Source organism: Delphinapterus leucas, chromosome 8, assembly GCF_059928025.1.
Source record: "Delphinapterus leucas isolate spDelLeu-1000000601 "Yukka" chromosome 8, BTC_Dleu_Yukka2, whole genome shotgun sequence".
Classification (NCBI taxonomy): Eukaryota; Metazoa; Chordata; class Mammalia; order Artiodactyla; family Monodontidae; genus Delphinapterus; species Delphinapterus leucas.
In genome coordinates this window covers 53941089-54085267 of record NC_143136.1, presented here as the reverse complement: position 1 = coordinate 54085267, position 144179 = coordinate 53941089, and the positions used below count along the sequence as shown (strand labels likewise).

Below are 144179 nucleotides of genomic sequence, written 5' to 3'. Positions count from 1 at the left end.
ATGTATCTAGGAATGCCAGTCCACTTCGGTATAATTTTCACAGATTTAATGAAGATTTAGTATGTTGAATTACTTTTTATTTCCTATTTATTTGAAGGAAACATTGCATCTTGGTTGCTTTTCCTCAGGCTCCTTGATTTATTTGTACTACATTTTAAAAGCTCTTACCCAAGATTTTGGACTTAGGCTGCCCTTTGGATTAAAATCAGTACCAAATCCCAAACCAAAATTTCACCATGTCTACTTTAATCACCTTTCATATTCAAGTCTTTAATTTATTTTAATGGATTTTTTGTGTGTATTCTGAGGTAGAGATAAAATTTCTTTTATTTTAAAGTCCATATCCAGTCATCCTGGTACCATTTATAGAATGGTTAATTCTTTCCCTAGTCATCTGCAATACTAACTTTGTCACGTCATTTCCAAATATATGTTAGAAGTCTGTTTCTGGGCTCTTCTCTGTTACATTGCCAATTTGCCAATCATTCTTTGGCTTTATAATAAATCTTGAAAGACAAGTCTTCTACTGGCTCTCTCTCTCCTCATCTACCTTCCTTGGAACACCTGGGTAAGTCTTGGCTTTGGCCTTTCCATAGGAATTTTTACACTTGAAAACTTTCTAGAAAAATCCTTAGGGAAATTTGATTGTAATGCATGCAATCTATACATTAATTAGATACAGTTGGGACTTTAGGATTTGAGCTTTCCTATCCACTAAAGTATCCTCTTTATTTATTTAGATGTTGTTTAATGATTTGCAATAAGGTTTTATAATTTTCTCCATAAAAGTTTTAAACATATTTTATTAGATTAATTCCTAGGTACTTTATGTTTTAAGTACTAATTGCTTAAAGGTCTAATATGTTTAAAAAGACTAAGTCTGTCATACAGAGTGAAGTAAGTCAGAAAGAGAAAAACAATTACCGTATGCTAACACATATATAAGGAATCTAAAAAAAAAAAAAGAAGGTTCTGAAAAACCTAGGGTCAGGACAGGAATAAAGACTCAGAAGTAGAGAATGGACTTGAGGACACGGGAAGGGGGAAGGGTAAGCTGGGATGAAGTGAGAGAGTGGCATGGACATATATACACTACCAAATGTAAAACAGCTAGTGGGAAGCAGCCACATAGCACAGGGAGATCAGCTCGGTGCTTCATGACCACCTAAAGAGGGGGGATAGGGAGGGTGGGAGGGAGACGCAAGAGGGAGGAGATATGGGATATATGTATAGCTGATTCACTTTGTTATAAAGCAGAAACTAACACACCATTGTAAAGCAATTATACTCCAATAAAGACATTTTTAAAAAAAGACTAATTGCTACAAAAATTAATCTCTTCTCATAACGCATGCTTTCTAAAATTTTGGATTTTGGTGGCATACAGAAATACAACTGGACTTCCCTGGTGGCACAGTAAAGAATCCACCTGCCAGTGCACAGGACACGGGTTCGAGCCCTGGTCTGGGAAGATCCCACATGCCGTGGAGCAACTAAGCCCGTGCACCACAGCTACTGAGCCTGCGCTCTAGAGCCTGCGAACCACAACTACTGAAGTCCGCGTACCTAGAGCCCGTGCTCCACAACAAGAGAAGCCACCGAAATGAGAAGCCCGCGCACTGCAACAAAGAGTAGCCCCCGCTTGCCACAAACAGAGAAAGCCTGTGCACGACGAAGACCCAACGCAGCCAAAAATAAATAATAAATTTATTTTTTAAAAAAGAAATATGATTGATTTTATATCCAGTCATTTTGCTATATTCTTATTAATCTGAATAATTTAGGAACTCTTTGTATTTTAATATCATCTGTGAATAAACAGAATTTGGTTTCTTCTTTTCCAGTCCTTATCTTTTAATTTACATTTTTCCCTTTACTTGCTGACTGGGATTAAAAAAAATATAGGTGGGCTAGGATGGGGTATCCCAATGTGCAAGAACCATGTTGAATACAAGTGGTTATAGTAGTTATCTTTTTCTTAATACTGATTTTTCAATGGAAAATTTCTAAAATTTCTCCATTAAGAACGACATTGCAGTAGTTTTTGGTAGATCACCTTTATCAGATAAGGGAGTACAATTTTTTTACATGAATTTTCTAGTATCTGGTTGTATTCTAGTGGGGTAGGGGGTGGGCTTTAGTCATAATGCTTGGACATTCATTTTTTATTACCCAAACACCACACTCACCTAGTTCTTAAGAAATGGGAGTCATTCCTATCAGGGAAAAGGAAGTCAGTGACTGAACTTCTCTTATAATTTGAAGTTTCTGGCCAGCCTCACTACCGGGGACTGGATCCCCTAGATGCTTAGTGGCTGCTGTATTACTGAGTAATTGCTGCTCAGAATTTTTTGCAAGTAGCATGCCAGGGACTGGAGAATTGGACTTTCTATGGGTAATAGAAATATCAATAAATAATATAATGGTGGAAAATGCTGATGATTGAGAAATACAGCTAAATGAGAGTCTAAACTGCCCAGTCTATGGCAAAATACTTCACTGCTCTAGAGAGAGCATATGTTAGGGTGGTCATTTACTGGGATTCATATATCAAATGAGTACCCAAACTTGGAGAAATATTCCACCTAGGTGTTCAGAAAGGAGAAACTATTACATCATATCATCCACCAGAGGGCAATAGTGTGATGCTTGGAGCCCTGAAGTTTCTGAATGCCTGTAAGGAAAAGTGGAGTTGGGATCCAAGCAACAGTGGCACTTTGGAGCACAAGTAAGACTGATTTTCCTCTCCTCCGCTTGACATGGGGCTCCCAGGAAACAGCTTCAGCCTTCATCAGGCTGACAGTGGGTCAAGATGGGTCACAGTGGGATCATAAATTTCCTTACCACTCATTACTAGGCATCTTTCAAACCCTTGTATGGTTGGAACAGATTCATTAATCACTCTTAGGCTGCCCAGAACTTTGGAGGTGGGAAACGTCCCAAGTTTGTCTCAGTTGTGAAAAGAAACATGACCTACAACTGTAAGGAAACAACCAAATCACTTTCTAGACAGGGCTTGTAGGGCCCCAGGATTGTAGCCTCATGACTGCTTCCTGGGAAGTTCCCTTCCTCCCAACTCCAAAGTTTGTGAGTAGGGTGGGTGTACCTGAGAAGAATCCTGAAAGAATTCAAGAAACTTAAAGAAAAAGGAGAGGAGCACAAACAGGTACACTGAACTTCCCTTTCTGAAAAGAACCACAACTTAACTGGGACACAGAGTATTTAATTCACTAGATCTTAGGCTAGTTCTCTGTTAATCCCTACACTAGGTGTGATGCAGGACACACCTGTAGATGGGGTGGGATGTAGCACCCCAATGTACAGAAACAGAAGCACCACAAGTATTTTGTTTCTTTTTCAACTGTGTTTTGGGTATGAGATCAAAGGGTCTGTTCATATCCTTGCTAGAATCCTAAAATGTAAATTTGAAGGCATTTAACATACTCATTCTTTAAAACATGTCAATTACTTTAGCATTTCAACATTAATATTGTGTTCTAATGCTTACTCATCTCTCTTTGTTGTTTTTTCCTCTACCTTTTTCAGTTCCTCAGTAACAAGTTGAAACTTGGTGCTTGCGGAAGGATAAAAAGGTCTGGGCTGATAAATAAACAAGGAAAAAAGGCTAAGTGCAACATGAAAATGTAGGCCCCTTGTTCAAAAAGGGGGGAAAAAGTGCTGTTAAAAAGTACTAACATGGGCTTCCCCCATGGTGGTGCAGTGGTTGAGAATCCGCCTGCCAATGCAGGGGACATGGGTTCGAGCCCTGGTCCAGGAAGATCCTACACGCCATGGAGTAACTAAGCCCATGTGCCACAACTACTGAGCCTGCACTCTAAAGCCCACGTGCCACAACTACTGAAGTCCGCGCGCCTGGAGCCCGTGCTCCGCAACAAGAGAAGCCACCGCAATGAGAAGCCTGCACACCGCAACGAAGAGTAGCCCCCGCTCACCACAACTAGAGAGAAGCCCGCGCACAGCAACGAAGACCCAACGCAGCCAAAAATAAATACAAATAAATTTATAAAAAAAAAAGTACTAACATAAAAGCTTTCCTTTTTAAAACCATTTTATTACTTATATGACATAATAGGGATAATCATCATTCCAAGAAAAATAACAATTTTGATTTTTTAGCATGAATTTTACCATTCATTGTTATATTGTGCAGTGCCAATTTTAATAAGTATTTAACTCATATGTGGAATCATCAGTATTTTACAGTTCATACTTACACATGTATTTCATTCTTTCTCAAACAACTGAAATTGCAAACTTTTATTCATTTCTTGTTACCCACACATTCTACCAACACTCACTATCTGGCTCACTAACTAGTAAGGAAGAACTGAAAGGAAAAAGGGCTCTGGGTTGTCTTAGCCTTCCTTTTTCTTTTATGTTGTAACTTTTAGCTAAGTAGCATGAATAAGAAAGAATGTAATAGGGTTTTTTGGATATTTGTGTTTCTTAGAATACCATTACTTTCTTTCTTTCCTTCTTTGATGTAAGTTCTGGTTCAAATGAAAAGCATGACCTCTTGGGGCTGTCAGGGTCCCCACTTACTCAGTCTTAAATGTGTGAGCATAAAATAAGCACAGAATTCTTGTGGACTCACGATGCATGGGAGTTTAGTGAGACCCAAAGCCACATGTTTAATCTGTTGTGGAAGCTGCATAACAATTACTAATACTATATGGAAATGGTTGGCAAGGTACTGTGTACATGCTCGTGTTTATCTCCTCTGCTCCACTGTCTCTTTGAACTTCACTTGCAAAGCAAAAGTTTAAAGATAAAATTATTAAGAATTCAAGGTGGCAACAGCAGATCTTTTTACCAAGTGCAGGGCACTTCTGAGAGTGGGGCTTTGTGTAACTACACTTATTGCATGCCTATGCATTTGGCCCTGGAAGCTACAGATCCAGGCCTTGATGTTGTCCCAGATTCCAGCCTGGCTGTTACTATGTATATTGGCTACTAAAAGTTAAGCTGCTTTCAGACCTGTCTCTTGGCATTGGTCTACTTAGGGTGAGCACAGATGTAGAGAGCCAACAGAGCAGATTCTGTCTGGAATTTGGGGGATGCTTCCTTAGGGATGTCTTGATTCTCCTAGATCAGAAAAAGGTCTGAGACACAGAAGAGGTCTTGTACATGACCCAGAATATCATGTATTGACACATACCTGTGCACAACTAATGGTCCTCCACATATCAGGAACTGCCTGTCAATGAGAAAACACTGAAGTTTACAGGAATATCATACAAGTCTCACCAACGACTTGGAACTTCCATGGCCTCAACTATCACTTTTATGATGACTCCTAATTCTATATCTCAAGCCCAGGGTCTTTTTCTTTGAATTTTAAACCCATAATTCTAACCACGTATGTGACTCTCTGTTGGAATGCTTCATTGGCACCTCAAGCTCAAAACATCCAACTCTGAATTTACTGCATTATTCCCCAAATGTTCTCCTGCTCCTTCTTCAGAAATTCCCATTTTGGTAACAGCTACACAATCCCAGTCTCCCCTCTGTCTTTACATCACTCACATTCACTTGGTCATTAAGTATACTGAAACCAGCTTTTAACCATATCTTGCATCCAGGATGTGCTCTCCATCCTCAGTGCCCTAGCATAATTCAGTTCTTCCTTAGCTCTCTCCCTGCCTGCAGACCCATCCCTTCCCAAATATCCCCCAGATTGCCAGAAGAATTTTTTTATCTTGAAAAATACAAGATTTATGCTATATTTCAAGCACTGAAGAATTCTAAAGCAGTTTATAGTAAAACCTCATATCCATCAAGCTTTGCTAAATCTTAATTTGCCAAATTTGCTTGCTATTTTTTAAAAAGAAATAAAATATTACAAATATTGTGGTAATCACTTGTATACTTTCTTCTGTCCCATTCCCCTCGCTTTCCCCCCCCCAATGATCACTACATTTAGTACTTATCCTTCCTGTTTTGGTTTTCATATGTCTACTATAAATGGATTTTATCTTTAACACATATATAGTATTATGAATTTTTTAAATTTCACATAAATGGTATCATACTGTACATATTATTCTGCAACTTTCATATTTCACTGAACATTGTATTTTTGGAATTTAATCATGTCAAAGCTTCCCTTTCAGTAATTTATTTCAATTTTTGTCAGTTAGTATTTCATTATTTGAACGTACAAAATTTGGTTATCCAGACTTCATGGTCATATTGAGGTTATTTTCATTTTTCACTATTACTAATGATATAATATGACCCATATTTTCTTGTGTAAATTTAAGACTTTTTCTAAAGTATAGTCCTAAAAATGGAATTAAATATTTCACTGTACATGTTGCCAAATTGCTCTCCAAAGTGATTGCACTGATACACATTTTTCTCTAGCAGTTTTCACTCCTTCGTTCAACAGCTCTGCTTATACACAGAACTGTCAGTATTTACATTTCTTTCTGTCAAAGTTTATATTTTTTGTCATTTTAATAATTTTCCCTGATTATTAAGAAATATATACCATCTTTTGTTTTTTTTTTTTGAAAATTCTATTTATTTATTTATTTTTGGCTGTGTTGGGTCTTCATTGCCATATGTGGGCTTTCTCCAGTTGCTGCGAGCCGGGGTTACTCTTTGTGGTGGTGTGCGGGCTTCTCATTGCGGTGGTTTCTCTTGTTGCAGAGCACAGGCTCTAGGTACGCAGGCTTCAGTAGTTGTGGCACGCGGGCTCAGTAGTTGTGGCTCGTGGGCTCTAGAGCGCAGGCTCAGTAGTGGCGCACGGGCTTAGTTGCTCCGCAGCATGTGAGATCTTCCTGGACCACGGCTCGAACCCGTGTCCCCTGCATTGGCAGGCGGATTCTTAACCACTGCGCCACCAGGGAAGTCCCTTTTATGCTTCTTGATCATTCAAGTGTCATTTTCTCTGAACTGCCAGTTCATATTATTTACCCATTTTTTTGGTTTCATTGTTTGTTTTTACATATTGATTTGTAGAAATTTGTAAATTTTCTTTTGTTGGGTATATGCATGGCAAATATTTTCTGTCTTTGTCTTTTCATTTTGTTTGAGACTTTGAGTTACTCCACATCCTTGTCAATATTTGATATTGTCAGACTTTCCAATTTTAGCCATTCTGAGAATTATAATCAATTGGGTTTTTTGTTTTTTTGTTTTTTTGTTTTTTTTTGTGGTACACGGGCCTCTCACTGTTGTGGCCTCTCCCGTTGTGGAGCACAGGCTCCGGACGCGCAGGCTCAGCGGCCATGGCTCACGGGCCTAGCTCCGCGGCATGTGGGACCTTCCCGGACTGGGGCACGAACCCGCGTCCCCTGCATCGGCAGGCAGACTCTCAACCACTGCGCCACCAGGGAAGCCCTCAATTGGGGTTTTATATATATTTTATCTTATTTAGAACTTGCTGGGCTTTTTCAATCTGAAGACAAGCCTTTGATCAATTTTGCAAATTCTGTCCTTAGCTCTTCAAATATTGCTTCTCTCCCATTCTCCATAGCTTTCCTTTGGAACTCCTGCTGTATGTTGAAATTTTTCATTCTATTCCACAAGTATAAATGTTCTTTCACATTTTCCAACTCCTTATACTTCTATATTGCATTCCAGAAAATGTCCTGAAGTCTATCTTCTAGTTAACTAGATTTTTATTCAACTGTGTCTAATTTGTTATTTAACTAATCCATTGAGTTTTCTCTTGTTTTGGCTCCTTTTTCCTGACTTTTTCTATTCTAAAATCTACCATTTTAAAGTGTGTTTATTTTTCAGTCCCAACCTATCCTTACATTTGTTTTGTCTGCTGAGTCTCACTCAGTTGTTCCCCTGTTTACAAATTTGGATCTTGATCTATACCACAAAACCTTAACTGTAGGAATTCTATGTAACTTGGTTCATTGCTTTTCCTTTTACAGAGGTTTTGTAATTTTTAATGCTAGATTCCCCAGGATGTTATTGAGTAGGGACCACTTTTTTTTTTTTTTAAGTTCCTTGTCCTGGGTACCTGAACATTACAGAGAATATGTAGTTAACCCCAAACTTATATTAGGGCTGGCCTGAAGTTAAAAATTCCCTTGGGAGAGATTTCATTCCTTGGAGCGCCTAGGAAGAGACAATAAACCTGTGTTGTCATCTTCCTGGATTGGTGTTTTCCAGTTTATCCTGAGGGTGAAGCCCTTCAAGAATCACAGCTTTATGTGGGATCTCACTTGCAACTCCCTACCTTGATAGAACCCAAACATCATCTCCTATGTTCATGTTGTCATTAGATCCAAGCTCCATGTTGCTGGGACTGATTATTCCCCTTCCCCTATGGCAGCCACAGAATCATTACGCTAGTTTTCAGTTCCTTCGTTATTTTTGGCCTCTAGGGTTTTCAATGCTTTGTTGAGAGCGCAGATCTTGATTTAAACAGATGTTTATTATATCTCTGTGTGTATATATATATATATATCTGTAGAAATACTCTGTATTTCTAGGTGTTTATGGTAATTAAGAGGGTTTAAAAAAATGTTATTGTGGTACATAGCCTCCAAATATAGCAGACAACAATTCCTCCCATTCTTGTATGCTCATGCTGCTCCTTACCTCAAGAAGCTGAGTCTATTTTCCCTCCCCTTGAGTCTTACCAGTAGGATGTGGTAGGAATAATATTATGGTACCTCTGAGCCAAGGTCTTAAGAGTTCTGGCAACTTTTGCTTTCTTTTTTTCTTGGAGCCTAGCCACCACGTAACAAGGAAATCTAGGCTAGACTAATGAATGACTAGTGACCACAGTGAGAGAAGCCCTGGCAGATGAGAGGGCATCTTTGGACATTCCAACCCCAGCCCAACTCCCAGCTAAATGCAGGTACATTAGTAACCCTAAACTGACATCATGTGAAGCAGAACAAACCAGCTGAGCCATGCCAAATTCTTGACTCACAGGATTGTGAAAAGTAACAAATTCTTGCTTTAAGCCATTAAATTTTAAGGTCATTTGTTCCACAAAAACAGATAATGAGACAATGATACTTTCCAGAAAACATGAAGGATCATTCTAACGTGCAAATCTAACACATTATATTTTGATGAATTTCATATCCACAGTATAGTGGAAAAGACAGACATGAGCACATGAAGTTTAAATATGAGTCAATAAATATTATAATAAAAGCATGCACAAAAACGCTGTGAGGCTCACCCAAGCCACCCTGGGCAGAGGGGAAAAAGGGGTCCTTCATATACAGAGTTATTCACAATCTTCTGTTTGACTAACTCTCCTCTTCTTTTTGGACAAGTTATATGTCTCATCATTTTTGAATGCCCACAGCCTAGTACGGTTTGGGGCACATAGTTGGCATATAATTGGTGAGTGAACTAATGTGGTCTAATTTGGAAAATCATGTAAATCACATTGTTCCTAATCTCAAATTACTAAGGGTATACAATTGGTATAACATTAGAATACATTTTCCATGACTCAGAGCTTGACCAGCCATAACTGAATAGTGACATGGTGTGATGTCAAGTGCCTTATGAAATTAAACCCCTAGTACTCTTTCTCATCCTCTGGCTGGAATCTCAAATTTCAATGTAAGTATGCTATTCCTTTAGCTAAGGGCTTTTAGGCTAGCTGAAATCTACTCCTCCATTACCAGGGAGAGTGTCACTTACTTTAAGCTGTGATGAGTTATTTTACCCTAGTATGAGTGGGTTTTATGTCTTTCCAGAGAGGTTGTTTGAATGGAAAAAAAGAGGCAGAGAAAATTTTAGGGTGTGAAGGGAGCTGCTAAAGATGATCATTGCCCACTTACAGTTAGGCTAAAGGACAGGTCTGGTCCTTTTGTTAAAAATGAAACAGAGAAAAATAGAAAGACAATCTATATTGTCATACTCTGTATATGCCCACACACTTGCCCAAACAAAGGACAGAATATTCATTTCTCCTAGAGGTTAAAGTCTACTACTTTGTTAAAAAGTACTCTGTATACTTTTTCATTAAAGACATATAATTCTTCTTGATAGGTTAATTTTTAAAGAAATTATTTTAAACAAATTAATTTTTTAAAGACATATATAACAGAAAATGTACCATTTTAAGTGTACAGTTTGGTGGCATTAAGCACATTCACATTATGGTGCAACCATCAACACCATCCATGTCCAGAACTTTTTTCATCTTGCAAAACTGAAACTCTGCACCCTTTATAAAATAATTCCCAATTTTCCCTCTCCTAGACCCTCCCAATCACCATTCCAATTTCTGTCTCTGAATTTTACTACTCTAAGTACTTTATAGGAGTGGAATCATACAGTATTTGTCCTTTTGTGACTAGTTTATTTCACTTAGCATAATGTCTTCAAGGTTCATCCATGTTGTAGCATATGTCAGAATTTCCTTTATTTTTAAGGCTGAATAATATTCCATTGTATTTATATACCACATTTTGCTTATTCATTTACTCACTGATGGGCACTTAAGATGTTTCCACCTTTTGGATATTGTGAATAATGCTGCTATATAAACACGGGTATAAAAATATTTAAGTCCCTGCTTTCAGTTCTTTTGGGTATATACCCAGAAGTGTAATTGCTGAAACACATGACAATGCTATTTTAAATTTTGTGAAGAACAACTAAACTATTTTCCATAGTGGCTGCACCATTTTACATTCCGTAGGGTTCCAATTTCTCCATATCCTTACCAATGCCTTAGGGTTCCAACTTCTCCACATCTTTACCAACACGTGTTATTCTCTGTTTTTTTTTATAATAGCCATCCTAAAAAATATGAAGTGGTATCTTGTGATTTTGATTTGCATTTCCCTGGTAGTGGTTTTTATGACCTTCTTTCTAATATTTATCATCACTCTTCTAAAGGAGTCAGACATCTCAAGACATAGAAAGTTAATGAGCATAGAAAGAAATATAATGCCTCTGTATGAGAAAATCAAATTAGATGTTGATGTCTCATGATGAAAACTTGAGATATATATATCTCTAACACATGGAAGAGTGAGTCTCTGAATTTCCCTTATAGCCCTTTAGAGACTGGAGTTCCTTGCATGAAGAGGTATGCTGCTGGCAGCCTCCAGGGGGCGCCAGAAGCTGTGAATTTGCTTGGCTCAGGCTCTGGCCTGCAGTCCTTGGTAGCAGGTTTAGGAATAGTAGACTATCTGGGTCCTGTTTTTGGTCCCATTGATTCTCAAAACTGCATAAAAATTCCTAGCTGGGGAATTTGAGTTAAAAAACAGTTTCAGGGATTCCTGTTAATTCTGCTAGAAGGCATGGGGGCAGTAATCAAAATTATAACTCTCTTATATAATGTGAACTCAGTTTAACCCTCAAGAGAATGACCTGAAAAACTGAGGGCTCTTAGGTCACACCAAGGTTACAGGATCTTTCACCACAGGACCAGAGGAGAGGAAATATTTAATACGTGCTGGGCATTAGGTTAGATTCTTTTCACATAGTAGCTTACAAGTTATGTATTACTTATTTTAAAAAACAAAAAAAACAGGTTAGTAATTTGCCAAGGTCACATACCTAGTAAGTGCCAGAAACAGAACTACAATAAAATCCAGGTCCAGTTCTAAACTATGATACCTCTGGAAATGTCTATTATATATTGGGCATAATTATGGTTATTTTTATTATATTTCCTTTAATGACTGAAAGGAAACTGCATCTTTGCAATTCACAGACTAGATTTGGCATCCTTGGAAGTATTATGGAATTTTGAAATACTCTAAAGAGCTCAGTTGAGAAGAGATGCTGATTCTGGCTTGATGCTTATTAAAAAGTGAATAGCTGGATATTCTATGATTTACTCAGTAATGCTTGAGCTTATCCAAGTCACAGAAGTAGACTTGGCATGGCCTTGTTTATAAGAGCCAGATTCCGAAAAAATATAAACCCCAGAAAAATTAGGATTTTTGTCTTTCAAACTCTTTGGGCAGTTGGATTGCATGTAACAAGGCAGTGCAAGCCAAGAGGTGACTATACCACTGTTTATGAGTTTCTGTTCTAACACCACGTTGTTTACCTCACCCCACGGTGACCAAAAAAACATTTAAAAATGTATTAAAAATATAAAACCTGCCCTATAATAACACTCAATTGCCTGCCATGTGATAACAATGATCAGGGGCACCTTTTATGTAAGGACTTCACAGTGTTTTATATACTCATTAACTCACAACCCATCTGTTTTACTTCATTTTATAGCAGAGAAATGGAGGCCTCACGGAAATCACACAATATGTTGGTACAGCAGCTTAATAGGGAATTCTTCAGATTCTGAATCTTCGGCCTGTTCATTCCTGACTTAATATGAATTCCCCAGATATGGAGAGAAAGAAACATAATAGCTAACATTATTGGGAGTTTATTAAGTTCTCGACTCTGTATTAAATGTTTTATGCGTGTTAGCTCATTTACACCCTTAAGAATTCTATGAGATAGAAGCTATTATTATCAGATAGAACAACTGAGGACCAGAGAGGTTAAGTTATTGCTGTCAATTTACAAGAAATGATGGAGCCAGGATTCAAACCAGCCAGAGCCCATGTGCTTACTCATTGTATGGCATTGCCTCTCAACATAATAGAAGGTCTTGTGTCTTTAAACATATTAAAGCTTAGTGGTTCCAGAGAAAGTGGTCATTTTGCTCTGAAACATATAAAGCTGTGTATTAGTGTTCTACAGAGAAACAGAACCAACAGGATGTGTGTGAACATAAATATACATAAATAAAAATTTTAGAAAATATATAGAGAGATTGGTTTTAAGGAAATTGGCTTACATGACTGTGGAGGCTTTCAGTCTTCGGTAAGTCCAAAATCCTTAAGGTAGGCTGGCAGGCTGGAGACCCAGGGGAGAGCTGCAGTCCTAGTCTAAAGGCAATCTTTTGGCAGAATTCCTTCTTGCTGAGGGAGGTCAGACTCTGTTCTACTAAGGCCTTCGACTGATTGGATGAGGTCGACCTACATTATGGAGAATAATCTACTTTAACAAAGTCCACTGATTTAAATGTTAGTGTCATCCAAAAAACACATGCACACAAACATGCAGAATGTATGACCAAATACCTGGGCACTATGGCCCGGCCAAGTTGACACATAAAATCAATCAGCACAATCAGGCAATATCAGGGAAGTTTTTCCGATGATCAATAAGCCAAGCCGTCATCTGATCCTGTAGTCAGAATGGGGCAGAAGTTCCAGTTTCTGTGTAAATCAGCACCTAGAACCTTGCCTTTATATCCTCATGGGCAGGTCTTATAAGGCCAACTGGCCTGAGGCAGGGGAACGCAATCAGATTCACAGGTTGAAACTGACCTGGAGACTTTCCGGACCACCCAGTTCCAAGAACTGACCTGGGGACTTTCCACCCGGCCCAGCCTTCCCGCCTTTCGAGGGGCGGGACTAACAGTCCCCCACGATACCCGAAAAGACCACCAAATAAGGAATAACCTGCGCCCTCCCGGATTCACCACACCCCTTTCCCTTCTTCCCCTATAAATTCTGCCCAAACCCTCGCCTGGGCGCGACTTCTCTGGCCCCTTTCTCTCGGACCAGTGAACCTCGCCCAGGAGCGCTCCCTAATAAAGTTGGTTTAAGCTCTCCTCCATTCCTTGGTGCTGTTCCTTACAGGTCTCAGGACACACTGTCCACTGTTGGCTTTGCTTATTTTGAGTGCACTGTTGGGGATCTGACCCTGCAGTCAGGGTCCATCTTCCCTCACCCATCTTTTGTCATAGCTCTGGGTTTACTAAGGACCTTCACTGTGGACTATATTGGTCATCAGAATCATGTATTGATACCCTCCTCCATTTGACCTCCCCTCTGAAACTCACCTGGCTTTGGTTTCCTGTCCTCCATAGTTGGTTCTCTCCACTTTTCAAGGTGACTAATCCAAGACATCTTGAAATTCTAAACGCAATTCCTAACTTCCAACGGAGCAAAGGAAGCAAAGCTAAATTGTTAACTCTTTTAAATTTAGTTTTTCTATTTTAAGCCCCTCTGGAGACCATGCTGAGCATTTATTGGCTGCTCAGCAAAGTGACGGCCAATTCTTTTAGCTTTTCTCTCTGTTTCCTCATTTGTAACATCGTGATAATATTACCGGGTTCTTCAAGTGTATTGGGAGGTACACGTGAGAACATTCACATTAAAATGCCTTGAAAAGTAAACTTACAGTGTGTGTGTGATATCTGTACCTTCTAGAAGCAGTTTCTTCCCTATGGCTCCAAAGCAGTGACTTATACTTTGGTCACCAAAACAGTCACAGTAGATATTTCAGACTGTGGAGAAGCAAACACTGACACTGGCAGGAGGATGAGATGGTTAGAAGTTATACGTGGTTAGAGTTATTTGCAGGTAGGACTCTTAGTGCCTCTTAAATGTCACTTTATAGGTGCTCAGCCATTTCACCTCCATGCAGGAGTGGCTCTGTTCCATGTATAGGCTGACCTACTCGCTGGATTCTATTTATGAGGAAAATAAACTACTTAAGATATTATAGGCATTTGAGTGGTACAAATGGGACAAAAGAACAGTTACAAATGATATCACGAGTATCAACTTCAAACTATCTCCCAGCCATCAGCTAAAGGATGCAATTAAGCTAGCCATTACAAACTCAAATTTATTAACCCTATTAAATAATTCCATGAGTGATAAAATAGAGCCCCCAAAAGATGGATAATAAAATATTAAAGGAAAGAAATCAAATGAAAAATTAAAAGGAGGCACTGACCCAGATATGGATTAAATTTAAAAATAAATATAAAAATTAACATTTATATTCACTGAGCAGTTATGCTATACCAAACAAATATGGTTCTAAGCTTATTATATGTGACAACTAATTTAATCCTCATAGCAATCATATGAGGAATTATTATTTCCATTTTACAAATGAGGAAACCGAGGCACAGAGAGGTTAATATTTGCCCTAGGTCACACAGTTGATAGGAGGTACAACCAGAAGTTGAAGCCAGGCAAGCAGTCTGACTCCGGAGCCTGTGTTCTTAAGGAGTAGGCTAGATTAAATGAGAGAAAGTGATTTGGGACTATCAAAGATTCATACAAAATCAAGGTATTATAGTCATGATTATGGTTAGAAGGTACACTTGAGATAATCTATTAGAACCCCTCATCTTTCATCTAAGGAAACAAGACTGGTTAACTGACCTGCTCAAGTTCACAGGTGAACTCAAGCAGAATCTAAATTTGCTCTATTTTAGGCACCATGCACCACCCTCCCCCCATTACATTGAGAGCATAGATTCTAATAACAATTGTGTTGCAATTCTGTTTTTTTGCCAATGCCATCATAAGATGGTTCAGTGCACTGAAAGAAAAAAGTGCTGGTAAACTGGAGTAGGGAGTTAGATAAATGAAAAGAGTAGCAAAAATACAATAATCGCTCAATTACTGAGGTTCTTTGGGGAGCAGGCCTAATCTTAGTCTTAGTCTTAAAATTCAGCAAGTGCCTATGGCTTCCTAACACTGTGGGCTTGAATGAACAACTGCATGTTAAATCACCACCTCCCTCCCAGCCTCCACCCCGACTTACTCACCGACATGCCCAGCCCCTCATAGGACTGTCAAGTTGGAAACATCCATCTACCCCACCACACACCTTCCTGAGAGTTGTGTTCAAAGCTGTCTAGTTCAAAGACTGCCTTCAGTATTTATTTTAATCATTGTGACAATATTAAATAGAGAAGTGCTAAAAATAAATTAGTTCAATAAACTGGGGTTTTGAAAGCCTCCCTTCTTTATTCCAGAAATGCCCCTGTATCTTAGACTCACATTTTCCAGTAACAAATCCCAAATAATATTTTAAAAAAGGTAATTATTAGGTATAACTTGAATGTCCCCAGGCCTCACCGGCCTGTGGGAACAAATGAGACCACTGAAGTGTTTATACCCACTTTTTACTGGTGTGGTGCCAGTGCCCTTGTTTGCTTGAGTCCCAGCTCCCAAGGCTTTTGTCACCAGTAAATCCCATTAACTATTTTCAGGGAATAAAAATAGAATCTGGGTAATAAAATAAAGTCTAACTTTTTTTTCCTTTATGTTTAGTCTAGTTTCACTTGCTCACAGGGTTCCGTGTGCAGAGGCCAGACCAGAGTTCTTAGTGGGGAATGGCTGTGCCTGACACTTCAGCTTGGTGGACCGTGCGCAGAAGTGCTGCATAGGACACTTCAAGATGGCAGTGGCATACTGTGTACAAAAATACTGCACCTGGCACTTCGATCTGGAGTGCTGTGAGCAGCACAGCTGTACCTGATCTGCCAGAACCTCTCTCACTCCCCACTGACAAGAACCCTATAAAACAGGCCTGGCAATGGCCTGTCAGGGAGAGCATGTACTCTAGAGTACAAGTTCACACCTCTCCATTCTTAGATCAAAGAATACAACTTTCCTTTGTTTGTGAACCAAACTCAGTCTCATTTTATTGATGTGAGTAACACCAGGCAGAAGGACCCTTGTTGGGGACAGACTCGGGAGAATCAGTAACACATTTTTGGCAACCATGAAGGGATTGACCGTGGCCCTTCTGCCTGCACCCACCCCCCAGGCTCCGGACTCGCTACGGCTCCAATGGGAGGACAGCAGAAGGTTTGGTAGGTTTGCTTGGGAATGATTGCCTCTGATTTTGAGTACGCTCTGACAGTGTGTAACAGCAGTAACTCTGCTCAACAACCCAATATCTGGGTGTAGTGAGCACACAGAATAACCTCCAGAGTAACATGGACTGTGCCCTCTTGAGGGGATCATACTGTGGCATCACTGAGGATCAGAGACTGAGACTCATGCGTGCTAGCCCGTTGCCTCTGGCTGGCCATCCCACAGTGGGTGACCTGGGGAGGTGTGGACTTGTGGGTGGGAAGAAACCATGGCAGTCTTGTCCACTGTCTCACCAGTAGCGCTGTACCCTTGACCCCCGTACAAGGCAATAGCAGATTTTGCCTTCCTTGCCAACCTCCACGGGTCAACGGTAGCATTCTCCATAGGCATTTTTGGCTTAGAAAAGGAAAGCGGCCAGCTGCGTGAGCCTATGGGTGAGATCAGGAAAAGGCCCAGGTAATGAGGACTGACTGACAAAATGGAACAAGGACACTCAATCCAAGTTCAGGAAAGGACACTGGGGATGCCTGGTGGGAAAGGGTCCCAAGGTAGGTATGCAACCAGTGATTTGATCTCTCTTCCAGTTAGCACTATTTTCTCTGAAGTGAGCTGGGAAGCCCCGTGAGCCACTTGCAAGACCAGGAAACCCTGCTATCGGGAAGCCCTGTGGGCTATTGGCAAGAACAGGAAACACCCTACTGCTCGACTTTTCCTCTGATCTCTCTTCAGATTCTTCCACTCTGGCAATCCTTCAAGCTCCTTCCCTCTTGTGTTTATGAGGTGAACCTTGGGTATTCTTTATTGGCCAAGGTCCCACAGGCTCTCCTCCCACTGTTAGCACAAAGCATCAACTGCCCCAGTGAGCTGGTTAGTACCCTGTGGGAATCCCTTGCATTCTTAGCCCACTCAAATCCTGTGGCGTTTGCATGACAAAAAATCACCCTAACCACCTCCTTGGTAGTTGGAGATAAATTCAAAACAGAACATCTAAAGCATGGGGAACCAAACATCCACCACACTGAAGGAGAGCCCATTAGGGTGCATCTTGAAGATAAAGAAGATCAATCAGAAGCCAAAAGAGAACCCTTGGGATTCCTAGAGCACCTCACGGAATGCTTCCAACTCTGTACTACTAGTGACCCTGAGTCACTGGAAGGGAAGGCAATTCTGAGGTACTAGCTACCTAATGGAAGACAAACTGAAGACTGGCATTCCCCTAACAGGGGGCACAAAATGATAATGTTAATGGCTGAGGACAAACCTCCCTGGACAGAGCAAGCTGAACTTCCCAGAGTAAATCCCAGGGACAGGTGGGATAAGCTGTAGGAGCCAGTCCCGTGACAGTCCACCTAAAACCTGCACATACATGACCCAACAGAAAACAATACCCTCTCCATCAAGAGGCCTTGTTGGGCACTGCCCCTATTACACAAGGCCTAACTGACCAGAGTCGTCTTAGATCATGCCAATCAGCCTGTAATACCCCCTTTCTCTCTGTAAAGAAACCCACTGGGGAATACTGGATGGTACAGGACCTCAGGGCAGTCAGTGAGGCCACTTAAGATATACATCTAGTAGTTCCTAATCCCTATACCCTGCTGGCCACTCTACCATCCACCAGGACCTGGTATTCTGTATTAGATTTAAAAGATGCCTTCTTCTGTATTCCAATAGTCCCAGAGTTGCAAGAAACTTTGCTTTTGAGTGGCAAGACCCAAACACACAACAAAAACAATGCTGCTGGACAGTCCTCCTAAGGGTTCAAAGATTCCCCACCACCTTTGGGGAATATTTAGCTAAAGACCTAAAAGATCTACATCTAGAAGAGGGAACCCCCCCCCCAGCATGTAGAAGACATTCTGATTGCCAGCCCTACTGAGGAGGCCTCTGACAAAAATACTGTAACCCCTCTGAACCATCTAGCCCATAAAGGATATAAGGTGTCGAAGGAAAAGGCTCAAATACCACAAGCTAGAGTGACCTACCTACGCTTCATTCTCATAGAAGGTCAGAGAAGCCTGCCCCAGAAAAGGGAAGAAGTCATTTGCAGCCTCACTCCTCCTAAAACCAGAAGACAGTTTAGGGGTTTCCTGGTGATGGCCAGGTTTTGCCACATCTGGATCCCTGGCTAGGGTCTAATAGCTAGGCCTCTATATGAAAAGTTGGAAGGATGATTATCCTTTTGAATGGAATTCAGAATGCAAAAGGGCCTTTTAAGAATTAAAAAAGCAATTACTTCAGGCCCCTGTTTTGCACACTGCCCCACCCCACCCCTCCCCACTCCCCGCAAGATTTAGCCAAACCCTTTGATCTTTACATTCATGAGAGACAGGGAAATCACCCTTGGAATATGAGCTCAAAAACTGGGACCGCGGGACTTCCCCGGTGGTGCAGTGGTTAAGAACTTGCCTGCCAATGCAGGGGACACAGGTTTGATCTCTGGTCCAGGGAGATCCCACATGCCGCAGAGCAACTAAGCCCATGCGCCATAACTACTGAGCCTGGGCTCTAGAGCCTGTGAGCCACAACTACTGAGCCCGCACGCCTAGAGCCCGTGCTCCACACAAGAGAAGCCACCACAATGAGTAGCCCGCGCACCGCAACGAAGAGTAGCCCCTGCTCGCCGCAACCAGAGAAAAGCCTGTGCAAAGCGACAAAGACCCAACACAGCCAAAAATAAATAAATAAAAAATAAATAAACTTATTAAAAAAACAAACTGCTAAGGGATGGCCTCCTTGCCTATGGTAAGTAGCAGCTACTACAACCCTGCTAAAGGAGGCTGAAAAGTTAATGTCTGGCCAGCCAGTCACTATATGGACCTCACACCAGGTTCAGGCTTCAGTAAGTTCTAATATAGCAGAATGGCTATTCCCCATAAGGTCGATTCAAGTTTGGGCTATGGTTTTAGACAAGCCAGTGGTTACCATAGAAACCTGTCACACGATAAATCCTGTCACCCTGCTACGCATAGAAACGGGACCCCAGGGGCATGACTGTATAGAAACAACAGACATGATCTATTCCAGTTGCCCCAACTAGGAAGTGAGCCTCTCCTGAACGCTGAAAAGGAATGGTTCACAGATGGGAGCAGGTTTACGAGAGGGAGAAAGGCTGGCAGCATACGCAGCCACCTCCCAGATCCAGGTCATAGAGGCATGAAGCCTAATGCCAGGGACTTCTGCTCAAAAGGCCAAGCTGATGGTCCTCACCCAAGCCTTAGAGCTTGGGACTAGGAAGGTCTTAAATGTTTACACAGGCTCCTGGTATGCCATTCTACATTACACAGGGCTATCTGAATGGAAAGAGATATGCTCTCACCTGTGAGAATAAACAGGTGAAACGTGGCTTGAGCATACTTAAGTTCTTAGAAGCAGCGCAGCTTCCAAAAAAGGTGGCAGGGACTAATTGTAGGGATCAACAAAAGGGGGATACAGAGTTAATAAGGGGAAACAACGAGGCAGATACAGCTGCCAAAAGGGCAGCCCTAGAACCAGTCAGTAACTTGTCAACTACCCTCATACCTCGAAGGCCAGATCCATCCAATTACTCCTCAGTCTACACAAAGGAAGAATCAGACAAAGTCCCAAAGTGGGGCTTCAGTAGAAATCTAGGAGGCCATGTGTGGCTAGTTAGTGAACAAGGGCCATGCTTCTTTCCCCAAACTGCGGCTTGTCAAGACATCAGGAAAGTTCAACAAGGAATTCAGTAATGGAGTGAAGCCCTGTATAATTGGTTAGTTGAGGTCATGGTAACTCCTGGCATGAAAAGTAAAATCAGTCAGATAGTTGAGACAGTCCCCATCTACACAGTGAGTAACCCCAAAACCAGGCCCCCTGAGGCCCCCAGATAAGGCCCACTCAAACCAGAGAGATATATAGCTCTCATGCCGAGAGCATCAGGCAGCTTCAGGTAGAAAGTTGTTGCTAGTGAACGTGTTTTCAAGGTGAGTAGAAGTGCTCCCCACTAGAACTGAAACCGCAGCCAAAGTGGCTAATGCATTCCTAAAAGAGATAATATCCAGGTTTGGGCTCCCAGGATCCCTACAAAGTGATAACGGCCCATCATTGTGTCATAAGTGACAAAAAGGATAATAAGTGCCCTGGGCATAAAATGGACCTCGCACTCAGCCTGGAGACCCCAATCATCAGGAAAGTAGAGAGATCTGATTAGACCTTAAAATGAACCTTAGCCAAGCTATGCTAGGAGACTCAAGAAAACTGGATTAAGTTACTCCCAGTTGCCCTGCTCTGCATGCAGTTAGCTCCAAGAGATAAGTTAAAGTTAAGTGTGTATGAACTTACGTATGGTAGACCCATTCCCCAAGTGGAAAAACAACAAAAGCATGACCAGGGATATTTAGGAAGTATGGAACTTCACTGATTGTTGGATCTATCACTCCCAACCTGAAACAGGAAAGGACCATCAGACGTATTTAAGAGGAACCCTGAAAACTGAGAAGGAAGTACTAAATAACACCCTCCTCCCAGTGGACAATCCCAATATAAACCCAACCACAGCAGTGAGCCTCAACATCAGGGCACACTTTTGCCTATAAACAAAAGACCTAGACACCTTCATTTTTAGGAACAATTTGCATATACTGGTGTCAATCCTACCTGGTGGGCAATATCACCCTTACAAACTGGACAGTACAACTTGCAACCTGCAATGGGAACCATATCCGAGTTCCAAACTGTAGACAGGCTGATGGTGCCAGTTGTGACACTTATGATAGAGAATACAAACAGCCCCCAAAATATGTAAATTACGCAGTCCGAAAGAGAAAAACACAGCTGAGAAGGATACTTGGACGCCCCAGTAAGACCTCAGATATACCAGTGTGGATAGAGCACCACAGTACCAGCCCTTCAAGAACTCAAGGTAAGGACTTCCCTGGTGGCACAGTGGATAAGAATCTGCTTGCCAACGCAGGGGACACGAGTCCGAGCCCTGGTCTGGTAAGACCCCACATGCCGCGGAGCAACTAAGCCCGTGAGCCACAACTACTGAGCCTGTGCTCTAGAGCCCATGCGCCACTACTGAAGCCCCCATGCCTAGAGCCCGTGCTCTGCAACAAGAGAAGCCACAGCATGGAGAAGCCTGCGCACCGCAATGAAGAGTAGCCCTCGCTCGCCACAACTAGAGAAAGCCCGTGCACAGCAACGAAGACCCAACGCAGCCAAAAACAAACAAACAAATTAATTAATTTTTAAAAAAGAACTCAAGGTAATGGCACAGGACTGGTGTATTTATAAGAAGGGTTCATGTTCTTAGGTAAGAGCCCAAACTCAACAAGAGGCTGGGCATCCCAGTGCTTGGAAAACACCAAGGTAAGAGGCTATATCTCCATTGGAACAGTAGAGCCAGATCCGAGGCTGATTAAAGTTTACAATCAGAGGCTTCCCTGGTGGCACAGTGGTTGAGAGTCCACCTGCCGATGCAGGGGACACGGGTTCGTGCCCCGGTCCGGGAAGATCCCACATGCCGCGGAACGGCTGGGCCCGTGAGCCATGGCCGCTGAGCCTGCGCGTCCGGAGCCTGTGCTCCGCAACAGGAGAGGCCACGGCAGTGAGAGGCCGGCATACCGCAAAAAAAAAAAAAAAAAAAAAAAAAGTTTACAATCAGACCATGAACAAAAAGGAGAAGCCATGATGTTTCAAGAGAGCGGCAGGACTACTAATTTCAGGAATCACTGTACTCACAGGGGTGCTAGTGACCTTGGCCAGGGAAACTGTATATAACACTGTCACCATAAAGAAGATAACAGCCACCGTGGAGACAGTGGCCAAAGAGACGGGCCTTGATTTCAAGCTATTACAAAAGTCTATTGACTCACTGGTCAGGATTGTCCTAGAAAACAAAATTGCCCTAGATTAGCTGACCAGGTAGGGGCCTATACACTGGCCAATACGAAGTCCTATTTTTATGTTAATGCAAGCGGCTTAATTGAAGGAAGTGCAGACAGACTACTGAAAAACCACAACTTGTCCAGCAGAAACCAGGCAGCCTAATCTGGCCGAACAAATTTGGGGTGGGGCAAAGCAGGACCTCCCTAGCGTCTCTTGGTTTCTACTCTTCCTCGGCCCCTTAATGACCATTATTCTCTTGCTAATATTTGGGCCATGCATGCCAAACTGTCTCCAAAAGGTTAGAATCTATAAAGCTCCAAATGGTGGTTGCTCAGGGATGCGAACAGTTAAGGCTGAGAGCTGGTGACAATCAAACACATCTAAAGGCAGCTGGGGAGACGTTCTCCTCCTCTACCCTGGGTTATGATGATGCCCCAAATCAGCAGGGAGTAGTTACAGAAGACGGACCTGTGCTCCTCAGTGCCTCTCAAGAATAAGGCGCAGGACAAGACAGAAAAGGGATGTGTCACCAGCAAAGCCCATTAACAATTCCCGGGAAATACAGAATCTGGGTAACAAAACTGTCTAACCTTTTTCTTCCTTTGCGCTTAGTCCAGTTTCACTTGCTCACGGGGTGCTGCGTGCAGAGGGCTTACCCCTTGCACTTCAGAAAGGAGTTCCCAGGGCGAAAAGGACGCCCAAGACACCTCAATTCAAGATGGTGGCGTCGGGCCCCTTGCAGAGACGCACGCAGCACGCACGCACGCAGCACGCACCACGCACGCACCACGCACGCACCACGCACGCACCACGCACGCACCACGCACGCACCACGCACGCACCACGCACTACGATCTGGAGGCGTGAATTGCGCAGCTGCGCCCGCCCAGCGAGAATTCCGCCCCCTCCCTGGCCTGCTGCCCAGATCCCTATAAAGCAGCCCCGCCCACAGCCTGTCAGCTCACACCTTTCCATTCCTTGCTTAAAGAATAAAGCTTTCCTTTGCTTCTGAACCAAACTGGGTCTCTTCGTTCTGTTGGCGCAAGTGACACTGGCAGGAGGACCCCTGTTGGGGCTGGGCTTGGGGGGTCTGATAACACTTTGGGGGGCTCTCCTATGGGATTTCCACATGTGTGGCACTTCCATGGTATCTGTGCTCTTCTGGGCACACAGTCCAGTGCTGGTGGCTGTCCCTCAAGTGCCTGGGGTGGAGTGGGTGAAAAACTCTTTACCCCTGAAATGAAATACAGAAACAGGATGTCAAAGCAGGGTCACTCTGTGGCCAGCGTGTTACAGCATTGAGGACCGTAGCCTCCTCTCTGCCCAGGAGTAGGCCTGCATCCAGGGCATCAGGTAGCGGGTGCTGTGCTGTTCTCAAGAATCAGGAACTTCAAGGAAAATGCCTCCCTGAGTCCACAAAATCATAGATAGGTTTCCAGGAGTCTGAGAAGGCCTCTGTGATTGTGTAAGAAATTGAGTGTTGTAGGTGAGAATGTAAATTTTTCTATGGAGAGGGTCAAGTTCTTTCAGCAGATCCTTAAAGGGGTCCCCAAGCTGAAAGATTAAGAACTATCTCCCGGGGCTTCCCTGGTGGCGGTGGGTGAGAGTCCGCCTGCCGATGCAGGAGACGCGGGTTCGTGCCCCGGTCCGGGAGGATCCCACATACCGTGAAGCGGCTGGGCCTGTGAGCCATGGCCGCTGAGCCTGCGCGTCCGGAGCCTGTGCTCCACAACAGGAGAGGCCACAACAGTGAGAGGCCCGTGTACCGCAAAAAAAAAAAAAAAAAAACCTCCCCCCTCCAAGCTTTGTTATGAAGTTAAACTCCTCACCCCATTGCTCTGTCCTCTTTCCCAGGGGACTCTTCAGGCCCCTCCACTTGGGACAGGCGGCAGTGAGAGAAGTCTGTTTGCTCTGCTCTGCAAATAGACTTTTCTCACCCTCACCACCTGCAAAACTCTCCAAACATGCCTAAACTCAGTTGAAGACTATGGCTCCAAAAGACCTCCTTGGTACATGAGTTTAATTAAATATAGAAAAGGTAAGTTTGCACATTTTATTGCCAGTCCTCCTGCATTTGTAGTAGAGGTTGTATTGCCATTTTAAAACAGCCTTCGGGAAAAAAATCCTCTTAGAGAAAGTGACAACTTATTCTGGGGAAATTGTAGGAGTGGTAACTGAGAGTATTGATTTAATTAATTTTACTGCCTATCTGCATTGCCTGGGGACAGGTAAAATAACCAAATAAAATGGCAACATTTCATCTTCATGATCCCTGCAATCAAGTCAGGGGGAATTTACTAAATTGAGTAAGCTGCTGAGCGAGACACAGTTCAAAGACTACTAGTGAGATGTGGAGGTCCTGGCATTCAGAGGCACACCTACCATGAGCCTCCTGAAACTAAGTTCCAGTGGGATTGTGGGCACTGGTTTAAAGCTACGGAATGGTCCTCACCTGGGAGAGGGTACCCCCAGGTTAAGCATGGTCGTGGGGTGGGAGGGAGCCAGGGACCAGTAGGACATTTGGGAGGAGGCTTTATCTCCAAGGGAGCCTCATACTTCTTTAATTTGTGTCGATTCATACTTAATTCCATCCTTTTCCTATTTTTTTTCTTTTTGCTCCAAAGTGGTTCAGTTAATTAACAAATAGTCTGTATATCTTTTCCTAGAATATTCCATTTCCTTCTAAGTGTCTTTGGGGATAGTAGGAAACTGCTCCCCTTTTCCTTGTAGGAGCAGCAAACCTGTGAGCTTTTTTCTTCTTTTGGATCCTTTTGTTGTAATGGTTCCCATCTGCTCCCCAGAGAAGGAAATTAAAAACTGCACTGCAGGGCTTCCCTGGTGGCGCAGTGGTTAAGAATCTGTCTGCCAATGCAGGGGACACAGCTTCGAGCCCTGGTCCGGGAAGATCCCACATGCCGCGGAGCAACTAAGCCCGTGCGCCACAACTGCTGAGCCTGCGCTCCAGAGCCTGTGAGCCCCAACTATTGAAGCCCGCCCGCCTAGAGACCGTGCTCCGCAACAATAGAAGCCACCGCAGTGAAAAGCCTGCGCACCACAACGAAGAGTAGCCCCCGCTCGCTGCAACTAGAGAAAGCCCGTGCGCAGCAGCGAAGTCCCCACGCAGACAAAAAATAATTAATTTTTTTAAAATGCACTGCATTGGGCACATGGTAGATCAACTTTTCCCACTGCTGTTGTGAATGGAGCCGAGCACGTTTGCAATCTCTCCAAACTGTTCCCTTTCTTGACAGAACTGTCCAGAAGAGGAGGCTGTGGGGACAAGGCAGGCTTCCTGGCCTCAGAGCCCTGGCAGCTGAAGCAGTGCTTGCTCCTCAAATTTGACTTCTGGTCTTCCTAAATGCCAGATTGCTCCTGCCTCCAAGGGTTCTGACTCGCTCTGTTGTCTAGTTCCAGCATTGCCTAAGAGCTTGGCTCTACTCTGTGTTCGCTTGTAACAAGCAGTATTTTACTTACTTTCTGAGATGCTGAGAGTGGGCGAGCAGGCCGTGAGAATCAAACGCTGAGTGGGGAGGCCTGTGGGCCATTGCTTCAGGCCTCAGGAAGTCAATCCCACAGGTGCAGCTCCACCTGCCCTGGGACGCCCCAGCTAGTCACATCCACCAGATTTATTGTGCAAACCCGGCTCACATCCTCCACACTCACAGATGGCAGGGCTTAGCTTCCAGGTATGAGGGAGTGAAAACATGGGCAGGAGGCCTTCCATCACCTGTTGGTTTCTCTCTTCAATGACTAATATAGGAAGAGCTACGTAATGGGAGAGTCAAGGCTTGGAGTCCTTGGTGAACGTGATTGCTTTTCTGCCTGTAATTCATGTTTTCCAGCTTGGCTCTAGTAAGTGTTGTAACAGATGCAGAAAAGGGAGTCACCCTATTTTTCTCTGAGATATTCATGGTTGGAGGATGAGCTAGTATTCATCAGTGGCAGCCCTAAATAAGAAAGCCTTTGCCATAGCATTTGCACTTGGCTAGCAAAATGGGGCAAAATTCAAAAGGAGGAAATAGAAATTAGGGAGCTCCCCCTTCTTTTCTGTCTGTCACATGAAATATGATTCTGGTTCTGCTGTTGTCTCCAGCTGCGACAAAGAGCATTTGACTCTGTGTGAGGATCCCCCTCTGGCTCACTTTATAGATTCTGATCATAATGACATGAGATCTCAGAGTGGCAATTAGATGACATTAGCACACAGAGGCCGGCAAAATTCATGTTCAAAGCAGTTAAAGATCATTTATCACCTTCCTGAGACTGTTCAACATACGCCATGGTTCAGAAGCATCCATGACTTCTTAGAGCACTCATGTCTCTAGCTATCATTTATTATTATTATTTATTAAGTAGGTGGGATCATATTTCCCCACCCTCATTATCATCAAGGTATAGCCCATGTGTCTATCGCATCCAAATATAGCTATTTGATCTGAAAACCATCCTGACCTGAGTTTAATACATGACAATTTCCTACAGTGATTTTTTGGAGCCAACCATACGGGAATTTGTGTACCTCATGGGCAATTAAAAAATTAATACTATTTGCTCTAGCATCAGTGGTCTAACAGATTACTGTGTCACTTCAGGAATTTCCAATTTAGATAAGTAATTTTAGGAGATTTACTTCCAGAGTTTATTCTTTTCCATCAGAAGTTTAGTAATAAATGATAACATTCTTCTCCCCAGATCTCCATGAATGTCGTGCCAGACGACAGCTCAAATGCTCTATATAGGGTCTACACCTAAGTGGGTTAGACAATGATTTGATTGAGAAAGAAAAATACATCATTTAACCAAATATTCTTCCCTCCCCCACCACTCACATACCTAGAAAGCGGGGGTTTTTTTGTTTGTTGTTCCTCAGGCTTGGGAGATATATTTGCCCTCAATAGCGACAAGGGCACTAAACTCCTCTCACCTTCCTAGGTGTGGTCCCTTTTCAGCTCTAAATAATTAATGTATCTCAAACCTGGCTTCTCATTCAGATCACTTTAGAGAGTTTGTTTGTTTTCCTAACAATGCCCGGGGCTTACCACCAAAGATTCTGCTTCAGTGGTTGTGATGTTGAGGCCATGGCTGTGCTATTTTTTGAAAGCTCCTCGGGTGATCCTCAGCCAGACTGAAGGCCTCTGGAATAAACTCATCTCAGTATTACCAGAAACAGAGTAAATCTATCCAAGTTAAACAGACAGACACATGTGAAAAGGAACCTACTACCTGAGACTTTACTTTCTTTGAAGGTCTTAATAAGCTCCTTTAGGGCCAGGTGGGAGTCTCAGCACCAGTGTCTGGCACATTGTGGTTTGTAGAATGAAGATGATTATTTATTCTTATCATGCAATAGTGATTCATAATATATGTCCAGAAGTCATTTTTTGACAATCTCAACTTATAAACTATGGAACACCTGAAAGGAAAAAAAGGGGGAAAAAATGCTACAATTGAGCAGCTAAAATTATGTCAAAAAACTAAAAATGATTCTAATACACTTTACTCCTGGGACGATCCCTCAGGCTGCTCTGGGAGCTCTCTTCTTATTTTACACACAGTTCTAACAGTCTTGCTTCTCTGCTTCTTCATTTACGGAAACTTAGAGGAGTGACTAAGGAAAATGACACATCAAAAAAGTAAACAATGGAATTCAGAGAGAATATGATAGTTTGGGACTATTTAGGATGAGGGCAAATAGTTTTACATATACCGAGCATCCCTGACTTGGTGCCCATCATTCATTCATTTCTTGGGATTCACTAGTGCAAGGTACCATGCTGGATGCATGGAGATTACAAAGGTGAACACTTTCATTGAGTACGAGTGAGTCTCTACCTGGGTCCCAGCCCCATTATTTTCGCTCTTGAGTTGCTTAAATACAGTAGCATCATGCAGCTGCTGCTTAGTTTTCATATACCATTTTTGCTGTCCAGAGTATTTTATAGTTTTTTTATTACTGAGGCTCTAGTTCAGGTCATTCTTGTGGCCGCATAACTGTCTCTCTGTCCACATAAACTTCTCCAACCCCTACTTTATATTTCTGCCACAAAGATCTCCCTAAATGCAAATCTGATCATATTACTCCCAGTTAAAATCCTCTAATGATCCCACAAGCTACAAGATTTCACTTGGACTTCTACATGAGGCTCTTCATGACTGATCCGCGACTATCTCCCAGCCTACTCTTATCCCTCCTGTATCTCATTTTCAGGTTCTATAAACCCCTCACTATTCCCTTCACACTGTATTTCATAATTGTTTGCCTTTGCTCACACCATTCCTTCTCTTTGGAATGCTTTTCCTTCTTGTCATTTTAGCTATCCTGTCCTCCAGGAAGTTTTCCTTGACTCTGCACATGTGCCACCTAACCCATTGGGTTCGTTGTCTTCCACTTGCTCTTATTATGTACTAGAATAGTGTTCACATGTGTTGTCTTCACAGCTACTTCTTCCCTCTACTAATCCCTTACTTCCCAGCATTTTAAGGAACGTGAAGGCAGGAACCATTCTTATCCATTCTTAACAATTCTTATCATTGTCTTTCCAGAGTCTGACATCAACAATAAGTGGCTGCTAAAGGGGACTAAACTGAAAGCTCTTTCCCATTTTTATTACTCAGGTGTCATATCTCAGCAGGAACTTCTGGAAGTAGTTCACGAGCCCTGAGTTTCTACAAATTGTTCCTAGGATTTAGATGAGGAGTCTAATGCTCTGACATTAGTGAGCAGTCATGGAGAACATGGGAGCTGGCAGGAGGCTGTCTGGGATAAATATGTGAGTTACTTCATCTCTGAGTTACTTCATCTCTGGAACTTCAGTTCCTCATCTGTTTCCCAGGTGTGTGCAGTGCTTGTCATGCCAATAATATGATAGCTAAAAATTTACTGAGCATTTATTATTATTGTTTTTATTGGATCTTCACAAAACATTTTGATATATGCAGGACAAGTAGTATCATCCCCATTTTATAGATGAGGATACTGAGTCTCAAACTTGCTTAAGATAATGTGTCAGTAAGGGTAGGCTCTGGGGATTGGAATTTGGGAATTCTGATTTTTGTCCATTTTTCTTTGCATAACTATATGACATCGTCTACATGTGTCACAAGTGATGGTTTTGATGATGAACTTGAATCATCAAGAAAATATTATAGACAGTATATAATGCTTAAGAAGGCAGGACAATAGATAACAACTTTTAGAAAAGGTTCCATCCAAAAGTTTAAATAAAACCAAGAAAATGTGGTTCTGAAGGGACTAAGATTTGTGTATGTGAAAAATAAACTTATTTGGACAACTTATTCCCTGATTTATAAATCAAGTATTATTGTAGCCAAATTTTAGTAATATAGTAGGTTTATTAGAAATTAGAATCAAGGGATAGAGAGCTTCCTTAAGATGTATTCTAGAGTATTCTCCTACGTTTGCTTATAGCCATGCTTTTCCTAGTCCACAGCAATAATGGATAAATTTTATAGATCTTGCTTTAAAAGCCACCTTCAAATATCCTCTTACTTTTCTAGAATTGCTACCTAAGAACTAGGAGCAATCTTCCATAAACACCTAAAACCTATTTTCTCTTATTTCTCTTAAATCAGAGGTAACTTTGTTCCTCTATTTACCTTTTTTTAAAAAAATTTTTATTAGGGTATAGTTGTTTTACAATGTTGTGTTAGTTTCTACTGTACAGCGAAGTGAATCAGCTATACGTATACATATATCCCCTCTTTTTTGGATTTCCTTCCCATTTAAGTCACCACAGAGCACTAAGTAGAGTTCCCTGCGCTATACAGCAGGTTCTCATTAGTTATCTATTTTATACATATTAGTGTATATATGTCAATGCCAGTCTCCCAGTTCATCCCACCCCCTTTATTTGTCTTGAATCACTGGGTCCTCTTCCATATTACAAATGATTTCTGTTTTGTTTCGCTTTGAAGTAAAGGTTACAGGTAGAGTTTTGTTTGCAAGGAGAAAAACAAGTGAATTGTTTCCTAGGGCATTTAAAATCTTTGTTTCCTAGAAATATGATTGTTTGAAGATGAACCTCCTTGGAGTCTTAATCTCAAATGTAGTCTACCCAGTATAATCTTTGGAAATGTTTATTGCTTTAATCTGGACTTGATATGTAGCACTGCCTAGACCCAGGAGTCTAACAGGTATCCTGAGGCCAATAATGCTTTCGTCAGTGTTATGAACCGGTCTGTTGATCTTCTCTGTTTTACACCAGGGCAGGGTGGGAGTGGGGTGGGGGAACCTGTTAGGATGCGGATTTCTGGGCTCCTCTCCTACCCTCCTGAATAATAACCTCTAGTGGGAGGGGGTGTGGCACCCAGGAATCTGCATTTTAACAAACTTTCCAGGTGATTCTTCTACATATGACCCTTTGAGAATCCGTGATCCAGATTGTACTTTGCACCTCAGTGAAGACAGCAGTCAGTTCAAGTTTTTTGCCTAGAGACAAAGCAAAGCAACCACCCTATTTCAAAAGCCCTGCTTTCTGGCTTGAGACAGTGCTGCTTTTCCACGCTTGCTTGGTGTTCTGTTTCCAAGCCAATTTCAGTGCGTAACTGCTCAGTATATTGATTTAAAATGCACTCAGCCATGTTGTGAGTTGTGAGTGAGAATTAAAGCCAGCCTTTTGTTTTAAAGAAGGTGTGAACTTGACCACCAGCTATCTGTAATGACAATGCATCTCAAGACAGCCTCCTATCACCAGGAGCTACAAGGAAGAATCTACTGATCTTTATCTTAGAAAGCCAGAAATCAAAGTGCAAAGTGTTTCTTCACTTCACGGTTTTCCTATTTATCATGCAAGCTTCGATTTTAATATTTAGTCCCATACATGTCATGAGTTTATATGTAGTAGAAAGTGAAAAGGTTTTGGCATCCAAATAATGAATTCTCTTAGGGGAAGTGTCTGCATGGGATTCCAATCCTTGATTGGAAGGAGAGTTTGTGTTTTGTATTATCCTTTTATCATTTGAAACTTCTGGGCTTTGTAGGTTAAATGCTGTCAGCTGCTCTTCAAGGAAATTACTAGCTCTTCATTCTTAGTTCTTACATAGTCTATGCTCTTTATGCATTTGATTCTTCCCCACTGCCTAAAGTGCAGGGAATGAAACATCAGACGATAAGCCTAAGATGGTCGCCATCTCAGAGAAGGAAAAAGAAGGCTGTCTTTTCTTTCAGTTGGTGGCCTATTGACCAAATTATGTATTTTATAATAAAAATGCACTTCCAGTCAACAGTGAAAGGCAGATGCATTTTGATCTTTTTTTAAAAAAAATTTATTTATCTATTTATTTGGTTGCGCTAGGTCTTAGTTGCTGCAGGTAGGCTCCTTAGTTGTGGCATGCATGTGGGATCTAGTTCCCTGACCAGGGATCAAACTGGGGCTCCCTGCATTGGGAGCACAGAGTTTTAACCACTGTACCACCAGGGAAGTCCCCGTTTTGATCTTATAATAATGTCATTACTAGAATAAATAGGCAAAATTTCTACTAAAAACAATGGAGTCATATGAATCTAGGCACTCGTTATGCAATTGCCATAGAATTGGTGTTTAGTAATAAAAGACACACAATTGGTTGAACAATAGAAGAACCCAGAACATAGGAGATAGATGGGAAGAATCCATGTGAGAGGCATGGAGAATCATAGATCTCAAGATGGTATTTACATTCTTTAAATAATTGGGTGTTTCCTTTTTCAAAGTAATCTTATTACAATTTCTCAACATGTCAGGAAAATAGTTTTTCTCAAGGCAGAAAAAAAATCTGAAGTAACAGTAAAACTCTTTCCTTGCTTTTTGTTTCTATAATTAATTACTTTTAATTGGCATTTATTATGCATTTATTTTCCAATTATAATTTCTTGGAGTCTTTTAAAATTGCATCTCTGTCATTATATAGTGGTGGAAGTCATCTGTTTTGGTTATAACAGGACAACTGATTATATTAACATGATTCTGAAACAGCAACATGTGCTCCTTGTAAAAAATTCAAACTATACCAAAAATTAAGAATAAACTGTAAAGCCATATGAAAATTTACAACTCTGGGGTAACTTCTATCAGTCTGGATTACCACTTTTATCAGACATTTCTCCATGTATATTTACAAACATACAGATACAGTTTTAAACTTTAATACAAATGTGATCATACTCAACATGTATGTTCTGTAACCTTTTATTTCCCCCACTAGGACACATATCATGGACATTTTTTCATAATTACACAATTACAGAATTACATCATCAGTTTTTAATGGTTTTGCTGTTTCCTACTGTGCAAATTCCATAATTTACTCATCCCTATGAATGAACATTTTTTTCACTGTTTTGAAACATACTTCCAGACTCACAGCACCACTGTATATATACCATGTGGCTGAGAAAAGAATTTCAGTGCCATTAAGAATTCTGCATCAAATCAAAACCACAATGAAGTATCACCTCCCACTGGTCAGAATGACCATCATCAAAAAGTCTACAAACAATAAATGCTGGAGAGGGTGTGGAGAAAAGGGAACCCTCTTGCACTGTTGGAGGGAATGTAAATTGATACAGCCACTATGGAGAACAGTATGGAGGGTCCTTGAAAAACTAAAAATAGAACTACCATACGACCCAGCAATCCCACTACTGGGCATATTCCCTGAGAAAACCATAATTCAAAAAGAGTCATGTATCACAATGTTCACTGCAGCACTATTTACAATATCCAGGTCATGGAAGCAACCTAAGTGTCCACTGACAGATGAATAAATAAAGAAGATGTGGCATATATATACAATGGAATATTACTCAGCCATAAAAAGAAACAAAATTGAGGTTTATGGACCTAGAGTCTGTCATACAGAGCGAAGTAAGTCAGAAAGAGAAAAACAAATACCATATGCTAACACATATATATGGAACCTAAAAAAAAAAAAATGGTTCTGATGAACCTAGGGGCAGGACAGGAATAAAGACACAGATGTAGAGAATGGACTTGAGGACATGGGGAGGGGGAAGGGGAAGCTGGGACGAAGTGAGAGAGTAACATTGACATATATGCACTACCAAATGTAAAATAGATAGTTAGTGGGAAGCAGCTGCATAGCACAGGGAGATCAGCTCTGTGCTTTGGATCATCTAGAGGGATGGGATAGGGAAGGTGGGAGGGAGGGGATATGGGGAAATATGTATATGTATAGCTGATTCACTTTTTTATACATCAGAAACTAACACAACATTGTAAAGCAATTATACTCCAATAAAGATGTCAAAAAAAAATTCTACATCAGATTTAGATGTAAGCCATAACCAAAAGTTACAGAAACATTAAGCACTATGACACGCTTTCTTTTTATAGCTGTTTTTAATAGTCTTCTCTTTTCACCTTTGATAAATAAGCTTGTAAAATTGTGACTGAACCAGCTTTAAACTGTCATTATCCCATTGTTTTTTTATCTGAGTGAAATTATTGAGGCAGATATTTTGAGGAGATGAGGAAGGCTGGTATCTTTCAGAGTGCAAAGTGATTTCAGAATGTAAAGAATTTCTTTGGGTTGAGTTCCATTGAACTTTGTCACTTACCTGTGTTCCTGAACTATGAAACTATGAACTATGAATATCTGGACTAAGGAATAGTTTCTCTTGATAAATAAACAATTAACAAATACTGTGGACACTAAAAAGCAAATCTTTTTAAATTTACATGGTTAACGTCTTTGGATAAAGTCTTGGATGTAGAATTCCTGGGCCAAAGTTTATGGATAATTGATATAATGATATATATAATTCCAGAAAAGTCAAAGCAATTTTTATTACTACCAACAGTGTATGAATGTGTCTATTTCCCCACTCTCACAGATATAAAGTTTAGAGAATTTTTATGCTAGATCAGAAAATGTTGATTTCATTTGTATTACTTTAGTGATGACAAACATCTTTTCACATTTATCAAGCATTGGTGTATATTTTGTCTTTTCTGGATTGCCTTTTTGCCTGTTTGCTATTAGATTGTTTTTCTTCTCTGAAAGAGTTCCTTCACCCCATTTTATGATTTCTCTGTATAATAAAGATATGATGAAACTGTATGTCACATGGATTGTAAGTATTTTTCTTAGTTTGTCTTGTATGTTTAAATCCTCTTTATATTATCTTTTAATTTTTTTAAATCAGAAAGAAGTTTATTTTTTATAATGGTAGTAATTTTTTTACAACATAAAGAAGTTTTTCATTTTATACAACTTGAAATTCTGTTTTTGTTATATGGAATACAAGATTTATAAAATTCAAACAACTCTGTGATATGCAAACATTTTGCATTTACTTCTATTATCATAGTAGTATTTCTATTTGCATTATACCCTTTTGAATAGAAACATCAGCTTACAATGAATGAATTTACTATTTCTTCTCCGTTACAGATGTATTTTTCTCTGAGTCTAGGTTAACACTAAAGACTCAAAGTTGGCTAATTTGAGAAATCTTACTTAAAATTTAGAAATTTAAAATGAGAAAAATTAATTTCACTTATCCACTTACTATGAAAATTTGTGTAGCAAACTGTAATTTACAGAAACATTTTTATGTGTTTAGTTTTATTTGCTTCTCAGAACCACCCTGTGAGTTGGGTACCATTATATCTGTTTTATATATGTGAAATACTGAGGTGCTGGGAAAATTACTTAAGATCATTTTCTGACATAAAATCACAGAACTAACGAGCGTATGAAATGACCAGAGTTTCAATTCAGGTCTTTTGAGTGCAGAACATGTATTATTCTTTTTAATTCACCTCTATCCTAACTTTACATTTCCACTGTAATAAAAAATGAAAAACAGGTGCTTAATGACAAGCTTGCCCAAGCATCTGTAGATAAGTGACTTCTTTAAAATGAATAATGTGACATAAAGTTATTTTCATTGCATCCACAGAAGGGATTGATCTGACAACCTGAGGTTTGATACAGTTTGAGCACTTAGTGAGGACTAGAAGGGCACATTATATTGTCATTCTGGCTTTAGAAATTTTAGCCAAAGAAATCAGGGCAGTTCCTGACAGTCACTCTCCATAGCTGCTGAGAACCTGCACCATGTCCCTTTTGAATTCTCCCGTGGAGCTAATTACTTGGGGGAAGGAAGGAGGGAAAGCTGAGCATCCCCTGTGGACTTTTTTCTTTCAATACACAGCTTCTCCTCAACCTACCAAGGTACCAGAAACTGGTATTTTCTCGGAGAGGCCATGCCACCTGTGATATTGAGGGCCATCATATTAACAAAACAAAGACCTGATGGAAGGAAAACTACAAAGAGAGACCAGAATCCACACAGCAGAACTAGAGAGGTGAAATGAAATCCTTCCGCCTGTTACCTGTAGATGCTTGTGCTTACCGAGGGTGTATGTCTTGATGCTGACTTAATCTTTATCTATCGAAGAGTTCCTGGGGGCTTCCTGGGGGCTTCCTGGGGGCTTCCTGGGGGCTTCCCGGGGGCTTCCCTGGTGGCGCAGTGGTTGAGAGTCCGTCTGCCGAGGCAGGGGACACGGGTTCGTGTCCCGGTCCGGGAGGATCCCACATGCCGCGGAGCGGCTGGGCCCATGAGCCATGGCTGCTGAGCCTGCGCGTCCGGAGCCTGTGCTCCGCAACGGGAGAGGACACAACGGTGAGAGGCCCGCGTACCGCAAAAACAAACAAACAAACAAAAAAAGAGTTCCTGGGGGCGTCCCTGGTGGCGCAGTGGTTAAGAGTCCCCCTTCCAATGCAGAGGACGCGGGTTCGTGCCCCGGTTCCGGGAAGATCCCACATGCCGCGGAGCGGCTGGGCCCGTGAGCCATGGCCGCTGAGCCTGCGCGTTTGGAGCCTGTGCTCCGCGGCGGGAGAGGCCACAGCAGTGAGAGGCCCGCGTACCGAAAAAAAAAAAAAAAAAAAAGAGTTCCTGGTCGTCTCCCCCGTCTTGCTATGATCCCTCTCTCCAATGGCACCCCAAGCAGTGGGCGCACCCATTCCTCAAAACATCCCCAAATTCATTCTCAGTGAATCTCTTTAGACTTCCAAAGGGAGACTTAGCACAATAGGATTTTCACCTGATGTTCTTTCAGCTCTTTCTCCTTTTTTTTTTTTTTTCCAATGAGAATCCTTTGGTTCTCTTTCTTAGCTACATTAACTGTAGTGTAATTTTCCTTAAAGCATTTTCTGGGAGAAAAATTCTACACAACCACAACGATTTCTGCTCCAGAAAATAAGAATTCCCTTAGGGCAGATAAGAAACAAATCAAGGGTGATATATTTGGTGCATAATACAAATGAAAAATTTGGTGGTTTTTTTTGCTTTCACAATCCTTTAATCTTGTTAAACAGGTAAAAGTTAGAGGCATCTGCAGCTGCATATTCCCGGGTCCTGGTCCTATCCAATGTCAATATATCATTGACATTTACTTATTGAAAGTTCCTTCCTCTGCCTATTTGTGAGTGCATTTCACGTGTGCCTTTAAAAAACGCATTATTTAGCTTTTAATACCCAGGAGGTCACTTCTCTCCTGAAGAATTATGGTACTTGAGAAGAACAGGAATGCTCCTGGGACAAGGTTGCCAGATTTAACAAAGAAAAATACAAGCTGTCCACTTAAATTTGAATTTCAGATAGACAACAAATATTGTTTTGGTATCCATATGTCCTAGATATAGCATACTTATTTATGGAACATATTAATCTATATGCAATATCATAATAAAAATTATGAAAATATTGTACTAAAATTATTATTTATCTGAAATCAAAATTTAACTAGGTGTTTTATATTTTATCTGGCAATCCTGTGTGAGACCAGTTTTCAGATTCTACAGAGACCAGAGCTGGACTATTTCAGAGTAAGCAGCACATGTTTTAACTTTCTGAATAAGTTGGGGCGGGGGGCGGCAGGGGTAGAATGTTAGTCATTTCCCACTACAAATGGCATAGGAAGGGGTATTAGTTCAAATATATATACATCCCCTCAGACCCACTCTGCCACCTCAGAATCAGGGTGGATAAGATATAGCTGTTTGAGAGTGTTTTATAAATCATTGCTTGAAGCTATTGATGGCTTCTTTTGGAGGCATGCATTTTAATTAATTGTTATTCTTTTGTACTTCCTCCCTGAGGTGATTTTTTAAAACTTAAACTCTATAATAATCAGTAAGTTCCTAGGTCTATTTATATGTTGATATTTTAAATTTTTTGAGGATTGTAGAAAGATTTAATGAGATATAAAATGATACAAGAGAAATAAAATATAATTGTCAATGGTGTCTATTAAAAAAAATCTTCTCCAAAGAGTTAAACTAAAACACAGTTCCTTCAGAGTATGTCTGAAGGTCCAACCAAGGTTTAATGTAACAAGTGGTCAGAGTTCAAAAGAGTCATATTTAAAAAATCCCTCAAATTCTGAATGTCAAACTGGAATCTTAATAGACTCTAAAACTAATTATAAGCTTAGAATATTGAGGTCAACAGTTTTCAAACAGTCGGATTAACTCTTTGATAGAGGAAGTCTGTTCCCATGTATCACAGCTGCGCAGCCATCCACTGGCCTTAATTTTTTAGAAATGAGAATTTAGGTTCTACTCCCACCCCAATTCTTCTTAACCTAAAAAAGAAGGGGAATCTATAATGGCTACAAAGCTATTAACACTCCCCTTAAAATTCTATAACAGAGCAGTAGATTAAAGATGGCCATACATTCTTTGCTCTTCACATTGAAAAGTGATTAATCAACTTCCGTTTGAATCTGGACTGGTCTTGGTGACTTGCTTTATCAATAGAATGCAGCATACGTGACATGCTGGGAGTTTTGAGACAGTTTTATAGGAAGACTTTTCACTTCCACCCAGAACCTCTTCAAATGCTCTCGCTGGGCACCCTGAGTTTCTATGTAACTACCTGAGACCACTTAGCTAGGGAGACCACCCAAAGGCCCTCTGATAGACTGTTCCAGTAGGATCCAGCCTCCCAGCCCCTCCATCCAGGCAGACATATGAGCAAAGCTATTTTGGCTTCCACACCAGCCCACCCACCAGATGAATACGATCCAGGGATCTCCTAATGAGGACTTGGGGAACAGAACAGCCCAGCCAAGCCTTGCTGGAATTCCTGACCCCTGAAATTGTCACATAATAAAATGGTTTTATTTTAAGCCACTATGTATTAGAGTAGTCCATGAAGCAGAAAACCAGAAAAAACAGTGATATATTGCTCTTTACACTTAAAAACAGAATGAAGTGGAAGAAAAGAAGGGTTGGCTGATTAGAGAAGGTCAGAGGGGAGCAGTGGAATCAAATCCTCTAAAAGGAGATCATTATTGCATTGGACACAAATAAAAGATGAGTTAGGAATTTAGAAGACTCACAGAGTGTTTAAAAATCGTGTCACAGTTTTTGGTAGACCGCTACTGTGATTTTGGGCCACACTCACAACTTTGGTTCAACTTCTCAGAGATTCAGAGAAAACAGCAGTAAAGTCTTGCTTCATGCAGACGCTGTAAACAGTAATGAATACACATGACAAATAAATATGCTGCAAATAAGAACTGACAATGCTAAATATGTAAGAAGCAATCTTTGCACCTACTGAAAAGCCTTCAGACGATTTCAAATTGGAGGTGTCTCAACAGAAAATAACTTTGAAAATACAAACAGATTTTTATTTTTTGTACTTTTATTGAAAAGGTACATTTAAAAAAATACACAGACATTTTACCATTTACAGACTGCAGATATAGATGCTCTAAAAGAGTTCACTCTATTTTGCTGTCTTATACCTCTTGCCCCTGATATGACAAACATTCCAGTCCTGTTGATATCAGCTTAGAAACGGGGGCATGGGAGCATGACCTGCAACAGATTCAGTGAACAGAAAGACAGATTGTTCAATTATAAATTTTTTTTTATCTTCTGTACATTATTGCATTAGGGAGCCACAAAATTATGTAGCATCATTACAAATGAAAACACATTAAAAATGAAGAAGATAATGATGTAGAAATACATGGATTCATTGTCTTCTTGCTGAACGCACAAGAGGTGCAAAAATGTGCAATTTAGGAAGCTCTTTTTCTGTTTGTATACATTTGCTTAGCAACTCAAACTGGTGAGGAAGCTACAAAATAAATTAAACAAAAATAGCAGACAGGTAGTAATTAGAGCTATGTTATATGGCTTTCTATTTCGTTTAAATATCACCAAATAAAATGTAAAATAAAGAAAATACGTTATCTTTTGTTCTCTTAAAGAGAAAATTCAAAGCTACTTTGCTTCCTAACATTTACACAGCAACTAAAAATGTTTAATTCAGACAAGAGATACAGATCTAGTACTACACAGGATACAACAGTACTTGGGTCTAAAACAGTACACAATCCCTGTCAACAATAGTACACCAAAAAGAAAACGCTGTGATCCGTTGGTAAGATGGTATCCACAAGTAAGCACTTGTGTTCATCTATTTTTGTTCCACACTAGAATGTGCCCAGTTGGATTCCAGGATTATTTACAGACGTGTGAGGAAGACCCTAGTTTTCAAGTCTGTCAGGAAGATATTCCATATTGTTTCTAAGCCAGATCACACCCACGGAAAAATAGTCAGAAAATGATATATATGTATCTATATATATTTTTTTTCTGACCAATACATTTGCCAGAAACTAAATATCTCAGATACACAAATTGTATGGGGTAGGGCAGGGGGAGGGACTAGGGAGATAAAGCTTCTGCTTGCTCAGATTCTGAAATTATAGGAGCGGCCCCAAAAAGCACTCTCGAATCTAGCGACTTACTCTTTGGAGTTGGGGCTCAGGTGGTACCCTGCATTTTGCAGTTGGGTGGGTCACTGCAACACCAAATGCTCAAACTGCTGAATCCTTTTGGCTTTCCTGCTCTACTTTCCTACTGGCCTCAACCGTCTGGGGGCTTGCAGACATTAGTACGGGGCGAAGAGGATGGAGGCGGGAGTGGCGCGGATGGGGCCGTGGCCGGGCCTCAGCAGAGCAGGAGGGATGGCTGGAGCCTGGAAGAGCGAGGCCGACGGCCGGGGTGGCAGTGACAGCGCGGAGGACACTGCCGCCGCCGCTGCCAGGGGCGAGGACAGGAAGGCCGGGGCCAAAGGCTTCATCATATCCTTCTGGAATGCAAGTTTTGCCTAATAGAGGGAGAAAACCAGGAGTGGGGTGGGGAGATTGTTTTGAATAACAGCAGCACAGATATTTTCACAAGTAAAAGAGCGACATTCAGAAGTCAAAATGTAAACATCTTAACTCTCAGAAGTCAAGACATGATTATTTTCACAAAGCTGGTTTCAAAGGTTCTTGGCATACCTTTTCTTTGATTTGTTTCCATTTCAACTCTTTTCTGGTGGTCCTTGCCCCTGGGCACTAGGACAGAGGAAAGCCTCTCTGAATAGATACTGAAAGTATTTTTATGCTGCTGCTCACAAGGAAAAAACAAACACACCCAGAAGGTTTCCTGCTTAGATTATGGAGCTCAATTCAAACTAATGACTTGTTTTAAAACACAAAGAGGCTTTTTGGAGAATATGCATTACCCTTTACTTCACCTCCTCTTAAAAAAGCCGCATTGGGTTAGGTAACTGGAGTTTGGGACCTTGGGGACCCATGAACAGTCACGAAAACAAAGTCAGTTTACACCTCTCTGGCCACTTAAAAAGTATTACTTGAAAAACTGCAGCTAACTCAAATTTGTCATTGGCAATGATTGTAAATGGGCTAGAAACTTTCTCTATTTAGAAGGAATCCCAAGGTGGAATCTTCCTGTGAAGTAAGAAATCAATCCTTAATCCCTCTCTTTTGCAATCAGGAGGAGTTTTGCAAGCTGGATTTACTTAATGCGTAAAATGCCTGCATGCAGCATCGACTGAGCTTTGGAAAAACTGGAGGTAATGTCAGTATCGCCTTCAGCTGGCCAATCCCAGCTTTCAACCTCAGCAGAACACCACGCTGGGCTGAGTCCCAGGGAGACTAGGAAATCCATCCATCTGGGTATTTATATGACATCTATTGGTGGAGGCCCTTAATGTTTTTACCAAGATACTGAAAATAGCACATTTTGAGAGCAGGTAAGACAGGCTGACTATCAACATGCCTACTAGACAGGGAAAGAGAGAGGAATACACACAGCCACTGTACTTATTGGGGAAAGAGAGAGAAAGAGGTGGGGGGAACACCCCAGAAAGGAGGAGGATATTAAATAGATGGATTTTGTGTTTGGAAAGCAATCCCTTCCCCCAGGTTCAACATGTTCCAAGATTCCTCAGGCATCATTGCCCTTGTTCCTGAGCCTTTACTTTTCTGTATATGCTGAAGAAGGGAATCTCTTGAAAAGGTCCTGGTGAAGAGTAAGGTATTAGCCCTTAAGGAGGTTCAGTTTCTTTTTTTCTAAGGGAACTTTCTTCAAGGTGTCCTCCAGCAGGGACTAAGTTCATTCTAAAGCTTCTCTCTATGAGGGCTATTTAAGTTCAAAACCTTTTCAGGACCAATTAGACCCTAGGCCCTCCTTACCCACAGTGCCTGCCCCAGCCAGCAAGGCTGCCCCACAAAACAGACAAGTAGGCGAAGTGAACTTACTGCTAAAATGCTTGGGCTCCGCTGGAGTTTATTGTAAGGGCTGTACTTCGGCTTCAGTGGTTTCCCTGCAACTCGATCCTTATGCCTTCTGCTAGAAATGTGCTGAAAAAAGTTTGATGCATTAGCTGAGTCTACATGTGAGTTTTATGCCATGTAAAACATATTTCCTAGACAGAGGTAGTTGGTTCCTCCATTCCCAGTTCTAGGTCCATGGTTCCATGGTGGTGTGGGTAAGATCGCCACACCCTCTAAATTAAGACTTGCTCCCCACTCTATTGTAACACCTCTGTCCCTTTCCTTTCTCTATAGCACTCCTCCGACTTTGCCTGGTATTATCACCGTGACTGATGAGTCTGTCTCCCTAAGCAGATTTTGGGTCCTTGGAAGACAGGCTGAACATTTACTATCTTAGAAGTTCCTGCTCAACTGTAAGCTCCAGGTGACTGCTGTGCTCATTGGTCTCTAACACCAAGCCTAGAGTCTGACATGTAGTAATAGTAGGTGCACAGATATTTGGTACTTTTTCTTCCACATAGCACCTGTATGTTGTATACCATAGGTATCCTATAAAGTTAGGAAATTTAACTGTGAGCAAAGTGAGAACCATTATATAGATTAGGAGATACATAGTCAAAGGGTGACCCCAAGCGACAGTGACTACTAATTCAGGATACATTACCTGTTTGAGCTGAATTTCTGAATTAACGTGAACATCACAGATTTCACAATGAAATGTCTTGTTCTGTAGTCCTGACCCCTTAGTGCCATTCTGCATCTTTAATCTTGATCCAGGTCTAGGATAGGACTTAATTGGACCAGCCCCATTACGAGCTTCAACCATGGTCTTGTGTTTAGATCCTAAGACAGAAAGAAACATATATTAAATAGCTATTTACGAACTATATGAAGCTCTTGAAAAGTTTATCTTCGGGCTGAACTTCCCAAGACATTTTTTAATGATGGTTTTAATGTTGATTATAGATTTAACACATTTTCACTGTAAAAAAATGAGAAACCATGAGTATATAATAAAGAAAATATAGAGAAGCATAAGAAAACAAACATTACCTCTGTTTTCACCACCCAGAGATAACCACTGTTATCCTTTTAGTGTATTTCTTTTCAGCTTCTTTTTTTGGTATACTGAAAAGTGTATTTTCAAAATTGGGATCATGCTAATTAAATATCCCGAAAATTTCACATATCAAATCATATACATATTTTCTTATAATTACACTTTAATGGCTGAGTAATATATTCTATCATATTGGGACTACAATTCGCTCAACATTTCCCTACTGAGGAAATATTAGGTTGTTTCCATTTTTTTCTCTTAGAAGTGTGTTGCAGTGAACATTGTGCATAGATATTTGTCTTCATTTCTGTCACTTCATCATAATGAGTTTTGGGAAGTATTAGATGCTTTTGAGAAAATAAAGAACAGAACAAGTTTTATCCCCAACCTACTTTTGCCTTGCTGTTTCTAAAGTTGTTATATCGTACATTTCTTAAAATCACTCCTTTGATTCAAAAAAGTAGAGAAGACTGAAGAAACCTAATGTTTGAACAACAAAAGATAAGGTATTCTGATGAGAAAAGGTGAATCTTGTTATAAACATTATTTAAATGTAAACAATAGATGCTAACCTGTGTTGTGTGCCTCTAGCTGTGACAGGGAGTTCACAGCCACTTTGCATAGTGAACAATAAAGTAATTTTTTGGCTTTTTCTTCTTCTGATTCAGAAACAGTACCAGGAGCTCCGTTTGTGCTCTTGGAGGGAGAAGTGGCTGCTCCGGGTGGCAGGGGTGTTGTACCAGGTTTGGGGAGAAATGAGCCACCTTCAGAGCTTGATGCCTGACTGGAACTGCTGACTTTCAACTTCCCTTTATCTTCTAAGAGAGACACAGAGAGAGAGTGTTAAGGCCTCATATACCATACAGACACAGACAAATTGACATAAAGGAATTAAAAATAGAAATCTGATTTCTAGATGTAGTTTTTTTAAAATTTTTATTTTATGTTGGAGTATAGTTGATTTATCAATACAGTGTTGTGTTAGTTTCAGGTGTATAGCAAAGTGATTCAGTTATACATATACATGTATCCATTCTTTTTCAGATTCTTTTCCCATATAGGTTATTACTGAATATTGAGTAGAGTTCCCTGTGCTCTACAGTAGGTCCTTGTTGGTTATCTATTTTATATGTAGTAGTGTATATATGTTAATCCCAACCTCCTAATATATCTCTCCCTGACCCCCCTTTCCCCTTTGGTAACCATGAGTTTGTTTTCTATGTGTAGCATTTTTTTCCAGCACAGATTTTAGTTCATTGAGCTTGATTGAAAAAGAACTCCATGGCATCGGTTTCTGTATCAGGTCACCCCAAGATCATGACGACTCAGGAAAAATGACTTTGTTCTCCCACTTGCATCAGGTAACTTTCTGTCTGATATCCCTGAGTTGTAAATTATGTTCCTTTAATAGATAGGGAAACCAGCTACCTTCCAATCTGATTAAATGATATGATGGTAACATGAAATAAGACATGTAATGGTAGGTTTCATTTGACTACTCGTATTTTAATTATGACATGAACATAAAGTTAAAATTCAATTTTTACACCAGGTTAAATTTTAACCTTCAGGTGTAGGGCAGAGGCGAGGGAAGAAACATGGTTAATTTTGGTTATGATTAGTTAAGTTTTTGCTGCTCTTTGAATGGCAATACGATTTATCCAAAATACAAGATTTAAAGATTCCATTCATTATACTTATTAATTACTGCCAGTCTGAATCAAGTTTTAAATAATGACATTAACCACAAGCACAATATGAGGATTAGCCAAATCATTTACAGACATCTTGGCATTTTGATCATGTAGCTACTAAATGTTGATAATCCTTGAGGCCCCTGTGCAGGCTCTAAGAGGGGTCACAGTGACTTTAACAGAATCTAACACTTCACGGTTCACCTGCTATTCAAGACAGGCTCTGTTCAGTGGCTCCTTTGGGAAAGAAGCTGGAACTTCTAGGGCAACTGCAAAATCCATCACAAGTTTAATCCTAGTAGAGCCTTGCTCTTAGAAAATGTCTGTAGGTATGCTGATAAAATCTCATTAAGACAGAAACGGTGGGGGGTTTCCCTGGTGGCGCAGTGGTTGAGAGTCCGCCTGCCGATGCAGGGGACACGGGTTTGTGCCCCGGTCCGGGAAGATCCCACATGCCGCCGAGTGGCTAGGCCCGTGAGCCATGGCCGCTGAGCCTGCGTGTCCGGAGCCTGTGCTCCGCAACGGGAGAGGCCACAACAGTGAGAGGCCCGCGTACCACCAAAAAAAAAGAGACAGAAAGGGGGACTTCCCTGGTGGCAAAGTGGTGAAGAATCTGCCTGCCAATGCAGGGTACACAGGTTCACTCACTGGTCTGGGAAGATCCCACATGCCGCAGAGCAACTAAGCCCGTGTGCCACAGCTACTGAGCCTGCGTTCTAGAGCCCATGAGCCACAACTACCGAGCCCACGTGCCACAACTCCTGAAGCCGACGTGCCTAGAGCCCGTGCTCTGCGACAAGAGAAGCCACCGCAATGAGAAGCCCATGAACCGCACCAAAGAGTAGCCCCTGCTCGCCGCAACTAGAGAAAGCCCACGTGCAGTAATGAAGACCCAATGCAGGCAAAAATAATAAATTAATTAATTAAAAGAAAAAAAGAGAAAGGGAATTAAAACTGAAAGTTTGTTTGTTAATTGCCCTAGCTAATTTGGAACCATGTACCATGGACCTGGATGACCAAGAGGGAAGGAATGACAAGGGAAACAGCAGTGAGGTTCTGTGTGTCTCTGCTCTATGTGGGGCAAACCAACCCTTTCACACACATCAAAAGTGAGGGGATATCATATTTTTACTTAATTGATTTAGGGATCAGCAGTTGATTTCCATCCCTTTTTCCAAGCTGGATCCATCCATGTCAAGACTGGACATAGCGGGGATACTATAGATGAATTCCAGGTCTGGGTGGTGTTTGGAATAAAGGAATATTCAGATTCCTTTTAATCCTTGGTTTTCACAATCTATATTCCTTTTCAGCAAGTTTATTAAAACTTCAGGGGGCTTCCCTGGTGGCGCAGTGGTTGAGAGTCTGCCTGCCGATGCAGGGGACACGGGTTCGTGCCCTGGTCTGGGAAGATCCTGCATGCCGCGGAGCGGCTAGGCCCGTGAGCCATGGCCGCTGAGCCTGCGCATCCGGAGCCTGTGCTCCACAACGGGAGAGGCCACAACAGTGAGAGGCCCATGTACCGCAAAAACAAAAAACAAAAAAACTTCAGGATGCCACAAAGTATGATGGAAAAGATCTCAGAGTTTTACTAAACTGACCTCAATAGTATGAGAGAAAGAAGTAAAATCATTCTTCCTAAATGGTAGTAGTAAGTAAATTAGATTGAAGATTATTTCAGGCCTGGTACTCTCTTATCTATAAGGATCCCTCAGACTGAATCTGCAATTTTATAGAAATCACAAAGCAGCAAAATAATTCAGTAATCTTAAGATTTGCCCCTATGGAATTGCTCAGTTTTTTGTGATGGAATCTTAAGTTATTGCATAGCAAAATCCTTCCTGGCTTCAAGCATTTCATATTTTATATAAATTCGATCTAAAGAATCTGACATGTTTTAGATATTTATTCACTCAGTCTTTTACTCATATCACTATTTTAATGTCCCTTATGTTGATCTCTCTCTTATACTCTTATATAGAATTTTATAATTTACAAAGTGCTATCACTTACATTATCTTTTTATCTCTTACAACTTATGACTTGAGAAAAAGTTTCAAAAAACTTGTGAAAGAGATAAGGCTGACAATGATTATTCCTACCTTAAAAATGTGGAAACTGAGACTCATCAATATTAAATAATGTCCCACAGATTAGTAAGTAGCATAAGTGAGCATGATATTTTCTCTAAATATTCACCATGTAATGTATTAATCTTCCTGCACAAAGAGAGGACTTCATATGGCATTAACATTATAAAAGGCATACATTAGTCACCTGGAGATGTGAAAAAGTTGTTGCTTTGTTTTACTATTATAGTCTAGTTTTAAAGCATATTTGCCTTAAATGAAAATACCTATACTATTCAACAATCATCTGATTCAGGTTACATTGAGAAGATGGACAGAACTGTATCTTTTTCTCTATATCCCTATTTCTTTAAGAAAAAATACACAGATTTCCTTTTTACATCTCCTTTTCAAAAGAGGTCATTTACTCATTAACAAATGCATATTAATAATATGCTAATTGCTGACAATGTGCTAGACACCGAAGAGGATAATAAAGTATGTGTAGACTTTAAGAAAGTAATAGTTTAGCAGAGGAAATGGATAGTCATTCAGAGATCTCTGATTTATTACAGAAACTGGCAAGAGGCATGAGGGCATAGAATTGGAAGTAATTACTTTTGGTTAGGAAGAAAGACATTTTTCATAAAGGAAGTAGCATTCTGTCTAGGTTTTGAAGATGGGTTTTGAATATCAGATTTAGATAAGCATAGAATAGGGTGAAAAGGAGTAGGAAGTGAATGGCTAGAAGTGGACACGTGAGGAAAGGCTTAGGTGTTAGAAAGCTTGGGGTTTGCTGGTGAATACCTGGTAGGTGAGGATAGAAGATGGCAACAGGTTTAATGGGAGATACTATTATAAAGATGGACTGAGTCAGAAGGCAGAGAATATTTTAAAACTGTTAAAGTAGATACTAAGGGTAGCTGGTTTCCTTTTAAAAAATATTAAGAGGTGTGGAGTGATTAAGATTTACATGATTTAACATTTAGATAAATTATGTTTTAGTTTTTATGCCCTGGATAGGTCCGAGTCTTAATCTTTGAGAATATTAGGAACGCATTTTGACTTTGGAAATGTGTAAATGCAGGTAATTCTGCTACTGGATTGATACTAGATAGTCAATAAGACTGATCCTAAAATCAGGAAAGTCCATGATGCAATAATTTATTTAAATTGTGGCATTCTTTCTGGATCTGTAAACTTATAAGCATCAAAGCCTAATTTTATTATTTCTCATTTTAATTGTTTGATATTTTTATCGAAGTCCATTATATTATTTCTCTTCCCTTACTGGCATTTTTAAAGCCTTCTTATTGTGTGTATTTGAAAGTTTAATTAATGTACTATTTACTTCTGTTTCTTTTAATAAAGATGCATGTCACCTGGAACTTCTGGTTAATATGACTTCCATTTTCAAGTATTCCCTCACCTAATGAAAATTAGCAGGTCTGAGAGTCTTAATTATTTCCTGATTACTCAAACACCTTTTCTAAGGTTTTATCCGACAGGATTTTGAAGCAAAATTTGCTAAGCTACATCAGAATTGCCCTTTGTAACAAATATCCATAATTTATTCATCCAAGTGAATTTAGTTCTTCAAAGTAGCCTTCTTGGGAGGTCCCACTCTGACTCACTTATTTTCCAAAGCGCTAAACATTTTGAAAATCTCTCTTTTTGGAACTGTTTTCATATCTAGTTGATAAACCAGGTGAAGGAAGTCCATTTTCAATATTTATGTGTCACTCTTATTTTTTACTCCAAAAATTTTACTCAAATAAACCCAGCTTATTAGCTCTATTTCACTCAAATACAGCCTCAGAGCACTAATACTCTAACACAGAAGATGAAAAGAACATGCCAGGAGTCTGAAAGCAGTTTTCAGAAACTAATCCTGTTGGTAAATAGAAGAGTCATGTCCATTGATAGGTCTTAACTTTAAAAACAGTTAAAATAATATTCTAACCACATCAGAGATCTTATTTTGAAATAGAACTTTGGAAGTAAACTTCACTTACGAAGTTTACTCTTGATTTAATGTTATCAATATAAGAAGTCTTTTCTAATCAGGTTTCAACAGTTTACTAACATACATATTTTATACAATAAATTTATGCTTGATATAGAAAATAAAGTCAGACAAACATTTAAAAAAATTAAAATCACCCATGATTCTATCATCTAAAATAAAAGTCAACAAACTTTTTCTGCAAAGCACCAGATGGTAAATATAGTGGGCTTTGTATGCCATACTGTCTCTGTTTCAACTTTGTACTGAACTTTGGTATTACGGCAGGAAAGCAGCCACTTGCATATGTGATTCAATAAACTCTTTTTACAAAAAATAGGCAGCAGGCTAGATTTAGCCTGCAGGTAGTAGTTTGCCAATCCTTGACCTGGAATGATTATGTTTTGATATCTATTACTCCACACTATTTTTTATTTTTTTATTTTTTATGGTATGCGGGCCTCTCACTGCTGTGGCCTCTCCCGTTGCGGAGCACAGGCTGCGGACGCACAGGCTCAGTGGCCATGGCTCGCTCACGGGCCCAGCCGCTCCGCGGCATGTGGGATCCTCCCGGACCGGGGCACGAACCCGTGTCCCCTGCATCAGCAGGCGGACTCTTAACCACTGTGCCACCAGGGAAGCTGCTCCACACTATTTTTTAAACAACAGTATATATGAATAGACAGAAACATAATATTCTGTAACTTTTGTTGCTTAGCAATAAATCAAGAATATCTTTCCATGTCAATAAATGTAGATAGAATTGGATCATGATTTATAAAACCAAATGATATTTACTTATATGGATGTACTATAATTTATTCAACAAATCTTTAGATGTTTGGGTTATTTCTGGTTTGCACTTTTACTAATGTTAAAAAGATACTGAGTGGGACTTCTATTGCCTCCATTTCATTCCCCCGTCAGACAACTTCAGGCCTTGGTGATCTGCCCCTCATACTAGGTGAGGTAGTGGAAAGGAAGGTTGGAGAGAGATGGGGCTGGGAATGGTTAGAACTCAAAGAACCTGCAACCTCAGTTTGGCATGGCCGAATGGGTTTCCTTTGGGTCAACAGGACATCTTGAAAGGTGGCCAGGCTTGAACCATGTTATTGGTACAGACACAAGAAGGCTGATGACCAGGACCCTGGCAGCAAGAGCCTGAGGAGTGGTGGGGACTGAGGAAGGATTGGAAGAACCACATGAAGACCTTACATATGGTCCTTGAGAAGCATCTGGACACCTATCATGCAGAAGCCATCAATGATTGTTCTTACATACAACAACATTTGCCCTCCCCCTCCCAATTACTTCTCCTATCCCTAAAAATTGGAAAGGGCAAGAATCAGAAATGATATGATGAGGAAGAAAGAAAGGGCAGGTTATGCCTCTTCCCGTGGTCCAACCTGAGCCAGGAGGAAGGGAGTGTGCAACTGGATAAGAGCCTAAAGTTTCAAATAAGACTGGACTTTCTGATATCTGACAGTGTCTTTGAGGAATGAGAAAGGAAGATTCAACAGAGTATATAGGCAATCATGTTTGTACTCTGCTGAATTCACATATATTCAATAAACCATTTATATAAACAACATTGTGTACAGACATCTCTGTATACTTGTCTGATAGTTTCCTCAGGACCTAAACTTTGAGGAGAAATTGCTGGATCAGAAAGCATGTACATTTTTGAGCTTGTGATGCACACTGCCAAATTGCCCTCCAGATGGTTATACAAGTTAATACTCTTAGAGCTTTGTAAGAGATTGCTGGCTTCCCTGTACCTTTACCAGCCTAAACGTCCATTGTTTTTGCCAATCTGACAGATGTAATACAATATCTCACTGCCAGTTTGATTTACATTTATTTTTATACTAAACAGATTTGAATGCCTTTTCATAAGATTAATGATGATTTGTGTTTCAAAGTAATTTTTAAAAAAATTCTTAATTCTAAAAGGGAACAAAACCCTTGAACTAAATGCATATTTGGAAGTTAAAATTTTTACACTAGATAAGTAAACTTTACCATAATAACAAGCTTCCTTTTATACACAACTAATATATATATGTGTGTGTGTGTGTATTCTATTCAAGTATAGTTGATTTACAATGCTGTGTTAGTTTCAGGTGTCCAGCAAAGTGATTCAGTTATACATACATATATATCTATTCCTTTTCAGATTCTTTTCCCTTATAGGTTATTACAAAATATTGAGCATAGTTCCTTGTGCTGGACAGTAGGTCCTCATTGGTTATCTATTTTACATATAGTAGTGTGTATATGTTAATCTCAAACTCCTAGTTTATCCCCCCTTTTCCCCTTTGGGAACCATTAGTTTGTTTTCTATGTCTGTATACACAACTAATACTGTTAAGTTGGTTGGAGCATGGTTCTTAGAAGCTGAATTCAGGGGCTCGATCCTTATTTCAAGAAGTTTGCTTTTGGGCTTCCCTGGTGGTGCAGTGGTTGAGAGTCCGCCTGCCGAAACAGGGGACACGGGTTCGTGCCCCGGTCTGGGAGGATCCCACGTGCCGCGGAGCGGCTGGGCCCGTGAGCCATGGCCGCTGGGCCTACGTGTCCGGAGCCTGTGCTCCGCAATGGGAGAGGACACAACAGTGAGAGGCCCGCAAACCGCAAAAAAAAAAAAAAAAAAAGAAGTTTGCTTTTATGTAGAACAAAAAAAAATGGCCGAATAGCTGCTCCAGGCAGTTATATCTTAGAGTGATAGTAAAAGCAGCAATAATAATCACAAATTAATAGCTAACACTAATTGAATACTCACTATAGACCAAGCAGTATGGTAAGAACTTATATTCATTATCTCACTTATTTTTCATACACTGTAATGAGGTAGACATTTTACTATCTGTACCTTTTTATTTATTTATTTATTTTTGCGGTACGCGGGGCTCTCACTGTTGTGGCCTCTCCCGTTATGGAGCACAGGCTCCAGACACGCAGGCCCAGCGGCCATGGCTCACGGCATGTGGGATCTTCCCAGATCAGGGCACAAACCCTGCCCTGCAGGCGGACTCTCAACCACTGTGCCACCAGGGAAGCCCTGTTCCTTTTTTATTGAGGTATAACTTATATACTGTAAGGTACATACATTTTAATGAATTTATACATATGTATACATTTGTGTAAACATAGATATAAAGAAGATATAAGATACTGATATATAAGATATAAAGATATAGAATGTTTCTACCACCCTAGAAGGCTCCATTGAACCCCCAATCAGTTGATACTCCCCCTCTTCTCAAAGATAACCACCATTCTTATCGCTATCAGTTTAGATCAGTTTTGCCTATTTTTGAACTTCATATAAATGGAATCACCCAGTATATATTATTTTATGCCTGGCTTCTTTCACACAACATTATGTCTATGAGATTCATCCATATTGTTGCACATAGAAGTTTGTATTTTTTCCTAATGGCTGGATAGTATACATGGTATGACTATGCCACAATTTATTTATCTACTTTACTATTGATGAGCATTTGAAAGGTTTCAGTTTTCAATTTTTGGCTATTTTGAGTAATGCTACTATAAATATTCTTATACATGTTTTTGGTAGACATAGATACTCATTTATGTTATCTATATCCATGTCTATATAGATATATATATCTTTAGTAGATTCTGAAGAGTTTTCCAAAATGGTAGTACTGATTTATATTTCTACCAGCAATGTGTGAGAATGCCAGTTGTTCCACATTTGCTCTAACAAATAGTATCAGTGTTTTCAGTCCTTTTGATTTTAGCAGTTCTGGTGGAGTTGTGGTGGTACCTTATTTTGGTTTTATTTTGTATTTCCCTAATGACTAATGATATGGAACACCTTTGCATATTTTTATAGGCTAATTGTATATCGTCTTTTGTGAAGTGTTTGGTCAAATTTTTCGCCCATTTTTTAAAAAGTAGATTCTCAGCTTTTTTCTTATTGATTTATAGGAATTCTTTATATAGTCCAAACAGGAGTCCTTTGTCAGATACATGTATTACAAATCATCTCCCAGGTAGTGGTATGCTTTTCTCTCTCAAAATGTAACTACAATTGTTCAAAAAGAAAAACAACCAGATTAAGTTACTTCCCACAGGTCATTGAATTACTAAATGGTAGAGCATGGATTCAAATACAGTCTTCTGAATCCTGAGCCAGTGCTTCTTATTTTTCTTCTGTTTTGAGGGAGTAGAGACTAAGAATGCTCAATCTCAGTAATACTTTCTTGAAGGCCTGACACTGTTGAATAAAGCTGAGTGGATGGTATTTACCTTTGTATATCTTTGTTAAATGATGCCATACAAAGCATAGCACATTATAGGCAAAACTTGCTGAGAACCAGACAAATAAATGTTTTAATACAGTTTCTTTAAGGTTGCAACTTTGCATGTAACCTAGGAAAGCAAAAGACAATAGCTTTTAAAGAAGGCATTTCAAGCAAAAATTTGCTTAGGTGTTTTTTCTTCTTTGAGTTCTCACTTCTTGGCTAATGTCCCAACAAAGAAGGTCTCTGATTTTCTATGTGAAGTAAAAATTTCCTTGCATTTTTGCTTTTGATAACACATGTCTTGACTTATCAAGCTGTACAAATTACAACTACTAATAGGTATCATTTTCTGCCACTGAGAAATGGCAAAGATTTAAAAATTATAAGCGAGGGGAAGATAAGATATAGCACCTGCTTGACAGGAGTGTAAAGCAGCATAACCATTCTGAGACATATGTGAAGTTCATACCATTTCACCAAGTAAGTCCCATCTAAGAATATATCATAAGTAAATAGCCATCTATCTCTGCAACAAATTTAATAATTATTGCATACCTGTGATGCGGTATACACTATTCTAGGCTCTGAAGTTAGAGGTGAAAATATATGTGTATAATATATACCAAATCTTTTTTTTTTTTTTTTTTTTTCTTTTTTGCGGTACGCGGGCCTCTCACCGCTGCGGCCCCTCCCATTGCGGAGCACGGGCTCCGGACGCGCAGGCTCAGCGGCCATGGCTCAAGAGCCTAGCCGCTCCGCGGCATGTGGGATCCTCCCGGACCGGGGCACGAACCCGCGTCCCCTGCATCGGCAGGCGGACTTTCAACCACTGCGCCACCAGGGAAGCCCTATACCAAATCTTTGACTCAATGAAATTAATTATCTAGGGGAAGGGCAGAAAAATATATATGTATATTTACACATATACACATATGCTTTTGTTATATATACATTTATAAAATATATGTTAAATATATATAAGCATGTATAAAACACGTTTATATTTTACATATTATATATAATCATATAAAATTAAATATAAAATATACATAGATGTATATATCATATATACATATATATGATATATATGTGTGATACATACATGTATACATATATATGATATATATGTGTGTAATACATACGTGTGTGTGTGTATATATATATATATATATATATATATATATAGTCTCATAGTATTAAGTGTGCTAAGAAGAAAAATAAAGCATGGCATGGTAATAGAGTCAGTTCAAGCCTGTCTGAAGAGGTAATATTTGACAGACACTTGAATGAAATAACAGGAATTCTGGGAAGAAGAGCATTCCAGGAAGAAAGCATAGCAAGTACGAAAACCTTGAAATGAAACAAGCAAGATCAAGGTGAGTGGGAAGAGGGTGAATGCAGGCTGTGCGGTGAAGGAGCTGACCAGGGCCGAGATCACATACGGTCTGGTAAAGCATGAGAGAAATTTGGATGTAATCTGTGATTTCTGAGCAGGAGAGAGAGGTGATGTGAGTCATGTTTTCATAAGATCATTTTGACTGCTATGTGGAGAAGAGCTTGTACAAGAATAAGCACATGGAGATGAGTTTGGAGCCTAATGTAGCTGTCCACAGGGAGCCGATGGTGGCTTGGACCAGGGTGGTACACTCAGGATATATCTGTGGGTAGAAACAACCAGACTTACCGACTGATTAGATGTGGGGTGTGAGGGAAAGAGAGGAGTCAAGGATTACTACCAAGGTTTTGCCATGAACACTTGGTGAATGGTGGTGGTATCATTCACTGAGATTAGAGATAATGGTATTTAGGATAGTAACCAAACTTCCTGGTCTCTCAGCCAGGAAAACTTGGCTATGCATAATTCCATTCCTGACTAATAAACCTCAAGCAAGTGACTTAAGTGATTGGTGCCTTCATCTGAAAATGTGCAAAATACTACCATTTTCTCCTCGGGCTCTAAGAACCAAGAAGATGGTAAAGGTGAGGCAAGGGCTTCAGGTGGATGACACAACGAAAGGTAATAGTTTGGGGGCCTAAGCTCAAGTGACTCACAGTTAATGCTAATGAGATCAAGGTCATGGGTTCTGTTCCATACTCAGGGGCTGTGGATATCTAAATCCATGTCTTTTGACTGAAAAAAAAATGTGTACCCGTCTTTACAAGTAAATCACCACAACTGGACAATCTGAGCTCACACCCCAGGCCCTAAAGCAATGATTATAATTTTTAATTTTTTAGGAGCAATATTATTCATTCATTTGTATATTATTTTTGTCATTATGGTTTTAAAAGACATAAATTTTGAATAGAGTTTTAATATGTGTATTTTGCTTTCAGTGAAAACGCAACAGGTTTTCTGTTTATTGTGTAGTCATCTACCATTTGTCAGAGAGTTTTCGAAAAACTATGAGCCTTGTTCACTGACACCTAACGTCTTTCCAAGATAAGCGTTCCAGAATATCAAAGGAGTTCCAAAACTTGAGAAAAGTGCTCAGGAAACCAAGGCTACAATTTCAAGAGAATCATACTTTGTGCTTTCTGAGGTCACTGAAGGATACTGCTTGTCAGTTTTTACAATAATTTTCCTTTTTATACTTAGTATTGTACTAAAAGGATTAGGCAACAGAGACATGCTGTGAAAGGACTGCTGGTCATATTCTTTCCTTTTTTTGCAAGCACCTTGTCTAGCATCTCATTATTATTTCAAAAAACAAAGCAATGCCCAGATTACTGCTCAACGCTCATTAAAGCAAGTTAGTTCACTTTGATATGGAATTCTGAAATCATTCTCTTCTGCTTTATCTTCCTACTTTCTCAGTAATGAGAAATTAATGGGTGTCAGTCAGAGGACCTACCTACCTTTTTTTAAAAAATCTACCATTATTATTATTTTTTTAGAGTCTTCGGTTGCTGCACCCAGGATCATTCCATTGAGGTGTGTGGGCTTCCCTCTAGTTGTGGCATGTGGGCTCTGTAGTTGTGGCACGTGGGCTCTAGAGCGCACAGGCTTAGTTGCCCAGCAGCACGTGGGATCTTAGTTCCCTGACCAGGGATCGAACCCACGTCCCCTGCATTGGAAGGCAGATTCTTAACCACTGGAACACCAGGGAAGTCCCCAGAGGACCTACTTTCTTAGTGTGGTCTTGCAAAGAATGAAGCTGAAAAGCCCATGGGGCTTTGCACCAGACAAAGAAACACTGCAAACCTGTGTGTATGTCAACTCGTGTGCTGCAGAAGACTTCTTAAGCCTTTGCCTCACTTGTCTCCTCCTTATCTACACTTTGACACAGTACAAGTGATAGAAACCACTAACTGATGACAGATATTTTAACGTTTAAGGTAGAATTCTACTAAGATAGGTAATGGATTTGCAGGGGGAAAATAAAGCAGCAGCACGTGAGCTGCAAGATGAATAAGCCAGTTTGGTACCTTGGAGTTCTTTGCAAAACAAAATGTAATTAGAGATGTACAGATGCTAGAGCATCATCGCTATATCAGTGTATGCACAAAGAAAGGAGGATTCATTTGTAGTCTAACAGGACTGCACCTGTTAAGTGAGTAGGAAGAAAAGAACTACATTGCAGATAATGTTCAGAATATTTTGCCTCCCTTTATTTATTAGATGTTTTCTTGGAAGGTGATGTGCAAAAATATCTTGGAAAATTTAGTAATAATTTGAAGGCACCATTTAAAAGATGTTTTTGAAAGCAGAGCTCTTTTGGTAATGCAATAACCACACACACTTATTTTTAAATTCTGTAAACTTACAGATTAGATTTGCTTAATTAGAAACATATACAGTGAAAAAGTTATATACCTGGAGAACAGGTCAATAAATCAGACAAGTGGGAAAACAGTGATAGTATAAGGGAAATATACAAAGGCAGCTTCCCCATGGAAGCTTTACCCTTTTTCTTAAGTCTGCTATTAATACTGCAAATCTCTCATGAGCAAATGTCTGGTCTCCTATTTCTGAGAGAAATGGGGAAGCTCGATGAGTTTACCACTGATGTTACAGTTTCTTCCCTCTGTACCTACTTTGTTTGCATCTCTGAGGAAAAGGTATCTACTTCCACCTGGACTCTCTATCTTTTAAATCTTGTCTATCCTTCCTATAGCTCTACTTTGTTTCTACAGGGTCCTTTCTGTTTACAAAATGCTAAAACTTGCATGTTCCAAAGTCATTCCCTAACTTGGTTCACTCCTGGAACTTTCCATTTGCCTTCTCATTGGTGCTGAATTTGAAGTGGTCCTGTGAGGTGGCCCTTTCCACTTCCTCTCTTCTTGTCCATCCTTACCCTCCTGCAAAAGCCAGGGGTCTCCCTTCAGTCTTCTCTTGCACTGGGCACAAGTTCCTTCCTGAAATGCTCTCCCCACTTGATGTCCACAACTCTGCCCTTCCCTGGTTCTCCTTCAGCCTCAAGAACAGCTCATTCCAGGACCTGTTCAACAACTCCTATTCTTCTGTCTGCCCCTAAGTGTTGGCATTCCTCAAGGTCACTTCTTGTCCTCTTCTTGAGCATTATGTGATCTAATTCACTGCAATGACTTCCTCTACTACATTGACATAGATTCCGAAATCGACAGGTGAAATCTCTACCTTCCTCACAGACTCAAGACCCCCCTTTCCCTAACAGTCTGTGGGACATCTGTTTCTAGATATTTCCTGGGTATTTCAAACTCAACGTGCCTGATACTGAATGGATGAGCTGCTCCAGCAGCACCCGTCCAAGCAGTCCCCATATCAATTGATGACATTACAGTTGTGTATTAGAATTGGCAGCAAAGACTCTTGAATTCTTCCCTCTTTTCTTCTACCCTCCTTCTACATTTAATGAATGACCAAAGTTTATTGATACTATCTTCTAAATACCTCTTCTATCAGTCTTATTCACATGTTCATCCAGCAGACATTTATTCAGCATCTACCATGTGCCCACTGCCTCACTTTGGGCCCTCATTTATTCTCCCTGGATTATCATAAAACTTCTTTATAGGTCTTGTTACTTCTAGTCTACTCTCCAAGTCTTTCCCCCTCCTTCCCTGCTCTATGTTCTCCATAATCCTTTTCATATAATTATATTTTGATCTTACATTAACTATAATTTTTTCACACTTTCACACATTTTATCCTGGTAATTTATTACCAGGATAGAGATATTCTTGCATCCTAGAAAAATATCTTAATTCAGTTTGGGGCCCAGTATACAGAAAACCATAGGTGGGCAATAAATTTGTTGAAATAAGGAATGTTCAATTCATTGCAGTGCTTTCTAGCCTTATAAGTAAAAATACTAGAAAAATTCACTGTTAATAGCTGAATCATAACTAGTAAAATGAATATAGATAGAACAGATAGATAAATACATTTCATCTGTTGATTATGTAAAATACTTGTATTATTGTTTCCAAAGATTATATATATATATATACATACATATATATATATATATATATGCAAGCAATCAATATTTAATGTCTTTTGAGGTTGAAACAATTCTCTTAAGAATGACATCTCCTTGAAGTGTACTAGGACAGAGGCATAACAACAAACACATTCCTTTTTGCCAGGTCCACTATTTTGAGGTTTGATAAAATGAACAAATCTATGGATTTCATTATCTCCTTTACTAAGAATCCTATACAAACTTACATATAAATATTAAGCATGTACCTTTGCCAGAAAATCTAAAGTATATGTGAAAACACAAATATCACAAAAGTATAGCCAGTCCTCTTTGCAACTTAACTGATGTCCTGGTCTCTGGCAATGTTTCTCATGGGTTTTATGTTTGGAAACTCATCAGAGGTTTGTAGCCCAACAACCCACCTGACCAATGTTGTAAGCAGTCAGTAACAAATTACATGTACTATATTCATCTGAGTTCTCAACAATTACACAATCGATATAGTTATGCAATAATGTTCTTCAAGAAATTCCAAGTACTATGTCTTGTGGTATTATTTAATTTTCCCCACCCTTTAGATAACAGATGTCCATCACTGAAGGTGTCATTATGCAGGCTTTGGACCTTAGTGATGATACCACTCATGACCAACCCAAATCCCCAAGGCACATAACCTTTAGCAGGTGGCCTGAGACTGACCCAGTACACTGGAAGTCCTTTAGTCACCCATTTAGGCTTCCTCCAACTAGATGTCTCATTTAGACTTGATGTAACCCCAAGCGTTACCCACATAGTATAGTATTGCCTGACTTATCTCACAACACCTGCTATTTAGCTCACTTGCTTTGATAGTCACAGGACTTCTTGTTGGAAAATGTTTGATCTCAATGCCCCACTTGAGGGTGAATTGCTGGACCACTTTGGAAATGGAAAAAATTCTCTGTATGGCTTATGCCATTTTGCAGGTGTGGAAAACAAAGCAAAGGACTTGCATGACAATCCCAGAAACATCAAGAAGTCAAGGACTGACATGGAAATTAAAGCTACTCTTTGAAATTCTCAGAGCACTAAAATATTATACATTGGGCCAGTTTGATGCTGGTGGGCCCTTCCCATCCAATGCCATGTTACCATGCCTCTAGCCAAATTCCAGAAACCCTGTCTCTGCAAGCATGGTTTATCACCATGAAGCTTGCTAATTCCTAATTAACTATGTTGATGTCTAATTTTCATATCTTGGCCTTCAGACTACTCCTGGAAGCAGGGGAAATTATCTCTAAATGAAAGTGACTCTACTGAATCAGAATCTGTATGCCCTTACGTGAAAAAAACAAAAAAGCTTATTTATTTTAAGTAACTTAGGACCCATGAAAGTCAGGTGACTAATTCCGTAAGTTCAAAACAGGTCCTGTGCTATAATTTTCTGCCAGTCTCAATCCTGACCTAGGGTATCCCTGCCCTTTCCATATGAAAGCCTAAGTCAATCAGATTCTCGCCATTGGGCTACACCCTGCAGTGATTTTGTAGCCCAGTGAAATGACAGTCATTGCCCTCCTTGTCTGAGTACCACATGACAACTGCCCCACTGTCCCTGGTGCCACTTTGTTGGAGAGCAGAAGCTGCCAGTCTCACACTCAGATAAAACAGTGGCATCTCCAAATATCTCCATGTTGGAAACTGGCAGCCTACACTCTGTATCAGTGAGCTGGCACTGACATTAGTGAACTTGTCACTTCTAAGCAAGCACAAAAGAGGGCTTGTTTGCTAGAGCTTGAATCTAACGAACAGCTTTCTCCTATTTTGTATAGTTTTCCAGCCATTTGACTTGTACAATAGAGAAATCATATTTCAACTTCTTCAGGTTGAAAAATTGCCCCTTTTCTGATTTGTCACCAAGAGATGAGAAACAGTTATTTCTGAGGCAGCTTTATTATGGAAAATAGAATAAGTAACTCATGTCTCTCAAATCAAATCCCTCAGGGAGTAGGTCCAGTAGCGATTCAAAAGCCAGGAATAAGGTTAAAAACTAATTTTCTAGGTGGAATGAGGAGCAGGTTCTTTTTCTTCTAAACTAATGGCCCTTCACAGAGGAAACATTCACAAGGTACAAGGGAAACATGTGAATTCTACTCCTCCCACCTTCTTCCTCTCTAGATGCAGACTTAAGGGTTTAGCTTTGATGCTCCAGGCAGGGTGACGCTCACACTGTCAATGGAAAGGTCAGCCTGAGAGGTATGGAGGAAACTGAGTCTCTCATCTAAAAAAATATATCTTTATCTAATAGAGAAAATATTTAAAAATTACTGTCAGCCAACAAGTTTATTGCCTCAGGCTGCTTCCAGGGAGATAGGGAGATGGGCTTTTACTCTTTATGGACCTAACTGGGTACTGCCTGCCCTATTGACACTATGCAGACATTCAGCAGCTGGACTGCTCAGGTGTAAGAAAACTACTAACCCTTTAAAAATATATTGCTAAAAGGCAATCATACTTTTACATTTTGAATCTAGCATTTGTACTTAAATTCAACATGCTGCTTTACTGCAAAGTTGTCAAAGCCAGCTTTATATTTAAGACCTATAGGTTGCAGGAGAAAGTCTGTTGACCACAGAAAGTCTCCTTTAAAAAGTGAGATTAATTCAAGAGGCCTGGGCCTCCAAAGGGGTTTGCCTGGGTTGTCTCATCATACGAGGTCCCTTAGGGATACTGAAACGTGGGGACTTATGACTGTGACCATGAGAAAATTGAACAAGAAAGAGACATGACATTGTATTGCAGACTGTGAGCCTCCCAACTATAATACAAAACAAATGGCTACGAGTTTCTTTCCCATCCTACCTGTGCCCCAAGGTATATAAACCTCATCAAGTCATTAGAAGAAGCTATTATGCAAGTAACATAGTCTATGGAGAACAGAGGAAAAAAAAACCCATTATCCTCTCATACTAAACAGGAGTTTTTAACCTGGGGTCTGTGGACTTCCAAGGGGTCCATGAGTTCACAGGATCCATGAACTTGGATGATAAAAAATATAAATATTTTCATTTATCTCTTATCGAAATGCATCATATCCCTTCAATTATAAATGAAGGCAACAAACTACAGCAGTCTTGGTAGTACATTTAACTTTGTCACCCATAGAAGTCAGATATTTTTGTCAGATATTACAGTTGTTATAGAAAGGTTAAAATACTGTTTATGTTTGTCAACACTTCAAAATTATGGCAGATATTAGACCTGTTAGATCTTATTAAATGCATTATTGCTATATTACCAGATCATAACGAAGACTGAGAACTGGTTGGAATTCTTTGTAAAACTATAAATTTCATTTTACAGATGTAAAAACACCATTCAGAGAATAGGCTTCACTAGTCAGCCACAGGAATACGTGGCACAAAAAGATGTTAAGAATCTCTGTGTTTATACCCATCACTTCATTCTGCCTTCATTTCTGTCCCCAGCCATCCTTTCAACCACTTCCTTACCAACATCCTAAATTCCTTTTCTTGTCCCCAAGTGTCATTTCATTGGTTCAGGTGTTTAAACAGGGCAGTCTTTCACAGCTCAAGTTATGGGGTACTGGTCCTTCTGACGAGAATCCTCTTCCCCTCCACCCCTAAACCAGAGCCTTTGTTTGCCTGGCGAACATCTTCTTTCCCACTAGGTAGAGAGAGCTTAAATCCCCTGCTTAAGCCTTCCCTTCATTCCCAGACTAGGTCAGCGTCCCCTTCTTTTCATCAACCTTGTCATCATTTGTTCAGTATTACCCTTCCAGACAATATGCTCTCATGAGGGCAAAGCCCAAGTCTGCCTGGTTCACTATCATACACCCAGTGCCTAGCATGAGGGGGCTATCAAGCCCCTATCCAGAGGGGGCTCAATAAATATGTACAAATACATGTACCAACAAACCATTTTGTAACTTTTGATTTAATATATTTTGTAACTTTTTGATTTAACGTATTACACTCTTGTTTCATGTTGTTCCTTTTATTTACTTTAAAGCTGCATAATATTCTATTGGGTATAAGTACTTTAGTTAAATAATTTCCCTAGTATCGATCATCTTGTTTTCAGTTTTCACTAATACAAATAATGTTGTGATGAGTGTCTTCATGTATATCATTTTATTTTTCTTGCTTTGTATTTAGGATTATTTCCTTGATGTAAACTACAGGAAGAGGAATTAATTGGTCTAATGGAATGAACATTTTTATGGTTCTTGATTTATTCTATGATGTTGTTTTCCAAAAGGGTTCTCATTTAAAATGCCATAAATAATACGGCATGTAACTGTTGCATGGCATGAAATGATCGTAGATTCAAAAGGAAAGAGTCTGGAAATTTCTTTGAATAAATGGTTGCTTTTTATGGCTACTATTTACTGAGTGTCTATTACGTGATAGGCAGTGAGCCAGGAACATTTATTAGTTCATCAGTCCTGACAACAATGGGAGAGTAGATATCAGCTCTCCCATTTTATAGATGGGGAAATAGAAGGTCAGCAAACGTTACTTGGTCAAGGTTATATGGTCAGTGAGAGGTGGAGTGAATCAAGCTCATGCTCTTTCTGCTATGCTATACATGCAAAGTAGGTAAGTGCTCTCAAAACTCCTACCTTAGTTAATACATCTTTATCCAAAGCCACTCAAAACCTGACTTTTTAAAAAATAAAACAGTTGTAAAATAGGATGGGGAAAGAAATAACACACCTTTCTGAGATGTCAGACTTCTGGAAGTGTCATCTAGTGAAAAAGAATCTCAAACAGTTTTCAAAAAGCATGTGCAGTAAAGCCCATGAACCTTCATCTAAAGGCAGCATATCATGGTAGTGAATTCGAGGGATCGCCTGGGTGAGACCTTGAAACTACTTTTCATCTGAAGGACTCTGAGCCATTATTTCCCCTCTCTAGGTCTCACTTTCTAGTATCCATCAAAGGATTGTTATAATTAAATAAGATAGTCTATATAAAATGTTTAGCACAGTGGTATCAAGCACATAATGATACACGTTAATTATTAGTAGTACTGCTGTTAAAGTTATTTTTTGCATATAAGTCTAATAAGCTTGGATCTGGTTTTCTAGAATATACTATATTAGGTACGGCATAACGAAAGATGATGATAGCTGACTACCACAAGGGGCAGTTGTCACCTCTCACTGAAATCAGCAAGAAGGGACAGCTGAAATAAGACCCCACAGGAGGACCAAAAACAAACAGGCAAACTGTAAGAATATCAATAATAGTTGCTTTAATTATGCTTTATACTTTGCAAAGCTCTTTCACAATCATTTCATTTGATTCATGCAACACTGCTGTTTTGTAGGGATAGCATTCCCACTTTACAAATAGGAAAAGAGAGGCTCAGAGAATTTAAGGTCTTTTCTAGAATCATAGCTAGTCAAAAGAGCAAAGAGTACCACTGTCTATAGATCTGCTGTCCAATATGCTAGCCATGCGTGGCTACTTAAATTAAATAAAATTAAATATTCAGTTCCTCAGGAGCATAAACCACAATTCAAGTGCTGAATAGCTACGTGTGGCTCAGGGCACTCATGTTGGACAACCGAGATTATAGACCATTTCCTTCACCACAGAATGTTTTACTGGGTTTTGCTGGTCTATAGAAATGAGAGCACCAAACCGTTACTGCATAAGGATATGCCCGGTGTCCATGACAGTGAACCTGATTCTCAGAGAAAGACGTCAGGGAAGAGGAAAATACTTTAGAAATGTTTCTATGAAAAACACTTTAAGCCTTATATTATAGAATTAAATTTGTGTGGCATTAGGCTATAAGCATCATCAGAATTGGGCCCAGCATCCCCAAAAGTGCCGAGTGCCAATGCTCTGCACAAAGAATCTACAAATATCTACTGAGTAGTTCTATTTCTTCATCTACTCATTTCAGAAAAATTACATCAATGTAAGAGAATTCTTCCTGAAGCAAATAAGTTGAACGTCATAAAAATGTAAGCAATAACCTTTGTTAAAATCTCAAGGGCAGTTATGGTTGTGCGTTTATAAAATTATTCAGTGTACATACGAAGTCCTTTTATATTCCAATATCTATCTGATGCAGAAAGGCTGTAAATAAACGTAATCAAAAGAGATGAATACCAGTGAAATATGTTTGAAGATGAGAAAAGTTTTCAACAGCGATATAAGCCTTTAAAGGAGATATCCAAGGTTTTGCTTTTTAGAATGGTTTATAACATATCCCTCGTAAATCATAAGTTAATAGATTTACTGAGGAGTCAATCACAAGTCAGTCTCAACTTATGGTTCACCTTCTTCGAGCAACACTAGGAAACAGCTTTCAGAAGTGAAGAACCTGACAATGAATGCTCAGTATTACTTCAAAGCACTATAAAATGCTCAAAAGTTTCAGAAGTTACTTTCCAGAGGATGACAAACACTTAACTACCTAAGAATCTTCAGCCTTGCCTGGCAGGATGGTGCTGTCAGATTCAAGGTGCATGGACAAAGCTGGAGGCAGTTTCATTTTTTAAATTGACTTTGAAAGTCTTAATGATATATGGATATTTCATGGAAATATGAGCCTTAGTATAATGGTCTGTTCTCTTTAGACAGATGGAGCTCGATTTACGTTCTACATGATTGTATCCCGGAATTTCAGACTTAAAATGTTTGTCATAATATAGTTAATCTATTATTTTTATGAGGGATACGAAGTCTTGGCCTCCTGTATTTGGATAGATGTATGCCAAATTTATGGTGGCGCTGGTCTATAAATGACAGATGCTGCCAAAGCAGAAAACTATCATTTTCTTCTACTCAACAGCACAAGGTCCTGTTGCTAGAGACAGAAATGGGGGAAAGAGGCATTTACAAAGACCTTGCTGGCTAATCAATGGAGTCCTGCAGCAGTCGGTGGAAATGAGAAGTTGTCATTTGGGAAACTTGGCCCCGTTTGTAACAACACATAAAAACTGTGAAACATACAGGGAAACCCATAAACATGACAAGGCGAGGGTCTCCATTCGTATCTTTGGCAGAAAGCCTCTTTGACAAAATTGAAAAATGTACTTTCATAACGTAACAGGATGACCATAAAAAGTTGAACTGCAGCCTTTCCAGGCAAATCACACTGATGTACTAGTTGATACTGCTCTCGGTTCACACCTGAGGAACTGCCACCACGCAAAAGCACATTATGCTGAAAACTAAAATGAGTTTTGAGGTATCCTCACTTCTTTCCTTCCTTCTTAAGTCTTTTCTGATACTGTCATCTCTGGCTCCATGGTATAGTCACGGGTGTGGGATAAACAAAACAATGTCCCTGTGCCCAGTGAAAATCTTTTAGATGGGATGATTCAAAATGCTACCGAAAATGCGGACAGCATTCAGGCTAGTCTACTGGACCCTTTAGGAGGCAGTTCAAGGCTCTGCTATACTGGTGATGCCCTTGCTCACTGCTGACCTCCAGCTCAGTGAGTGTGTTTGGCTCTAGTCACATAAAGTCTACAGCTGTCAAGCTGGAGCTTTAAGAACACTTGTCATTTACCTGAAATGAGTGTTTTCATTCAAACTTGGCCTTGAAAAGATCTGTAACTTCTAAAGCTTTGTTCTCTTACAGTTAAATGATGCAGACAACACACTGCACAGAAACTAAGGATTATCAATAAAACAAAGCCTCAATGACCCTGTCACTGCTATAGCTCCTACTGAAAAATATCAACAGTCAGAAAACAATTTAAAAGTAATACATAGTCCTACTCATTAATTCTTTAAAAAAGTGGGTTAGTGGTTTCTGACTTTTCCCATTGGGATACTGTACTTGAATTTACTCTTCTGAGTCAGAGAAGCTTAGAAGTAAGGGGAACAGTGGAATATTCATGGAACAAGAAGCCCTGAGTTCCTGCTGTGACTCTACTGGGATATGAGTGTGCAAGCCATTTAAAGCCTCACACAAGCCATTTAATCTTTCTAAGACCCAGGTTCTTCACTGTTACCACATTTTTGGGAGCAGCTTGAAGGTGGCGATTCTATATTATTTTTCTTTTGGAATCTCTTGAGGGCAAGAACATGTCTTTCTGTTCATTGTTGCATGCTTGAAATGGCCAATGTTACAGATGTACTATACTACTTAGTATAGATAATAAATATTTGTTAAATGAATAAATGGATACAGAGTTTGTTGTGTGCATATGTGAAAGAGGGATGCTAGTATCAGCCTTACCAGCCACAGGGTTGTTGAGGGGGTCATACGAAAACATTTATGTGACTGGATTTTATCAACTGAACAAATTCAAGGTGTTCCTCTTGTTATATTTTAAGCAGAACATGCTGGTTCCATCACCTTTGCTCTTAATTGCATTTATAAATGTATCTATAGCATTTTGAATCGTTCCATCTGCTTTCGTCTTTTTACACAGCAACTGATTAAAAGCTGTTTAGCTCTAAATGGCTTTATATACTTTGAGCTACAAATGTATTTTCCCCATCTTGATATCTAATTAATTAAAAAAAATCTTGGGCTAAAGACTAGACATATGGATGATTAGGTCGACGATCACAATATTTTTTACCATTAGGTTGATTATCAAAATATTTTATTATTTTCAAGAAATAAGGTCTTCCAAAGGCTCTGTTTTTTGTTTGTTTGTTTGTTTTGTTTTGAGCTTCTTATGAGTGGTTAAGTGCTGTCACAAAGAGCATTCAACTTGATGTATGGGGCATATTATCACAGGGAAGTGTTGTGTCATATGGCATTATGACACTTGAACTCTAGGGAGAAATTTGGGCACAGTGTCTGGCCAATATGTTCTAGCCATCTTCCTGAAGCTGCCTAATGCTTGCTGTGTCTTGATCCCATTTCTCCCAAAGCACCTTTTTCCTCCTTTCTACCAAGTTTTGAACTCCCACTGATGCATCATTAAAAGCTGGGATAGATCCTAGGAGACCAGAAAGCTATTTCTTTGGATTTTACGTTTAATTCTACTCCAACTTCTAAAAAGTGAATAGGACAGCTATCCTGCCTGAAATAAAACATATTTAATTTTCTTTCAATCATGTGGTCAGAGCGTCTTATAATAAATGAAATTCCTGTTACTGTAGTTTAAACTCATTTTGTTTACTGACTTGAGAGGAAAAAAAAGGAAAGCTTTCCATTATACCCTTAACTTTTTATATCTGATAGCTCCATTATAGCAAATTTCTTTGTATTGCACAGATCCAGTTACAACATGATCTAAATTATGTCTCCAAATGCATCATAAAAAAGTGGTTGTCCCAGTTGCTAAAATAGGAGGTAAAAAGGCTTTTCTATCAATAGCTCTTGGAAGATTGTTAGGCCACTTCTTAGAATAAATAATCTGTGCTCTCAAGGAGCAAAGCGAGGTCATCTGTGGCTCGCATGCTCCTTGTCAGATACTCTGAAATCACACTCTTCCTTGACTGATGTTCAGTGCATCCCAGGATGCTGCACTCCCAGAAGCCCCCTCCCTTAACATCTGGCTATTTCCTGTTCCTCAGGATTTGCCCTCATTGAACAATACTCTTGCTAAGTTACTGATGCTAAAGAATGAGAATGGAAATTGAATTAGTCAATCCTATGGATGTTGTGAATGCCTGGATTTTGAAATCTGGTAGCTGAGACATCAAGTTACTAACATTTACTTTTCACTCAACTATCTCAAAATCACATAGATATTGCTTAAGCCCACTTGATAGAACACTTCATTCAGAAGAAAAAGACCAGTGCTAGGGAATTTCAGTCTCTTAAGAACTGTCAATCAACCATGGCTTTTCACTGTGACTATTACTCTAATTTTTGGCTGACTCCTTAGAGGCAGTGTTGTCTGAAGTAAAACACTTCAGTTAATTAAGTACCACAGTTCTTCCTCTTCCCTCCCGCTTCCCTCTACATCCCACCTAGACTGTTTATGAAGGACTGGTCTTCGTGTCTCCTAACTTCTAAAACGGGGTTTTAAAGGAAATCAAAACAAGTTACCAAAAACTTTTATGACTCTGACAAAGCTGTGGGAGCTTTTTAAGGATTTAGAAATAGGTGGTTAACAACTGGTTATGTATTACATTGTTTAGACCAGATTTCCCATCTGGGCAAAACTTCTAATTTTCTAACTTGAAAATTCTACAAAACACGTGTGAAAAAAAAAAAAGAAGAAAGAAAAAAACACATGTGAATTCTTGCTTAAAAGCTGACATTCAGTTGAAAGTGACAAAAAACCATGTATCTATTTAGCAAATACGACCCACTTTGTTTTTAAATAGTGCCATCTTTCAACAGCTTTGGTATTGCTTTTATAGATATAACAGGACGAACTAAATATTTCATTAGTATTAATATTTAAAATATGGAGAAACAAAAAAGTAATTTGAATGACCTAACCAATGTATTGCCAAATAATTTATATAGATTTGAGTAAGGAAACATGGAAAAATGAGGTAACCCCAACTACAGGTAGTTTGCATTACTTCTAGTCCAAGTATGGACAGGGACATGGTGACTGAGGTCAATACTGTTAGACCATAGGTACTTTGCGGGGTAGATAGGGAAGTGTCAGAGGAAGCAGAGGACGCTGGATTAAAGACCATCACATAGCTACTGGGAAAGAGACTCTGCGGTTGAGATTTGTTTTCCTCTCTCCCCACTCTCATCTCCTAGGGTTCTTCTAGATCTCAGTTCTCTTTCCTTGTTTATACCACTGCTGTACTTGACCCTGGTGTGTTTCTATTGCCCGCTAGCCAAACACAATTGTTTGTAAAGTCTCTTTCACTTGAGCATTCACTAGCATTTGAGAGTCAGAATAAAAGTCTTGAGTCATTGAACTTTATTTTAACATGCTCATTGGGCATCTTGTAGATTTAAGGTATGTTGTGATTCCGACCCAGCCCCTTTATTTGGATTTTCTATTTCTATACTGCTCTTTTCTTGGGTCTACTCGCTAATTGTTGACTTTTTTCTCTTCCTTTCCTCTTCTTCTACACCTTTCCCTCTCCCTTTAATTATCTTCTGTTTGTTCATTGATTCTTCTCTCATTGAGCCTTTTCTATTTCCATTTTTAACACTTTTTTCCCTCATTAATTTTAATTTCATCTACTATGCCTAGAGCAAACCCAATCTGCAAATAATAGTCATATATATTATAATATAACTTAATGGGAGCATTGAGCACACGCAATAGCAATGCAGGAATGCTTACAGTACCTTCCCACTGTGCTATTAGCTCGAGACACAAAATAAGCTGAAAGAATGGAGTGACACTAACCTCCACTGTTTTATCATTTTGCTTATAAGTACTTCTGTTGGTAAAGAGCATAATTCAGGTAATAAAACCTGACAGAGTATTATTTCATAGAGGCAACAATATCCTGCAGAAAATGAAACTAGGCAGGAAGTCAGGAGGTGATGGCTCCTGTTCTTCCAAATGCTGGGTAACCTTGAGCAAATAACGGCTGCAATGTGGACCTCGCCTTGGTTTGCTACTTTATAAACTGGAGATAACATTTGACCCTAATATCTGATAGATCTGGGTTAAAGATTAATTTGCTAATATACGTAAAAAGGCTTTGTTCTTTAGAAGGGGAAAAGTGCAATGTAATAATTCAGTATTTATTATCTGTTCATCAGATAACATGATTTAGTGATGCTATCGCACAAAGAACAAAAGCCTTTATCACCAAATTTGGGTCAGCTCACTCACTCTAGGCTGCAGAGCCTTGGGAACCAGCATCTGTGGGACCTCATCAATAGTAGTCACTTCTTACATAGTCTCTCTTTGTCTAACCAGGCTTTTCTGAATCTTCCTCTTACAAATGGATTTGTGCTTCTCCGAAGGCCCTGGGAAACCACAGGAAAGCGTTCTTAAGTCTACAATGACTTGGAAAGCAGAAGAGAATAAGACAAGAAGTGTGTGTCTTTGTGTTTCCAACAACAGAAAGGTCCCTAAGGAGAGAATCAAACATAAGAAAAAGGGATCTATTCTCTTAGTTTCCCTTACTAGGCACTGTTCCTCAGTTAGTCACTGCAACAAGGTGACTTACCCATCTTGGGTCCTGATGGGCGGATGTGAATGTGTGAAAGCCTATTAAACACCCAATTTCATGGCATACCTGCTGGAAAAATAAATTTTTTCTCTTCTCCCTGAATCATTCAGTTTGAACCTACTCAGAAAACCTGCTGATTCACTGGAACTATGAAATACTCTGCTTAAGAGGCACTTCCACTAGTAGCCCATTTCCAATTTATAAAGTTCTTCTGTTAGTCAGATCATAACCGTGAAAAGTTCCTTTAAAATCTTTTGAGTTCATTTGTAACTCTGAGGAGAACTCTATGAATATCTTGAAGAATCAAAATCTCTTACTATTGAACACATTTCCAGATTCACTTAATAATGCCACTCTCTCAGAAAACTTTACCTTTTTGCCCTTCTACTCCCTGTTACTGGGGTAAGAAAATATGAAAACGTCTGTTAATAAACAAATTTAAGGATTCCTTCACTGAAAAAGTCCATAGCAAAAACCAAATGTAAAATGAATAATAAACTCAGTATTTTAGATCCATTTCTTGATTTTTGTCTAAACACAATGTGACCAAGAAGCCTCCACTTATTTTCGTGCATATATACTTATATATATATTTACACACCCACATATACACTTAAATGTATATATTTAACAACATGGAATGGTAACCTATCAAATGCTTAGATTCCGTGCAAACACATAACCCTTCCTGTGAAGGGAACGTATTAATATTATAAAAACAAATCATGGAGAGTAACATGCAACAGCGGAGGGGAGGAGGATGGGGTGAGGCCAGAGGACCAGGAGGAACACAAAGAATGTAAAGAACGAAAAGTGTCATTGACCTGATTTGTCAGAGTTGTTGCCTGTGATTGGAGTGATGGAGCAGCTGGGATTAGCCTTTGCGCTGTCCTTGGAAGAAACCATTTTGGGTTTATTTTTCGTTGCCTCTAGTGCTTTGACCTTCTTGGCATGTTTACTTCCTTTGTAGTGGGCCTCGGCCTGGCTCTACAAAGGAGAACAAATCAGGCTCATTTTTTTGCTACTTACAAACAGCACAATGGATGATCATGCAGGAAAAAAATACATTCAATCATAGGCACCACAGACATTTACAGCTCAGCACTCAACTATGTTTTTGGCATTTAATGAATAGTAGACCGGTATCTAAGAGTTTTTTGCATATTGAAACCTTCTATACAACACAGATGATCTGTGTCTTTCAAAACCAGACATTATACGAGTGGACAACAGGGTCAGGACAAAATTGGGGCGAAGGTGAACTTTGTCATTAGTGCCCTCCCACCACTGCCCATTGGGGTTACTTGTCAAACGTTTGGCTGGCAGCAAGCCGCTTTGAGTGTCCTACCCGGGCGTGTCCTTCCACAGCCACTCCGTTTAGTTTCCCTTCAGCTACAAATCTGTCTTCCCTGCACCTACGCTCCTCTTGGCTCTGCTCTGAGAGCAAGTGATGTGACAAAGCAACCTGCTAGTGAGTGGAAATGGCACTACATTTTGGAGTCATCTACACGCGCTTCAGGTGTCATTTTGATGATTCCAGTTCTAAGAATACACGATATTAGGCACAAAGGAGGTAGGGACAATGCTTGTTTCTGATCTCTGATGTGATTCTGAAGTCAAAGCAGTTAGTATTACATTCACTTATACAAAAAGCATAGGTGAAACTGTGACTTCATCACTAGATCAAAAGAAAGAAAAGCGATCAAGGAAAGTGAATATTAAAAATTTTCAAAAGACAAAAACAAATTACAGCAAAACAAGAAAACATTTAGTCAATAAGCTGACATTTGGAAAATTCCCCTCTGCCTAAAGAATAAGGATTTTATCTTTTTGGCAACTAGTATAATGAACATGTTAACAAAAGAATCTAAGTATACTTGCTTCAATTTCATTTTTAATAGACCCTGAAAATATAAACAAACTAAAACATATATTATATGGTATATTAGCGTAGTTATAAAGGTGAAGAGGATGATAAACCTGTCATATAAAATGAGTTTCTGTTAGAGGATTTCTAAAATAATAATAACTTTTCTTCTTACATCAGTTTTCCGTATATACACTTGTATTTGTTTGTACATGATTATACTGATATTTTCATCCATTTTCCTCAACAAGTAGAATACAGGTGGTATGTATGTGTGTGTGCATGTGTGCATGTGGGTAGGTAGGTAGGTAGGAGTGGCAATGGACAAAAGGAGCCAGGTTTTAATTCTATATTTCAATTAAAGACATGTGATTTTCCTAGCACATAACCCCAATCACCCAAGGTCAACAGACTTTTATTGACTGTACACAGTCCCTAACTTCCTGAATATCTTTTCGTAATATTGTTTTAGACCACCGTTGACTTATCATGGCTCTTGGTCCGTTAGCTCAAGGACTTCTCATGCTGTTCTCTGTCAAGGTGAAACACAAACCCAATCCCAAGAGAGGAGAAAAGTGTAACATTATTTTGAGTCCTATCACCCTCTGAGAATGGTTAAATCCAGCAAATATAGTTGGGTAGATATAAATTAAGAAAATATACAAATAAAAATTTAAAAATTGATAACATGAAGAAATAATAATAATGGCTGATATTACTGAGCCTCTGACAAGAACAGCTCGAAATGTAATACATGTTTCTCTCATGTAAGCTTCACAGTGCCCTGTGAGGCAGGTACAGATAGAAAACTGGGCACGAGAAGCTAAACAACTCATCCAAGGCCACGCACGTAGGTGGAGAAGCCGTTATGGGGATCTGAAATGCTTACGTGTATGCTCCTATTTAACTATATACCCGCACGTTAGACATATACATACTCACCCTAAGTAAACAATATAATTTTATTAGAAGTAAACCATTACACAAAAATTACACACAAAGAAAGCACACTGCTTTTCATGACTCAGTGAAGGGTTATATTTTAACAGAAGCTCCTATGAGTAGGGAATACCTTCTTAATTCATAGGAAATATACCGGTAGAGTACATTAGGCTTGATCCTTCTGTTGAGAAGCTAAGAAAGGCCCACTTCTTAGGTATGTAACAATTTCTACAAGATATCAGTTGACCTAATAATTCATCTTTCCAAGTATACTAAACAGTGAGATGTTACTTTAGTGCGCTTTGGCTAAATAAACGTATAGTTCTCTAAATAAAACCTCCTGGCACAAGATGAGCAGAGTGTCACTTCCTCATTACTATTTCCTGGCATCACTGCAGAAGGTTAACAGTATCAATTAGCACTTGGGATAAAGAGCCAGCTGAGTGACACTCACTGGATGCCAAGCTGGAAAGAGCTCTCCAGAGCCATGATTCACTTTCCTTTTGAGTTCTGAGGCACGGAGAAAAGCGAAACAAGGCTTCTTAGCCTCTACTGACTACTGTTTGGGAAAGATCTGGAATTAAGACAGTGGCAGACAGCACTCATTCACACTTGGCATCTCTCCAGTTACCCTGTGGTATTCTTGGTAGTGGCACTGTGCTGTGCTCAGTACTGTATCTGAGGTGTCAACAGCTTCTAAATCCTGGGCAGATCTTCAAGTGAAACAGAGACACTGTTAAAATAGTAACATGATTAACCTGCCTTCCTTATCTGGGAATCTCCTTAACTGAGGGATGAAAGAAACAAGGACAAGAGCCAGAAAACCAGGGAACGAGGCAACACGATCAAGTCCAATCGACGATGGTTCTCGTATCACTTCTGAGAGACTTGGTTAACTACACAGACATAATATTTTACACCTCCGTGACTAGTCAGCAGACACCTATTTGTCTAGCACGAACGGTCTGCTTTCTGATTTCCTCCCCAAAGTGCTGCTATACACCCCAAACTGGCAGTGATCAAAGAAACCCCTTGCCGAGAATTGCCAGAATTAGAGAGCTGCCCAAACCACCATACCGACCTCCACACGGGAATTCATTGGTATCTAAGTTTTCCTTTCAGAGGTCACTCCAGTAGCTACCTGACCACCCACTGGTAGAGGAATAGCTTTGACAGGAAATGACATTTTGGAATTTTCTCTTCCATTCATCTCCATCTTTGTTACTAAAGCCCCTCACTTTCCAAAATCCTCTACATCTTTCAGGACCCTACTGGTCCAAATAAAAAAGATAAATAATGAGATAATGTATTGCTTTACAAATAAAAATGCAATAATGAGCAATTCTATAATTCACTGAGCTCCCAGTTCTGTTTTTTACCTTATTTCTATTTTGGACTTCAGAGAGGTGGATAAGATCTTGAAACAAGATGTTAAACTGTGTTTACTTTGTATAGAAAGAACAGTCCAAACCCAAACTGGCAAGTGGTTGGGATAGAGTAATGTCACTGGAGAAAGTTCCAGTATTTATTTACCAATGGACCCAATCTTTTTGCATCTTAAAAAGTAATTGGAACTGTTCCCTTAATTACAGAGAGTGTATCATTAAAACTATTGGCATCTGGTTTTTTGAGACATTAGATTTCAATGTGTTAAGCAGTGTTAGACAGGAAAGAGCAGAGGTCAGTTACTTTTCAGATAAAAAGTATATACTCTATATACTAAAATGCCAAATAAAACAGATGTCAAATGAACTACCATAAAACAGGCTAAACTAACAAGGGGGAAACCTGATTATTTATTTCACAAAGAATTATTTAGCACCTGCCATGTGCCAGACATTGTGAAAGATTAAAAACAAAGACCCCTATTCAGAAGAATGGTAGTTGGAAGAAAAGACGGACATGCAAATAACTATAACCCACAGCAGAGAGTAAAACTGTAAAATGGAAGGTAAACTGGTACAAAGAAGTATGGGAGCCAGGGGAGAGGTAAATTTCTGCAGATTGGAGGGGGATCCTGGAAGCTTCATGGGAAAGGAACATCAGAGCTGAGCCCTGCTTCGGGGGCAGGGTGCTGAAGGGTCAGTGTGCAGGGGGAGGCATTTCAGGTAGAGGGACCCGCATGTGCCAAGGCAGTGAAATCCTATGAATTATGCAGTGTTTCCTGGGCACATCTGCTTTTCAGTATCACTAGAACACAGACATATAAAAGGAACAATAGGGAAAGCCTGCTGCATCATGCTACCTCAAACATTATTGTCCCGTGTAAAACAGAAAACATATCATAGTGTTCTACAAATGTTCTACTTGTAGGCATCTTTTCTATAGATGGTTATAAGAAGGATGTTGCTTTTACATCACAGATTTTATCCTCTGCTCCAAACTATAATCCTACAGTCAAAGGACAACTAAATTATTTATATGGAAGATTTAATCATTTGAGATAAAAGCATGGCACTTAAAATACCATAGTCAAACATACTAGAAACAAACTAGAGATGACTAATAGCCAAATAATTACTTGAATCTTTGCTTTAACATAAGGCTACATTCAACTCTTAAAATGCTTTTTGCATATGTTTGTCGCAGTGATAAGATCACACACTCTCAGAGACAAAGCTACAACATAAACATAAGATGCACCCAAGAGAAAGGCTTACTTAATCCAAAGATAAGTCTTTCTGCTGATATTTGCAATGTTAAGGCCTGCAATATCAGTAATGACATACTACTGGCTTTGATATCACTTCGTTCAATCCTCATCTACTGGGATCTGTTGAAAACAAAGTCCAGACAAAATTATAACCGTTAGGAGATTTTCAGTTCAAAAAGACACAATGTCTTTGCTAATTTATAATTTACAGCTAAGTGAAACACTCCAGGTTGCTATGGCCTGTCCAGGGTTGCCACACTGTACAACTGTGTGCGTGGGAAGCACCACTCATATATGGTCTAATGTGAATGGTGTCTTCTGGATTCCTTCAAGGCCACAGTTCTGGCCATGGCATTTCATATTTACTGGCTTTGGAATATGTATGTATAAAACCCATCAACTCCAAATCTTTCTATATTATAAAGAGAAAAGTGGTGACTCCAGGAAGAAAATAAGTATACTCTAGACTCTGATTCTCTTTGGGCCCAATTCAGATTCTATCAAATATCATGAAAACAGAAGTAGAGTGCTTGGGTTGTTGCTGCTTTAAAATGCCCCTATGTGAATACATGAGCGTTAACACATATATGTGTTCATGATATCAAAAATTTTCCATGTAGGCAAATGAAGTCATTTCTTAAAATGCTACTATTTTTGATGGGCCTCAAGGTAGGTTTTCAAATGCAGCTTATTAGTCAGCTAAGAGTCTTGATGCTCATGCTTCTGGTGCATGATTGATTGGAATTACTTTACACGTTGAAACATGGCGAAGCTATAAATGGACCTAACAGCTATAACAGAATTTACATGATGAATTAAAAAAATATGGCAGCTTGAGTTTAAAAATCACCTGGAAGAGAGCAAAACTTGGCTTTAAAAAAAATGCTTTAGTTTTGTGACCACCTAGAGGGGTAGGATAGGGAGGGTGGGAGGGAGGGAGACGCAAGAGGGAAGAGATATGGGGATATATGTATATGTATAATTTATTCACCTTGTTATAAAGGAGAAACTAACACACCATTGTAAAGCAATTATACTCCAATAAAGATGTTAAAAAAAGTTTTAATATTTTAAATAAAATTGTTTCTTGTAAAGTTCCAAGTGAATAAAATTTTGCCTCATTTTCTCAGTGAGTTTTATATTTCAATTATTTGAGTGTGGATTATTAAATTTTAGATTATTCCCAGCAATCTAAGGTTCTGCCTCTGGAAAAACCCTATATTCCCAGTTTACGGCTGAGTAGAATGGGAAATAAAAGAGACAGTTATTTGAGCTTGACTATATCAACTGTGATATGAACCCCAAATCCTTTCATATGTTGAATTCTCTCCTCCTGTTACCTCCTTTTTTTTTTCAAATTAGGCCATAATTAAAAATTATCTCCTTTTAAAAATAATCATATATATGTGTCATATATATGTGTCAAGGTAAAGTTCATCCCAGAAAATTAATTTTTTAATTCTATTCATGAATACTGTAAATTATAGAGACTGTATTTTGAAAAAGATTTTTCCCCCATCAACCTAATGGAAGTAGGTTTATGTGAATTTTTTCAATGTAGATAATGGATAATAAAACGAGTCTTATTTAATGTCATAATTTCTTTAACATCATCACAATTTAGTTAAGAATTCAGCAAAAAAGTATCTTGAGATGCTTACCGTAAGAAAATAAGACTGCTTACTTCTCTATTGCATTTACATTATGGCTTTTTTTTTTTTTTTTTTTTTTTTTTGCGGTACGCGGGCCTCTTACTGTTGTGGCCTCTCCCGTTGCGGAGCACAGGCTCCGGACGCGCTGGCTCAGCGGCCATCGCTCACGGGCGCAGCCACTCTGCGGCATGTGGGATCCTCCCGGACCGGGGCACGAACCCGTGTCCCCTTCATCAACAGGCGGACTCTCAACCACTGCGCCACCAGAGAAGCCCACGTTACAGCTTTTGAAAGGTATATTTACTTTGTCTTCTGGGCTGGGGGGTCAATATCTGAGTCAATTTAATGATAAGGTGTGTGCAAACTCCTAGTAGGTGCACTAGAGTTTAACTGAGGCAAGATGAATTAAATGAACCCTGGCAAAATATGCCCTCTCTTCCAAACTGTAAGGGGAGCAAATCATGAACTTCACCCAGAATGTACTGATAAACCATATTCTCTAAGTTATTACCCTCAAATGGGAACATTAGTGTTCTGTACACTAACATAATCTTGAATATGTAATAATGGGAACATTTATAAGTTATGAAAATATCTAATTTTCTCAAAGAATTATGCATATGGGACCTAATGTGTTAGAACTTCTAAATCTTAAGAACTTTTATGAAACACATGGATATCATCTTTTATTTTTATAATACATTATAAAACATTAAGGCTTTGTTAATAATTACTTAATATTCTTGAGTCACTTATTTTATGATTTTCCCAAAAGTATTCAAACTTATCCACCTCTCTCAAATTAATTTCAAATTAAACTGGGACATTTTAGTTAATAATTCTCCACTACCTTGAAATATAAAGAAGAGTTTACAGTGATTTCTCAGTTACATACCAAGTTCCTAAAGTGTTTGAGAGTGCTGCTATCTTTCAGTGGGGAAGTGGATTGGTATAGTGTGCTCACTAGGAGCGATTTTTTGTTGCTCAGTGATAAGTAATGCAATATAATTCAAGTCTCTGCATTAACGCTGTGACTCTACAGCTAACTAATTCAAGTCTTCTGATGGTCTTTTAAATTAGGCTCCCAGGCTTCTACACATTAATTTTTAATCAGTCTAGAAGGTATTACATTTACTTCCATTTCCATATTAAAGAAATTTACATAAATGATACAAAATAAATCTAAAATTAGAATTTGCATTGTGTCTCCTTATATTTGATATATAATATCCTTACTGTAGACAAGAGTGGCAAAGTAACTTTGAAAGAGTTGAAGAATGGCTTTAGTAATGTTTTATATATGTTTAATATATTATTTATTTAGCATTACTCATTTGAAAATCTCTTTTACAAAATAGATTTTTGTAAAACTCCTACCTCAAAGCACTAAACGAATTTTTTACAACCCAGCAGATATTTTATAATTCAAAATTAAGTGAAATAGGTAAATGTGAAGATTAATACCATACCCTTTCAAAACATACAAATATAAGTAAGAGAAAATAATAAAACTGTACCTCTTCAGTAGTCACTTAGCTAACCTGAGTCACGTTAAGGCTATCTTTACATTAAAGTACCAGATTAAACTAGAAGTTTCCATTGCAGATTAGTCTGGTCAACCTTCCTCACATACAAAAAATTGGTCTGGAGGAAAAACTAATATGAAAATGCCCATAATTTTGATTCACCCATAAATATTTCAATATTATCAGTGAATGCTAAGTGGCCTTTCAGCTTCTGATTCCAAGTAGTATTGTTCTAAAAGTTCTACTCACCAGTTAGAGTCACAACAAAGGTTGTTCATATATGAAAACATCAATGTGAACTCTGTCTTACTCATCTTTGAGTCTTCTGAAGCACCTATTATATGGTATAGACTCAATAAAAAGTTTTTGAATTATATATATAGGATAGAGTAAGTAAAATCTTCTAAAAATAGGAATTTAATGCTGGGAGTCCATTCATTCTTCCATTCAACAAATATTTATTGAATACCTATTACGATCCAGGCATCATTCCAAGTGTTGTGGGATGCAGGTCATACATTCTAGTATGGGGACACAAACAATAAAATACAAATTTATATATATTTTACGGTAGTTAAGTGTTAAGCGATACATTTATGAATATGTTAGGTGGTGCTATAAAAAAATAAGGAAAAGTAAGGAGGATAGACAATGATGGGGTGGGTGTCATGTTAGGTATTAAGGAAAGTTTCTGTTGAGGAGGCATTTGCACTGAGACCTGAATTAAGTGAGGGAGTTAACCAGGTAAATACCTGGGAGAAGAGCCTTTAAGGTCCAGGGAACTGCAAATGGCTATTCTAAGGATTTTGACTTTTATTCTGAGAAGATGGGAAATCCCAGCGGTGTTCTGACCAGAGAAGTAACCTTGTTTGACTTTTGTTTATAAAATGATGGCTCTGGTTACTGTGTGGAGAACAAGCTGTGTGTGTACGGTGGGACAGTTGCCAATGAGGCAAAGTGGGAAAGGAGGCTGTTACAGTCATCCAGGCAAGAGCTGAAAAGAGTTCAAAATAAAATCCCACTGAAGGATCAGAAAGGCTTTAAAAGATGATTTTCTACTCTAGTATAACCAATAGTTATAATATTTGGAATATCTGCAATTTTTGAACTTGAATCAACAATGATTTCTACAGAATTTCATTTCTGTCCAATTAGCTATTACTTTTGTTTCTTTTAAATTTAAATGTATTTATTTTTTATCCAGGTAATATAATCACACAGTTGAAAAGTATAAAACAAAATAGCGTACATAGTGAAAAGTCTACATCTCAGACTTCGCAACTAGTTCTCGTCACTTTTTGTGTATCCTGCCAGAGATGATTTACATACCTATCAAGCAAATATATATGTATGTGTGTATTTCCCCCTTCTTCCATTTTTAGACAAATGCCTACATACCACATATGTTGTTTTTGTATTTTGCTTTTTCTATTCAGCAACAGATCTTAGAGATTTTTTAAAATGAGTAATTAGAAAGTTTTCTAATTTTAAAATGGGTGTGTATATTCCATTATATGAATGAACCGTAATTTATTTCAACCGTATGTTATTGATGGATATATAGGTTGTTTTTCAAAGTTGTGCTGTCACCCTTGATGCAAAAATAGACATTAGATGATTCAAATGATTATTTTTCTTCTTTTTTACAACGAAAAATGATTTTTAAAGTGCTTTAATTGAATTAAAGCAGACATTTAAAAATATCCTAATTAGTTTCCGTGCCCTGATTTGTCATTATGGATATATTATAGTTATACGTTTTCCTAAACATATTTCTGGGAATCAGGCAACAAAATGTGCACACACCCCTGCCTTGGGCTTAATAAAATTGTATGAAAATTTGAGAAAAGAAAGGGCCTTGAGATGGGCCTTCAATAATGGAAAGGATTTCAAAGACAAGAGATATACACTCTCAGTAAGGAGAGGACTATAAGAAAGAAGTATTTGGCAAAACCAGTTTTTGTTTAGGGAAATGTGAATAATCCAGTTTGAGTGAAATGTGGGTGTGTGAGGAGTAGGAATGGAAGAAAAGATTAGAAAGGCAAGTGCCTTATTATTTAGGCCTTAAATACTAGATAGTGAGAAGACAGTTAACAATACCATACTTAATTAGGTAGGTAATGAGAAGCCATTGAGGGCTTTTGTTCTAGCACACCCTGATCCAGCTAAGACCTACAAAAAGGAAAAAAAAAAAAGACAGTAGAGTAACTAGAAGGTTCTTACCATAGCAAGTCAAAGAGTAATGGGGTTCTTAAACACACAGATTTCAAATTTCAGGGGGCTCTATAAACCAAAAGCCAGAGCTTTCATAGAAAAGGAGCTATTCCTCCTATTAATCAAGTCTCTATCTAGATATTCTGTTCCTTTTTGCCTTTCCCAGTGTCTATTACTCTTTCTCTTTTTTAACATTTATACTCAACTCCCCCTTTCCAAATCAAATCCTTATCATTGATGTTTAAACAAGCCCTGATCTCCCCAACCCAAAAGAAACCATCCCTCAAGCTACATTCAACCCTAGCTTTTCACCCTTTCAGCTTCCTTTCACAGACTAATATGGTCAATTAATTGTATGCACATCTCCAATTTCTCTTCTCTAATATGGTCCACCTCAATCCACTGAAACAGACATCACTAAGACACCAATGCCTTAAGTCCTAAAACCAAGAACATCTTTTATTTCTCATCTTGCTTGACCAATCAGGGGTACATGACCCTGCTGATCTCTCGCTTCTTCCGGAAGGCACTTTTCCAGAGGCTCTTCCCAAGGTTGATGTTCCCCCACCTACATTTCCGAGCCACGTGCAGCCTCATCTTCCCCTGCCCTGTCACTGAATTGTTGACGTATTCCAAGGCGCAGTTTTAAGCCTTCTTGTCTTCTCACTCCAAACTTTCCTGTCTACTCTCTGTTCAGTTTCACCCACACAACTTTCCCAGCCACCTCTATACTGATAATTTCCTGGTTTCTACCTCTCTAGTCCAGATCTCTCCCCTGAGCTCCAGACTCATAATATCCACATGGATATCTCAAAGAACCTTAAACATAAGTTCAAAACCAAACTCCTTGTATCATTTGTCTCTGCCTTGCTGCCAAAATTACCTAGTCTTCCCTCTAGCATTCCCTTTCTGCTAATAGCACCACTCTACCTCTATTGTAAGAGCTAAATCTAGGGATCATTCTCATTGTCACATGCTACCTCCACCCTCACATTCAATCACTAAGTCCTACAAATTTTACCTCCTAGATATTTCTCTAATCAAGACAATTCTTTATATCTCAACCACAACCATCTTGGTCCAGACTGCCATCATCTTTCACCTGGACTGCTGCAACAGGCTCTTTAGCGATCACCCAAAGGCCCCTCCTGCTCAGTTACAATCCGTTCTCCACGTGGCGGCCAAAGTGATATTTAAAAAATGCAAACCTGAACATATCATTCCTCTGCTTAAAATCCTTGACATCTTTTCACTGCTCTTGGTTTAAAATCTAAAATCATCATATTCAAGACCTATATGTCCTACTCCCTACCTATCCCTAGTTTCATTTGGTAGCAGGCTCTTTGTTTTTTCTTGGAGGAACTGAAAGAAAGTGTGGCTGGAGTATAAGTACAGTGCTAGCCTTTTGCACATGCCTAAAATATAATACTATCTCTTTTCTCTTTTCCTAGTTAATTCCTATTCATCCCTCAGAACACAGCTCAAACATTACTTCCTTAAGAAGCCTTCCATGATCCCCCAGACTAGGCCACCTCCTAACTTATTGGATTCTTTTCTTTATAGCACTTCTCACAATTTAAAAATTATTAAATTTTATAATACCATGATTAATGTTTGTCTTCCCCCGACTAGACAATAATATTCGTTAAGGCTTGTACCTGTAAGGTACTTAGTACCTTAGTACACTGCCTGAAACATCTTGACATTTGATAAATACTGATTACATGGATGAATAAATGAATGGAAAAAGAGTTTTTATTACTTGACAATAGAATTAAAATAAGGGTAGAGGAAGAAAAAATAATTGGAGTTCCCTCTAGAAGTTTCAGGCCCAAATAACAGGGAAAATGGTAAAATGATTAACCAAAACGCAGTTGTGGTGGGGTGAGGAAATTTTGCAGAGGAAAATGAGAATTCAGTTTGGTTATCTATTTAGGCTGCTCATGAGATACACAGTGGAGAGGTTCAACAAGCAATTGAAAACACAAGTGATGGCTGAGAAAAGAGGCTGGGGCTGGAGACATCTATTTTGTAACCACATTATGAGATGATACATGAAAGCCTGGGGATGGATGAGATTCTTGATGAATTAAGAATAGAGAGGAGAAAACCCATTTTGAGGAAAGAATCTTGAGAAACAGCTATATTCAACAGGTAAGATGAGGAAGAGAAATCAGCAGAGGATACAGAAAAGAGGCCATCAGAAAAGCTGGATATACAGAGTAATAAAACAGAGGTCAAGGGAAGTGAAAACTCCAAAGGAAAAATAATTAAAAATACACACACACAACTATACTTCTTACTGAAGTATAACAACATCTTAAATGCTAAAATACTTTTTTTTGTAATATCAAAACAACCTCATGAAATAACTGGAAAATAATATGAGGTCTTTGTATCCTGGAAGAATATTTGATAATGTTGCAGAGAAAGCATAGTGGTAGCCATGTCTGTGGAAATAAGGGGCCTATGTATAGCTACTACTCCAAGGAAAATTATGAGGAATGCAGAAAAATAGCGAGAACACAGCAACCGGAAAGACTGCAAACACAATGTCAGGTTACAAAAACTACTCTGAATTCAATAACAAAAATGGTGACAAATAGTTACCATTTATTGTTTGCTGTGTACCAGGCACTGCACTAAGTACATTACAGACAGCATCACATTTAATCCTCATAAAAGCATATGAGGCAGGTATTATTATTAGTCCAAGTCTACAGAGACTCTGAAAAGTTAAGTAACTGTCTAATACCACACTGCCAGAAATGGAAGACCCTGGATTCCAACCCAAGATTAAAAGATTAGGCTCTTAATCACTGCACCATCGAAGCAAGTCTCAAGCCCAGGGTCCAAACAGCCTTCACCATGGAAGATCCAAAACAAAATAGACTCTCTCCCTTATCCCCTCTGGTAAAAGATAGTCTTCATTTCCTTAGACAGGATGATCTGGAGGTGGAAAAAGGTCTGGGGAGGTGACCTGTAAAGTCATATAAGTTATAGTTTTCATTGTAGAGAATGGATTCAGTGATTCCCAACCAATCCTTGGGTTGCATAAATTAAAGTTAAAAAAAAATCCTCTTCAGGACCATGTATTCAATCAATAAATAAGTGTGCTAGGCACTGGGGGGACAGTAATGCACAAAGCATATTCAGTCCTTGAGCCAACAATTGTGCATGTGTGTGCGTGCGTGTGTGTGTGTATTAGAAACATATATTAAATAGCTATATAAATAAGTTATCTTTACAAACTGTGATACATTTCATGGAGGAAAATTATTGGGTGTTATAAAATTTATTCTTGGGAGTGGGGCTAGTTTACACTAGGGAGTCTGGACAAGCTCCTGTGAGGAAGAGACATAAAACGTGAGACTTGCAGGAGGAGTAGAGACTAGACCCAAAGGGAGGGGGGAGAAGTAGCTTGGCAGCTTTTTCAAAATAAAAGAAAGCCATTGTGGCTGAAGGCTAGCTAACAATGGAGTGAGTAACAAGAACTGGACTAGAGATGTGCATACTGGTTAGAAACCTGTATTTTGAGGATGGTAAGAGACCAAGAGAGTGAAGATTTTGGTATCAAGAGTGACCATAATCAAATAAGCACCTCCTACTTCTTGCAAATTCCTGACTGACTTCTGCCTATGATGAGAAACAGTGGACTAAAGCAGGGGTCACCAGTTGGTATGATTTAGGGGGTCTGGCTGCTTGATCCATCTCTGTGGAATGAGCAGATTCCTAACAGACCAATTGCTCAGCTACTGGAAAAACAATTCTTATATACAGTGGGTCACTCACCTGTCTATCAAGATAGCCCCAGGTCAGAACACAAAATCAGTGATTTATGGATCATTCAGTCAATTTGATCAGTGCAGATAACTAAATTGGATAAGTCATCCCTCAAAACAATGCTTCTTTGGCCTGAAATATAAAACCTAGATACCATGTAAGTTAAAACACTTGGCTCAAAAGATTTACTGGGAAAATGCTAACCAAGTCACAGAAAATCATTTGCTTTAAAAAAAGAGAATGGTATTAGATATTACTAAACGATTATAATTTCAGAAAAACCTCAACAATGTGGACTAATTTGGGTACAGGGCATAATGAAATGGTAAAAAAAAGTTGAACAAGTTGAACATTTTTGAAGAAATGCTGTCAGTTACCAGAGATTCTTAGGTGATGTGTTAAAATATATAAGAATTATTTTAAATTATATTATCACTTGTATTTTAATCATTGCTCTTAAAGTGCTTAGGTAAGCTTGAAAAAATTGGTTCTGTTGGTATTCTAAATCTCTAATGCTTCAACCTCCTTTGCAACACTCATTTGCATTATCTTTGAAGAAAGAATTTGGACCAAACAAAAGTACAATTCAGCCCATACCTGAATTATCACAAATCCCTAATTAATGTCATCCAAATTAATAAGAATTTACTGCATTTATAAAAATGGAAACTTATGCAAAAGACAATTATTCAATGTCTAGATCTTTAGAAAACTAGCCTGAAGAGAATGCCTTTCACATATTCAAATTTTGTATTTTTTAATCTACATCTGCACATTTAGTAATTCTATTCTGGCATTTTACAAATATAGGCATCCATCATTTCCTCAACATTTACAGATGTTAATGAATATCCCCTTTTATAACCATCTGTGTAAATGTACAAATTAAATCTTAAAAAGAGATTGTTGGTATTTTTAGTTTAAAAGCGCATATAGGGCATTTTGTTGGCTTACACAATTTAAATTACAGAACTATAATAACCTAAGTACCCCTTTAATGAGTCTTTTCTTTCCCATTCCTCTCAAATGATATAAGGAAAAGCCCAAAATTCATGACATGAACAAATAAATCATCACATAAAAGGACTCCATAGGTGTCTCTCAAATGATATAGAATGTTATTTCTTTCCAGAGCAAAAACTAGGTCACCTCAAGCTCACAGGTCAGAGATAATAAAAGCTACATTTCAGAGAACATTCAGTGGGCATTATTAAAGATAAAAAGGAAACTATTTGGTGATTACAAGTTTAAGTCAGCATAACGTATCTCCATACTAAATGTAACGTGTATTTAAAGTAGCACTGGAATTCCTATTGATGGAATAACAAACGTCTGTGGTATACTGAAGGGGAGGGAGGAGATGTCCACTTCAGTACAGGAAACAAGGGGCTGCACTATGTATAGATAATTTAAAAACAGTAATAAAACTGACTAAAAATAGGGCTGCTTTTTATTATCATTACAGGTTGGCAATTCTAAGGTTACAAATAAAATACTCCTCCCTGAAAAAAAATTTGTTGGTCTAAGTTTTAAACAATTGTTGTGATTACAGTGAATTTTAATAATATATATGTAAACTTGAAATTAGCACATCTTTTTACTTATCTTTTAATTAACTACATGGAAGTTAATATAGAGAACTTGCTATATCATCAAACTCCCAATTCACAATGACTCTGCTACAACTACTCATTTTGAAAGTAAGTTCCTAATGGTTAAGAATCGTTTAAGTTCATTTCAGATGCAATCAGTCTGCAAACTCTGTGCCCCTCATGTTCTAGCATTTCAATAGTTGATTTGAAATAAAGAATGATAGCACAGCGACTGTAAAGACAAAACAGAACTTGAAATACTTCAATTCTCTCATTTTAGATGACTGATTAGAATTTTTATTTGTGTTTAAACTTTAAGAGTGAAACAGTGCCAACTGTGAGGTGTATTATTCTTGTTTGATAAATATAAATTTTAGCTTATACATGATGGATTTTACTGACTTTGGTTAATAGCTTTGAAATTGAAATTTATGCTTCTTTTTACGTTATTCTGTGCTTTAAAACTAAGGAGTGAAGAAGAAAATATCAGTGGTACAATTTAGTAGGTATATAAATTGTATCTTTTATATAATTTTGATTTTATTAAAATTTACTTATTTGTTACTGTAATGTTATTATTCATTACTGTGATAGAATAATATGTAAGTTTACATTTTTTCTCATTTACAAATACATTAATGTAATTAAAAAGGATCAACCCTTTCCTTTTTTGTACTGTAATATTAGGGGTATAGTAATATATTAAAACTTTAATAAAGTCTCTGAATTTCTTTCTTGGCTTTTCTTACTATTCATGTAATTTCATAATTATTTCTGAAAATGACTTTGTCCTATAGAGGGGATGTTAAAAAATGATCTGCTCTTGGTGTCAGAAATGTTATGTATGCCACTGATAAGAGCTGAAATACACTTCTATCTGAAGGAAATACAAATTAATAAAAGTTGAATCATATTCTCAGCCCCCAAAAGTCAGAAACTAAACAGAGTGAAGAATTCTTGGGAGCTCCTGTTCACCAGATCTGTCTCCTGAGTAGTGAATACAACATTTGTTTTCCATGTGCCCTAGAAGACAGAATTAAAGTGAGGGGGGACAAAGAACAAGGTTTCTTTTTTCTTTCTTTTTTTTTTTTAAATAAAGATTTAGGTAAGATGAAATACTAAAAATGATTAAATCCTGGAACATGTTACCAAAGGAAGCTGTGGAACATTTCACTCTGAGGGAATGGAAGTTTCAGTCGTCTCAACCATCCTCCTAAGTGATCCTGGTTTCAGGTATGCAGACAAAATTTGCATAATTTTACGCAGTTCATGGACCCCCTGCAGCCTATCCATAGACCACATCCTCAAGAAGCTCTGTTTGTTTCAGCTCTAGCACTTAATAATTCTTTAATTCTCTCGCCATCAAATGCTGACCATCTCTCAAGCCTTTCACAGTTTTACTTCTTTCTTGAACTTTTGTACAAATACAGAGATAATATATGTGGAGAGCATCTAATATAGAGCCTGGCAGAAGAACAGGCATCCGTCAAATGCTAGCTTTCTGCTCATGATAATTCTAGCCCATGTGCTGTCTGCTTTCCTAAATTTATATTACCCTACAGCAGGGTAGTTTAATATAAGTAATAACAGTAATACTGTTCTTCACATCACACAGTTGAGCAATGTTTCTAAGTGTATTAGTTTTTTTCCCCTAGCTAGATAATCAGGTCTATGAGGGTAAGGAACCTGTCTTATATTTCCTGAATCTTCCTTTCTAGGCAGGAACTATTTTGAAACTCTTTTCCTGTCCCTGGCTAAGTTGACAGTTTCTTTACTCCCCTTGAAGAATTCACATTGATCAGCAACACTATTTTTCCAATAAAGTTTCCCAGCTTGAAATCTTAGAAATTGGCTAAAGCAGTACTTCTTCATATGCTGTCCTCTCCCCCATGACAAGCCACGCCTCATAAAGTGCCTTTTGGCCAGTCAGGCCCTCCCGCCCCCCCAAAAAAAAACCCCAAAATTGATCTTTATGCTGACCGACCGTATCTAAAGTTCTCTTTCCTCCGGGGCAAATGCTGTCACTTTATCCAAAAAGCTGCTTGAGAGATGAAAGTAGTTAAAAGTTATCTCTTTTGCAAGATGTTCTAACTGTATTAAATCAGCCTCTTGCTTGAAAGCAATGGAGTAGGCACGATTACTTCTTGTTGCATCCAGCTTTTTTGTTTTGTTTTTGTCTTACATAAGTAATACTTTTTTTCGTGTTGTAAAGGTTGTGAAATTATAGCCAATTGCCCACTCAAGCATACAAAATAAAAGATAAGTTATGGGAAACCAAACATGTACTAAATAAAGCCTGAATACAAACTTTAAACCAGGAACTAATCATTCAGGAAACCTACAGGTGTTCAGCCTAGAAACTTTACCTGATTTCTAATTGTATGTTGCATAAATTTTTAGCTGAAGAATCCAAACCACAAGAATTGAGTGAAACATGATCTTATTGCTAAGGATTCCACACCCAGTCTTAACTAGAGAAATCCATACCAAACAAAAAGGAAAAATACACAAGACTTCAACAGTCCTCCCTAACCCCAAAGTGGGAAGATGACAAAAATCACAACAAAATGACCTGAAAATCCTTTCAGGAATCTTTTAATTTTGTCTAAAAGAGTTACTAACACAGGAATTTTACACAGGAAAAAAAGGCCACCCATAATATTTTTAAAAAGGTGTTACTAATATTTGATCAGCAAACCAATATTTAATGGAAATGTACCAAAGCTTGCAGTACTGATCAATAGATACTTAATGGTTTTCTGTTGAGAACATATTCTGATACGGGAGGGTGGGTTTTGCATTCACATTTACTGTTCTTCACATCACATTAGGCGGGTCATCCTAACTTCGAATATTATTAAACACATATAAATAGCTAAAGTAATATGTCATGTGAGGCATCTATGTGTTTTAAGAAAAGCCCCAAATGATTGAATTATGTGTTGCATAACTTCCCCATTAGTTAAATATAGGATCTGAAGAGTCTTTATAAGGAATAATGCTCACTTTTTTAAAACTTCACTTTTATCCTAATCTTCACTTTCTTTCAGTGATGAATTTAAAATTAGTCCTAAATTATCAAATACCCACTTAAAATAAGGTAGTTCTGAGAAAGACTGTGACATTCTGGTAATGTTATAGTGCTAATTTAAGGCAATTTTTAAACAATTTAATAAGGAACTACTATATGCTTCAAAAAGGCAGACTGAAGTTTTTAAAGAGCTTTCTTAAACAGCAGCTATTGCAGCCAACTTTTAGCTCGGTATGTTCCTTTTCCCTGTAACCACACTATATTTCTGTCATGTTGAAGCAGAAAATGTTCATCATTTTGTCAGCTCTGCCTGCAAAGCAGAGGATTACCTTCCCAAGCTCCTGAGATTTATGCTTTTAATTACCTGCTATCTGCTTCACTACCCTCCATACCTAATAATCAATAGAAATAGTCTTATTTATGGGAAAAATGTAAAATGTTTGACAAAAGCAGACTATCATTTTCTAGATTTCCATTTAATGCTATTGATTCTTTGTATCATCAGTACCTTTTTTCTTAACAGAATCAGTTGGTTTTTCAAACTTACAAAATTATTCATTTATCTAATAATTTGTACTGCTTAGCAGCAGATGTAAACTTTACAGCGAGCTTTCACTTCCCAACCCAGCAATGAGCGTATTATCGCGGTGGTATTTCTTTATTTAATGGTCAGCTGCAGAATTCAGTTTGAGTATGACTTTCTCCAAATCCCTTCATCATAAACTCACTTTTTAGTGAGGACCAATTTCCATGGCTTATTTCATTTCTGAATGAGAGGCCAATATTAGCATAGGTGAAACAGCAGGCTAGGTACCAGTATTCTTAAAACTCTGCGTCTCACATTTTATCAGCATCAATTCTTAAAAAAAAAAAAAAAAACCCAACAAATTACACATATATACTTATATGTAACTGTGTGTACACAATTTATATACAACTATATAAATATAAATATAGTATAAATTAATAGGCTAAAGGAGCTGCTATCTACCTCAAGGGTTTCAAGAGAAATACAGTAGGTGTGTGTGGGTAGCAGGCAGTGACTGTATATGTATATGTGAGAGGAGGGAAGAGTTTAAGTTGATCTGTAGACCTCACATGTGTAGATATTTGTTGGACATATCTGAGAGCGGTGATGTAAGGAGGGCCAAATATTAGAAGATGACTGTTCAAGGTTTTTCTTGACATGTCAGTTATCAAAGGCGATGTCTGAAAATTCAGGAAATAAAGTATAAATTTTTGTAAACATTATGTTGGTTAGAGTTTCAAATACTATGTTCAATATACTTTTTTAAAACAATTACCTTCTAGGGGCTTTTCAAGGGAAAAGTGCCTCAGAATTCAAAGCAATGAATCCAGTTATTAACCTAAAAAAGCTTAATAAAGACACTGTCCATGAGAGAAAGGAAAAATAGTGTATTTATTGTACTTTTGTGCCCGAGAAAGAGGAAGAGGGGGAAAACAGAAGAGCTAGAGGAGAGGGAGAAGGGAAGAGAAGATAGAGAACACAGGAAGGAAGAACATGATGGCTTAGTAGAAGAGAACACGTTTTGATAGGGAAAGAAAAACACTGATAACTGGTGAACAGAATTTCTAGAGTTAAAACCAGCGCTAGGCAGCCAATAGCAAAATGCAGAGTCCCCTAGAAGAGTGTGATGGGGTGATAAACAAAAAGCCTAATCCTTCAGAAAACGCAAGCAGGTGCCCTTGCAGCTGAGCGCCTCTTCCGCTTTTGCTGCAAGACAGATCTTCCAAGAAGGCGTCTAAGGGATTCTTATTTCCCCGCCGCTTTGACCTCCCAGGGAAGGAACCGCAGCTGCTGTAGGGACTTGCTACCTCATGGCAGCTGGCTGAGAGGTGGAGTTAGGCCTGGGGGCCAAAGGAGACGGAGGGTCAGCCCAGAGCCCATGGAAAGGGCATTTATGTGGGACCCAAACTTGTGGCTTTCTCCCTAACCTCATGACTGCTGAGATCCCTGCTGGATGACAGAGAATGCCAGGGCTCCAGCAGAAACAACACTAATGCCTCTTGAGTGGCAGACGGCGGGTGAAGACAGTTTGTTTATGCAAGACAGAGAATTTGTACTGTATTATGTAAACTGCTAAGGAAATCAGGAAGTGGGCATAAGATTAAAACTACACAAAAAGAGATATGGGCAGAAAGGTCCAGGAGAGCATATGAAATAACCTTCTCCAAATGAAAACTGTTAAGATGACAAAGATGCCAAATGCAGAGGGAAGTAGCATTGCGGATGTATCAATTACACACTAATTGCAGTCATATGGGAATTGAGGGTGATTGTTGCCTGACTGCACTTTCTGAAATCTCAGAGAGATTTACAGGAAAGAATAGGAGAGTCAGGTCACCTACAGAAATGTTCACACAAATAACTGGTCGCCCTGTCATTTTAACTTCTAAGCAAATCCTTAATTTCCTGTCCATTTGTACTTAATAAGTCTTACGTAAGTCAATGAAATGGCATGAGGTCATCTCCTTATGTCTTGAGACATGAGGCAATAGAACACAGCAAAAAGAACAGTGGTCTAAAATGAGAGATAGAGATATTGGATGACCAAAACCCAGAAGAAACACAAAAACAACACAACAAAATTAAAAACTTAGAGGAACCACAAAGTAAAATTTAAAAAAAAATTGAACTATAAATGATTTGATTTATAATGCTATTCAAAAAATAATAGTGTAAATTCAAAAAGTCAAATGAGTTAGCTCCAAATTAGGGGTCAACGATTAGGGACCCTGCATCTCATGCTGAATCAATTGTGTTATTAATGCTGAGTATCAAAATTTCAGGGTCAGTTCCTGAATTACAGTATATAAAACTTCATTAAAAAGATCATTATGCTCTCATTTCGATTTGCCCATGACGCATAAAGGATCCAGTCATATGTTAAAGGTATTTATGATTAATTCTGTTCTGAGATAGTAACAATAAAAGAAGATCATCTCTATTTTTAAACATTTAAGAGTACTAAGTTGCCCTGATTTTGTGTAAAAATCTGTTTAAGGATCAGTTTCCTTTATCCTTCAGCCACTATTCTCTAAGAAATTGAAATTAATACAAAAATTAGTAATTATTTGGGATCTGCCAACTTTCAACCTAGCCAAAAAGAGAAACGTCAGCCTCAAAAATATTTTAAAAGCTTGTGTTAAAAGTTCTAGTTTCTAGTCTTTTCGTATGAAAACCGAAAGTCCAATAATTTTGAGAGTCTTCTTTAAAACTAACTATGAAACAGTATAGAAGACCTATTTCTCTGGCAAGGCTTCACTCTAGAAACATATTATTTCCCAGCTAAAGGGAAAGATTCGGATTTAAGATTAACAATTTATAGCCATACTAGAGTTGCAGTGCACTTGTTCACTGGAGAAGAAGGGAGCATTCAGGCCCAGGATAATTTCATTCAGTGCTCAGCTTAAACCATGTTAGAAAAAAAAAGGTTGCCAAGAAGAAACTAGGGACACGGGTGCTGCACACATTTGTGCAAATGTCTGGGACTCAGTTGGAAAGACACATTATTCCTGGACTGCAATGCTTGGCCCCTGGCAAAGTTAATGGCGTCAATTTGCAAAGATTCACTTGGGAAATGTTTGTGATTAATACTTGCTCATTTGCATAACGCTGTATCGTGTAAATAAAGCTGTAGCCTTTTGCTTTCCCACAGTGGAGTTCTACTGAGATGATAAAAGCTGGACAAAGGAGGCTACTGGACACTTAAACTAGGACACATTGACTTTTAATGCATGAAGTCTGCCCTGGTACAGTTTATATGGGTAATGGAGAATGTCAGAATGTAGTCTGTTTACTGAGCAAATCTGCCTCCCAGATTTTTCAATAAACATATTTTCTACACTGAAGAGTGAAGCCAATTCAGTCTCAGGCTGATTTAGAAATGTTATTAAAGAAAATAAGGATAAGCATCTTCTTAATTCTTACATTAAAATGTAAAATAGGGTAATTATAAAATAATAAACTCTCCCCCAAATAAAGAATGCTCAGTTTCAGAGCTCAGTTATGCAGATTACAGCACCATTACTAAACACTGAGAACATGTACATGTCACACTTGTGGATTTGCCATCCAGACTTTGTGGCTTTACTGCCCAGAGTCTAAGCATGACTCAGAAATTTAATTTCTTTCTCCGTTACCAACAGAGCTTTTGAGCGGTGACAAGGAAGCCAGTGGTCACGTGCTCATGTGTGTACATCTGTCCATGCCCCTGTTAGTAAATACAAAGAAAATTAGTGACATCGAATAAAGCTCAGTTCAAAGGTGAATCTGCTCCTAGAGCAATTCTGGGGTGTAGAAAGAAGACTGGCACACCTCTCCCCAGAAGACTGACAAAAATAAAAAATAAAACTCGTCGTCATTCTTTCTGAGTCTTACCTATTCCACCTGTAAGATGGAAGTGTTTATATCCTGTCCTTCTAAAGAAATACCATGGAAATGATTTTCAGTCATAGAGCTGAGAATGGTCCTCCCAAAGATCATGTAGTCCATTTTAGGTTACATTACAGAGGAGGAAACTGAGGCCCACAGTAGTGAAGTGGTTTATCAAAGTTCAAAATTAGGATTTAAATCACATTCAAGGACTCTTAATCCAGTGTTTTACACTGTGCAGCCTTTCTATGTATGGAGTAATGAAATACAGAGCAGAAGACCTGGAATACGTTCTGAGAGGATCTAATAAGGTTAATCCTTGCGTGCTTTCATTCACACTGTTTACTAGTAAAAGTTGCTGCTAGACTCTGGAGTCTAGTATGTATAGGGCTTGGCATAAAATAGGAGCACAATAAATGCTGAGAAAATGAGTAAAGTTGTAAGGCAACATAGTATCATTGGAGAGTTGTGGATTTAGAGTCAAGAGCCTCAAATTTATGTCCTATATCTGTATCTATTGGCTATGAGAATCTATGTTAACTCCAAAGATAAGAAACAACCTAAGTGTCCACAAATAAGGGACTAGTTAAGTAAACTATGGAACATCTACACATAGACTACTGTATTAGTTTTCTATTGCTGTACTAGCAAATTACCATAAACTCAGTGGCTTAAAACAACACACATTTATTAGCTTACAGTTCTGGAATTCGGAAGTCCAACATGGGTTTCATTGGGCTGAAACCAAGGTGTCAGCAGGACTGCATTCTATTTTGGAGGCTCTAGGGGAAAATCAATTTCCTTGACTTTTTAACTTCTAGAAGCTTTCCACCCTTCAAACCAACCCCTTCTTACACCTTCAAACCAACAATGACCAGTCTAGTTGTTCTTATATCATATCACTCTAACTTCCTCTTTTGCCTCCCTCTTCTATTTTTAAGGGCCTTTGGGCCTGCAGGAAAATCCCAGATAATCTATTTTAAGGTCAGCTGATTAGTGCCCTTAATTCCATTTACTACCTTAATTCCCCTTTGCCATACAAGGTAATATAGTAAAAGAGTCCAGAGATTAGGATGTGAACATCTTTGCCTACCACATCTATAAAAAACAGTGAGGGGAGCTTGCTATGTTCTGATAGGGACAATTCTCTAGGATATATTGTTATGTAAAAACACTGCAGGGCAAAAGAAAGTGTGAATAGTATGCTACCTTGTATGTAGAAAAGGGAGGAGATTGAGTACTTATTCAATCTCAATCTGCATAAACAAACCCAGGAAAGATAGGCAAGAAATATTAAAGTGGTTACAAGATAGACAGGGAAAGGCATGGAGGGTGGGCGGATGGGGAATAGGATGGAACAAGATTTTTCAATGTACCTTCTAAAATTAATTTGCTTTTTGGACCACGTAAATATATGTTTTTTAATTTTTTTTCGGTACGCGGGCCTCTCACTGCTGCGGCCTCTCCTGTTGCGGAGCACAGGCTCCGGACGCGCAGGCTCAGCGGCCATGGCTCACGGGCCCGGCCTCTCCGCGTCATGTGGGATCCTCCCGGACAGGGGCACGAACCCGAGTCCCCTACTTCGGCAGGCGGACTCTCGACCACTGCGCCACCAGAGAAGCCCCAATATATGTTTTTTGAATTCAAGGGATTCATAATTGCCTCAAAGTCCTTATTATTCAGTTGATGGTTAAAACATTTTGCTTTGCAGAGCCTATCATAAACCTCGTTACTTTTCTCTTCTTTAACTCTAACAGGCAGATCCTCATTTGTCAGTGGCGTTGTATTAAGCTGTTCTCTAACATGACATTCATAGACTTCATGAAAGTCTGCATCTTTTGCAAGATTTTTGCCATTTTACTTTGCGATCTCTTTGCGTTGTATTATGAGATGTTTTCAGCATCAGGTATTGCTGCAGTGGGAATGCTAGAACCAAATATGGAGCATGTCTTCTGGTGGGTATTCATTTTGTAAGTGGCCAGTTAAGCAGCGAGCATTTTCATTTTATATTTGTAAAGTTACAGAGACGTTAATTTCCCTATGTGACTGTATAAATTTGGATAATAAGTGGGCAAAATTTTTAAATAGACTTGGATCTATTTCAGTATTTATTATTCTGTTTTTTCTTAAAAAATTCCTTTAATTATTATACCTTAAATCTAGTAGTAATATTATAGTTTAATATATCTAGTAGGTATGTCTCTATGATTAATTAGTCTTCAATTTACAAAATATTTCACGATTCCTATCACATTGCATTTTTTTCTAGTCAGGTTTACTGAGGTATACTTTACATACAGTAAAATTCCTTTTTAGGTATTGAGTTCTATGAGTTTTGAAAAACAAAAACAGTTGTGTAACTACCACAACAATGAAGATTTCAAATATTTACATCACCCAAAAAAGTGCCCTCATGCCCCTTGGTGATCAATGACCCAACCCCACCCTCAGACCCTGCTAATTACGGGTCTGATTTCTGTCCCCACAGTATTGTGTTTGGCAAAAGTTTTATAAGTGTAACCATACAGTGTATAGTCTTTGTGTCCAACTTATTTCATTTAGCATACTGCCTTTGAGATTCATCCATGTTGTGGGGTGTATTGGTACATCATTTCTTTTATTGCTGAGTACTATTCCATTGTATGGCTATACCACAGTTTGTTTATCCATTCATCAGTTGATAGACATTAGGATCAATTTCAGTTTGGGGCAATTATGAATAAAGCTACTATAAAAGACACATGCGTATGAACATATGTTTTCATTTCTCTTGGATAAATACGTAGAAGTGGGATTGCTGGGTTGTATGGGAAACGCATCTATAACATTATAAAATTTCTTATAAATAGCTACCAAACTGTTTTCTAAAGGACCTGCACCATTTCGTATTTCCAACAACAGTGAATGAGAATTCCAGTTGCTCCTCATCCTTGCCACTTGGTAATATCAATTTATTTAATTTTCATCATTTTAATAGGTATAGTAGTGTCTGATTGTGGTTTGCATTTCCTTAATGGCTAATGATGTTGAGCATTGTTTTACATATTTATCTGTCATTCATATTTCTTCTCTGGTAAAGTGCTTATTCAAATCTTTTGCCCATTTATTATTTATCATTGAGTTGTAAGTTATTTAAATATTCTGCATACGAGGCATGTGTTTTACAAATATTTTCTCCCAGTCTGTAGCTTTTCTTTTCAATTTCTTAACAGTATGATAGTGTCATTTGAAGAGTAGTTTTTAATTTTGATGAAGTCTAATATATAAGCATTTTTATAATTCATATTCTTGTTTCTTAAGAAACCTTTGCCTAACTCAAGGTCACATAAATTTTCTCCTATGTTTTCTTCTAGAAGTTTTATAGTTTTAAGTTTATAGTTTTATATATATATATATATATATATATATGATCTATTTGAAATAATTTTTATATTTTGTGTGAAGTACCAGTCAAGGTTCTTTTTTTAAATTTACAAGTGGATATCCAATTGCACTATTTGTTGCAAAGATTAGCCTTTCTCCATTGAACTGTCTTTGCAGGTTTATTGAAGATCAACTGACCGTATAGGTGCAGGTCTATTCTATTCTATTGATTAATATGTCTACTGTTCTTTCACCAGTATTGCAGTCTTGATTACTATAGGTTTTATAGTAAGTATTAAAATCAAGAAGCATAAGTTCTCAAACTTTGTTCTTTCCTAAAAAACATTTTGGCTATTATAGGGCTTTTCTTTTCTATGTATATTTAAGAAATAGCTTGGCATTTTCCACAAAAAAGCCTTCTAGGATTTTTATCTGGGTTGTGCTGGGTCTATAGATCAATCTGGGGAGAAATGACATCTTAACAATAATGAGACTTTGAATGAATTGGTACTACATATTTCTCAATTTATTTAGGAACATTTTAATTCTTGAATAAGGAATTTGAGAAAGATTTTATCAGGTGCCAAAAAAAGTTATTGGATGTTTGGTTGAAATTGCATTAAATATACTTTTATAAATCATGAAAAGCATATCTCCTCTTTTCCAATGACTATAATTTTCATTATGTTTCCTGTGTAGAATTATCAAAATATCATTTAATGGATATTCAAACAAAGATATTTATTATTTTAGTATTTCCAAAACTCATGAATCGTATAATACACTCTTGGCAAAATGACTTCTACTGTGAAGTAACTTGGGAAATATCACATACAATATGCAGCCGCCAGATTCAGATTTGCATTGCTCATTGGCTTTACTTGGTCATTGGGTATTATAAATATTCTAATATTATTTATTTTGATTTTATGTTATTTTATTCTACATTTTAAAATCGACTTTCGTAAAATATTGATTTGTACCCTTTTCTTGTTATCATTTTTCTTAACAGGATGGTTATGCTTGCCAGATAAAATAATTTACAAAGCTTTCCCTGTATTTCCATAGTCTGGGAAAATATAAATTGTATAATAAATTATTCTCTCAGGTATTTAATATGATTTGGCACACACACATATAACGTGACACTTGTTATCAAGAGTAATAACAATGGTTTTCTTCAACATTCATTGCATTTTTTTCATATTTTCATTGCATTTTAAACTTTTAAAAATATTTTCTGCTATTCAAGTATTTTTGAAAAGTAAATATAACTGGTGGGATTAAGTGTAAAATGGTATAGGTGAGACTGATTACATAGAGAAATCCTTGATTTTTGACATTAGCCACTCTGTTGTTCAAGTTTCTAATGTTGAATCCAAATCCCTTGAAAATCTAGCACACTGAAATAAGTGGGCCATCAATTGGAGGGGCTGCTAGAGAGTATGTAAATACGAAGAGATGTACATATTCAGAACAATCAGACTTAGAGCTTGACAGACTACAGAGCGCAATGAAAAGGTGATACTCACATCCGAGTTAAAGCGAAGCTGACAGACATTACAAGAAATAACTTGTTTCTTCTTTGGGGGAATGGACACTCCAAATGTGTGGTTAATGACTGCTTTTTGCACAGGATCCATCTAAAGAGCAAATGATAAAATAGTCAATTTATAACTTCAAAGGATAGATAATAGTGTGCGCAAGTAAAAGTAACTGTATTATTCCTTAACGTTTTAACTTTTAGTTCCCAAACAAGGATAATAAAGACTCTCATTCGATAGTAATGTACTTATTTCCAGGAATTAAAAATAGAAACAAAAAAATTGGTTCGAAATCGTAACACAGAAAAATCACAGGAGAATCACCACATTTCAAGAAATCTTATATCTATATAAGAAACCTTGAAAAACCTTAAAAGAATCATAGAACAAGAAAACTTAAGATCTAAAGATCAGGGTTAAAATTAACTTGTTAATGTTTTCCCTATGTGAGGTAATAATACTTAAGATGGTCTGAAATGATTTCAATGACGACTGTTACAGATGTATTTAAGTTTCTTAGTTTTTTATTTGCGGCAAAGTCATAAATGACAGGCTTTATCACAGCACAGAAAATGTTGACCTTTATTTTAAAATAATTTATTATTGTTCATGTACTCTAGATATTCATTCTACTGGAAATGCATGTCACTCAAATGCCTATAACAGATTGGTTAATATGCAACCCCTGCTTAAATATTGATCAAGTAAAGTTTTGACTTATAACCTGTGACTTTCTCTCTTTGGTTTGCATTTACCATAAACAGTCAGAGAACTATACAGTGATACCATAGAAAAAGTATGCCACAAAGCCATGAAAGTATTTGGAAAATGAAAGAACACTATCTGCAGAGCCTATAAAAAGAGAGACACAGCAGTGATTCTCTTGTGTACTCCAGATAATAATCTCCAGCATTAATGTCAGACAACTGGCAGTTCAAAAAACAATGACGAACAAAGCATAACTTATAAACAGATGTAACATGAACAAGGACAGATCCATTGACACCATTGTCTAGGAAATCTCCAGAGGTTAGAATTTAGGACGGGATTAGTTGATGATATTTGGTAGAGAGGGGAAATGAATACTATCCCTGATGAGGCGTATGAATCAACAAAGTGCAAAATCAGCAGTTAGAAGAACTTAAATACATTAGAAAAGAGGGTGGATTACAGAATTCTTGAACAGTAAAGTAGCCTCTTTTTTTTGCTACAAGTTTAAGTGAGATGACAGGACAGTGTATTCCCACTATAAAGAAAAGTTATGTGGTTTGGAACGCTTAAAAAAGTCAAAGAGGGGAGTTTTCTGGAGTGATAGAACTATTTTATATCTTGACTGTAGTGGTGGTTACACAAACTTATACATGTGTTGAAATTCAAAGAACTATGCACATTCCCAAAAAGTCAATTTTATGTATGATAACTTAAGAAGTGAAAAAGAAAAAACTGTTAAGAGTATTACGTTTAACTACTTTGGGATTGACATATATACGCTACTATGTATAAAATACATAACTAATGAGAACCTACTGTATAGCACAGGGAACTCTATTCAGTGTTCTCTGGTGACTTACATAGGAAGGAAATCCAAAAAAGAGGGGATGTATGTATACATATAGCTGATTCACTTCGCTGTACAGCAGAAACTAACCCAACATTGTAAAGCAACTATACTCTAAGAAAAATTTTTTTAAAATTTAACCACTAAATGTAAAATATTATTACTAGAAAATCTGGGGATTTGTTTTGCTCAAGGTTGTAATTGATTGTATTAAATTTTATTAAATGAGAATTTTTTTAAAAACCCTCTATGGGCAAAGAAAATCTCAAAAGATCAGAAAATAAAACCTTAGTTCACTTTCTTACTAACAAGTGCATACACTTAAAGTCTCATCCACTTGCAAAACATGAACCTGTACTTTCTGATCTACTAGAGATGGCAAATCAGTTTGGACAGGCTTAAAAATAAAATAGCCTAACTATATTAGCAGGATGGAAAAACTACACTGTTTTGCAAAGTTAAAAAAATAAGAGCATTTTATTGAGATATTTTCTGTTCTCAGGCTCTAAAAAAATACATCTAGTGATGTGTGAGCTATATAAGATAAAAGTATATGAATATTTCCTAATCATATTTTCTGCATGCCACTTTTATTATTTTTGCCGTATCTATATACTATTGTATATGTTATTATTCACTTAACATTTTTTCTTTAAAGCAAATTAAAATAGACTTTTAAAAAACAGCAGCAATATGCATGAAAACATAGTTTTAATGTATATCCTTTCCTATTACTCATTTCAAAAGTATATTGAAAGTTACCATTAAAAATTAAAACTTCCATCATCTAAAATAAATGCACTATCCTAGTTATTCCCATACTGCAATATGGAAACACAGACAAAAATACATCTACAAAAATTCAGCTCCAAATTTTTAGTAAACAAAGATATCTGTTGAGAGCTCCAACACAACCCTTGGATATAAACATTCTCTTTACATTTTTGAAATTGTTAGCTGCCTACATAACTTTTCAAGTAACCCCTGATACAAATTTGTCTACTCAAATCTCACATTTGTACCCTACCAGCCTGAAAATACTGTTTATGTTCCCCAAGGCTGAGCATTCTCTTCCTGAAAGGTGAGTTGTGGCTGAGCACCCCCAATACTAAGGCAGGCAAGTTCCCAGCCATCTGCTCCATGAAAAGCAAACTAAGGAGGTTCCTTCAAGAAACTCTTAACTAGAATCGACTTCTCTACTTTACACATATAATCCTACTTGTCCTCATAAAACACAGTCCTTTTACCCCCTTCCTTGTCACCTGTCATTAACTCCTGCTGCCTTTACATCCTTTGAATGACTTACCACTAATCATATGAAAATTTTATCTTCCATGTTTCTCACTTGGAACAAATTTTTCTATTTTCCACTTGATTCTCTATTTTGTTATAGGTATTTCAAGAAAAGGTCTACTTTTTTCTAAATCTTGTTTATCTTTCTCTGTTTATCATAGAATTATATAATTATACTTCTTATTCAAATGTCACTTGGGAGGACATGATTTAGTTGAAAGAAGACTTTAAATGGTATAAGAAAGAACGTTCCATTGGCCAATTCATCTGATGTCTTGCAACAGACACTGCCCAGCTGATGTTTTGAGTATATGCCATCTGATGCAGTAACTACAAATACCTGGGTCATTTCAGTGGGGTCCATAATTAGCAATAACATAGAAAAGGCTTTCAGATCTTTCTCTTTTTTAAAAGAATAAAGTGGTAAAATCCTGATTTTTTTTCTTGTAGCATTCCTACAATACTCTAAAAATTAGATAAAAATAATAAATATGATGTTAATTTATATTAACTTAAATTTTTTTCTCCACTAATGCAAAATCAGTTTTCTCTAATCATAATGAGATATGTATAACTAAATCAATGGCAAGTCTTTTATTCAATTACCAATTTTCAGGATGAATAAAGCAATCAAGATGAATAAAAACATTCTCATAAACCCTAAAATGGGATAAATATATGTGATTCAATTTATTATAGTCAAAACTATATATCTATACCATAATGATTTCATACGTAGAGTACTCAGCAAAATTATTGGAGGTACTACAATTATACAACAAACTCTTGAAGTTTTAAAGATTTTAATAAAGATGTTTGAAGTGTTTTTAAACATCTTTATTAAAATGTTTATATCACTTTTAAATAAACAATTGCCTTGTTAAATACTCAGATTAGGTCATACTAGTTCACACTGCACAAGAAAGCTGTCTGTGGATTGAGAAGATTGTTTCACTGGTAAACAATGCTAAAAAAAGCTTTTCTTTAAGGAAAAAAAACCCTACCACATAGCTCTAGCTACCAATATTCCTTACCTGGCAGAATTTATTGGTCCCAAATAAGCCTCTTCTTTTCTAAAAAAGTAAAAGTCAGAAGTAGTCATCTGGAATTTTGAGGCTAGCAAGCACATTCACACAAAATTTTTAAAAATCCATTTTCTTTGCTCATCTCTGATTAAAAAGCCTGAAATGCTTACTAACTAAAAAGCAGCAAGAGTTAACACTTTCCACTTTTGCTAATGAAAGTCATGTAGAAATGAAAAACAAAACCTATTAGTGCAATTAACTGGTAGGTAATAAAAATGAAAGATGGGGTTGTGGCTTTTACCAGGAATTGAGGAGATGATTGCAGGCTACGTATGGACAAATTAATTATTCTATTACAGTACTTATAAAAGGAATTAATGAAGGTGGCCTTATCGCACCATCTATTATATTTTCAATATCAAAATAAGAACAAACAGATATCTTGATGTATTCACCAAGTTTATGGAACTACAAATCTGTGTGAGTTCTTTTTAAAAGATCTACTTTCACTGAGTATTCCAAAAAGTAATTTATATCCGCACAGAGTAAGCAATCATATAGAAACACATGCAGTTGCAAATAAAACCTAGCCACAGGGAAAAGAAACACAGTGCAGCACTTCACTAAGGTCAGGATGACGACTATGGGCGGGTAGGGAATCTAAGGTAGGGACGACATGATCAAATGATAGTACTAGATGACATTTATATTTGAGATAACTTTCCTAGATGGAATTTTAGGCAAAGAAAATAAAATTACAAACCTTTCTCAATAATTTTCAAGGGGATGAAGTTCGAATTGTATTCTTGTAAGAGTCTTACAATGACTTCACTACCCATCCAGTGGGGCTGGGTGTGGGAGTAAACCAAGCACCACTCAATTAAAAAGCAAAAAAGACTGCTCAAGAATGATACAAGTCTTTCTTATATGTGGCTGGGTATCCATAATATTCTTAAAGATGAGGACATTTCATCTTAAGCTTAGCTATCTGCTTTAACCAACATTCTAAAAAGCATTTGGTCACCACTTATACAATATAGTAGGCAATACTAGCTTTTCTACTAAACAGAAGTAGAAACCAGGTTTTTGACTTTAAAAAGTTAAAGATCAATCATGCAACAAACATTTCTGGAGGCCTAATATGTTTCAGACATTGTCCCAGATTAGGTGGGGTAGGATGAGTCAAACACAAGAAAGGACATTATTGTAAAAGTGAAAAAGTGAAAAAGGATGGCGATTAAGCAAAACACTGAGGCACGAGAAAGCACATAAAGGTCTGTCCCCTCTTGCCCCACCCCTACTTTAGACTTTCCCCCCCTTTTCTGATTTTCTCACAATTCAAGCATCCAGGATCCTCCCTTTAACAGTGACATCAATGTGTTATCCTCCTGGGGTATTTGCCTTTTAATTCCTTTCTCTAGCTGTGTAATTATAATAATAAACATCTTAATAACAGCAGCTTAGATTTAGAGCTCTCACCACGTGCCAGGAACTATACTAAGGGATTATCTAGTGTACTCTCCACCATCACATGAGGCAGATACCATTTTTATCCTCCTTTTACAAATGAGGAATCCGAGGCTTTGAGAGGTTTAATAACTTCTCACCCTCAAGTTCGTAGGTCTGAAGGCAGGAGCCAAACTCAGGCGAGAGTCTCTCCCCCAACTCTTCCCTGCTAACGGACCACCAAGCAGGGATGCTGGGTATCATGTGTGGCACTGCTGTAGAGTGTGAGAAATGGGAAGAAAGGAGGAGTGTTCCTAGAATTTCTGCAGCCTGGAGGGCAGCTGTCTAGTCAAGCTACACATAAGGCCTATAGGTGGCTTTTTTTTTTTTTCTATTTCTATTTTTTTTTTAATTTATTTATTTTTGGCTGCGTTGGGTCTTTGTTGCTGCACCTGGGCTTTCTCTAGTTGCAGCGAGCGGGGGCTACTCTTCATTGCAGTGCACAGGCTTCTCATTGCGGTGGCTTCTCTTGTTGCGAAGCACAGGTTCTAGGCACATGGGCTTCAGTAGTTGTGGCACGTGGGCTCAGTAGTTGTGGCACACGGGCTCTAGAGCGCAGGCTCAGTAGTTGTGGTGCACGGGCTTAGTTGCTCCGCAGCATGTGGGATCTTCCTGGGCCAGGGATTGAACCCGTGCCCCTGCATTGGCAGGCGGATTCTCAACCACTGCGCCACCAGGGAAGCCCCTACTTGGTGTTTAAGTAAAAGTTTCCTGGAGAAGTGAGTCTCAGTTTTTCTCTTTCCGACCGATTTATGCCCTTCTTAAGATAAGCCCATTTCTTCCTGGGTTACTTCAGGAAAGCCATAAATAAAAATTGGGGCTGCCCTGTCCTCCTTCCCTGTTGTAACTGTTGGGCTAGCACACAGAAAAAAAAGAAAGTTCCCGGAATACTTAGAGATTACACGTAGCAGGTGATGGTCATCATTTGCACCTGTCCTTGATTTCTGCAAAGCAGATCTCAGCTACTAAATCCTTGTGACTTAGGGCTTTCTGGAAGTTTGGCAAAGCATCAGTTTTTTAAACTGCAATATTGTAAAATTACAGTAGTACAAAAAGAATGACTATTTTTTCATCCCTTCCTTTTTCATTGTTGGACTTATGGAAGAGAGTGAGACAATAGGGTCTCATTAGAACTTCAAATATTCATGAAGTGACACTTTTAAAAGTGATAGCTTATGTCACTGAAGAGCAATATTTCTCTGAAGTTACTTCAAAAAAGGTTTTGCCTTTTATATTTAAATGCTCTGACCACATACCTTTATTATTACTGTTTTACTTGTTTCAAATCCTTGAAAACTTAAATAGAAACAAAGCAGACACAACTGTTGCAAGACAAATTCCTTTTCTCAAAGAACAGGAAATACAAACAACTGCATATTGCTGGCAATGTTAGTTCAACCACACAACTCTGTACTGTTTTGGATTTCAAATCAGAAGTCTCAATAAAAATAAACCACATGAAACGTTACACTGGAGCTGCATGCTACTGTGAGACCTGCCTTTTTGCATCTGCAATATGTAAAAGTTGAGATTTGCCATCCTGCCACTGCTTTTCCTACCCAGAGCATCCTGACAGGGGTCCACCAGAATGCTATAACTGTCACTGAAAGGAAGACAAGTGACATGCCACGTTCTCCACAGACTGTTGATTCAATCAAGTGCCATATTTAGCTCTTTGCTAAAACCACACATTGGCTGTGACTTGGAAACAAAATCAGCTGTGCCCCTGTACCGCAGGGATGCCATTACTCCACCAGAAAGTTAACCAGAAATGGCATAAAGGCGAAAATAACATGCACTTAAGAAAATAATAGGTCACATTGATCTAAGTCTCAGATCCAATAAAGCTATTATTATATTATTACTACTACTATTTTATCAAAATGTTGTAGACCTTTACATATTTTGAGGCTGGTTCACAATTAGAAGGATCTGATTGCTGCAGAAACTAAGTGGGATCCCGGGATCCCTTTCCAGAGCCTCCCTCGTACTGGTCAAAAATCCCTGTAGAGGGCTTCCTTGGTGGCGCAGTGGTTGAGAGTCCACCTGCCGATGCAGGGGACACGGGTTCATGCCCCGGTCTGGCTGGGCCCGTGAGCCATGGCCGCTGAGCCTGCGCGTCCGGAGCCTGTGCTCCACAACGGGAGAGGCCCCAGCAGGGAGAGGCCCGCGTACCACAAAACAAACAAAAAATCCCTGTAGAAAATATAAGTGCAGTCTGCCCAGAGATTTGAAGCAACCAAACAGAGTAGAGCATAGATTAGAATTTCATTTTCTTCTTTTCTTTCCTTTCTTTTTTTCCTTTAAAATGAATTTAGAAAGTTTGATACCTTTCACTCAAATTCCATATTGCCAGGCCTTCTTTGAAAAGCTCTGGGATTCATCAAATAAGCGTTATATATTCCACTGACAAAAAGAATGACTAGAATAAGGAAAAAACACCCTGGGATCTATTTTGAAGATCTATTTTGAAAGGAAACTAAACTGCATTTTCCAGTAGTTTTTTGGGAGAAATTCCACCTTGGTTTCATTTCTAGAAGAATAAAAAAGAAACATATACAGAATGTTAGAGATGTGTGTTTCTGCCATAAAGTAATGTCTTCTTTCTAGAGCACTCTGATAATAAAAAGTGCAACCTTTTTAGAGATTATTTCATATCAACTTAGACAGTTCTGTCCTTGGGAATTTTTGCTCCTTTCCAACACATCACACTTTTATAAACGTATAATTTTCAATTTGCACAAACACTGTATTTTATTGAAAATTGATTCATTTAACAATAGTTTATTAAATGGTTATCATGCACTGTTTTAGGAGCTGGACATACAGTAGAGAACAAGCCTTCAAAAATACAACATTCTACTTGGGGAGACCTATATAGGTATCCCCTGCTTTTTGAAAGTCTGCTTTACGCCACTTGGTTTTATGAAAGGCCTACATTAGTACCTGTTTTCACTAACTGAAAGAAATCCCAAGAGAATTTTTGCTTTTATGAAGAAAGTTGGAAAATGAAAATAGCGTTCAGCATTTCTTTTGTGCAAACCTTTATAGAGGCAGTGCGCATCTCAAGCAGTGACAGTGGCACCGCCGAGCTCCTTCCCCGGCAACTACACTGAGCATCTCAGGATCAAGCCGCCATAGCTTTGAACTGTGTGTGTGAGCATCTATTCTTTATCTGGATTTCTTTTGTGCATCCATTAGCAAGATGTATCCTAAACTAATTGCTTCTTCACTTCACAACATTTCTACTTAGGAAAAATGTCATAGGAATTCTCCATTTGGGGATAGTGGGGGAAACCTGTATATCTAAAGTTATAAATAAGGTATTTTCAGAGTGTTTTAAGTACTATGAAAAAAAATAAAACAGGAGAATGGGAAAGAAACACAATTTTACCATGGACAATTCCTAAAAACATTTTCGTTGTCTTGATACAACTTTGATTCTGATACTTTCACATGTAAAACCGTACTAAGTATGTAAAGATAAGGACATTATCCCATGATTTACATAGTTGATACAGAATTCGGAATCATATCACTGGTAAAAACTGTAAAGGGCATGCTCTTCGGCTTTCAAAGCCATCTATGAGATCTCCACAGAGGATTTTCTTCAACTACCATGTCCCAAGACAACAACTGGGACACCACTCACAGCCACCACTATCATCATGTCCTTAAAGAGAAAGGGAAACTAAAGTGATCTGTTTTTGGAAGTTCTCTAAGGATGAGTGCTTAGCGCTAGATGCATCTTACCTGGAGACCTTCCTAGTGGGTTTCTGGTACAATGTGGTTGGCCTCGTAGTTTTTAGTGAATAACCAAAATACCCATGAGTTACTTCTCTGTTTTTTAAATAAGTACATATTTTGGCTAAGCTCTAGCAGTTTTTTGTGAAGATATCATATGAAAATAATGTTTTTCACTTTTAACACTTTTAGAACTTTAAAGAGTTACCAAATGGTACAAGCAAAGAAGCTGAAAGGAAAGCAGGGGGTGGTTTCACCATCCCCCCCCCCTCTTTAGTGGAAAACCAGCTTAACACTTTGATGGATAATTTTTAAATTGTTCTAAGTAGGAGGAATAAATTTTAAGTTCTTTTTCAGACAGTAGTTATTTTGTTAACGGGAGATGCCCTAAGATTAGACCCACACACCTTACTGAAGCCGAATGTCTAACTCTGACAGTCGATCCTTGTATGTAATCATATGGTCAGTGCAAATGTAAAATGTTCCATTTTCCTGGCTGGCTCTACATGCCTGGTGATCTTCCATGCTGCCAGGGATCAAGAGTGATGTAGCAAAGCTGTAGTTATGCCGCTGGGTAATTTAAGAAGCCACATCAAAGAGCATTTCAAAAAGTTCAGTTTAACAAATAAGACTTTCAGCTTACATCTGCAATGGTTATGAGACTTAATTGAAGGTTCGCTCATACCGTACTACACGGACACACACATACCCAGCAACATTTTGGGTGTTGATATTCCTATTGAAACATTAGATGAGTAAGCTTAAGAATTGAAATTCAGTGGCATATGTAACCATATTCAGGTTAAAAATGTATTTTGGAAGGTCTAATTGGTTAATATGATGTATTAAGGGAGCCCAGCCTATGCTCAATTCCAATTCAGGTGCTCATTTCAACGTAGGGAAAAGGCATTAAGGTATGAGCTAAACTATATCTCCTAAGGAAATCCAGTCCTTTTCTTTCTTTGTTTTCATTCTTGAACAAGAAATGCTTAGATATGACTGGAAACCATGAGGAAAGAGAGGTGTTTTTCCATCAGGACACAAAGAAAGTTCTTGAAAGGATTTTCATTTTATGTTTACTATTTGATGTTCCCATAACTAATTTTTGGCCAATGCATGCATACAGATTTGAAAGATCAGTAACAACTGTCAAACGCAAGGTAACAAAAAGTTTCTATAAAATTATTAGATGCACTTTTGAGAGAATATGAGAAAAGCTACAAAATTTTTAAGAAAGATGAAAAACTACCTGGAAGAGAATTAATAAGAATTTAGCTCTATTCTGAATTTTAATAGCATAGAAGAAGAAATGAAATGATGACAAATACTATTAATATTTTTTTTCTGTGGAAAAGTTACTACCTTCAAAGTATTTATACTTTATATTTCTCAATGAGGCCTATTCATATTTCAAAAATACAAAGAGCCCAAGGCGCACATAGGTGACAATAAACTCTCTCATCCAAAGAAAAACACTATTTAGAGTGATGGGAGCAGGAACTGGATTCACCAAGGGAATCTAAAATAAATGAGTCAGGTGTTATCTATGTTTTATTTAGTATTTTGTTACCTCAGGGTGAAATAAAACAAGAAATAAACCATTTCAGGAATATGGACTGAAGTATAGGCTTTCAATAGATGTGCAAAATACTAAACAAGATAGAGATTCATTTGAGGATAGCTTATGAGAACTGATTCTTCTACAGGACATTGAAAGGAGACACACATCCTGAGGTTTGGAAGGATAGGCTAGTGTCTTATATAGAACACAGTCACCTACTTCTTGGCCTTTCCTGTTTTTCTTTTTAAAATAGTGGCTTGAAAACAACCCCCAAACTTGGTTCCAGGATTAAATTTCCATAACAAAATTCAGAGCCAGAGATAAGTTTGAGAAATATCTTTTTAAAAAACTAGAACTTGGGCTTCCCTGGTGGCGCAGTGGTTGAGAGTCCGCCTGCCGATGCAGGGGACGCGGGTTCGTGCCCCGGTCCGGGAAGATCCCATATGCCGCGGAGCGGCTGGGCCCGTGAGCCATGGCCGCTGAGCCTGAGCATCCGGAGCCTGTGCTGCGCAACGGGAGAGACCACAGCAGTGAGAGGCTCGCGTACCGCAAAAAAAAAGTAAAAGAAAACTAGAACTTTTTGTTCTTTAGGAGGAGAAAAAGGCACACAAATAACCAAAGACTACTTGCTGATGCTTATGAACGTAGCTTTTAAAAATTATTGGTGCTAAGTCTCCAAATCTAAGTAGTGATAAATTTTCCTATTTTCTGGGAAATGGGCTAAAAAAAATGTCACAAGGGCTTTCTAAGAGACTAGAGAAGTAATGAGCTTTCTTGATTTAAAAATCAATACACCGGGGCTTCCCTGGTGGCGCAGTGGTTGAGAGTCCGCCTGCCGATGCAGGGGACATGGGTTCGTGCTCTGGTCCGGGAAGATCCCACATGCCGCGGAGCGGCTGGGCCCGTGAGCCATGGCCGCTGGGCCTGCGCGTCCGGAGCCTGTGCTCTGCAACGGGAGAGGCCACAACAGTGAGAGGCCCCGCGTATCGCAAAAAACCCCAAAAACAAACAAACAAACAATAAAAATCAATACACCTGCTGAACAGCCAAATGCATTAACTGACATCCTTTCAAAACCATTCTGTCAAAGCTAAGTTTGAAAGGCTGTTCAGTAACTAATCAGATATATCCTGATGCTGAGGCAAAACAGGTCCGCGACACAAATTAAAAAGGCATAAGATGAAAAGAAAACCCCACTAGGCAGGAAGAATTGCAAAATTGGAAATCTGGACCTGTTTGGATATATTCTTCATGCTGTAAAGCAAAGTAGGAATGAAGTGTTTTTTCCCCAGAGGACAACACATTCCTTAGTCTTGCACTCAGAAGAAACCTGACAGGTGAGGACTAAAAGGCTCAATGCAAGGCGGCAAATCTGGAATGCTCCAATACTAAGCATTGTGGGCTCTCCCATGCCACACTCTCATGACACAGCGGTACAATGTCAGAGATCGTCTACATTTTCAAACTGTTTTTTATTTGTTTTGAGTTTTAGAATCTTCCCCCCACCGCTCTACCCCCAAACAGAATCCTAACTGGAAATTCAATATAATAAAATGCTGAAAACAGGTCTGGTTAAAGCACGTAGGTCAGGTCCCAGTCTCACCAGCCTGATTTTAGTCCAACTTCCTCATGTGAAAGTGAGAAAAGATATGGAGAATTTTAGTAACCTGCTTGAGCCTCTTCAGCTAAGACCAGAACCCAGATCTCCTGTTATGGTTGCCAGATTGGCAAATAAAAATCTTTTTTTTCAACATAAATGTATCAAATATTACATAGGATATTCTTGTAATAAAACTGATTTGTTGTTTATCTGAAATTCAACTTTAACTGGGCATCTTGCATTTCATCTGTGCCCTTCCCCCATACCCATTCAAGGATGTCACTGCTCTCCCAACGTTGATTCTACTGGTCCTCCTTTTTCTTGCAGGCTTACCTGTCACACTTAACATTTTAGGACTTTAATTAGGAAAGTGGTCCCTGAGTGGTTTTGCGGACAGGTGATATCAAAACCATTTTATGTTATATATTCACCTTACTATTGCCTTTTTGTATGGATGTATATGTGTATACATATCAACTCTTTTCAGCAAAAAAACATTTTTGGGGCTTCCCTGGTGGCGCAGTGGTTGAGAGTCCGCCTGCCGATGCATGGGATGCGGGTTCGTGCCCCGGTCTGGGAGGATCCCACATGCCACGGAGCGGCTAGGCCCGTGAGCCATGGCCGCTGAGCCTGTGCGTTCGGAGCCTATGCTCCGCAACGGGACAGGCCACAACAGTGAGAGGCCCGCATACCCCCCACACAAAAAAAAACATTTTTGGTTCAACTCTGCATTTTTATTATACAAAATATACCATACTTGTAAAATAAAATAAAGAGCTTTAATAAAGTGCCTTCCTCTGCTCTCTGGGGTGATAACTACTTTATTGAATAAGGCTCTGTTAATGGTACAGCTTGACATTTAACATTTATTCATTTGATTTATAATTATTTTTACGTGATTGCAAGGAGGCTATAGTTCAAACCAAAAATAGTTTAAACTGAACTGCTTTCCTCTCTTTTGAATTTGTAAGGAAATCTAGTCACTTCTGGGTAAAACTGTTTTATCTACCAAACTCATTTCAAATATACACAAAGCCCTTTCTGTCCCTGTATGTTCTGAGTAAAGCAATATATATGTATGAGAAAAGTGAATATAGCAAATGAAATCATCAAGTTAAAAATGTGCCCAGTTTGCTTATATTTTGGCTATGGATATGGCATTAATATTTCCTAATCAAACAATGGAGAAAAACCTACATGAATCACGTAGCAAGTTGTCACGAAACACAAAATCCCTAGTAATGTTCATGAAGTCTCATGAAGCAAAAATCATTTGTATTTATAATCTGCCGACTCCCTTTGAAGACTTTCAGAAACATTACTGAATTATTCTGTTTTCCATTCTAAAATTCAATCTCAGGATGCTTGTTTCAAAGTCTTCCCAACACTCATTTGAAAATTTTTATTCACCCTTCTCTCTCCCCCAACATCTAACACTTACTAAAATGGGACAAATACTTATATCTAACAGCATGAGAAGTTGATATGTCACTTTTTTTAAAGGATAATTAGTCAGAAATCACCAAATTTCTGCCTCACAGCAGAACAATATGAAAATAACAATCGTTGGCAGTTATCAAACCACTGAAGTCGGAGTGGCCTCCTGAAGCTGGGGTTAAAAGCTGATCTCTGGAAATCAATCATGTTCTCGGCAGAGAAGAATATTTCAGTGATATGAAAGCTGAAATGGAGACTATAATCTTTTGTGATTACCCTCGAGGCTGAAGCAAATGCAAAAAGGAAAGTCTATGAATTGCTGATAATTTCCTTTGATGACCGATTCCCAGGAAATTCTGATATTACTCTTACTCTGTAACAAAAATGATGGTTCCCCAGAAGTGCAGCTTCAAAGAACTCCACATCTGGGTGTCATAATGCTTCTTCAGAAGCTACTCACCCATTAAAGGGGCCGGGCCTGTGAGGTGGCAGCTCTCCCTCAGAAGACAATGGAAGGTCTGATTGCACAAGGATTGATGAGCTATGTGCCACAGGCTCTTTCTTAGAAAGTTCTTTTATGAAGGAACTAATTTAAAATGTATCTGTTTTAAACCTTTTTTCCCCCCACAGAAGTCTAAAGATTGATTATTTCTCTGCTGGTCCTAATAGCTATGGAACTATGAATATCTTGGCTTGTATATTTTTAAAGTTTTACTTAGGCTGATGTTTGTATTCTAATAAAAAATAGTTTTCATACATACGTACATATCGTTAAGGTCTATATAATATTTGGGGGTAGACTATAAAACTACTAATCTTTTTTCAGGAAGCACTGAATCTATAGTTAGATGTCACACCAAATTTACAGTTAGGTGTTACTGCACAGGTTAAGTGGTTTTTTTCTTGTATGATTGGCAATTTAAGTTCAGAAAAAAAGAAGGAGGTAGGGTGAAGAGAGATCTGTAACTGTCAAAAGTCCAAAGAATCTTTAGAATAGATTTCCCTATCAGTACACGAAGGATAAATGAATATGTTGACTACTTTGAGTTTAAAATATTTTTTTAAATTGCCATTTTAACTAATGTCAGTTTGATTAACAAATAACATGAGAATAAAGGTTCTATGTTTGGAAGTCAACGGTGTTTTGAAAATATAGCAGCACACATCTTTGCGTCTTAGGTGTCAATGACAATGTGTCATTGGTACACAGCTTTCGGGTTCAAAATACCTTTATACATAGCCTTCAAAGTCTAAATATTATTGAAAGTAAACGGAGAAAAAAGGAATCCAAGCAAACCAGTTGTGGTTATTCCCAACCTCCACTCAATATACCCTCTCCCCAACCCTGCTCAAGATTCATTATCCCTCTGCATTGTTTTCAGGCAGTCAGGTGATTCTGATCTTTAGGTATGCACTACTTTTATCTCATTCAAGGTAACACAAATTGAGCACCTGCTTAGCACCAGACATGACTTCTTTAAACTGACTGTAAATTTCTTAAACTCAAGAACGAGGTCTTAGCCATAACCTTGGCATCTACCTTGATTAGGATTGCTCTAATGCACAACGCCAGCCCCAGTGATAAACATGACTTGTACTTAAGGTAATTGGTTAGGAAGATGAGATCAAAGAGATAGAAATATTAATAAAAATATTAATATTATTTATAAGAATAGAGCTTTTCTGTTTAGGAATCGTTTCATAAACATAACATAAACATTATCTCATTTGAAATTCGTGGGTATTTTAAATTATTAAAAATAGGATGGTGACATGTTATATTGTTTTTTTTTCACAGATAATAAATTCTAGAAATTTTCTAAATATTCAGTCATATCCTAATTCTCCATAAACATAATAAACTCAAATTTTCATGACGTAGTAATATAGACTAGGAAGGTATCACCCTAGTTTTAAAATGAGGAAAGTGGAGCTAAGTGATTTTCTCAAGACCAAAGAAAACGAGTCCAGCTGTAGTCTTCTGACTCTTGTCAAGTGCTCTTCCCCATGTAATGAAGTAGATGGCTCTTCCCTCTTCTCCCTTCCACTCAGGTTCCTGCTTCTGAGGGTGGCATGAAGCAGAGTGCAGGCCAGATAGGACTGTTAGAGGCTTACTTTGGAACAAGTCAAGCAGCCTTATTTCTCAGATCAGAGGGAACGCTCCAAGTGGCTTTTGGGGAGGAAGTTGTGTATAACCGAAGAATGAGTGACTGACTGAATGAGTGAATGCCACCACCCCCTTTAGAAGGTAAGTACTTCAAAAGTTGAAACTTAAGTATATACCATGTGATAGTGGCTATTGGTAATCATTTTAGCATCGAATAGCTTCAGCTTATTTTGGGAAATGGAAATTTTGTGACTTTGATTATCATGACAATGAACCATTTTACACAGAGACCCAGACTAATTGTTGTTTTAATTGTTGGAGGCTTTCTGTACATTTCTAATTATTTGTAAACCATAAGCCTGTGAAAGGGATCACATATATTTCTTACTGCACCTCTCAGATCTTCACTTGGCTCTAGAAACTGTTCATAATAAGAGAAAACAAGTATGAGACTGACAAATCTATCTTCTAAATAGAATATAGTGCAAAGCCTGATATTAGGAGCCACAACTTATTTCTTATTGGGTACTTAAGAAAATATGCCCCACACGAATAACCTGTGAGAAATACACACATTTAAATTCAGGATACAGTAGGGTGGAGACCAGCTCTTGCTTGTCTGATATGTAGCTTTTTTTTCCTTTTCAGTGGCAGAGTTGTCTATTGGAAGGGATGAGAAGACTGGATTATATTCTACAACCTTCTGATCTGCAAAAAGGGTACAACAATGACACACGTAGCCTATTTCATATGTGGATGTGTTGAAAGAATTGTAGAATGTCTTTAAAATATGCTAAAGCCCTCTGATACTAGAATTCCATGAAAATAAGGTATTATTCATATAAATTATGTTCTTTCATATTATTTCAAGCATCAGAACATAAAAAGGAAGGTAAGAAAACCTAAATTGACAGCTAAATCTGTGAAAAAAAGTATTTTTCCAAGAACCCTACTGAGCTCCACAAAGATGTTGAAACTTCACAGATTGCTAAATAGCATTCCAATTCATCTCTAGCACCCTCAATGGCAATTATAAAAATAAAGGAACTGGAATATTCCAAAATGTGTTTTTCTCTCCCTAAAAGAGATTTGAGACCTAATTCTGAATACAAGAGTCTAGAGGGAGTAAAAAAAAAATGGTCTGTGCTATTGGATGGGTTCCCAAGCTTTGGTAAAGGTTTCTCAGGGAACACTACCATCAATTAATGTTTATAGAGCAACCAATTTAGAAATACCTTTTCTGGGCTGGAGGGAATGTTTTGTACAATAATATTTTGTCACATTTTATATTTATTAAGCTCTCCTACTTTACCACAGGCATAAAGAGCCTTGGTCACTGAGAGAAGCTAAGAACAAGGTTGTTGTTGGTTTCTTCTTCCTTTAATTAACTGGAGATTTGTTAAGAATAAGATACATTTTTAAAGAAGAGGGCCGACACACACTTTTTCCAAGCTGACGCTACTCTTAAAAAATGCTGACCTGGGACAGCGCCAAGACTGAAGACCTGCCTTGCCAGAATATCTGATGTGGCCTCCAAGTACACATAATCCTTGAAACTCTAGCACTGAAGGTGAGGTCCCAGAGCCATGTGAGGTTAAGAATAGGACGATGAAAGGGACATGCAAGAGGACACAGCATGGTGGGACTATGGGTGCTTCTTTTCACAGGCTCCTGAAACCTTGTGTTCCCTTACCCCTTAAAGGTCCATCAAAGTCTTAATCTGATGTTTCTTGGCAGCTTTTATCAACTGAATTGACTATTTATTATAAGCAGAATCCTCTGTTATCTTATGGTGAATTATACAAGAGGAAGAAGTAATTTCTGTCAGACAGTGAGCAGCTTCTGCCTTTATTCACTATAACTCCTCCTTAGCACAATGACCGGCACATGTAGACCTTCAGTAAGTGGTTGTGAATGCATTCTTATTCCTAGATAACCTGAACAAATAATTTCATTAAGGACAGAGAACACATATGACCACATATTATATAAGCATACTTGTGTATATATAAATACCATATCAATAATATCTACGTATTCTAAAGGGGTTTCAAGAGTGAGTAAAGGGATATTTGAACACAGTCTTTAGTAGATAAATCTTGAGATTTTTTGAATAAGGCAGGGGATGTGAATTAAGCTTAAAAAGGACATATTTGTGGTTTGAAGAGTAGAGGAAGACAATAATACTGAAGATCACTACATAGTTTGTTTTCCTTCCAGTGGTCATGTTTACATACTTTTTCTCTCTGCCATGTTCAATAGTGATGTAAAAATTTCCAGACAGTAATCTATGCTTAAATATCTGTACAAAAATCTTCCACAGTTTTGTAGCACATTTCAAAGAGTTCCTACAACCACTGTTTTTTCTAATGATCTGGAGAGTGTTACTGTTGACTTATCTAAATCCAGTAATAGGCTGTCATCCTCCCCTCTTTCAGTAAATTTGAGTAACTGTGGAAAGTTTCAACTTGGCATATTTCTTTAGAACATATGAAAGAATATGACCCATTGATATATTTTAAGCATATCATGAAAATAAAATTCGACCATATTCTCTTATTTATTTGACTGGGACAAATGTGTCATTTCAAGTACTGGACATACTTCTGTCCTAGGAAATATGGGACATATAACATTTTATGACAGGAAAGCATTACTAGAGTAAAAAAGAAGACTCAAATGGCAAAAATTCACTTCGGATTGTATTAGCAGAGGTAAGGTATTTTATTTAAATAAAATTAAAGAAAAATTTAAACAAAAGAAAAATAGGTATTTAAATGTTTAAATAAGGACTTCATTAAATTAATAAATATACTAAAAGGAGGTGAAACATTGAATGTTCTAGCTTACTTCAAGTTTCCTTATAGTAACATCTCATGAGAAACATGGCATGAATTAACAGCAAAGTGAATGTGATTCTGATTCCCTATTTCTTTATTTTGGACCTCCTTGATAAACATATTATTATTTCTACTACAAGAAAGAAAATTTTTATATAGTCATTGATATCACCAAACTATGAATAACCCAGAATCTCAAAGAGTCTAGAATGATAAAATAAATGGTAAACACATGTCTCATTCCACAGCTTGTCATGGATGATTCAAAGAATCATATAGCAATTTGGGACTTTATACTTTAGAAATGATCTTTATTCTGCTCCACATATTTGTTCATGTGTCAGGAAAAAATAATTTTAAGGTAGGTAATAAAAATCAGATTATTTTTCACAAAAAAAAGATCACTGAGCCTCTTGCAATAAAGCGTCAGAGACCTCCACTGTGCTTGTGCTTTCCTGGAGCAGTTGCAAAAACATGGCAGGACTCACAAAGACATTTGAAATAAATAGGCATGGAAACTACTGCCAAGCAGCAGAGAAACTGACAGGAGACTGTGGTCTTGAGTGGCTCTTGATTATAGCTACAGCTCTGGAGAGTCACACAAATATATCTGTCCATGTATCTAATATGTGGCTGTTAAAAAGAAACTTGATCTTCTAATCATCACATACAAAATATAGGTTGCATACGTGTCTTAGTCTGCTTGACCTGCCATAACAAAATACCATGGGCTTGGTGGCTTAAACAACAGAAAAAAATATATCACAGTTGTGGAGGCTGGAAGTCCAAGATCAGGGGTGCCAGCATAGTCAGGTTATGGTGAGAGCTCTCTTTCTGGCTTGCATATGACTTTCTTCTCACTATGTCCTCACATGGTAGATAAAGGAAAAGCTCTCTGGGGTCTCTCCTTATAAGGGCACTAATCACATTACAAGGGCACCACCTGCAAGACCTCATCTAACCCTAATTACCTCTCAAAGGCCCCATTTCTAAATATTATCACTCATGTGTTAGGGCTTCAATATATGAATTTGGGGAGGAGGGAACATTCAGTCCATAACACCATGTGTGTGAGTATGCCTTCTAAATGGACCTATTTTATCATATTAAGTTGACACAATCCATCGTGTTAAGTATGCAATTCATTTGAATTTTGAAGAAGTATCTTATTAAGGAGAACCAAGTATTAGACAGGTATTAAACACCAAGTATTAAACACCAAGTATTATCCAGGTAAAATGAAGATAAAAATGGAATCCACAGTAAAGGAAATGGAAGATTCTAATTCTAATAGGGAGAAACAATTATATACATTTTGGCAGCTACCGAACATCATGTACAAAAATTAAAGGATGACCATGGAGCAGTTGGCAAACTGAAGTAACGTGAATAACAAAATAATGAAAATAGCTCTATTGAGATACAAAAAATTCATTCTTTCTGGCCTTTCTTGAACAGTATAAAGTTCAGTAACTATTTTCACTTTCCCTATATTTCTTGGTTTTTATTATCTTGCCTTTTCTAGCCTATTTATTCTATTTCGTACAAGTTTCTTGGGCACTGGGGTATTTTTGTTTTATTTATTTTGTTTATCTCCTTCCCCAAACCCAGTACTGTTTAGTCCATATATTATGTTTTCAATAACATTCAGTAATTAATAACTTTGATTTTAAACTAAATGCTCCTAAGATTAGGGCCTAGGATAAGGAATGCAGTTGGTACTTGCAGAATGTCCGTACCATCCACACAGAGAAAGCCAGAAATACAGCTGGAGAAAAGTTTATAACTAATTATTGCCTTTAGACTAAAAAAGGATGACAATTCTCAGGAAATTAAAAGTAAACACCTGCTCTTATCACCTTGCACATAAGGCTCAGAAATGCCAGAATTCGGGCTTCCCTGGTGGCGCAGTGGTTGGGAGTCTGCCTGCCGATGCAGGGGACGTGGGTTTGTGCCCCGGTCCGGGAAGATCCCACATGCCGCGGAGTGGCTGGGCCCGTGGGCCATGGCCGCTGGGTCTGCGCGTCCGGAGCCTGTGCACCACGGCGGGAGAGGCCGCAGCGGTGGGAGGCCCGCGTACCACCAAAAAAAAAAAAAAAAATGCCGGTCCCTGGATGGGGGACCATGAACATTGAAAACCAAGGAACTAGAGCCCTTTGTCTGTTCTTTTCTCCCTTCCTTCCTTCAAAAGGGTTTTATTGAGCACCTATGCCAGACACCAAGCATACAAAGATAAACAAGATAGAGCCCTTGTTCTCAAGGATCTGACATTCCAGTGAAGATAGATGGATAATCAGGGAGAATATGATGTAATCGGGAGGTACTCTGGAAATAACAGAGGATGGGCACTTAAGTCAGACTGCAAGAGTCACAGAAAGTTTCCTGTGAAGGAGGTGATCTCTAGGTTGGGCCCTGAAGGACAAATAAATGAAGGTGGGGTGGCGTGGTAGAAGTAAGCATCAGTGAGTTGCCAGGCAGAGAAGCCTATTAAACTTTAGATATAAAGGTCAAGATCTTTAAATTTGCAGAGTTAACATCCTCATCCTCCAGCCACGCATCCTTGACACACAGCCCATCATAAAATATCAGTGATCCAAACCCCATTTTCCCTAGTATGTCTCCTCAGAACTGCTGAACAGTGTCTCGAAGTTTTTGCTTATTCTCACCTATAAACACTGCGAGAGATTTTGTCTTATGGAGTAAAAGGCAAGGTAGCCACTAAATGAACACTGTGAAGCATCTCTCTTCACGGCATACAATTTAGTATAGAACAGGCACCTATTTGCTTTGGAATATGACAGGATCCCATTTCATTCTTGCTATGTTTCTCATGTAACATTATCATACTCTGCTATAAAAACAGGAAGAAACCCTTACTTTATATATATATTTTAAATCCAAAGAAAATAGCAAAACTTGGAACTTCCAAAGTCAGCTATGGTCTCAAGAATACAGTGTTCATTCTTCTGATAATGGTTATGAGTTAAAATATATTTCTTATATTTACTAATATTACCCTTGATTAAAAATGAAGTGATTATGGTAGCATTCATGTTGGTTTTCAAAGAGCACACAGACTACTGAGTAGAATATACTTTTAAAATTTGCTAACAAGAAATTATACCTGTTTTTAAAATACATTCTACATTCAAAAAATCCTTTCCTCTTTCTACTTAATGATTCTGCTGAAAATTATCTACCATGCTGCCAGAAAAGAGCACAGAAGATTTCTGATTGAGCTTTGTTCACACTGAATGAGGTGGGAGGTGACACAGACCAAAAGAGCCAAGGACACAGAAGAGCCGGAACATCAGTTTTGAAGTTAGAAGATTCTAATACAAGACTCAGTTCTTCCTTTACTAATGCTTTTTCCTCATGTAGACAATAGGAATAATAACCATGGTCGATTAAAATGTTCTAAGGTCTGAGTCCTTTGAAGAATGTAAAACATCACAGAATATAATAATCTAGTATAATTATTAGTAGTAATGTAAAACTATTTTCCTAGGAAAATGTGGACAGTGACCTTTATGAAATTGCCCTAGGAAATCTGTTGGGTGAGTTAGACACTGGAATGGAAAAGTCCATAGGAAAAGGATTAGAGTAATTGAAACTGCAAATCAGTGAAAAATCAAGGGTAATCCCATGATCCCATAAATTCATTTTTTTGCAAGATGATAGAGGGTCCCACTTGCAATGACTTAATTTTTAATACATTACCAGAAGGACTCTGTATCCAATAAATGCCTTGGATATAATATAGAGAGAATAAAATGACTATATCATGCAGTTCATTTCTATATTCTTCACTTTCACGAAAAAAAAATCTTTCATTTGAAAATTACAAGTTTATTTGCCTCTAAGAAGAAAAAACAACAAACATCTCTTAGAATTATTCCTTGGATTTTCTCAAATACATCATAAGGTTAATTGCTGTATAGAATAAACAAACAAAAAAGGCAAGTTAATACATCTGTAAGCCCTACACAACATTAAAAAGCCATTATGAGATATCTTTTTTAAAAGAACTTATAAAAATATTCTTTTCATTTCTGTTTTACAGCCCTTAAGAACAAAGAAGTATATATAGGACATTTAGAAATTCTCTAAAAGTGACTTAGAGAATAGCGCTAATCAGATGATCACAGTTGTAAAAAGACAACAGTGATTGGTTTCCTATTATATATGTACATAACATACATCTAGAAGGGGCTGGAAGGATGCATACCAGCTGCTGAGGGCGCTTTCCTCTAGAGAAGGGATAAGTGTGCCTGCAGGGGCCGGGAATGGTGACTTTGACATTTTGCTTTGAATGCTAATGTTTTATTTGAATTTTTGAAATAAGTATTACTCGTGTTAAAAACAAAATACAGAGAGGTGAACCACAGTAGGAGACATTTATGCTTACTCACGTCATCAGTACTGCTTCCTGACAGTGACTGGACTTCTGCAGTGGCTATAATTGCTGTCTTCCAAATGTACATTAATCAAAATACAAAGACCTAGTAAATGTTTTCAGGAGTATAGCTTAATTCAATTATGTCTGGAATGTATCACCCATGTTTAGATAGAGGACAGGATAAGCATGTTTGAGTTCAAGTTCTCTAAAATGGCACGATGTGTTGCTTTGGCATGGTCACTCCCGATGGATTAATGTGACCAGGACAGGCGTGATTTATCTTACTGAGTTGCTCCACTGCACTAGAAATGCTGCTCACCTTTTCAGGCCTTTTAAAAAAAAACCTGTGTGACTTGTGTCTGAAAAAGCCCAAGAGGACGAAAATATTCAACCGTTTACTTGCTAAGTCGAGGCCAGTGCTCTTTAAAAAGTTGGCTCTTCCCCTACCCTCTAATTACCTTACAATGCCTAAGCCACAACAGAAGGCATGTCAGCACATTTTATTTACATCCCTTGAGGAAAAATCCTCTTGATGTTTTCACTTCATACAGAAGATACGTTTGCAGAAGGAAATATTTGGCAGTACTTCAGATGTTCACTGTCTGGTAATGCAATTCTTTTTCTTGATTATGGTAGCTTCTATAATGCTGTATCATTCATGTAGACCATCATACCCCAACTGACTGTATTTATTGACTGAACAGACAGAATTTATGCAATCATCTGAACTGGTTAACCTTTTCTTTTGCTATAAGCTTAGAATCTAGCTATGGACTGATTTTAGGCTGAATTCTATTGTTGAAAGATGTCATGTTCCACTTGGCATACCTACAAAGTTGTCTTTCATTCAAACAGAAGAAGGTCAGCTGACCTGAATGAAGAACACTGGTAATTATAGGTAATTCACTAATATTTATCATGTGGTTTAAAGGGAATGTCAAAGTATCATGCAGACAAGTAACATGTCGATCTAAAACGAATTTTTTCCTTTTACTAATAGAATCAGATTCACATAATCTACAATAGCCTCCAAATAAGAATTCTGTTTGTGTAAGAGTCTTTATCTAAAAAATCTCCCAAATAAAAATGTATCCAGGAAGATGAAACATACACTTTCTTTTTCTTTCTACTAGTAGGGAAAAATCAGTGTGGCTTGATACCTCTAAATTGTGTTCTTGAGCATGTGAACAGCATCCCAGAAAAGATACAGGTTCTCAAGCCATTGAAAAGTCTATCAAAATTGCACAAAGTAACAGGTGAAAAGTCGCCTGTGGAAATATTTATAAAATAAATATGCTGGTTATTGTTTGGACTAACTCTCATGGGTGAAGCATTATCTTTCATAATGTATAACCAATATATGGTCTAAAACTACACACTTTGGAAACAGGCTATATCTATTGCCTATTCACAACTGTAATGAAAGAAAGAGATTGAGGAGGAGACAAATAAAATAAAAATGCATTTACTCACTGTGTTAAAATTTGGAAACAGCCCAACAGCAGCAGAATTACTGTCTACTGGAAAAGACATAAATGGTTTGATATCCAGTGAAGGCTGCATCATCAGGGTAGGTGTGCGCACAAGAGCAGGAAGGGTAGTAGAGTGGCATGTACTGCCTGCCAAGAACAAAACAAAAATGAATTCAATCTCTTGCTCACATCCATCTCCCTCCCCAATTTACAGTGCAAAAACAAGACTGCTGAGCTGCAACCTGCAAGCAAGAGAGTTATGCTGGGAGTCAGCAAATGGCACAGGAGGAGAAAATACACTTAAAAAGGGTCTTCTTGCTCAATGTCTAAGACAGTGAAACAGAATGTGTCCCTATGGCAAAGGTCAAAGGCTGCTCAGACTCTGCTGAGATACATAGTACACAGATCCTGCTGGCAGGTGAGGCAGAATATCATCCTCTTGTTCACCAAAAATGTAGGAGAGAGGAGGGGAGGAGCCTCTTGAAGCCAGATGCAATTTACTATTCACAATTATTGAATGGCTAGTCGGCGCATTTTATGCAAATCAGAGATAATTATAGGGTTTTTACCAGGGGAAGAAACCTTGGACTCTTATAGTTACTGTCCAATCCCAGGAAAGTTATCACTCATTAACAAAAGTTATCACTCATTAACAAAATCACAAATTAACAAAAGTTAATTTGTTCTCTTAAAAAAACAAACAGGGGGCTTCCCTGGTGGCACAGTGGTTGAGAATCTGCCAGCTAGTGCAGGGGACACGGGTTCGAGCCCTGGTCTGGGAGGATCCCACATGCCGCGGAGCAACTAGGCCGTGAGCCACAACTACTGAGCCTGCGCGTCTGGAGCCTGTGCTCCACAACAAGGGAGGCCGCGATAGTGAGAGGCCCGCGCACCACGATGAAGAGTGGCCCCTGTTTGGCACAACTAGAGAAAGCCCTCACACAGAAACGTGCCTCACACAGAAATAAATAAGTTAATAAACTCCTACCCCCCCCAAAAAAATAACAAAAAAACCCCCCCAAAAAACCCAAACAAACAGAAAGTTGCCCTTAGTCTGGACACTGGAGAGTTAGAGAATCTAAAAGGGGTGATTTTAATCAGGGTAGAGGCAGGGTTTTGGGGGACAGGGAGGATTTGGAACCAAATTCTTGACTTCAACTTTTATTTCTAAAGAGCCTTGTATTATTTTAGCAACTATCCTTTTAATAATTTATTAGCTGTCTTTACATATCTGGTGTAACCTGTCTGTAGGAGATTTAAAACACTCCTCTCCAGGGTAACATGCATTCTTCTCTAGCCTGTAAGCTCTACATACTGCAGATAAGTAATCGCTCCTGCAGGTGGCTCTCCAGGAGACAGGCTCTGATATGCCCTTTTAAAACAAAATACAACAGGCATATTGAGATAAAATTCACCTACTTGAAATGTACAATTCAATGATTTTCAGCATATTCAGAGTTGTGTAACCAGGACCACAGGCAATATTAGATTTTCATGATCCCTAAAAGAAACTCCATACCCACTGGCAGACACCCCCAATTCTTCCCAACACCTCCAGCTCTTGGTAACCACTAGTCTACTTTCTGTCTCTACAGATATGTCTATTCTGGACATTTCATTTAAATGAAATCATACAATATGAGGTTGTTTGTGACTGTTTTCTTTTACTTGGCTTGTTTTTAAGGCGCCTCCGTGTTGTAGCATGTATCAGAATTTCATTTCTTTTTAAAGCTGAATAATATTTCATTGTAGATGTACAATTTTTGGCTTATTTATTCATCAGTTGATTGGCATTTGGGTTGTTTCCACTTTTTGGCCGTTATGAATAATGCTGCTATGAACATTCGTTTCTAAGTTTTTATGTGGCAACATGTTTTTAGTTCTCTTGCATATATACCTAAGAGTGGAATTGGGGATTGTTGGGTCATATGGTAGTCATATGGTTTAACCTTTTGAGAACTTCCAAACTGTTTTCCAAAATGGCTAAACCATTTTACATTACCACCAGCAGTGTATGAAGGTTCCAATTTCTCCTGACATGCCTACATAGGACCACAAATAATTATATGCCTAAAATTCCCTGCTGGCTTCAAGGAGAAATGAACAGTATGGGAAAATGCTCTGACTATTAAAATTTCCACCAGTCTTCTTTCACGGTGTCCCAGAATAGTTAAAATTTCTATTTCAATGGTATATTTTTTGGTAATGAATTTCCTTAATAAACTCTGCATAATATTTCAAATCATTCCAGAACATTACTCGCAGTAGTGTTTAATGGACTGTCATACCTCATTTACTTTGATCCTAAAAACTGAAAAAAGAGAAGGGCATCTGAAGCATTTATCCGTAATGGCAAGTCTTTAGGTCAGCCCGTCCATTAGGGAATATAGAGTAGGACTCAGCCAAAGAGAATCAGCCAAAAGTATAGGTCAAACAGAATTTTTTTTTTCTTTTTCTGATGCCAAAGTAAATACTCTGATCTCAGCCTGGCATTCACATAACCACCCTGCATTTAATTACACATTATTCTTCTAACATTGCTAACTTCAGAGCTTGCAGGTCCAAGATGATATATTTTATCAATATGTCAAATGTTACAGAGGCATTTACTAAAATATTTATCTTAAAAGGTTTGCTTCAAAATCTTAGCTAAGGGACTTCCCTGGTGGTGCAGTGGTTAAGAACCTGCCTGCCACTGCAGGGGACACGGGTTTTATCCCTGGTCCGGGAAGATCCCACATGATGTGGAGCAGCTAAGCCCGTGCACCACAACTACTGAGCCTGCACTCTAGAGCCCGTGAGCCACAACTACTGAGCCTGCGTGCCACAGCTACTAAAGCCCGTGTACCTAGAGCCCGTGCTCCACAACAAGAGAAGCCTCCGCAATGAGAAGCCTGCGCACCGCAACAAAGCAAAGAGTAGCCCCCGCTCACTGCAACTAGAGAAAGTCTGTGTGCAGCAACGAACATCCAACGCAGCCAAAAAAAGAAAAAAACAAATCTTAGCTAAATTGAAAAACAGGTATTTCTTATATTAGACCAATGGCCTTTTACTATTTACACTTATTATAATTGTCAAAAGTCTAAAGTCTAAAAGCATACAGTATACTTAAAGCTGCCTGTTAAAAAAGAAACAAAAGGCCTAAAATGGGGTCACTTGTGCTAGTACCTAACCTAATTGCAGTTAGAACCTAGGAATGTAATCCTACTCAGGAATGTTATCCTAACCAGTTAATGTGGAATCTTCTGGTCAGCACCAGTGAGGCAATTGGTCATGTTAGCCCTCTCCATCCCCCAAAGGAAGAGGAAGTAATCTTCCACACAGACCCCTTCTGTCCCCCATAGATAGGTTACCTAAGCCTGAAATAATCCTTTTTGTTTACGACTTTCTTGTCTTGCCTTTAAGAATCTTTTCTCTCTGTAGCCCTGCTCACTGGAGGGGATGCTGCTTGATTCATGAATCGTTCAATAAAACCGATCAGATCTTTAAATTTTACTCAGTTGAATTTTGTCTTTTAACATTTCTGATGAAGAAATATATAATTATTTTGCCATTGTAGGTCTCCCAAAGGGAAGCAAAATTCTTTCTCTAAGCCCACAATGGTGGCTCTGATAACATTTTAACACATGGCCCTGGAGAGCCTGCAAGAGTCACTTTGTACTAACAAACTCAAATCAAATAGAATGCAACATGGAACTTGACAAACAGATTGCTCCATCAACAAAGGTCAGAATGTACAATGATCCCCCTTACCCAATCAAATCTCTAGGCTAATAAAGACAGGGCTTGAAAACTACTTAGCTGCCACCCTTCATTAGCATAAAAACTTAGCAGCTGTTTACCATCTCATTAGCATTTTAATGACAGACAATTTGCCATGTAAAACACAGATTGTTTTAAAGTACTGGTAGATCCTCTGAATAAATATAAATTATGGGGGGAGACCTTCAAGATGGCGGAAGAGTAAGACCTGGAGATCACCTTCCTTCCCACAAATACAACAGAAATACATCTACATGTGGAACAACTCCTACAGAACACCTACTGAACTCTGGCAGAAGACTTCAGACCTCCCAAAAGGCAAGAAACTCCAAACGTACCTGGGCAGCGCAAAAGAAAAAAGAAAAAACAGAGACAAAAGAATAAGGACGGAACCTGCACCAGTGGGAGGGAGCCGTGAAGGAGGAAAGGTTTCCACACACTAGGAAGCCCCTTCACTGGTGCAGATGGAGGGTGGGGGTGGGAAGCTTTGGAGCCGCGGAGGAGAGCGCACCAACAGGGGTGCAGAGGGCAAAGCGGAGAGATTCCCACACAGAGGATTGGAGCCGACCAGCACTCACCAGCCTGAGAAGCTTGTCTGCTCGCCCGCCGGGGCGGGTTGGGGCTGGGAGCTGAGGCTTGGGCTTTGGAGGCTTGGGCTTCGGCTTCCAGGAAGAGGACAGGCGTTGGCTGTGTGAACACAGCCTGAAGGGGGCTATTGCGCCACAGCTAGCCGGGAGGGAGTTTGGGAAAAAGTCTGAACTGTTGAAGAGGCAAGAGATCATTGTTTCAGGGTGCGTGAGGAGAGGGGATTCAGAGCACCGCCTAAACGAGCTCCAGAGGCGGGCATGAGCTGCGGCTATCAGCGCAGACCCCAAAGACGGGTGTGGGACGCTAAGGCTACTGCTTCCGCCACCAAGAAGCCTGTGTGTGAGCACAGGTCACTATCCACACCTCCCCTCCTGGAAGCCTGTGCAGCCCGCCACTGTCAGGGTCCTGGGATTCAGGCACAATTTCCCCAGGAGAACGCACGGCGCACCTCAGGCTGGTGCAACGTCACGCTGGCCTCTGCCGCCGCAGGCTCGCCCCACATCCATACCCCTCCCTTCCCCCGGCCTGAGTGAGCCGGAGCCCCTGAAGCAGCAGCTCCTTTAACCCAGTCCTGTCTGGGCAGGAACAGATGCCCTCAGGTGACCTACACGCAGAGGCGGGACCAAATCCAAAGCTGAACCCCGGGAGCTGTGCGAACAAAGAAGAGAAAGGGAAATTTCTCCCAGCAGCCTCAGGAGCAGCAGATTAAATCTCCACAATCAACTTGATGTACCCTGCATCTGTGGAATACCTGAATAGACAACGAATCATCCCCAAATTGAGGCAGTGGATGTTGGGAGCAACAATATATATTTTCCTTTTTCTCTTTTTGTGACAGTGTATGTGTATGTTTCCTTGTGTGATTTTGTCTGTATAGCTTTGCTTTTACCATTTGTCCTAGGGTTCTGTCTGTCCTTTTTTTTTTTTTTTTAATAGTTTTTAGTGCTTGTTATCATTGGTGGATTTGTTTTTTGGTTTGGTTGCTCTCTTCTTTCTATTTTTTTTCTTCTTTCTAATTACTTTTTAATTTTTAATAGTTATTTTTTATTTTAATAACTTTATTTATTTATTTATTTATTTTTTCTTGCCTACTTGCTTTTTTTCTCCCTTTTCTTCTGAGCCGTGTGGCTGACAGGGTCTTGGTGCTCCCACCAGATGTCAGGCCTGTGGCCTGTGCCTCTGAGGTAGGAGAGCCAAGTTCAGGACATTGGTTCACCAGAGACCTCCCGGCTCCATGTAATATCAAACAGCAAAAGGTCTCCCAGAGATTTCCATCTCAATGCTAAGACCCAGCTCCACTCAACGACCAGCAAGCCACAGTGCTGGACACCCTATGCCAAACAACTAGCAAGATAGGAATGCAACCCCACCCATTAGCAGAGAGGCTGCCTAAAATCATACTAAGGTCACAGACACCCCAAAACACACCACTGGATGTGGTCCTGCCCACCAGAAAGACAAGATCCAGCCTCATCCACCAGAACACAGGCACCAGTCCCCTCCACCAGGAAGCCTACACAACCCACTGAACCAACCTCACCCACTGGGGGCAGACACCAAAAACAATGGAAACTACAAACCTGCAGCTTGTGAAGAGGAGACCCCAAACACAGTAAGTTAAGCAAAATGAGAAGACAGAAACACACAGTAGATGAAGGAGCAAGGTAAAAACCCACCAGACAAAACAAATGAAGAGGAAATAGGCAGTCTACCTGAAAAAGAATTCAGAGTAATGATAGTCAAGATGATCCAAAATCTTGGAAATAGAATGGAGAAAATACAAGAAATGCTTAACAAGGACCTAGAAGAACGGAAGAGCAAACAAACAATGATGAACAACACAATAAATGAAATTAAAAACTCTCTAGAAGGAATCAATAGCAGAATAACTGAGGCAGAAGGACAGATAAGTGACCTGGAAGATAAAATAGTGGAAATAACTACTGTAGAGCAGAATAAAGAAAAAAGAATGAAAAGAATTGGGGACAGTCTCAGAGACCTCTGGGACAATATTAAACGCACCAACATTCGAATTATAAGGGGTCCCAGAAGAAGAAAAGAAAAAGAAAGGGACTGAGAAAATGTTTGAAGAGTTATAGTTGAAAACTTCCTTAATATGGGAAAGGAAATAGTTAATCAAGTCTAGGAAGCACAGAGAGTCCCATACAGGATAAATCCAAGGAGAAACATGCCAAGACACATATTAACCAAACTACCAAAAATTAAATACAAAGAAAAAATATTAAAAGCAGCAAGGGAAAAACAACAAAGAACATAGAAGGGAATCCCCATAAGGTTAACAGCTGATCTTTCAGCAGAAATTCTGCAAGCCAGAAGGGAGTGGCAGGACATACTGAGAGTGATGAAAGAGAAAAACCTACAACCAAGATTATTCCACCCAGCAAGGATCTCATTCAGATTCGACAGAGAAATTAAAGCCCTTACAGACAAGCAAAAGCTAAGAGAATTCAGCACCACCAAACCAGCTCTACAACAAATGCTAAAGGAACTTCTCTTCCTTCTCTTTAGCAGGCAGGAAACACAAGAGAAGGAAAAGACCTACAATAACAAACACAAAACAATTAAGAAAATGGTCATACAAACATACATATTGATAATTACCTTAAATGTAAATGTATTAAATGCTCCAACCGAAAGACATAGACTGGGTGAATGGATACAAAAACAAAACCCATATATATGTTGTCTACAAGAGACCCACTTCAGACCTAGGGACACATACAGACTGAAAGTGAGGGGATGGAAAAAGATATTCCATGCAAATGGAAATCAAAAGAAAGCTGGAGTAGCAATTCTCGTACCAGACAAAATAGACTTTAAAATAAAGATTATTACAAGAGACAAAGAAGGACACTACATAATGATCAAGGGATCAATCCAAGAAGAAGATATAACAATTGTAAATATTTATGCACCCAACATAGGAGCACCTCAATACATAAGGCAAATGCTAACAGCCATAAAAGGGGAAATTGACAGTAACACAGTCATAGTAGGGGACTTTAACACCCCACTTTCACCAATGGACAGATCATCCAAAATGAAAATAAAAAAGGAAACACAAGCTTTAAATGATACATTAAACAAGATGGACTTAATTGATATTTATAGGACATTCCATCCAAAAACAACAGAATACACTTTCTTCTCAAGTGCTCATGGAACATTCTGCAGGATAGATCATATCTTGGGTCACAGATCAAACCTTGGTCAATTTAAGAAAATTGAAATCTTATCAAGTACCTTTTCCAACCACAATGCTATGACACTAGATATCAATTACAGGAAAAAATCAGTGAAAAATACAAACACATGGAAGCTAAACAATACACTATTTAATAACCAAGAGATCACTGAAGAAATCAAAGAGGAAATCAAAAATATGTAGAAACAAATGACAATGAAAACACGACGACCCAAAACCTATGGGATGCAGCAAAAGCAGTTCTAAGAGGGAAGTTTATAGCAATACAGTCCTACCTCAAGAAACAAGAAACACCTCAAACAAACAACCTAACCTTACACCTAAAGCCATTAGAGAAAGAAGAACAAAAAACCCCCAAAGTTAGAAGGAAAGAAATCATAAAGATCAGAGCAGAAATAAATGAAATAGAAACAAAGAAAACAAAAGCAAAGATCAATAAAACTAAAAGCTGGTTCTTTGAGAAGATAAACAAAATTGATAAACCATTAGCCAGACTCATCAAGAAAATAAGGGAGAAGACTCAAATCAATAGAATTGGAAATGAAAAAGGAGAAGTAACAACTGACACTGCAGAAATACAAAGGATCATGAGAGATTACTACAAGCAACTATATGCCAATACAATGAACAACCTGGCAGATGTGGACAAATTCTTAGAAATGCACAACCTTCCAAGACTGAACCAGGAAGAAATAGAAAATAGAAACAGACCAATCACAAGCACTGAAATTCAGACTGTGATTAAAAATCTTCCAACAAACAAAAGCCCAGGACCAGATGGCTTCACAGGCGAATTCTAGCAAACATTTAGAGAAGAGCTAACACCTATCCTTCTCAAACTCTTCCAAAATATATCAGAGGGAGAAACCCTCCCAAACTCATTCTACGAGACCACCATCACACTGATACCAAAACCAGACAAAAATGTCACAAAGAAAGAAAACTACAGGCCAATGTCACTGATGAACAAAGATGCAAAAATCCTCAACAAAATACTAGCAAACAGAATCCAACAGCACATTAAAAGGATCATACACCATGATCAAGTGAGGTTTATCACAGTAATTCAAGGATTCTTCAATATACGCAAATCAATCAATGTGATACACCATATTAACAAATTGAAGGAGAAACACCATATGATCATCTCAATAGATGCAGAAAAAGCTTTTGACAAAATTCAACACCCATTTATGATAAAAACCCTCCAGAAAGTAGGAATAGAGGGAACTTACCTCAACATAATAAAGGCCATATATGACAAACCCACAGCCACCACCGTTCTCAATGGTGAAAAACTGAAACCATTTCCACTAAGATCAGGAACAAGACAAGGTTGCCCATTCTCCCCACTATTATTCAATATAGTTTTGGAAGTTTTAGCCACAGCAATATGAGAAGAAAAAGAAATAACAGGAATCCAAATCCGAAAAGAAGAAGTAAAGCTGTCACTGTTTGCAGATGACATGATAGTATACGTAGAGAATCCTAATGACTCTACTAGAAAACTACTAGATCTAATCAATGAATTTGGTAAAGATGCAGAATACAAAATTAATGCACAGAAATCTCTTGCATTCCTATACACTAATGATGAAAAATCTGAAAGAGAAATTAAGGAAACACTCCCATTTACCACTGCAAAAAAAAGGATAAAATACCTAGGAAAAACCTACCTAAGGAGACAAAAGACCTGTATGCAGAAAACTATAAGACACTGATGAAAGAAATTAAACATGATACCAACAGATGGAAGGATGTACCATGTTCTTGGATTGGAAGGATCAACATTGTGTAAAGGACTCTACTACCCAAAGCAATCTACAGATTCAATGCAATCTCTATCAAAGTACCAATGGCATTTTTCACAGAACTAGGACAAAAAATTGCACAATTTGAAACACAAAAGGCCGCTAATAGCCAAAGCAATCTTGAGAAAGAAAACGGAGCTGGAGGAATCAGTCTCCCTGACTTCAGACTATACTACAAAGTTACAGTAATCAAGACAGTATGGTGCTGGAACAAAAACAGAAATATAGATCAATGGAACAGGATAGAAAGCCCAGAGATAAACCCATGCACATATGGTCACCTTATTTTTGATAAAGGAGGCAAGAATCTACAGTGGAGAAAAGATAGCCTCTTCAATAAGTGGTGCTGGGAAAATGGGACAGCTACATGTAAAAGAATGAAATTAGAACACTCCCTAACACCACACACCAAAATAAACTCAAAATGGATTAAAGACCTAAATGTAATGCCTGACACTATAAAATTCGTAGAGGAAACCATAGGCAGAACACTCTATGACATAAATCACAGCAAGATCCTTTTTGACCCACCTCCTAGAGAAACGGAAATGAAAACAAAAATAAACAAATGGGACCTAATGAAACTTCAAAGCTTTTGCACAGCAAAGGAAACCATAAACAAGACCAAAAGACAACCCTCAGAATGGGAGAAAATATTTGCAAATGAAGCAAAAGACAAAGGCTTAATCTCCAAAATATACAAGCAGCTCATGCAGCTCAATAAAAAAGAAACAAACAACCTAATCCAAAAATGGGCAGAAGAACTAAATAGACATTTCTCCAAAGAAGATATACATATTGCCAACAAACACATGAAAGGATGCTCAACATCACTAATCATTAGAGAAATGCAAATGAAAACTACAATGAGGTACCACTTCACACCCATCAGAATGGCCATCATCAAAAAAATCTACAAACAGTAAATGCTGGAGAGAGTATGGAGAAAAGGGAACACTCTTGCACTGTTGGTAGGAATGTAAATTGATACAGCCACTATGGAGAACAGTATGGAGGTTCCTTAAAAGACTAAAAATAGAACTACCATACAACCCAGCAATCCCACTACTGGGCATATACCCTGAGAAAACCATCATTCAAAAAGAGTCATGTACCAAAATGTTCATTGCAGCTCTATCTACAATAGCCATGACATGGAAACAACCTAAGTGTCCACTGACTGATGAATGGATAAGGAAGATGTGGCACATATATACAATGGAATATTACTCAGCCATCAAAAGAAACGAAATTGAGTTTTTTGTAATGAGGTGGATGGACCTAGAGTCTGTCACACAGATGAAGTAAGTCAGAAAGAGAAAAACAAATACCGTACACTAACACATATATATGGGGAAAAAAAGGTTATGAAGAGCCTAAGAGCTGGACAGGAATAAAGACACAGACGTAGAGAATGGACTTGAGGACATGGGGAGTGGGAAGGGTAAGCTGGGATGAAGTGAGAGAGTGGTATGGACTTATATATACTACCAAATGTAAAACAGACAGGTAGTAGGAAGCAGCTGCAAAGCACAGGGAGATCAGCTAGGTGCTTTGTGACCCCTAGAGGGGTGGGATAGGGAGGGTGGGAGGGAGACGCAAGAGGGAGGAGATATGGGGATATATGTATACATATAGCTGATTCACTTTGTTATACAGCAGAAACTAACACACCATTGTAAAGCAATTATACTCCAGTAAAGATGTTAAAATATATATATATATAAACTATGCTTTCATCAATTCCCTCACCTCAGCCTTGCTGTTTTCACTTTTAATACCTGCTTTTTAATATCACTTCCCCAAAACTGATTGCTTCAAAGGACGTTTTTGCAAGTGGAAAACGAGTGGGAATAAACTGCACTTTTTCCACAGGTTAGTTTGGGCTTTGATCCCTCTGTCACCTTTTCCAGATTTTGCTGCTGCTGTTGCTGCTGGGGAATATTTCTCCTCACCTCGGGATGCCCAAAAGTCAGTGGGAGATACAAGCAGATATTGGGCCAAAATGCGTTGCACCCTGAAAGAAAATGCTTAATCTCTCTAAAACTCAAGGACTCACTGAGGAAAAGAAGATTGAAAATATAATGAGTAGGTATTTCAACACAAAGGGTGGTAAAATGTTCCCATTACATTGCTGTTCTCATGGAAAAGAGCCAACCCTCTGTCGTTTGTACCAAGGATTTGGCAATATTATGTAAAATACTTCCTATATGTATTTCTGTTTCAAAGCATAGGATGTAATCTTGTATGTGGCATAATGAATTGAGTCATAATAGTTCTCCACCTTATTTGAAAATAAGGCTTTTTATATCAGTTAATGTATATATATTTATGAAACTCCTTGTACTAAAATTAAACACACATGTACAAACATGCATACCCCAAAGATCTAACAGTCACCACTCTCATTATGGAAATTCCACACATCTGTATATTCTCCCATAAGCATGTAATTAACCTCCTCCCATAAATTTCATTTTGATGGTAAAATCCAAGTTGTATTCATCTACAGCTATGAAACCAACAATATGTGAAGGGCAACTCACCACTATGGTCATAAAGAAAACTATTATTTCAGCCAACTGCCCCTGTAACATAATAGGTGCCTTACTATGTCAGTGGATTATGTCATAATCCAGCACAATAAAACCTCCATTGAGGACCAGGTGACACTTGAAATGATTGCTGTAGTCCTGACCCTAAGGAATACACCTTTGAAGGTCTACTTAGGTTATAACTTTGAGGCTTTCTTTAGGTACCAAAACACAAACAAACAAAACATCTCATTCTTAGAAAGGAGAGTATGCCAAAGTCACAGAAAATCTGCATGGAGAAGCATTTTCAGAATGAGATCAAATGTGCATACAGTCTACAATATATCCTGCGGCAGGAGTTTCTTCCAATGCCGTTATTATGTATGTTTGCTTTAGGGAGTACTGAAATAAAAAACTTCACATACTATAAAAATCTATTAGGCAGAGACAATGTCGATTATAGAACTCCCAAAGATTTCTTTAAAGAAATTAAAATTAGTGGCATTTCAGATTTTCCACTAAACTCAGATTTCTCTTTTTATTGCTTTTCCAGCTTTGTTGCGCCTTATACGGAGTAACTTTCCCTCTTACCAGACAGTCACCAACCAGCATCTCCTCCACCCCTTCCCTCACTACTTCCATTTTTATCCGTCTGCCGTGTGAGAAAAACAAGAAGCGAAGTGTGGGAGAAAGGTGAATAGTTTATGTGACTGATAAAGGGTTGTGCTTCTGAAAAGGCCACACAACATAATAACAGAGATAACATTTTTATAGTGCATATACCAGGCACTACCCTAAGCACATTACATATGCATACACACATATAAGTATATAACATTTCCATATATACTCATTTATATATAAAAAATTATATATTTATATCATTTTTATCATATATCATTTATATGTTAATACTATATATTAAGTATATAATCATTTCTGTATATTGAATGAGTATATGTACAAGTACATATACAAATATACTTATAATAACCCAATGAACAAGGTACTATTACTAGCCCCATTTTATAGATGACAAACTGAGGCACCAAGAGATTAAGCCCAATTTCATACAGTTTGTACAAGGACGAGTCAGGATTAAAACCCAGACAACCTGACTACTTAATTCTGCTTTTTACTACTATGCCATGGTAACCAAACTGAATATCTGAAAATACCTCAGTTACATACACACATTCTCTAGCTGTAGATAGAAACATTTTACCATCAAACTAAGAGATTTAAAATGTTGGATCTCCTTTGCAACTGGGAATTCGTTAAAACTTTCATTTGAGCTTAATGTAGTATTGATGCTGAGATAACTAAAATATATAAGATTTTTTTAATGCTCTATAAGAATATATTTATCTAAAAATAACCTTCCCTAAATAATAGTATTATTTAATTCAGTAAACACTTATGGGGGACCAACTGTTCAAGGCACAGTGCTGACAGTTACAGGGAGTATAAACTGAGTCAGACAGAATTTATTTTACTTACTAAGAGAAGATAAGAAAATAAAAACTACCATTTAGTGAGATTCTACTCTATGCCAGGTACTGTGCTAAGTGATTTGTGTCCCTTATTTTATTAAATTATAACACAATTCTATGAGGTTTGTATTATTATTCCCATTTTACAGTTGAGAAAGGTAAGGCTTGGAGAGATTAAGATCACAATATATGGTAGGGTCTGGGTCCAAACTCCTGTTTGTTTGACTCTAAAGCCCATGCAATCATTCCAAAAAGTAGGCTATTTATAAAGTTGTTACGTGAAAAAGAGTCTATCATCAAATACATATAGAAAATGTTGGTTTCATGGAAGTTTGAAATGGTTTTTTTCTGCAAAACCTCTTGGAGCTTTTAATTTAGTAATGGGTACTGTGAATGTCTAGGCAGATATAATTTCTACCCTCAATTTGAGAAAGAGTCAATCCTTTTTATTTTCATAGAGGTCTGGGATAACCATGATACTATGGCATGTCCTTCAGGCTGCTGTCTTATACACATTAAAAGCACCAATTCAGGAGAAAGCAGATGACTTTCAGGTCCACCACTTTCTTGTTGTATGACCTTAGACAAGTGATTTTACTTCTATATACCTCTATTTTCTTTCCTATAAATTGGGGAAAATACGAGGACCTGCATTATAGGACTGGTAGGAGAACTAACTGAGATTTTTCTATACAAAGTACTTAACCCTGTGCCTGGCACCTAGCAAGTGTTCATTAAGTTTCTGTTACTGTAGTTATGAACTATTCCTACCCCTGTGACACTATGCCATATCCCTGGAAAGCATAAATAGTTAAATCCATTAATACTTATAAAAGGCAGGATATGTCAGTCGTCATATATTATCAACAAAATTTTAAGGAAGTTCAAGAGAGAAAGAAATTAGATCTGGTTAGGAGCTGGGTTCATAAATATTTCCATAGGTGAACTATCTCTTAAGACAAGCCTGAGGAATGGTTAGTATTTTGAGAGGTGGGTATGGGAGAATGGTGAAGGGAACTGCATAAGCAAAAAGCATAGAAATATGGAATGTATTAAAATTTAAAACTTGTTCAGGCACTCAGGAGTTCTTAGTGTTTCTGGATCAGAAGGTAAACAGTAAAGAGAAAAGCAGAACATCTTTGTGACCTTGGAGTAAGCAAAGGTTTCTTAAATAGGAAACAAAAAGTGCTAATCATAAACGAAAAAAATGACAAATATACTCTATTAAGAATACGAATGTAAGGATAAGACATGATCAAGGGAATGAAAAGGCCATCCAGAGAGTATGAGATGATATTCACAATATATGTATTTTGACAAAGGACTTGAATCTAGAATAAAGAACTCCTACAGATCAGTAAGACAAAGACAACGCAGTAGGAAAATTGGGCAAAAGACTTGAATGGACACTTCACAAAAGTAGATATTAAAATGGCCTGTAAACATATGAAAAAGCACCTAACTTCATTAGTCATTAGGGATATGCATTAACCTATGAGATATTGCTACACACCCACAAGGATGGTTACAATGAAGAAAGACAGAGATTACCAAGTGCTGACAAGGATATGGAGCAACCAGAGCTCTTATCTGAAGTGTAAATTGTTATAACTATGTTGAAAAACGATTTAGCAATGTCTACTAAAACTGAATATACACTTACTCTATGACTCAGCAATTCTACTTCCAAGTATATAGCTAACAGAAATGATCTGTATGAGAAAGTTCATAGCAATACTATATATAATAGCCCCAAATTGAAAACTGGCCAATTAACTAATCAACAATAGAAAGAACAATTCTGGTATCTTCACACAACCTGACATTCACATAATATGGAATACAGCAATAAGATAAAATGGTATATGGTGATGTGAAACAACAAATAAACCTTGTAATGTTGAGAAAAATAACTAAAATAAACGAACATACATCAACATGCTGTATGATACCATTTATTTAAAGTACACAATCAGGCAAAACTAATCTATGCTGTTAGTTAGGATTATGGCGATTTTTGTAGGAAGGGTAGGATGAGGTTAGGGTGCAGTGACTGGAAGGGAGCATGAAAGGGACTTCTAGGATATTGGAAATGTTCTTTTATTAGATCTTAGTGCTAGTTTCACAGGTGTGTATGTGTGTATACATTCATTCAACTGTACATTTATGTGCACTTTTCTGTATGTTACATTTCAATAGAAATTTTTAAAAAGTGATATATTCAATGTTATTAACTTTACTAAACTACTTTGACACATAGAGGCAAAATTCCTCAACAAGAAGAACATCTTGAAATACTCTCAAGTTTGCGTAATTTTAAGATAAATATGTTTTCTTAAGTTCTTTTTTCTACTGCCAGCTTGATTTTGCTCAAAATGATTTGTGAGAAAATAAAAGTTCCCTTTAATGCTGATATTTCCTTGCTGCACTTCATAAGTGGCTAGAGGAGACTGACAGAGAATCCAGGGATGCCAAAGAGAAAAAAGTATATCTAGAACTCTGAGTCTGTAAAATCTTAACAATTGGCAGTTTTGTGCCTGAATCTCCCTTGGGGCAGTTCAGGGTTCCCTCCAAAGTGCTCCAACAGCAGCAGCATTCTGGCAGAATGTTGACTTTAAAAATAACTTCTTCTGAGTACCACCCTGAAGTTTATAAGAAATAATGAAGTGCTGCATCAAAAACAGCAGTGAAGCGACATCATGATTTAAGCCACAATGTCCTTTGGGTTAGTGGTAATATGCCAGCTTTTACACAAATTGTTGAATCTTTCACTAAGATGCAATGAATGACTTTTTGGGTGTATAGCAATAGAATACATAGAACCCAGTGGTGGCTCATTTATATCTGAATATTTTGTCCATGCACTGTTTCTTATATTTAAATGTTGAAAAATGGGTAAGATTTATTTACCATAGAGTACAAAATACAGTTTGATTAAACATGTGTCATACTTCCTTAGCTGCAATCCTTTTTTAAAGCAGCATTGAAAAATCTGAGAATTTCAGAATTTAAGTAAAGAAGATAATTGGTTCACAAAAAGTCTTAAGAACCAATTGTCTTCTTTAAGCTGAATTTAAATAAGTTTCTCTCTGTTACAGTTTTCTTCACTTGTAACCCAATATTATTAAGCATGCGCGTGAAAAGAAGGAAACTCAAAGAAGAGAAAATAGAGTTCTGACAAATGCTTTGTCAAGTTTTTTGTAATAGTTTTTAATACACCTAACTTATCAAAAGGAAATGTCATGTGCTTAGTTCCTAAATTACTAAGTCTTTAGAGAAGCCAAAATTATCTCCAGACAGGGCTTTACTAAAATTGTCTGAGGTCGAGACTGGATTGGGAGGTCAGGAGCCTGGCGAAATTTTCTGGCAAAAAGATGTAGGGAGATGGTCTTGAGCTACATTTGCCCAGTGACTTCTGTCTATGGCGTCAAGATGCTTTCTTGAAATCTGACGCCTCTTTTGGTTTCAGAGGAACTCTCTGCTCTCCCTTTACAGCATGCTAGGGACATAATGGCAGTATGACTTATTTTAGAAACCTTCCTAAAACTACAGACTTTCCTAGGAAAGAGAACTATGTTTCTCAAACTGCTGAATATTTCTAGAGGAACTATAGTTCATAAAATTTTAGCAGTAAACATAATTTAGGAATCCACTCTTCAACTTATATGAGAAAAATGGGATTAGGAGAACTTAACCTAGCATGGTACCTGACTGATGGTAGGAATCAAATTTAGAGCTCATTGCCTAGAGATACTATTTCAAATACTTGTCTGACCAATCAAAGATGTACAAGAATCATATATTGAAGTCTTATCTTCTTTAAAAATTTAAGTAGATTAGTATTAAGTCTGTTTTCTTTTTGTATATAGACTGAAATTTAGAAGTACTCAGTTTTAAATGAGATTTTAATTTTAATGGTTTTATTAATATGAATACTAGAAGAAATTAAATGAAAGAGAAAATCTAATGTGGCCAAGAGCCAACATTCTTTCCCTTTTAAAAAGCAGCAGCAGATTGATTACAACACCTAATTTTAAATAATTATTTTAGTATTCCCAATGGGGAAAAAAAGAGAGAAGCAAAATTTATTCAAACTATGCTTTTAACCATACTGTTTGGATCAATATAACTAATTCAAATAGCTTCACAGGAGGAGGTACACACATTTCTGTTGGTGGCTTTTATACCAAAGTTCTATCAGAAGTATAACAAAAATGCTATCTGAAAAGACACATTTTTCCAAGCAATGGCAACTGAACTTCTACTGGAACAGATGAAAGAAGCAGGGCCTTACGGGGACAGCTCACAGGAAGGGGCTGCATACAACAACTCAGGAGGTCAGCACACCCAGCTGCTGCTATAAATTCTAGCTCCGGGACACCAAATGTTTTGCCCCCTAGTTTCAGAGAATTTCAGTTTTGCGTTCAGTGTCTAGGCTGTTTACATTTAAGAACCAAAGATGGGGAAAGAAAAGAAGAATACTGGTTTACTTAACGGTCCTTTTAAAGATATTTTTCTCCCAGAAACTCCCCCAATTTAAAGAAACAAAGTTAATATTTGCTCTGCCAGTGTTCTCTACTCCCACCTTGGTAGAGAAAAGAGGTTTCCTTAGCTTAAATATTAACCAGACATTTCAAAGCTATTCAAAAGCTGTTGCCCATGTTAAAAAAAATTAAAAAAAAGAAAAGTAATAGGCTCCTAGAAAACACAAAATGGGAATAAAGAGAAGAGTAAAAACTGTGTTAAAATCCTCTTCACTTTTTGCATGCATATCTCATGACCACCATAATTATAGTGCACCATAGAGAATTCAGAAAAAATCCTAGTGGAGTATTATAATGATTACATAGTGACTGTCATAGACGAGGCCACTCTTGGTCCTCTATCAGCCAAGAAGCCATTTTTATGCAGGAGCAGTAGAGATGGCTCCCACCTGGCAGCCAGGGCTGCTGTGCAAGCAGCATGAAAGCCACCATTCCATCCCTGTGGAAACCTGGTATGGGGTGACAAATCTGGCCATGCGAGGGATAGGGTGAGCAGAAATTGTGGGTAATGGGGAGACAGTGGGGTTAGAATGGGGAAAAGGATGAGGCGGATTTGGAGAGGAAAGGAAGAGTGGTGTAAGTTTGGCTGAATTTTGCCAAGTGGACTAGAATTGGCACCAATGCCTTATTTGGAATTTCCTAACATCTCACTCCTAAAATGATTTTCTTCTTTTTCATCTTCAATTGTTTGGCAGAAATCTGTATGGAATGAAGTAGACCAGAGCAAAAACTGTATCAGTAGGAACAACCTAATTAAGCAGGGCATCTAAGTCCTTCAAACAAAGGAGCTGGGCAACTGGGAGACACCCTTATCCTGAGAAACACGGAGAGTCTTGTGACCCAGGGATGCTTGCACTACAAAGGGTCTTTAGTGGGTATTAAACAGAATGGCCAATCCCTGGCCTGGTTTCTTGGAACTCTGCCACTGTCCTGACATCCTAGAAATGGATGCTACTTGCTTCAGTCATGCAGGCAGCTTCTGGGGCACTAGTGATATGCAAAACAGCATCAGATAAGGCCCTCTGGTGAATGCCCAAGGATTTTCTGCATTGGAAGTGATTCATCATAAATGATTGTGCCTGTCCCTGTGTATCATGTTTATTCTCGCACCTTTATAATGTTTTTATTCTTTGGAATTTCTTTTTGGCTTCCCAAATGACTCCTGCTCATTCCCCCTGTGAACACCAAAAGTCAAAGACATAATGATTTTTTAATAAGGAGCCGCATGGAAAGCAGAGAATTTAATCACAGCACTCATCATTTTCCTTTTCAATGATTTGCTTTCTAAGGCAACAAAGGAATGGAAATATTTTCTTTTAGAAGAACATTTGTTTTCACTCTTGGCCTCTTCTGAACTTCAAACAGCCTTTTACGCTCCCTTTGTTTTAAAGGAAACAAATGGAAAGCAAACATTCATAAAAGTGGACCTGGTGCTCAACACATTTAATATGACAAAGTGTGTTGAAATTTCAGTTAAAGAAAATGCAAAAAGAATCCAAAGTTCTCAAATTGCACAATCTCTATTTTCAAACTCTGATTGACTTGTGTCTCTTTTCTCTAACACCCACTTCCTCTCTCTCTCTCTTATCCCGCTCTGTGTCCCTAGTCTCCCGCATCCCACCTGTTTCTCTTTTCTGCCTCTCTCATCTCTCTTAGCTCTCTGATGTCTCTGGCATTTTCTGTCTCTGTCTCTGTATGTGTATGTGCCTGTCTGTCTCTCTCATCTCTTCGTCTCTGTCTCTCACCACTAAATACTGCTGGGGAACTAGAAAGCACTCTTAAAATTTGTCATTTGCCTTTTTTGCAGCTATATTGTATTAATTTCATTTTCAATATTTGCTTCTATAAATCAGAAGATTAATAGCAAGACTTTGCTAATATCAGGATGAGTTTGTCCCCATAACAAGATAAAACAATTAAATTAAGGCCGTATCTCCAGTTATGTCTCAAGCCGTCAGGTCAGTTGCAACAACTGAGCACTGTTTCACATGTGCTTACATGATAGTGCCTGCCACCCGCATGACAGAATGGGGCAAGTTAAGAACTTAAATCCACCATAGAATTTAATGGTATATTTTTACAGAAATTCATCAACAGTGTCCTGGGTTATACAAATTCTATAACTTTTCATCGAGGAGCACAAGGTGATTTTATGTATATTAAGTAGACGTCAAAACTGTTACATGGCTTACGATCATCCCACGTTTTGCTGATGAAAAAACGATGCTCAGGGATAAATAATTCCATGACAAAGCATATATACAAAATGAAGCCAATTATGGACCCAGGGCTAGAAAAAAATTCCTTCCAAAATCAGGTACTAGCCTAATAAGGATAACGACACTGAGCAACAGCGTCTGCTAAGAGGTCCCACAATACAGGGTCTCTAGGGCCTTGGAAAAATTAATGCACGCTGGCCTTAATTTACTCATTTTCTGCAAGAGTCTACTGAACCCTGAGTGTTTACACCCCTAATCCAC

General features: G+C 38.4%; 1 protein-coding gene across 1 annotated transcript; it reads right to left on the bottom strand.

Annotated features, from left to right (window-relative positions):
* Window positions 1-39073: 39073 nt before the first annotated feature.
* Window positions 39074-123934, bottom strand: ZNF385B (zinc finger protein 385B). The gene is made up of 8 exons (XM_022570153.2): window positions 123743-123934; window positions 103085-103123; window positions 99188-99298; window positions 71461-71623; window positions 43721-43966; window positions 42753-42931; window positions 42074-42175; window positions 39074-40632 (listed from the first exon to the last, which is right to left on the bottom strand). Exons 1-8 carry the CDS (start codon window positions 123833-123835, stop codon window positions 40414-40416), a joined length of 1152 nt encoding a protein of 383 aa, XP_022425861.2. The 5' UTR covers window positions 123836-123934; the 3' UTR covers window positions 39074-40413.
* Between the last annotated feature and the right edge of the window lie 20245 nt (window positions 123935-144179).

Coding starts and splice junctions, on each gene's coding strand:
- ZNF385B (XM_022570153.2), bottom strand. CDS start 123,835: ATGATGCAGCCTTCACTGGATATCAAACCATTTATGTCTTTTCCAGTA. Junction 71,624..99,187: donor AGCTTCGCTTTAACTCGGAT/GTGAGTATCACC, acceptor TCTCCTTTGTAG/AGCCAGGCCGAGGCCCACTA. Junction 42,932..43,720: donor GCTAGAGGCACACAACACAG/GTTAGCATCTAT, acceptor TTTCTGTCTTAG/GATCTAAACACAAGACCATG.